This window comes from Thamnophis elegans, chromosome 13 (assembly GCF_009769535.1).
Source record: "Thamnophis elegans isolate rThaEle1 chromosome 13, rThaEle1.pri, whole genome shotgun sequence".
Taxonomy (NCBI): Eukaryota; Metazoa; Chordata; class Lepidosauria; order Squamata; family Colubridae; genus Thamnophis; species Thamnophis elegans.
The window spans coordinates 2,713,069-2,836,871 of NC_045553.1; the positions used below are offsets into that span (position 1 = coordinate 2,713,069).

Consider the following 123,803-nt stretch of genomic DNA (forward strand, 5'->3'; position numbering starts at 1 on the left):
CTCGGGGACAAGGAGGTGGACTACGACCCCAACTTCAAGCTCTACCTGAACACCAAGCTGGCTAACCCTAAATATTCACCATCCGTGTTTGGCAAAGCCATGGTCATCAACTACACAGGTGAGCCAGGCTGGCAGTCTCCCTGGCAGATTGACCACCTCTCCCTCCTCCTCTTCTTCCTCCGCTCCTTCCTTCTCTTCCTCCTCTTCCTCCTTTTCATCTCTTTCTCTTCCTCCTCCTCTCCTTCCTCCTCTCATTCCTTTCCTCTTCCTCCTCTTCATCTCCTCCTCCTTCTCTTCCTCCTCCTTTTCCTCTTTCTTTCTCCTCTTCTTCCTCTTCCTCTCCTTCTTCTCCTTCTCTTTCTCCTCCTCTTCTTCCTCTCCTTCCTTCTCTTTCTCCTCTTCCTCCTTTTCATCTTCTCTTTCTCTTCCTCCCCCTCTCCTTCCCCCTCTCATTCCTTTCCTCTTCCTCCTCTTCCTCCTCTTCGTCTCCTCCTCCTCCTCTTCCTCCTGTCTCCTCCTTCTCTTTCTCCTATTCTTTCTCCCGTTCCTTTCCTCTTTCTTTCTCCTCTTCCTCCTCTTCTTCTCTTTCTCTTCCTCCTCCTCTCCTTCCTCCTTTCATTCCTTTCCTCTTCCTCCTCTTCATCTCCTCCTCCTTCTCTTCCTCCTGTCTCCTACTTCTCTTTCTCCTCCTCTTCTTTTCCTCCTTCTCTTTCTCCTCTTCATCTCTTTCTTCTCCTTCTCTTTCCCCTCCTCTTCTTCCTCTTTTTCCTCTTCCTCCTTCTTTCTCTTCTTCCTGTCTCCTTCTCCTCTTTCTCCTCCTTCTCTTCCTCCTCTTTGTTGCCTCCTTCTCTTTCTCCTCCTCATCTCCTTCCTTTCCTCCTTCTCTTTCTCCTCTTCCTCCTCTTCATCTCCTTCTCCTCCTTCTCTTTCTCCTCCTCCTCTTCTTCCTCTCCTTCCTTTCCTCCTCCTTTCTCCTCTTCCTGTCTCCTCCTCCTCTTTCTCCTCCATCTCCTCTCTTTCTTCCTTTCTTGCTGCTGCTGCTCCTCCTCCTTCCCCTTTTTCTGCTCCTCCTCCTCCTCCTCCTCCTCCTGAGACGATCAACCACAGCATCAATGAAAGAATGCAACACCAATTACAGTAATGGACATGGCCAAATTTCAGACTGCAGGAAGCAGGTGGAAATGCAGAGCCGTCCCCTGTTTCCTCAGCTCCTCGACTCCTCTTTCCCCAGTGACCTTGAAGGGGTTGGAGGACCAGCTGCTTAGTGTGATTGTGGGCTTCGAAAGACGTGAACTGGAAGAGCAACGGGAACATCTCATCCAAGAAACCAGTGAGAACAAAAACTTGCTGAAGGACCTGGAAGACTCCCTTCTCCGTGAACTGGCTACCTCCACGGGGAACATGCTGGACAACGTGGAGCTGGTCCACACCCTGGAGGAGACAAAGGCCAAAGCTAATGAGGTAGACCACCGCCCTGGCTTATAGTGTTCTGACCGAGGCTTCCCGAGAGCCTGAAGCAAACTCCTGGTTGCAACAAAAAGCCCTTTTATTCATTGACTGTGAATTCTGCTCATTCACATCCAGCAAAGTCTTTCAAGGGAGGATTTACGGTCACAGACCTTATCTGGCTTGGAGAGCTGCCAGGCTGAGATCTGCAACACTTGGCAAGGAGTCTCGGACAGTGAGGAGGGTTGGGGAGGAACCTGGGCCAGTCCTGGAGTCTGGGGAAGGCTCTGATGAGGGCTCTGTGTCAGAGGCAGAGAGGAGGCCAGGGACGTCCGACAGTTATCAGCTGCCTTTGGAGTCAGACATAATTGAGGAAGAAGAACAGCTGGAGCCTGTTCCCAGTGTGCGCCTGCGCAGAGTGGCCAGACGAACAGCTAAAGAACAGGGGTCGACTTGGGAGTAAGGCAACAGGTGGACGGTGAATGGCCCCTCCCAGAGGGAATAAAAGAGGAGCGACAGGGGAGTGGAGTTTGCAGGAGACCATTAGTTCGCTTAATTGGCTCGTGACTCTCCGAGACTCCTGGCCAAGTTCTGCAGAGATTGGCCTGGCAGCTCTCCAAGACAGATGAGGTCTGTGACTGTAAATCCTCCCTTGAAAGACTTTGCTGGAGGCAAATGAGCAGAATTCACAGTCAACTAATAAAAGGGATTTTTTGTCGGGAGAAGGAGTTTCCTTCGTGCTCTTGGGAAGCCTCGGTCAGAACATCAAGTGCTCACCTCCTTTGGTACACTTAAGTATCCAACATGGCAACTCCTGCCTCTAAAAGGAAGACGTTTCCTTTTAGGTCTCTGACAAACTCAAGCTGGCCGAGAAAACAGCCATCGACATCGACAAACTGCGAGATGGCTACCGCCCTGCGGCCAAGAGAGGCGCCATTTTGTTTTTCGTGCTGTCCGAAATGGCCCTGGTCAACACCATGTACCAATACTCCTTGTCCGCCTTCCTGGATGTCTTCGGTCTCTCGCTCCGGAAATCTATGCCCGACACCATCCTTGCCAAGAGGTTGCGCAACATCATGGACACGTTGACTTTTAATATTTACAACTACGGCTGCACGGGTGAGTCGGGGTAAACCCCCCCGCCCATCGGTGGTCGAGGCCACGTGGAAGGTTTTGAGAGGGGGTACGTGCCACGTGGATGGCCGTGTCGAACCTGTTGCGTTTCATCTTAGAGCCACAAATAGCGAGCTGCTCTTCTGGTTTACAGCTCACATGCGAATGCCGGCCAGCTGGTCTTCGCGGGTGCCAGAAAACAGCCTGAAAACGGGCCCAAAACACAGGCCGTTTTCCAGGTTGGTTTTAGGACGTTTCCCGGGCCATTTTCAGGCAGCTTTTGGCCTGGAAAACGGTGCGAAAACGGCCTGAAAACAAGCAAGAAAACCAGGGATTCTCTCTGCTAACGGAGGCCGTGATGCTTTCATCCCCAGGCTTGTTTGAGAAGCACAAACTCCTTTTCTCCTTCAACATGACCATCAAGATTGAACAGGCCGATCACAGGGTTCCCCAGGAAGAGCTGGATTTCTTTCTGAAAGGTACCAGAGTATTTTTCCATCTTCCAGAGCAAACCTACTTCCAGCCCTGAGCCTGGTGCTGGTGGTGCCTTTGTTTACGCAGCGATTTGGGCTTCCAGGTTTTATTACCCTTCAAAGCAGGCCTGCCGGCTTTATTTATAGTTCCAATTTATATACTCCCCATTGTTCAATCCTGTAGACATGTATGTATGTATGTATGTATGTATGTATGTATGTATGTATGTATGTATGTATGTATATATATATATATATATATATATATATATATATATATATATATATATATATATATTCATATTTATTTAAAGCTGTTTATTATTTATTTAAAGCTATTTAAAGCTATTTAAAGCTGTAAGATGTATTGCATCTTACAGCACAGGTTCGAATCCCAGTAAGGGTATGTCTAGCTGATGAGAGCTCAATAGCTTGAAATAGATCTATACTAGTCTCCCTTTATTTATTTATCAGCACAAATACAACAAATGTAACAAAAAGGCAACAGGAAAAAATATTGGGTTTCTGTCTGGATGGTCTCTTGTGACGAGCCGAAGGACAGAGAATGGAAGTGTGATCTTCCTCCCATATTTTCTGAGCGCATGCGTGAGGAAGATGTCTGCCGAGTTCTTCGCTCTGGCTCCGTACAGAGGAAAAAACCCCGTAGAGAGAAGGAATTGAGCTTTGGAGGCGAGCCGAGGGAGCTGAGGCAGCGTGAACTTCTCCTGGTCCTGGGGGTGGCAGTGGACTGCTGAATTTCACTCTCCAAGGCTGCCACCTCCGAAAGACGCCGGCGTCGTGGATTCCGCCGACGCCGCCTAACACCGCGGCCCAGCTGGTCCGTGAAACCCGACCTCCCGCTGGCAAAACCCCCGCAGAGAGAAGGAATTGAGCTTTGGAGGCGAGCCGAGGGAATTGAAGTAGTGTGAACATCTCCCGGTCCTGGGGGAGGCAGTGGACTGCTGAGTTTTTACTCCCCAAGGCTGCCACCTCCGAAAGACGCCGTGGATTCCGCTGAGCCGCCCAACACCGCAGCCCAGCTGGTCTGTGAAATCCGACCTCCCCTTGCATTTACTATCTGACTGCCGCGGCTGCGATCGCCGCTGTGCCCCTTGCCTGCTGATGTTGGTTTGGGAGGAAGCCTGATTAACTCTCCGGTTGCTGAGGCCCCTTGAGAACGTCTGGGCCCAGCTGCTGAAGGGGGTATTTACCCCCCCTCTTTCCATCTGGGATGAGTTTTTCTTTTTGTTAAACTTTGGTTTTAATTACTAAGAGGGTTGCTGCTGTTTGTGCATACGCGGGACTCGGATGGCTGCCTGGCTTCTTGTCCCTTAGAAGCCAGTGCTAAAGACTAAAGATATCTAGAGCCTCCGGAGTCCATTCGGACTACCAACGGAGCCCCCTGGAAGGATTTGGTCCCGGGTTTTTCACAAGGCTCAGCATTCCATCGGTGAGGATTAACTTGCTGAAGACCATTGGGAGTTGTGGTTGGGGTGGTTGGGGTGATTGGCTGCGTTTACCATCTCGTAGCCCCCCCCCCTCGGACATCCCCCTCCCGTCCTATCCTGCTGACTCTGCTGCCAGCTGCCTGTCCACTCCTGGGGTCCCTGGGCCGCTTGCTTGTTGGCTAGGGGACTGAACGGAGGACGGAAGACGGAGCCCTGAATAGGACGTTTCGATCTGAGGAGGAAGAAGGTCTGGACGCCCCTCCCTCTCCCCCAGCCTTGGCCCATTTACCATCGCAGCTGCCTCAATCATTATTCCTTTGTTACTGTTTATTAGGAATATTGGGAACAACAGATGATGGCAGCAGTAGGGACAAGGTTTGGGTATCAAGAAAACCATCGCTTTCCTCCCCTCCATCCTGAGCAGCTGGGGCCAGCTTCAGATCTTGGCCCACCGGACTATGGACATTATATAACCCTAGGAAATAGATTTTCTCCTATGTGGTCCGCTGACTTTCTTCGGGACTTTAAAGGGAATAAGACTGAACAATCCTTGCTTATAAACATCAGGCATTTTTGCCTTCCCTTTATTACACACGATTGCCTTGTATACTATCGAACTTTGACCTTCCAGCTGTGGACTTTTCTTTGGGGCATAGAAGAAGGAGAAGAGTGGAGCCCCCCATTAGGGTGTGACCCCCCCCCTCAGGAGAGGGTGGATTATTACGTTGGACTACTACGAACTAATACTATCTTGGACCTGCGCAACCCTATTATTTTCTAATTTTAACTGGTATGTTGAGTGCATGGGATTGTCTGGTTGTATGAATGATCTCACTTTTAATTTATTTAGCTGTATTTGTGTTTTAATTCTATTAGTGAGGACTGCTTGTGTGAGAGTTTGAGTATGAATGATTCGGAGGACCTGGCGGGTCATATGGGGGCCATTGGGGTGGTTGGGGGGGCTATATCCACGGGAGAGGGTCGGAGCATTGCGGTCATAACAGGGAGAGGCAGATATGGCGGGGACTTTAGGGCAGGCCATCATCGGGGAAGGAGGGCTCGCTGTGTTATAGAGATCCCTCCTTCCGGCCCTGGGAGTCCCACTCCAAGGTCAGATGGCGCGAGTGATCAGGACCCTGGTCTCAGGCTGCTGTCGCTAAATGCCAGGTCTGTGGTTCATAAGGCCCCCCTCATCCGGGACTTGATAATTGATGAGGGCGCAGACCTGGCATGTATTACTGAAACATGGCTGGGCACGGAGGGAGGAGTCCCCCTCGTAGAGATGTGCCCAGATGGATTTCAGGTGCTGCATCAGCCGAGGGCCCAGGGAAGGGGTGGCGGTGTGGCTATAGTAGCCCGGGAGTCTTTAGTACCTCGTAGGATCCCTGCTCCGGAGCTTGTCGGGTGTGAGTCCCTACTGGTGAAGCTGGACCTCAAGGGTCAAGTGGGTTTGTTGCTTACGTACCTGCCTCCCAACTGCGTTGCAACAGCCCTCTCCTCTCTTCTCGAGTCAGTAGCCGAGCTGGCGGTTGAGTTCCCTAGACTTATGGTGCTGGGGGATTTCAACCTGCCTTCGCTCGGTGAACGCTCTGATGGAGCGCAGGAGTTCATGGCTTCCATGACAGCCATGGGCTTGACTCAGGTAATTCGAGGCCCAACCCACTCAGCGGGTCACACGCTCGACCTCGTATTCCTCTCGGAGCAGTGGAGTTATGACCTTGGTCTGAGGGGTAATGAGATCATACCCCTGTCGTGGTCAGACCACTGCCTACTGAGGCTAGACTTCCGGAGGCCAAACCCCCACCGTAGGGAGGAGGAACCGACCAGATGGTTCCGCCCCAAGCGACTGATGGACCCTGTTAGGTTCCAGACGGAGCTTGGGGTTATTCCAGATACTCTCGCCCACAGTTCGGTGGAGACCCTTGTCGCTGCCTGGCACTCGGCAGCTTCAGGGTCTCTAAACCGGATTGCGCCACTACGGCCCCTCCGGGTCAGCGGCCCCCGGAGGCTTCCTTGGTTCACCGAGGAGCTCCGGGAGATAAAGCGCCGGAGGAGACGCCTAGAGCACTTGTGGAGATCAGACAGGTCCGAATTGAACCGGGCACGTGTAACAGCATGCACCAAGGAGTATACTCGAGCTTTAAGATCGGCAAAAAGAACACACATTGCCTCCTTGGTAGCGTCCGCCGAGTCCCTCCCAGCCGCCCTGTTTAGGATAACCCGCTCCCTCCTAAATAGGAGGGAGACGGGGGACCCCTTACAGGGTAAGGCTGAGGAGTATGTTCAGTTCTTGGCGGACAAAGTTGCCCGGTTTCGAGCGGACCTGGACTCCACTCTTGCAGAGCCAGCTGAGACACAAGGAGAAAACTTGGCAAACCATCTCTGGGTTGAGTTTCAGGAAGTTGCCTCTGGGGATGTGGACAAGGCTATGCGAGCTGTGAGTGCCTCCACCTGCATACTGGACCCGTGTCCCTCCTGGCTGGTTGCCAACAGCAGTGAGGTGACATGAGGCTGGATCCAAGCGGTTGTTGTTGCATCTCTTCGGGAGGGGCACTTCCCCACCGAGCTTAAGGCAGCGGTGGTGAGACCCCTCCTGAAGAAACCGTCTTTGGATCCAGCTGTTCTTAATAACTACCGTCCAGTCTCCAACCTTCCCTTTGTGGGGAAGGTTGTTGAGAAAGTGGTTGCTCTCCAGCTTCAGCGTACCTTGGAGGAAGCAAACTATCTTGACCCCTTCCAGTCCGGCTTCAGACCAGGTTACAGCACAGAAACCGCTTTGGTCGCATTGACCGATGATCTCTGGAGAGCTAGGGATGGAGGCTTTGCGTCCATCCTAGTTCTCCTTGACCTCTCAGCGGCTTTCGATACCATCGACCATGGTATCCTTCTGCGACGACTGCGGGAGGTGGGAGTGGGTGGCACTGTCTTGCAGTGGTTCTCCTCCTACCTCTCGGACAGGTCGCAGTCGGTGTTGGTGGGTGGGCAAAGATCGTCCCCGAGGCCCCTAACAAATGGGGTGCCACAGGGGTCGGTCTTGTCCCCCCTCCTATTTAACATATACATGAAACCGCTGGGCGAGATCATTCGGAGGCACGGGATAAAGTATCACCAATATGCGGACGATACACAATTGTATCTGTCCGCCCCGTGCCAACTCAATGAAGCGGTGGACGTGATGAACCAGGGTCTGGAAGCTGTTAAAGACTGGATGAGAGCAAACAAACTGGTGCTCAACCCAGACAAGACCGAGTGGCTGTTGTGTTTTCCTCCCAATAATTTGACCACCGTACCATCAATCAGGCTGGGGGGACAAAACTTATACCCCTCAGATAGGGTCCGCAACTTGGGAGTCCTCCTGGATCCACAGCTGAGTTTTGATCACCATCTATCAGCTGTGACCAGGGGGGCATTTGCCCAGGTTCGCCTGGTGCGCCAGTTGCGGCCCTACCTGAATCGGGAGGCTCTCACGACAGTCACTCGAGCCCTTGTGATCTCTAAGCTGGAATACTGCAATGTGCTCTACATGGGGCTGCCCTTGAAGAGCACCCGGAGACTTCAGCTAGTACAGAACGCGGCCGCGCGAGTGATCGTGGGCGCACCTCGGTTCGCCCACATAACACCTATCCTCCGCGAGCTGCGCTGGCTGCCTGTGGATCTCCGGGTGCAATTCAAGGTCTTACTTACCACCCATAAAGCGCTCCATGGTAGTGGATCTGACTATCTGAGAGACCGCCTTCTGCCAATAACCTCCCTGCGTCCCATCAGATCGCATAGAGCGGGCCTCCTCCGTATTCCATCCGCCAGTCAGTGCCGACTGGCGACCACCCGGAGGAGAGCCTTCTCAGTTGCTGCTCCGACGCTATGGAACAATCTCCCCGTGGAGATTCGTACCCTGACCACAGTCCAGGCCTTCCGTACAGCACTCAAGATCTGGCTAGCCCGTCAGGCCTGGGGATAAATTTTATTGCCCCTCCCGAATGCTGAGTGAATGTTGTGTTTTAGTACTTTTTAGTTATCTCACATTTTTTTTTCTCTGTAATTTGTCTTTCACCCCCTTTCCCTTACTATTGTAAGCCGCCCTGAGTCCCCTCAGGGAAAAGGGCGGCCTATAAATGCTAAATAAATACGAAAAAAAAATAAATACGAAAAAATACGAAATATTTGGGCATACCGGGGGTTGTAAATCTAAATAAATAAGTAAATAAATAAATAAATAAATAAATAAATAAATAAATAAATAAATAAGTAAATAAGTAAATAAATAAATAAATAAATAAATGTTATATTTATGCTGATAAATAAATAAAGGAGAAATATAACAAATGTAACAAAAAGGCAACAGTAAAAAATATTGGGTTTCTGTCTGGATGGTCTCTTGTGACGAGCTGATGGACAGAGAATGGAAGTAATGATCTTCCTCCCATGTTTGGGCATACCAGGGGTTGTGACTTTATATATATATATATATATAAATAGATTCCCAGCAGGAGAAAAAAAATCACAACTTGGAAGGCCTGGCTGCATTATAAAAAATCTTAAATCCTTAAAATAGATCCTGTTTTTCTTATTATTATTATTATTTTAAAAAAAAGCAGATATCACTGAATAACAGGGACCTTGGAGGTCTTCTAGTCCAACCCCTTGCTCAAGCAGGAGCCCAGCTCAGCTCCTCCCGCTGGCCAGCTGATTTTGGGGTCTTTCCTTGTCCATGCGGGAGACGTGTGTGAATGCACACAAATGGTTTTCCAGTGTCTTCTTAAATACCTCCAGGGTTGGCACCAAATGGCAGTTCTGGCGAGTTCTCTCTGCGGTTTCCAATCATTAACCTACTTTTAGAATTAAATCTTCACCAGCTGAAGGAACTTCCAATAAATCACTGGCCAAGACCGTCTTGAGATTTCCTGAGCACTCAGATCAATTGTTCAGCTCTCTTTTAATTTAAGGAAGGTTCCATGCTACACGGATTCTCAGCCATCCACGTCAGGATTCTCCCAAAGGGGCTTTTTTTTCAAGAGGAAACTGGAGGGTTTTTTTTTTTTTGCGGGGGGGGGGGAGGTTTGAAGGCGTTTCACTTTTCGTCCAAGAAGCTTCTTCAGCTCTGACCGGATGGTGGAGAATGGAAGGATTTATACTCATTGCAGACAGCTGGTCATATGCATCCTTTGAGAGGGTCGTTGAGGCCACTTGGAGGTTTTATCTGTGTCCTCAGAAGGGTCACCTGAGTGGTGCAAATGGGTGTGGAACTGTTGAAAGGATTGTGTTGTAGACCGGGGACAGATGAGGTCCTCTCCCTCCCCCTCTGTTGAGAGAGGGATGTTCAATTTGGACATCTCTTTGACCCTGAAGACACAGGGAAACCTCCAAGTGGCCTCAACGATCCTCTAAAAATGATGCAAATGACCAGCTGCCTGCAAGGAGTATAAATTCTTCCATCCTCCACCATCCGGTCAGAGCTGAAGAAGCTCCTTGGATGAGAAGTGAAACATCTTCAAAAGAAAAAAACAGGAAGTCCCGCTGCTTCTTCATGAAGAGCTGAAGAAGCTCCTTGGAGGAGAAGCGAAACCAGTTCAAAGAAAAACCAGTTTCCTCCTGAGGAAAAAAATAGCACCTTTGGGACTTCCATACCACCCTTACAAATCAATGGTTTGGTGTGCAGTGTGTTCATTCTGCGTACGAACGATCTGGTCCAAATAACCTCCCGTTGCCTCTAGGCAATCTCTCCTTGGAGAAGAGTGCCCGGAAGAAGCCGTGTCTCTGGCTTGCCGATCAAGGCTGGGAGGACATCATCCGCGTGGCCGAACTCTTCCCGGAAAAATTCGGCTCTCTTCCAAACGACCTCGAAGAGAAACTCCCTGATTGGAAAGCGGTGAGCCGCCTTCCTCTTTGTATATATCTTTGAATGTTCTTCCTCGGAAGCCGGGGAAGTGGTCATCCCAAGAGGGTTGCGTTGAATCAAAGAGAGCAAATGTCAAATGGCCTTTGGAAAGTAATCCACTCTTTTCACCTGGTTTACACATTGCACTGAGAAGCGGTGAGTATACATTTGCGTGTTGACTAAGCCGCACTGAGCTGTTTGGTTTTGGCTTAATATAGGGTATGAAAGGGTAAGACGCTGAGCTTGTCGATCAGAATGGCCAGCAGTTCGAACCCCTAGCGCCGCCTAACGGAGTGAGCTCCCTGTTCCTTGTCCCAGCTTCTGCCAACCTAACAGTTCGAAAGCTCGTAAGAAATGCGAGTAGAAAAATAGGTGCCACCTTTAGTGGGAAGAGAACAGCGTTCCGTGCGCCTTTGGTGTTGAGTCATGCCGGCCACATGACCACAGAGACGTCTTCGGGCAGCGCTGGCTCTTCGCCTTTGGAACGGAGAGGAGCACTGCCCTCCAGAGTCGGGAACGACTAGCACCCAGGTGCGAGGAGAACCGATCAATATTTGTAGTTCAGGATTGAACTCTGGGGTCCCTTGGGGCTCTCTGAGCTTGGTGGTTTCCTTGCAGGCGTCTCGTGACCCAACTAGGTAACGTCATCAGTGTTAGAAGGGTTTGCTGTCTTTTTATTTAGCTTGCCCTATCAGTATTGGTAGGAATGTTCTTGGTGGTTCCTTGATTAGGTTACTATTTACTGTTTGATTGTTTGTCTGAATATGCAGCATCTTTATTGGGATATTGTTTATTGCTTGATTGTTGGTCTGTTTTAATAGGGCAAACCACTTATAAACAGAGAACAAACTCCACTCCCTTTTAGCAGTGATGATGTTACCTAGTTGGGTCATGAAATGTCTGCAAGAAAACAACCAAGTTCAGAGAGCACCAGTGACCCTCATAGTGTATGAACTTTGTCATTTGTCTCCCTGAAGGATGAAACATGGAATACCTTTTGAATGCTGCTTTTTCCTTCTTCCTTCCTTCCTTCCTTCCTTCCTTCCTTCCTTCCTTCCTTCCTTCTCAGTGGTATGATATCGACGCACTGGAACAAAGTCCGTTCCCCATGAACTACAACAGCGTCCTCACCAACTTCCAGAAGCTGCTCCTCTTACGATGCTTCCGAGTGGATCGGGTCTATCGTGCCGTGACCGACTATGTCACCCTCACGATGGGTGTGAAGTACGTGTGCCTCCCCTCCTAGGCTTCCAGTGTTCTGACCCAGCCTTAGCAGAACCAGGAAACAGACTCCTTGTCCCAAAAAACCCCCCTCTTTATTTAGTCACTGTGAATTCATGGCATTCACACACAGAAAAATCCGGGCAATAATCCTTCAAAGAGTTAACCGTAGTACAGACCTTATCAGGTCCTTGGGTAATTGCCAGATTGGCAGGTTCCAGCCTCAAAGCTGTAAATTAAACTCTTGTCAAGCGAAAGAAATACGAACTGTTGTCTCCTACAACTACTCCCCTTTCCTCCTATTTAATCCCCAGCTAGGGAGGGGCCATTCAGCATCCACGTGTGCCTTTCTTCCCAAGTTGTCTCTCGGTCCTCCTCTTCTGACAGCTCTGTGCATGCACACATCTGGGACAGGCCCCAGCTGTTCTTCCTCCCCACTTGTCTCCGCCTCCAAAGGCAGCTGGGGAATGTCGGATGGCCTTGGCTCTATCTCTGTTCCCCACGCACAGCCTCCGTCAGAGCCTTCCTCAGACTCCAGAACCAGCCCAAGTTCCTCCCCAACCTCCTCATCGCCCGAGTCTGCCATCGGCTCCGCTGGCAGCTGGCAGGCCACAGCATTCAGTAGGAGTTCTTGGCTTCCAGGTCCACCAGATGTCCTCCTCTCTCTCTCTCTCTCTCTCCTCTTCCCCTTCCCCTCCTCAGGTATGTCCAGCCTCCGGTGATCAGCTTCGAGGCCATCTACGAGCAGAGTACCCCTAATTCACCCATTGTCTTCATCCTGAGCCCTGGCTCTGACCCTGCCACTGACCTCATGAAACTGGCCGATCGGTCGGGCTTTGGAGGGAACCGGCTCAAATTCCTGGCAATGGGCCAGGGGCAGGAGAAGGTAAGTTGGGTTAGAAAAGTTCTGGTAGATGGCCTTACGCTCCTTGGCTGGCGAAGTTCTGCTTTCTCCCTCGGCAGCAGAGAATCCGTGGCTCCTCCAGATGTTGTGAATGACAGCACGTAGGATGGCGTTCGCTGGGAGTTTTTCTGGCTTCCCAAACATCTGCCTACTTATTATGGGGGGAGGAATGCTTCATATGCTTTTAGTATCTTTATACTTCTTTGCTTCTCGCTCAGTTATTACATTTTCACCTGCAATTCTAAGGTGGCAGGCTGAACCAAGGTAGGCCTCGAGCCTGAACCAAACTAGGGTTTCATGATATTAAGCTTTAACTGTTCATATAGAAATTGCAAGGTTTGCTTTTAGGACATAGTGCGGGTAGACACGGGTTAGAAGGAAGTCTGTACACGAAATATGCTGAGGCAAAACATCTATTTTAGCCCATCTGCTAGCTTGGCTGTTAATCTGTTTGGAAGACACATATTGTTAGTTCCTCAAAATACATGCTATGTTTGTCCGTTGGCTGATCTATGTATTATGACTTCCTGTAGACATAATATTGCTGTAACTCAAGGGCAAATCTTGAGGGGTGTTTAGCTGAAAGCGATAAACTATATAAGGAATTTCCTGACTTTCACTCATTGTTCAGACCATTCATTCTGAACCTGCGCAATAAACATTTCCTTCCCTGAAGAGCTGGCTTGCGTGTCCCGAATTTTCTACAACAATTCAGGTTTGAGTTATAAAAAAATTGGGCAGATGTGGCTGGAGAATTTCTTACCATGAGCCCAACCCCTTGCTTTAATAGCCTAGTCCAGGGGTTGGCAAACTTAAACATCCAAAGAGCCATTTGGACCCATTTCCCACAGGAAAGAAAACACCGGGAGCCACAAAAGTCCTAACCGGAAGCCCCCTGTTCAATCTTGGAGCTGACCAGAAGTTCAGTTCCCCCACCATAGAGTCTCCTCCTAGTGCGGCGTCCTTTTTCCTCTACCTGTCATAACCAAAAGCCCTATCAATTGTGGAGACAACTGGAAAGCCCTCCCCTTGCCATAGAGTCTTCTCCTGGCGCACTCTGCCTCTCTCTCCCCCCCCCCACCCCCCCGAAGCTCCTCTCAAAATTGTGGCGCCTACCCGTGATGGAGCTGCAGCAGAGGGAGGAAAGAGCCACATGCGGCTCCAGAGCCGCAGTTTGCTGACCCCTTCCCTAGTACCTTGATGGTGGACCTATGGCGCGCATGCCGGAAGTGGCACACACAGGCCCCTCTGCTGGCACGCGGGCGGTCGACCCAGGTTAGATCTCCGTGGCATTTCTTTCGTGAGCTTCTGCTGCCCTGCACACGACGAAACAGAAGCTCACGAAAGAAAAAAGATCTTATCTCTTGTTGGGATGCCCAGCTGGTCTTCGGGTCCCTGCTGCGCAAGGGCGCATATCCATTTATGTGCATGCCCGCACATGTGCATGTTTGCTCATGCGCACACCTTTCAGTTTGGGCATGCGTGCCAGGGGTGGCTCTTGTTAACGCCGGTTCGCTCAGGGACGCGGTTTGTGTGTGCTTGATGCACCCTATGTGCGCATGCGCAGAAGCAAAAAAACAAGATGGCGGCACCTATGGCACCACCGATAAAACCCGTTCAGGGGCGTGGCCAACCTACTCATCCAAACGGGTCCGAACCAGTAGGAACCCACCTCTGATGCACATGCGCGCAGTTTGAGCACTCAGTGTCTAAAAGGTTCACCATCAGTGGCCTAGTAGATCAACACATTTAAGCTTTGGAGACAACCGTAGTCATCCAGGTGCATTTTATGGTGCTCAGTTCCTCAAGAGGTCCATAAATTGGATCCAGTGTCTTCCCACTGCCCTCTTTTCAGCTGGATCTCTGCATGGATCCACATCCCTACCTGAACCCCTACCTGAACCGGGAGGCTCTCACAACAGTCACTCGTGCCCTTGTGACCTCTAGGCTGGAGTACTGCAATGTGCTCTACATGGGGCTGCCCTTGAAGAGTATTCGGCGACTTCAGCTAGTCCAGAATGCGGCCGCGCGAGCGATCGTGGGTGCACCTCGCTTCGCCCACATAACACCTATCCTCCGCGAGCTGCACTGGCTACCGGTCGATCTCCGGGTACGCTTCAAGGTGCTACTTGCCACCTACAAAGCCCTTCATGGTAGTGGATCTGGGTACTTGAGAGACCGCCTCCTGCCAATCACCTCCACGCGACCAATTAGATCCCATAGATTAGGCCTCCTCCAAGTCCCATCTGCCAGTCAATGTCGACTGGCAACTACGCGGAGGAGAGCCTTCTCGGTGGCAGCTCCGACCCTATGGAACGATCTCCCTGTGGAGATTCGTACCCTCACCACCCTCCAGACCTTCCGCACAGCCCTTAAAATCTGGCTATCCCGTCAGGCCTGGGGTTAAAGACTAACCCACCCGAATAGTATGAATGTTGTGCTTTTAATGATGTACTGTCCTATGTGTTAATTGTTTGTTTCCCCCCCTTTTCGAGTTGTAAGCCGCCCTGAGTCCCCCCAGGGAAAAGGGCGGCATATAAATAAATTACTCAATTACTCCTTTGGCTGAAGATCTCTTCTGGCTCCAACCCTGGAGACACCTCACGCTCCCATCTCGTTCTCCTCCCAGGTGGCGCTGCAGCTGCTGGAGAACGCCGTGGCCCGTGGACAGTGGCTCATGTTGCAGAATTGTCATCTCTTGGTGAAGTGGCTGATCGACCTGGAGAAGGCCCTCGAAAGGATTACCAAGCCTCACCCGGATTTCCGACTCTGGTTGACCACTGACCCCACCAAAGGTTTTCCCATTGGGATCCTTCAGAAATCTCTCAAGGTAAGTGACACACCCGGAAGGGATCGTCTCACGCCCTCAACTCCGATTTGCTCTTTTGGTAGAGGAGGCATCAGAGCATGGGAGCCAATCTTTGGTGGCCATCCCCCCCCCCTCCATTTGTCCATCCCTGGGGGGAAAAAATCCACCAGATCAAATCACTTCATTGAGGCAGATGATCTGCCGAGAGAAGAACATCCCAAACTTCCTGAGGGACAGGTGTTCATCAGTGTCACTGGGCTTAATTTGGGTGAGGAGTCGGGGACACGAAGGACACAGTGGGTGCTGTGGCCCACCAGCGGTGGCAGACTCAAGACAGTGAGGAGGGTTGGGGAGGAACCTGGGCCAGTCCTGGAGTCTGGGGAAGGCTCTGATGAGGGCTCTGTGTCGGGGGCAGAGAGGGGGCCAGGGCCGTCCAACAGTTATCAGCTGCCTTCGGAGTCAGACATCAGTGAGGCAGAAGAACAGCTGGGGCCTGTTCCCCAGGGGAGCTGCCAGGAGAAAGGAACAGCTAAGGAACAAAAGCCAACGCAGGAGTAAAGACAGAGGTGGACGGTGAATGGCCCCTCCCATAGGGTATAAAAGAGGAGCAAAAGGGGAGTGGAGTTTGCAGGGGGCAATTAGTTCAATTCATTAGGGTGAAGATCTGTTCCTGATTTCTTGCCAAGTAATTGCTGCTACAGCCTGGCGTTTGGAAGATATCGGCTGGCAGCTTTCCAAGCCCGATAAAGGTCTGTAGTTGTGAAATCTCTCGGAAGACTTTGCTGGAGAGGAATTCCCTTTAAACTAAACAAAAGGGGTTTTATCGGAACAAGGAGTCGGTTTTGTGCTTTTGGGAAGACTAGATCGGAACAGCGGGCATGGAGAAAGACCCAACGAAAGTTCACAAAGCACCGTTAGGGAGAAGAGCACCCGAAAGCATCTGTATCTAGTGATGCAACCCATCGCAACTGGGGTCGTTTTCTCTCTCCCCCCCCCCAAATCATCTCAGGTTGTCACAGAGCCCCCCAACGGCTTGAAGCTCAACATGAGAGCGACCTTCTTCAAAATCTCCCACGAGTCCCTCGACCAGTGTCCTCACACCGCCTTCAAGTCCTTGGTCTACGTCTTGGCGTTTTTCCACGCTGTGGTGCAGGAGAGGAGGAAGTTTGGGAAGATCGGTTGGAACGTCCCCTACGATTTCAACGAATCGGATTTCCAGGTTAATTGGCATTTTGGTTCCTCGGCAGGGAGTGGCCAGGATATCCATATCTATATATAGATATGGATATGGATATAGATATGGATATGGATATAGAGATAGAGATAGAGATAGAGATAGAGATAGAGATAGAGATAGAGATAGAGATAGAGATAGAGATAGAGATAGAGATGATAGAGATAGAGATAGAGATAGAGATAGAGATAGAGATTATATATATATATATCATATATATATGGTCTCCTGGATGGTCTCCTGGGGTGATCCGATAGACAGAGAAAGGAAGCAGTACGCTTCCTTTCTCTGTCTATCGGCTCGCCCCAGGAGACCATCCAGACAGAAAGCCATTATTTTTAATGTTCCCTTTGTTACATCTGTGTTAAAGTCTCCCTTTATTTATTTATCAGCACAAATGCAACACACACACACACACATGTATACACAGTATGTATGTATATGTGTGTGTGTGTGTATATATATATATGTGTGTATGTATGTGTGTGTGTATATATACATATGTATGTATGTGTGTGTATATATATATGTATGTATATATATATATATTTAAAGTATTTATCAGCACAAATATAACATTATATATATATATATATATATATATATATATATATATATATATATATATATATATATATACACACACACACACATACACACATACATACACACACACACACAGTATATTTTAAAGAGTTTTATTATTTTTTAGTTACAAAAATAAGCATTCCATCTTTCCTTAAGCCGTGTGTCATCTGGGCACAAACTTCTCTGTGCCACATCGTTCTTTTTTTTGCCAACTCTTTCACATTCATATTAACCTCATTTCCCTAAACTTAATATTATAATATATTAAACATTTACACATGATAAAACTCTCCATTACTCTTCTTAATATCTTCTAGCGATGACACCATATTAACCCCAAACATCACTATTCTCATCCTACACATACTAACAGCTTTCATCTTATTTATGTCGCTATCTTAATATATTTTCTGCTTATTTATTTAGCCTTCTTCATTTCCAAACTCCTTTTTTTCTCTTGGTAAAATACTTCCCAAATCATATAACATTCAGTTTGCTCTACCTCCTTAATTGCTAATGTTAATCTGTTCATTTCTGCACATTCTAATATTTTCCTTATCACCTTCTCATCAGTAGGGATCTCTGCACTTTTCCAATATTGTGCAAAAACAATTATAGCTGCAGTTAATACATGAATGAATAATATATTGAATACAGTGTGATTGCCCTGGCGTTTCACTTGCCATGAAAACTAATGTGAAGGACAAATAACATATATACTATTTACACAGTTACACAGTTATTTTTAACCATCATATTCATTCTAATACACCGATGCATATATAGTGTCTCTTTCCGAGTCCACCTAACCCAATTTTTCCGTATTCCAACTTCTGCCTCGTGCTTCTAACCATTGATAGAATCTGCAAGATTCGAGGTGGCGCAGTGGTTAGGGTGCGGTACTGCAGGCCACTTCAGCTGACTGTTATCTGCAGTTCGGCGGTTCAAATCTCACCGGCTCAAGGTTGACTCAGCCTTCCATCCTTCCGAGGTGGGTGAAATGAGGACCCAGACTGTGGGGGCGATATGCTGACTCTGTAAACCGCTTAGAGAGGGCTGAAAGCCCTATGAAGCGGTATATAAGTCTAACTGCTATTGCTATTGTTCCATGTGTCCTAATATTCTCTTTTGTCTTCTATTTTTAACATTAGTCTATCCATTTCTGCACAGACTAAAATTTCCTTATTATCTCCTCCTCTGAAGGGTTTTTTTTTCACTCTTCTACTGCGCATACACAATATTTTTAGTCCCACAAAACACAGATCCCTTGTGGAAAAGCAGGAGGACATTGGGTGGGGAAGGCACGACCCAATATGGGTAGTCCTCGACTTACGACCACAATCGAGCCCAACATTCCTGTTGTTAAGTGAGACATTGGTTCAGTGCATTTTGCCCCATTTCACGACCTTTCTCGCCTCGGCGGTTAAGCCAATCCCTGCAGTTGGGAAGTTACTCATCCGGTCGTTAAGTGAATCTGTCTTCCCCATTGACTTTCCTTGCCAGAAGGTCACAAAAGGGGAATCACGTAACCATGGGACGCGGCAACCCGTCCTAAATATGAACCAGTCGCCAAGCATCTGAATTTTGGTCCCACAATCACGGGAAAGGTCGTAAGTGTGAGAAACGGTCACAAGTCAGTCAGGTCGAGGACTCGCCTATATTTCTACATCCAACTGTTCAAGCATCCATTCTTATTTCCCCCCCCCCGAAAATTCATCATCGAATCCGTCTTCCTCTGCTACAACCAGCTGCTCACAGATGTGCTGTGGTGTTGTTGTTTTCGTTTTTCTTTGAGAAAAGGAGCATCACCAATGATTGTCAATTTTAAGAGCAGGAAGTTAGGGTGGCTAAGCTAAGCGAGACCCCGAGTGATTAATCCATGGATTTTTTTTTCCCACACCACCACCACTTCCTCACCCCACAATCCCACCAGGTCTGCATGGAGATACTCAACACTTACTTGTCCAAAGCTTTCCAGCAAAACGACGACAAAATTCCATGGGGGAGCCTGAAGTATCTCATCGGAGAGGTGAGTAGACAAGGTGTTAGGTAAGCTCCCCGTTGGGAGAGCGACTACGTTCAGAGAAGCGTTGTGAGAGTTGCGTTGGTGAACACACAAACCAGCATACAGAGACACTGCAGTTTAAATAGGCTTTTACTTTCGTGCAAATAGAGTTATCAGAGTCCATCGAACAGTCCAGGTTATACACGGATAAGACAGCCAGTCATCAATGTCTTTCAGTTAAGGGAATAATCCAAATAACATAGTCCAGTATCCATATAATCAGTTCGGTACGCAAATTTTACTAGCAGTTGCAAAACTTACAATAGCTCACGGCGCTTTCTAACAGCCAGCTTCCAAAACACTCAGATCAGATCAGCCCAGCATCTAACGAACAGAGAGAGAGAGCTAACAGTCGTTCTGGCTCCCTCTTATGGCAGGTTGAGGAAAACAGCAGCCAATCACGTTTTACAGTATGATTTAAAGCAGTGTTTTTCAACCTTTTTTGTGCAAAGGCACACTTTTTTCATGAAAAAAATCACGAGGCACACCACCATTAGAAAATGTTAAAAAAAATTAACTCTGTGCCTATATTGACTATATATAAAGTAATTTTCCCACGGCACACCTTACACTATGTCACGGCACACTAGTGTGCCGCGGCACAGTGGTTGAAAAACACTGATTTAAAGAAACAGGTACAACATTGTTACATGATTTATATATTGCCAACCCAACCGTTAGAATTATATTCCTAACACAAGGGGCAGTGTGATTGCTCGAAATGACGAGGGGGGCGGCCCCTCAAAAATGACCCCATGAGACTGATCAATATTCATCCAGAAGGCCCACTATTACATCTTCTCACTATTGAGGGCGGGGAAATACTCTCCCCCACCGGTGGGTCTGGGACTTGCGATTTCCTGCCGCCTTCCCCATTGACTTAGGCTAAGCCAGAGACCTCTGCTTTACGACTGCATTGCTTAGTGACAGAAATTCCAGTCCAAAAATGCCGTTGTAAGTCAATGATTATCTGTAAATTTGTTTAGGATTACTAGGGTGGTACCAGAGGAGCTGATAGGCAACCTGAAGACCCTCCCTCTGCCTTTTCATTAACCTTGAATGTTGAATTTTAACCACCTTTGTCTCATTTTAAATTTTACATGCCGTTTTTTACGTTTCAATATTTTATTCGCACGCCCTCCAGAGTCCTTCTGTGAAGCAGATGGGCAGTTTCTCTAAATCTGATAAATAAATCCAAAATTTAAATTTAAAAAAAAAAAATGCCACAGGAAAAATTCCATCTCAAATGGTGATTAAATCCTTTATGTTCTGCCGATTTCTAGGTGATGTACGGCGGGCGAGCCATCGACAGCTTCGACCGGCGCATCCTTACGATTTACATGGACGAATACCTGGGGGATTTTATCTTCGACACTTTCCAGCCTTTCCACTTTTTCTGCAATGACGATGTGGATTACCGAATCCCCGAAGGGACATCGAAGGACGATTATGTGGGTAAGGCACCAGTGTGGGAGTTGAAGTCCAGGAGCCTTAAAAGTTGTCAAGATTGGACCCCTGCCTGGTTTAAAGTTTTGACAGATCTGGGGGTAGAAATATAATAACATCCCTTAACGTAGCACTCTTCCAGATACAATAGCAGGTCCATATTTTACAGTAGACCCTGATTCGGTTGTCTTTCATTGCTGCCTCTTAATTACATAAAGAAGTACTCAAATGTTTATTTTAATATAATTCTATATTGAAGCACCATTTAGAATAGAATAAGAGTAGAATAAGGAAAGAAGGAAGGGGAATAGAATAGTAAAAGAGTAGAATAAGAGTAGAATAGAATAGAATAAGAGTAGAGTAGAATAAGAGTAGAATAGAATAAGAGTAGAGTAGAATAGAATAAGAGTAGAGTAGAATAAGAGTAGAATAGAATAAGAGTAGAGTAGAATAGAATAAGAGTAGAGTAGAATAGAATAAGAGTAGAATAGAATAAGAGTAGAGTAGAATAAGAGTAGAATAGAATAGAATAAGAGTAGAATAGAATAAGAGTAGAGTAGAATAGAATAAGAGTAGAATAGAATAAGAGTAGAATAGAATAAGAGTAGAATAGAATAGAATAAGAGTAGAGTAGAATAAGAGTAGAATAGAATAGAATAAGAGTAGAATAGAATAGAATAAGAGTAGAGCAGAGTAGAGCAGAGTAGAATAGAATAGAGTAGAATAAGGAAAGAAGGGGAATAGAATAGAATAAGAGTAGAATAGAATAGAATAAGAGTAGAATAGAATAAGAGTAGAGCAGAGTAGAGTAGAATAAGGAAAGAAGGAAGGAGAATAGAATAGAATAGAATAGAATAGAATAGAAGCTGGAAGGGACCTTGGAGGTCTTGTAGTCCAGCCCCCTGCTCAAGCAGGAGACCCTACACCACTTCAGACAAATGGCTGTCCAACAACTTCTTAAAGACTTCCAGTGTTGGAGCATTCACAACTTCTGGAGGCAAGTTGTTCCACTGGTTAATTGTCCTAACTGTCAGGAAATTTCTCCTGAGTTCTAAATTGCTTCTTCTCCTTGATTAGTTTCCACCCATTGCTTCTTGTCCTGCCTTCAGGTGCCTTGGAGAATAGCGTGACTCCCTCTTCTTTGGGGCAGCCCCTGAGATACTGGAAGACTCCTGTCATGTCTCCCCTTAATTCTTCTTTTCATCTTCAATCCCACTCTTTCTGCGTCTTCCTTCCACAGAAGAGATTGAGTCCCTACCACTCGCCAACACGCCAGAGGTGTTTGGTCTGCATCCGAACGCTGAAATTGGGTACTATACCCAGGCAGCCCGCGATATGTGGTCGCATCTCTTAGAGCTACAGCCCCAAACAGGTACGGCCCTCAAGAAGGTCAGCAGAAGTGGACAAAAATGGGCCTCTGTGGTCTGTTGAGGCTCTAAGGCCATCAAACTCTGCTGACCGCAACTTCCTAATTTTCATTGCCTGGAATAAAAATCTATAAATAAATAGTTGAAATTTTGCTGGAATACAGTAGGTTGTCCTCAACTCACGGCCCCAACTTAACCCAACATTTCTGTTGTTAAGCGAGATACTTGTTAAGTGTTTTTTTGTCCCATTTTACAACTTTTCACGCCCACAGTTGTTAAGTGAATCACTGAAATTGGTAAGGCGGTTGTTAAGTGAATCTGGCCTCCACTTGGCTTATTCGGTTCCACCACAAAACCGCGCCCGACTAAACCGCGCCCGACTAAACCGCGTCGCTGACGTCATCAACAGGGCGACAACAGCGCGGAGATAGAAGCACGCTGTAAACCCTAAACCTAAAATTAACCCCTAAACCTAAACCTAACCCCCCTAAACCTAATCCTAAACCTTAAACCTAACCCTTAACCTAACCCTAAACCTAACCCCAAACCTAACCCTTAACCTAACCCTAAACCTAATCCTAATCCTAACCCTTAACCTAACCCTAAACCTAACCCTTACCTTAAGTTGAATCGGCTTGCTTTCAAAGCACTATTTAAAGCGCCCTTCTTTCTCCGTGCTGGCTGTTGTCGCCCTGTTGATGACGTCAGCGATGCGGTTTAATCGGGCGCGGCTTAGTTGAGCGCGGTTTTGACGGGTCAAGGGCTTATTCGGAAGGTCGCCAGTTGTAAGCCGAGGACTACCTGTATTAACAAAAACAGGACCCCACCCCAAATCAGCAGAAATTTCCCACTCTGCAACGTTGGATTCGTCACCGCCACCAAATGGCCCTTGACGTGCCTCCTCCTTCCCCACCCGATCTTTTTGTCCCGATTTTAGGGGAATCCGGTGCTGGGATCAGCCGGGACGAGTACATTGCTCAGGTTGCCAAGGACATCGAGAACAAGATGCCCAAGATTTTCGACCTCGATCACATCAGGAAAGCTTTGGGCATCGACATCTCGCCGACAACGGTAGTGCTGCTGCAGGAACTGGAGAGGTTCAACAAACTCATCGTCCGGATGACCAAATCCTTGGCCGAGCTGCAGAGGGTAAGCACAGAACTATCTTATCCAGCACCGGTTGTGGCCCGCCGGCAGCCAGCGGAGCTGGTAGCAGAGTCGGACAGTGAGGAGGTTGGGGAGGAACATGGGCCAGTCCTGTGGGGTTGAGGAAAGCTCAGACGAGGGCTCTGCGTCAGAGGCAGAGAGGGAGCTAGACAGCAGCGAGGCAGAGGAACAGCTGGAGCCTGTTCCCAGTGTGCCCATGCGCAGAGCTGCCAGAAGACAAGAACAACTAAGAAAGCAGGGTCGACTTGGGAGTAAAGCCACACCTTGGAGGTGATTGGCCCCTCCCGCAGGAAACAACAGAGAAGCGAAGGGGGGGGGGCTTTTGCAGGAAACAATTCGTCCCTTCGGTCGTGTCAAGAGTGGAAAGTTCTGTTTGGGACTCTAAGAGACTGTGCCAAGTTTTCCCTTGCCCTGCTAGTTTGGAAACTCATTATCTGGCAGCTCTCCAAGCGAGATAAGGTTCGTGTGGATAAATATTCCTGTTTGCTAAAGCCTTGCGGACTGTGAATGAAAGGAAGTCACATTTCGTGTAAATAGAAGGGGTTTTGCTGGGACCAAGGCTCTGCTTCTTGCTTTCTAAGGAAGCCTGGGTTAGAACATCCACCCACCCATCTAAACACTCCCCCTTTATCTCCCCCCCCCCAATCTTGAGTGACAAGTGGACCAACCATCCTTTTGTGTCTTCCGCCCAGGCCTTGGCTGGGGAGGTTGGCATGAGCAACGAACTGGACGAAGTGGCCCGGGCTCTCTTCAACGGTCACATCCCAAACATCTGGAGGAAGTTGGCTCCCGACACACTGAAGACCCTGGGCAACTGGATGATTTATTTTAAGACCAGGTTTCTCCAGTACACGTCGTGGGTGAGTGGACAGGACGCCTTCGTTAAGTGTGTGTGTGTGGGGGGGAAGGTCTGTGCTTTGGGGCAGAAGCGTCTCACGCGCGCAGGGAACCCACCACTCCTTTGTACTCTGTGATTTTTTCCCCCCAACTTTGTTCCTTATTTATTTACATTGCTTGGACGGCCAACTCCAGTAGACGCTGGAGAACTTTTTAATCTCTCTTGCCCGCCTTGGTGCCACACACTAATGCCCTCCTGTGACCCACAGAGACGGGCGCAGAGAGCTGTGCCGGGTCCCCGGTACCCTTGTTCACTCTGGGGAAGAGCCGAACCGAGCTCTTTGCCGCCCTTAGGTTGAAGACAGCGAGCCCAGCGTCATGTGGCTGTCGGGGCTGCACATCCCCGAGTCCTACCTCACGGCGCTTGTCCAAGCCACCTGCAGAAAGAACGGCTGGCCGCTCGACCGCTCCACTTTATACACCCAAGTCACCAAATACCGGACCGCCGACGAGGTCACGGAACGGCCGGGCCAAGGTAAGGTGTTCCCCGGGGGGGGGGGGGGGGGGGGGGGGGGCTCGCGTTCATTCAGGAAGCCCACAAAGCGCCCGATGGACTTGCTCCAGGACATACCACAGGTACTCCTCGATTTAGGACCCCAATTGAGCCCAACGTTGTTCCTGTCGCTAAGCGAGACAGTTGTTGAGTGAACTCTGCCCTCCTTTTACGACTGTTGTTAAGTGACTCTCTACAGTGGGTTAAGTTAGTGACGTGGTTCTTAAGTGAATCACTGCAGTTAGTGACACAGTTGTTAAGTGAATCACTGCAGTTGTTATGTTAGTGACATGGTTGTTAAGTGAATCACTGCAGTTAGTGACACGGTTGTTAAGTGAATCACTGCAGTTGTCATGTTAGTGACATGGTTCTTAAGTCAATCACTGCAGTTAATGACATGGTTGTTAAATGAATCACTGCAGTTAATGACATGGTTGTTAAGTGAATCACTGCAGTTGTTATGTTAGTGACACGGTTCCTAAGTGAATCACTGCAGTTAGTGACACGGTTGTTAAGTGAATCACTGCAGTTGTTATGTTAGTGACATGGTTCCTAAGTAAATCACTGCAGACTTACACGGTTGTTAAGTGAATCACTGTAGTTGTTATATTAGTGACACGGTTCCTAAGTGAATCACTGCAGTTAGTGACACGGTTGTTAAGTGAATCACTGCAGTTGTTATGTTAGTGACGCAACATAAGCAATTTTATTTATACCAAGTTCGTTGCATTTAAGTACAATGACCATAAAGATGATACTTATTTTTCAGTTACGAAAATAAAGATTGCATCTTTTCCTAATGCAGTTTGTCGTCTGGGTGCAAACATGCCACATTGTTCTTCTTTTTGCCACGTCTCTCACATTCATACTAACCTCATTTCCCTGAACTTAATACTACAATGTATTAAAACATTTAAACACGATAAAACTCTCCCGTTTTTCTTCTGAAGATCTCCTAGCGATAATTCCATATCAGCATGAAACATCATTGTTCTCACCCTACAGATACTAACAGCTTTCATCTTATTTCTCTCTCTTACGTTTTCTACCTATTTTTTTTAGCCTTCTTCATTTCCAAACGCCTCCTTTAAATCCTCAAAAGTCCCGTCTTGGTTGAGGGGGTGCAGCCTTTCCGAAATGTGAAGTAGCTGAGCATCCTTGTTCCTCTCTCTCTCTCTCTCTCTCCAGGGTGTTTTGTGTCCGGCCTGTATTTGGAGGGGGCCGACTGGGACTTGGACAACGGCTGCCTGGTCAGGAGCAAACCCAAAGTGCTGGTTGTGGATTTGCCCATCCTGAAGGTCATCCCCATCGAGGCCCATCGGCTCAAGCTCCAGGTACGAGGAACAGCTGGGGTTGGAGTTTTCGATTTGTGGGGGCGGAGGGCAGGGGAGAGACGGAATATTCCTTCCCAGGCCGGGAACGGCCTTCTCGTTCCATATGGCCACCGATAAGCACTTTCTTTGGCGCATGAGTGGCTAAGACGCTGAGCTTTTCGATCAGAAAAGGTCGGAAGTTCGGCGGTTCGAATCCCCAGCGCCGCGTAACGGAGGGAGCTCCCATGACTCGTCCCGGCTTCTGCCAACCTAGCAGTTCGAAAGCACGTTAAAAAATGCAAGTAGAAAAATAGGAGCCACCTTTGGTGGGATGGAAACAGCGCTCCGTGCCCCTTTCGGCGTTGAGTCATGCCGGCCATATGACCACGGAGACGTCCTCGGACAGCGCTGGCTCTTTGGCTTTGAAACGGAGATGAGCACCACCCCCTAGAGTCGGGAACGACTAACATCTATGTGCGAGGGGAACCTTTACTTTTAATAGCAATTAAAATGGTGCTCTTTTGAGCTTGGTGGTTTCTTGAAGGCGTTTCGTGACCCTACTAGGTAACATCATCAGTGCTAGAAGGAGTGGGGTTTGCTTTCTATTTATGCACAAGAGACTTGTCTTGTCAGTGTTGATGAGAATGGTCTTACTGGTCCTTTGATTAGGCTGTTGTTTACAATTTGTGGCATTAATTCCTTGATTGGAGTGTTGTTTACTGCTTGGATATAAACAGGGAGCAAACCCCACCCTCCCTTCTAGCACTGATGACGTTACCTAGTTGGGTCATGAGACGCCTGCAAGAAAACCACCAAGCTCAGAGGGCACCAAGAACCCCTTCAGTCCAACCCTGAGCTGCAATTAATTCACTTCTGTAAGGTTTTGTCTGCTTTTTTTTAATAAACAAGAACCTCGTAATGGTTTTTTTCTTTTCTTTTCCAGAACACTTTCCGGACACCCGTCTACACGACCTCCATGCGGAGAAACGCCATGGGGGTGGGATTGGTATTTGAAGCTGATCTGTTTACCACAAGGCACATTTCTCATTGGGTCCTCCAAGGTGTTTGCCTCACCTTAAATGCCGATTGAGCATCGGTTTCAGCCATTGCCGTAGCTCCCCTGTTAACCAGCGTTTGGGAAGAGGTGAAGAAAGAAGGGGGGAAAAAAAAAAAACTGGCCACTGGAGGCTTCCTGGTTGCAAAGTTAAGTTTTTGAAGGTTTGTTTTAAAAAATTTTCAGTTGCCGTTTCTCGTTCCTTTTTAAAAAAAAAAAAAACCACAGCAAATATTTATACATTGCACTTTTTATATCAATAATTTTGCAGTTGTGTTTGATGTGAAAGATGTAGTTGGGGGCCAAGGCCGCAACCAGGAAGGTTTAATGTATTTTATTATTACCCCAGAAATAAATATGTGACTCGATACAACTCCACAAAGCGCCAGGCGATTTATGTTACAGCGGATTAACTCGTCGGCCCGTTTCGGAAATGGATTTATTTGGTCCTTTTTTGAGCCAATTTTTTCTTGGTGTGGAGGCAATTTTGAGTGAAATTGCACCAGGGAGGATCGTCTCCTTAATCTGAGAGAAAAGGTCAAGCATGTTTTTTTTTTAAATTCACAGTGCGTTCCTCCCAAATTCTTGTAGCGGAGGCTTGGCAGTAAAATTTGACCTAGAAACAAGCAAGAAGGTTCTAAATTGATGCTGGTTTAACGCCACACATTTTAAAATGGCATCCCGTCCAAATTTAAGTTCCTTTTGTTGTTCCTTAAACACCGACCTAAATCAGGGTTTCTCATGCTTGGCAATTTGAGGACCTTCGAACTTCAACTCCCAGAATTCAGATGCCGGCTGGGGAATTCTGGGAGTTGATGTCCATAAGTTTTCCAATTGGCATCGTTGAGAAACAGCAAACCTTTTTTCTTTAAAATCCACCAGAAAAGGAATATCCTAAGCTTTATCTTGAAGAGTAGAATAATCTTATTTCTTTGGAATTTTTGGCTGCTCCATCACTGAAGCTACTTCATTTATCATAGTCAGAAAGGTTGCTGGAATTGGGTATGGGTAGTTTAATGAAAAGAAGGACCAGGGGAGACATGATAGCAGTCTTCTGATATTTGAGGGGCTGCCGTCAAGAAGAGGGAGTCAAGCTATTCCCCAAAGCACCAGAAGGCAGGACAAGAAGCAGTGGGTGGAAACTAATCAAGGAGAGAATCAACCTGGAATTAAGGAGAAACTTCCTAACAATGAGGACAATCAACCAAGGGAACTGCCTGCCACCAGAAGTTGTGGGTGCTCCATCACTGGAGATTTTTAAGAAGAGACTGGACAGTCACCCGTCTGAAATTGTGTAGAGCCGTGATGGCAAACTTATGGAACATCTGCTGTGGGCACATATGCTCTCACCAGCTACTCTTCTGGTTTCCAGCTGGCCTTCACTGGCCGGAAAATGGCCAATGCCCATCCGTTTTCTGGGCCGTTTTTTCAGTCCATTTCTCAGGCCGTTGGGACTAGAAGACCTCCAAGGTCCCTTCCAACTTTGGTTATTCCTATGCTTTAGCTGAATTTTGAAATACCAGATTGCAGACCCTCCAACCAAACAGACAAGCTGGCCTTCCGAAGACCCTCGTAATCTCCCCACTACCACCACCATGGATCAGTGGTCGATTCTCCATCTCCGAAAGAGACCCTCCCCTCTTCCACTGGACAAATGGTCAACCAAGCTGAAATAATAACAATGAATTTGTGAAAATAATAATGACGAATCTGTCTAGTAACCTAGAGAGAATTATTTTGCGTCTCTTTAGGCTGGACTGAGTTAAAAAACTGGACCAGTCCAGTCAGAGGAGGCGTGGCCAGCAATTTGCATAACTCAGTCTCAAGGCTAATGGACAAAGTTAACCCCATGCTTGGATTCCCCAAGCAGCGCGCATAGAAGCACCGTTCAGGTAAGTCAACGGTTGTTCTCCATCTCCGAAAGAGATCCCCCTCTTCCACTGGACAACGGTGGGCGTCCGCTCTTCCCCTCCGCCCCTCCCCCCAACGGCGATCCTCCCCCACACCTCCAACAAAGAACACAGAGAAGCTTAGCCGGGATTAGCAAAATAAAAGTTTGTTGGGATCTTCAGTTGATAAAAACGTGAACAAAAGAAGATAAAGACCACTTGCTGGAAAGGCGGAGAGAGTGAAGGGGGGGTAGGTGGTCTCCTTCCTTTGGCTGCTCTTCCTTCCTACACCCCCACCCCCAGCACCCATGTGTGTGTGTGGGGGGGTGTCCAAGCTGCCCCACCCCAACCCCCGAAAACAAGAATTTACCACGACTGTTCAAAGTGACCAATTAGGAAAGGCTTTTACTGTTAAGAGCCGATACACAGCGCGGCGAGGCTGATGGTGGGCTGGCGGTGGTTTTCTCTTTAGGGCTCTGGAGGGCCGGGTGTGTGGGGCCCTCCCTTGGCGCGCGCCCCGAGTAAATGAAAGGCGCATCGGAAGCAAGCAATTCAGGCAGACACCCCTGTGTTTGGCTACAGCGTTTCATTAGGTAGATAACTCTGCAATAGGAACAGGTGAGGAAGGAGTGACTCTAGTTCTGGAAAGATTTTGGCATGCACGCGGGGGGAGGGGGGGCGCTCGGAAGAGGGAGGGAGGGGTAGATGCACCCCGGCCCTCTGTTGACCGCCGAGTAGTCCCCTCCAAGCGCCCGGGGTTCAAACAGTCCGATCCGTCCCCGAATGCTTGCGAACCATTTTGCTTCCGTTCACCTGGTCCACAGCCAGCGTCTCCACCTCGGGCGGCTGGGGCTGGGCGGGAGGGACGTGGTGGATACGGTGGGCCACCCCCACGTGGCTCTTGTGCTGCCTCTCCCGGGCCGGGCTGTGGGGCTCGGACGAAGTGCGCTCGGACGGGATGGGCGGGATGACCAAAGGCCTCTCTTTCAGAAGGTGCAGCTCGGTGGACTCCCTGGCCAGTAAGAAGGGCGTGGGGTCAGGCATGGCGTCCACCGGCTCCCGCAGCAGCAGCTTACGGCTATCCGAGCCCAATCGGTAGGCCTCCTCGAATTCGGGGTTGAGCGGCGTGGAAAGACTCTTCTTCATCCGCCGTCGCGGAGTTTCCGGGAGCTTCTCTTTGGGAGGAGCGGGTTTGTAGCCGGAGAGCACGGGGCTTCCCGACGGGGAGCTGTCCGATGTCCCGCTGGAGCTCATGAGTTTTTTCTTGGTGGCGTGGAGCTGGGAGGTCAGGTAGGCGATGGTGCTGGCCCGCTGCTCCAGTTCGCTGGAGAGCATGTTCAATTTATGGCTCTTCATCTTCAGCTCCTCCAAGTATTTCTTCTCCCGTTCCTTGATGGTGTTCTCCAGCACCGCGATCATGGCGTTTTTCTGCTCCAGCTCTTTCAATAATTCATTGTTTTCCATCTCCTTTGCTTTGAGCTGGGCCTCCAGTTCTTCGCACTTCCTTCTGAGCTCTTCGCTCCTCGAAATCCCATTTTCTGAAAGGAGAGAAGGGAGGGTTTTATTTCAATTCAAGACGGGGCCGACATTCCACAAAGCGAGCTAAGAACCAAAGCCAAGAAGTAGAACAGTTGTTCTGCGTTGGTCCCTGGGAAAAAAAAAAATCACTGCATCAACTCTCAAAGCATCCCTGGCCTGCTCTCGAGTTGCCATAGGCAGGAGGTGGGAAAACTGATGGAGCAGCACGGCAGCCGCAACCAGAAGCACATTCCACGCATACCTTTCTCAAGGCTGTCTCCCAGGTTACCTGAAACAGCCGGAGGGGAGTGACCTCTGCAGCCCACAAAAGTGCTCCGTTGGAGAATGTGATTTATGACACACCCTGGGAGGAGGGGGGGGGGGAAACAGGGTCATAGTTGGGCCGTAAATTACGTGGCGTCAGAATTGGTTTCACTTGGGTACCTGCCGATATGTTGCTCCTAATAAATAACTGGATTTCTTTTGAAGCTTGGCTCAAGGCTCATGATTTAATTAGGGCATCTGTCGGAACCCTGACAGACTGCAGGCGAATTCCTGCCTTCCCTAAAGAGCACCGCCCAAGGTTGCCAGCAAAGAAATGAAGAGGAAAATAATGGGATTTGATTCAGAAACCAACATCTAATTAAAAAAACAGCAGCAGTGACAATGCCCCACAAGGTTTAAGGAGTACCTTAAGTACGTAAGGAAGGTATACGCGAGTAGTTCAGATGCCTCACCTGTCAAGTCTGAACTTTTGAGAGTCAACTCGTAGGTCAGATCTGAAAAACAGACAAAAACTTGTAGATATTGTAGAAACTCTCTCTCCCTCTCGGCTGAATCTTCCTGGGAAAACTGGGCAACTCGTCAAGGTGTTGCGGCCCGCCAGTGGCCAGCAGAGTCGGACAGTGAGGAGGTTGGGGAGGAACATGGGTCAGTCCGGGAGTCTGGGGAAGGCTCGGATGAGGGCTCTGCGTCGGAGGCAGAGAGGGGACCAAGGCCGTCTGGCAGTGATGCCTACAGAGCTAGACAGCAGTGAGGCAGAGGAACAGCTGGAGCCTGGGCATGCACAGAGCTGCCAGAAGAAAAGAACAACTCAGGGTCGACTTGGGAGTAAAGCCACAGGTGGAAGGTGATTGGCCCCTCCCATAGGAAATAAAAGAGGGGCAAAAGGGGAGGGGGCTTTTGCAGGAAGCAATTCCTTCGTTCGGTCGTTAGATTCGTTTCAGGAGTGTGAAGATCTGTCCGTGAATCTCAGAGACTCTGTGCCCAGCCTTTCCTTGCACAGCATCTTGTTGGGAAAATATTGACATGGCAGCTTTCCAAGCTAGATAAGGTCTGTGGTCATAAATCCACCTTTGAAAGGCTGTTTGCCAGGCCTTGGCTGAATGTGAATGAGAGGAATTCACATTCGTTTAATAAAAGGGGTTCTGCCTCCTGCTTTTGGGGGAAACTTAGGTCAGAACAAAAGAAAGCCCAAAGAACATTAACGGTGCTTTCCGAAAAACAAACCCCACTTTATGACCAATGACTTGCAGAGTGACCAATTTTCAAAGTGGGAAAGCCACTTTATTTATAGGACACTTTCATCCACTTATCTGTAAATGCTATCAGCGGGCAACAGATACTCCCTCTGCCCCCAAATGTGGACCCATCAGCCAAGGCAACGGATTAAAAAATATGTGTTATCCGCCCAGTGTGTTATCTTGCAGGATGGGTGGACTTCGACTCCCAGAATTCCCCAGCAGACAGCAAAGAGAGGCAGCCCTCGACTTAACAACCGTTCATTTAGCGACCAAAGTTAACAACGGCACTGAAAAAGGTGACTGATGACCGTTTTTCACAGCTACGACCTTTGTCCCCTGCGATCGAAGTTCAAACGCTTGGCAAGCGACTCGTCCTTATGACGGTTGGGGTCACAAGCAAAGTCAAGGAGGAACGCCCAGATTCACTTAACAACTGGGTTTAACTAACTGCGGTGTCCGCCTTACCCACGGCGGCCAGAAAGATCGTAACACGGGGACGAAACAAACCCACTGAACCAATGTCTCATTTAGCCACGGACACAAGCTCGACTGCGGCTGTAAGTGGAGGACTACCTCTGCGTGGGAGGGACCCTGTCCCCAAGCCCGCTTCCCTTCTCCTCCCGTTACCTGTGCAGTGTTGCTGCAGGCGGCGGATCTCGGTGTGGAGCCCCTTGAGGGTATCCGCGTGCTGCCTCTGTAGGAAAAGCAAATTCTTCTGGGCACTGTGCAGCTGGTTCTCCAAGTTCGAAGCTGCCATCTTGGCATCCAGCAAATCTGGAGGGAGGGAAAGAAAGGAGAGAGGGAAGGAAGGAAGGAAGAGAAGGAGCGCACCTTTAGATGATGCAGACGGTACCGCCTGGCAAGGAGGAGGAAGAGATCGGGATGAAGCCAGCGGGAGGGGTGGGGGAAGAAGATCGGCGCCACCCTACGAAAAGGCTAGCGAAGGCCGCATCGGCCACCTGCCGGGAGAGCCCGAAAGTTGGAAATAGGGAAGGATCCTTCCCTTCTTTTACCATCACTGATATTTTCAGTTGGAGCAGCTCACCACCTGTAGAACTCTCCGCCTGCTTGGGATAGCTGTGTGGTCATAATGGCTGAGAGGGAGGGAGGGAGGGGAGTGTGGTGGGACTGGGGCAGCCCCGGAGATATTGGAAGACTGCTATCACGTCACCCCTAGCGAAGAGACACCTCCGGAGTCTCCGGAGAGACACCTCCTCCTCCTTGGTTTGGCCCAGACTCTCAAGCGGGGTCTCATCCCTCTGTAGACATTTTCTGTCTGGGAGAGGCTGAAAGCTTCACTGCCTCCGCTAATATTCCCTTCCAGCCCTCCAAAAGAAATAAAAATAAAAACCGGGTGGCAAAAGCACAGCGTGGTGCAGACTCTGTAGCTGGAGAGAAGGGGATCTTGCTTTATGCTAAGTTTAAGTTTAAGTTTTATTTTATTTATATGCTGCCCTATTCCCTAAGAGGGACTCAGGGCGGCGAACAACTTAAACGGGAGGGGGAAACATACAAGTACAAAATACACATATTAAAATGACCAACAACCACACCTGTCGAGAGGGGAAGGGAGCTCATCAACCCCAGGCCTGCCGACACAGCCAGGTTTTAACGGCTTTTCGGAAGGCCGGGAGAGAGGTGAGGGTCCGAATCTCCGCGGGGAGTTCGTTCCAAAGGGCCGGAGCTGCAACAGAGAAGGCCCTCCCCCGGGTGGTAGCCAGATGGCATTGGCTGGTGGATGGAACCCGGAGGAGGCCAACCCTGTGTGATCTAATGGGTCTTTGGGAGGTAACTGGCAGCAGGCGGTCTCTCAAGTACCCAGTTCCAATACCATGAAGGGCTTTATAAATAATAACTAGCACTTTGAAGCGCATCCGGAGACCGATGGGCAGCCAGTGCAGCTCGCGGAGGATAGGTGTAACGTGGGTGTATCGAGGTACACCCACAATCGCTCGCGCGGCCGCGTTCTGGACCAGTTGAAGTCTCCGAATGCTCTTCAAGGGCTGCCCCATGTAGAGCGCATTGCGGTAGCCCAGTCTTGAGGTCACGAGGGCGTGAGTGACTGTTGCGAGTGCCTCCCGGTTCAGGTATGCTTTATGCGAGTCGTATGATCTCAATTTCGAAGATTGATTCCCGGGCGAAGGATATAAAAAGGCTCCTTGGCAGAGCGGTGACTTCATCCATTATCTCGGCAACGTTTCCAGGACATGCTGCTCCCCTTCTCTCCACGCCCGCAAAGAGTTAACAAATGAACCTTGTGGGGATTTAATGTGGGTCGATGCTGACCTTTCTACTTCAGCTTTCCCTCTCTCCGTCCGAGGCCAATTTGGAAGGGTGCAGGAAAGTCATTGAGTTCTCTTTTCAAAAAGCCCAGAGTTTGCAGGGGGGAAAAAAGCCATAAACATTGATCGCTGCCCCACCCACACAAATGGTGCCCCCCCCCCCATCATCAGGAGACCTGGACGAACGCTACAGAACTGACCAAGTTTGGGTTTAAGAATTACCATCTTTTTCGCAGTATAAGCCGCACCAAGATTTTGAAGAAGTAATTAAAAAAAAAAAAAAGGTTTTGCACTCTGCAGACCTCCCAAAAACGGCCCGTTTTTTGCAAAAATCCCCCCCTTTCCCCCCCCAAAAAAGGGCATGAATAAGTCTTTAGGAGGCTTGCAGAGTGCTCCTAGGGGCTGGGGAGGGGGGGGCAAAATTGAGGGAAAAAAATGGCCCATTTTTCGTTCATTTCTGGCCTTCCCAGCCCCCAGGAATACTCCGGAAGCCTCCTAAAGGCTCTGCCCGGCCATTGTTGCAAAAGGGGGGGGGGGTTCAGGAGGCCAAAAAATGCTGCATTTAGTGCATAAGACACACCCAGATTTTCGGCTTCTTTTTTGAGGGGGAAAAAGGTGCGTGTTATACTCCGAAAAAATGCAGTCAGCCGCCGCCCGAAAAAGCAAACACGATCCTTGCTTGATTGCGTAAAAACAGAGGCCCAGAATCAAAGTGTTAGTATCGCTTTAGAAAGTCTTAACTCAGGCCACGCCTGGAATAACAGCATCCAGTTTTGGTCCCTGTGTTACAAAAAAAAAGAGGTTGAGACTTTGGAAAAAGTGCAGAGAGGAGCAGCGCCTGGACACAAAAAATGTAAGAAAGACGGTCGGAGGAACTGGGTACGGCTGCTTTAGAGCAAAGGAGGACTGGGATGGGGAACATGATAACGGTGTTCCAGTATCTCAGGGGCTGCCCCAAAGAAGAGGGAGTCAAGCCGTTCTCCAAAGAACCTGAAGGCAGGACGAGAAGCGATGGGTGGAAACTAATCAAGGAGAGAAGCAACTTAGAACTAAAGAGAAACTTCCTAACAGTGAGGACAATTGACCAGTGGAACAGAAGCTGCCTCCAGACGTTGTAGATGCTCCATCACTGGAGGTTTTAAAGAAAAGACTGGATAGTCATTTGTTTGAAGTGGTACAGGGTGTCTTGCTTGACCAGGGGGCTGGACTAGAAGACCTCCGAGGTCCCTTCCAGCTCTATTCTGATTGACTTGAGGGTCTCCTGCTTGAGCAGGGGGATGGACTAGAAGACCTCCGAGGTCCCTACCAGCTCTATTCTGATTGACTTGAGGGTCTCCTGCTTGAGCAGGGGGATGGACTAGAAGACCTCCGAGGTCCCTTCCAGCTCTATTCTGATTGACTTGAGGGTCTCCTGCTTGAGCAGGGGGATGGACTAGAAGACCTCCGAGGTCCCTTCCAGCTCTATTCTGATTGACTTGAGGGTCTCCTGCTTGAGCAGGGGGTTGGACTAGAAGACCTCCGAGGTCCCTACCAGCTCTATTTTGATTGACTTGAGGGTCTCCTGCTTGAGCAGGGGGATGGACTAGAAGACCTCTGAGGTCCCTTCCAGCTCTATTCTGATTGACTTGAGGGTCTCCTGCTTGAGCAGGGGGATGGACTAGAAGACCTCCAAGGTCCCTTCCAGCTCTATTCTGATTGACTTGAGGGTCTCCTGCTTGAGGAGGGGGCTGGACTAGAAGACCTCCGAGGTCTCTTCCAGCTCTATTCTGATTGACTTGAGGGCCTCCTGCTTGAGGAGGGGGCTGGACTAGAAGACCTCCCAGGTCCCTTCCAGCTCTATTCTGATTGACTTGAGGGCCTCCTGCTTGAGCAGGGGGCTGGACTAGAAGACCTCCAAGGTCCCTTCCAGCTCTATTCTGACCGGAATTCTACTCAAAATCTTCTGCATCGTTGGTGGCTTGAGATGCCTGAACCGGAATGGCCCCAAGTGCTGAGAAAGATGGATCAAGGGACTCTTCCCTCCAGTTGTTTTGCTTGGCATCTAATCACCGCCATTTTCCATCCCTCTATAATTAGCTCAATTGCCAAGGATGAACGAACAATCTCACTCGCAGGAGTCGTGCGCTAAAGATCTCAGAAACTTGCATGGGAGCACAGAGAAAACAAGGGTCGAAGTCCGCAATAGCTCATCCTTCCTTCAGGACGATTCAGGGTGACAAGATAGCCGTCTTCCAATACTTGAAGGGCTGCCCCAACGAAGAGGGGGGCGGGGCAGCTTATTCACCAAAGCAACTAAAGGCAGGACAAGAAGCAATGGGTGGAAACTAACCAAGGGGAGAAGCAGCCTAGAGCGAAGGAGGAATTTCCTGACGGTGAGAACAATTAACCAGCGGAACGGCTTGCCTCCAGAGATTGCGGGTGCTCCCATCACCGGAGGATTTTAAGGACTGATGGCAAGGAACAGCATAGGCCTCCTGCACAAGAGCAGTGGGGTCGGACTAGATGACCTCCGAGCTCCCTTCGAGCCCTTGCCACTGTCCCTGAATTGTGGCAGATCCAGAGAAATGGACAAACTCAAGTTAACCAAGTTAAAAGTCGTCGGGCAAATGGGGGTGGCCAGCCTCCAGATAGACAAGAGAGAAAGAGAGATCAGACAGTCACGAGGATGCTAAGAAGTCTCGAAGTTCCGGCTCTCTTCCCCCCCTTTTTCCTTTTCAAATGCGAAGGCTGGTCCCATCCCACCCTCGTCCCCTTCACCCGTCCTAATTTTCCAGACAGACTGCCCTGGTTCCCTCCCAGGCGACCTGCGGATGTCGTCTGGACCTTTAATGTCTCTGCAGAGTTATTTTTAGCCAGCCCCTCCCTCCCCGCCACCACCACGGTGAAAGGGAGAACAATTAGGAGGACATCGTGGTGGTTGCAGGCACGGACAAAAGGATGAGCTAACCTCCCCACACACACACGCAAACGCTTTCTGGAAATACGGACAATCCCTACTACCCGTCCCGGTGGGCTGCCACTCCCAAGCTCCCAGACACGGCGGCGGTGTGGCAATTTGCCACCGACTTACAGCATAGTGCAGGCAAGATTTTGGCAGAGGCCAACCGACTGGGCTATTCGGCAGAATCCTCCCTCGGTCCGTTCACTTGATTTCCCCCCTCCCCTGTCCTTGCAAAAACCCGCAACGGTGGGAACAGGGACTTTCTCTTTGGAAGTGTTTAAAAAAATCCCCTTCCCGATCCCCCCCACCCCCCAAAAAAGACAGGGAGTTTTTCCCCCATCAATTCCAGCTTTTGGAGAGACACAGCTGCAAATTCAATGGCCCAACGGAGAGAAAGACGCTCCTTTTTAAGGGTGTTTTCACGATCGCCATGTACAAACGAATCAACAAGTCGAGTTAAGCAAGAACAGGGAAGTGTGGCTGAGAGTCCAGATGTCCAAATGCTGCTTGTTAAGACTGCTGGACCCCACCCAGTTCTCCAGAACCGCCACTGACCCGAGACGGGCAGTTTTTAGAAACCAAAGAACAGCCAGCAAACGGGATGATGGAAATAGATTTGCGATGCACGATCGCTGAGCCTTGGAAAGCTGAGAGATACGATGCTTAGCAAAGACACCAGCTGCAAAATAATAATAATAATAATTCTTTTGACTGTGCATTGCAGTTAAGAGACCAAACCTCTCGAAGCAGAAGGAAGAGAGCAAAGTTTAGCCTCCAGCTCACACGGGAAGAGAAGTTCCCCTTTTACCGAGATCCTAAATTGAGAGCCACAAATTCGAATCCAAACCACAGGCCTAAAATATACCGGCTTGGCGCTTCGTATGGCCGGGCAGTGCCCCACCCCACCCACCAGCCTTGCGTGATGGGTGCCCCCTCGCTGTTTTTAATTACTCGCGGAAATATTACTTGCGCCACACAAACAAGCGGCGACACCACCCGGCTTAATCCAATTAAATACGATAAAACCGGCTTTAAAGGTGGCGCAAAGTTCACTGACATTACTGACACTCGGAGACCGGCTTCTGCCACTAACGTCCTCCTTTAATGCCGCCTTCTAACTTTCTGGAAGTTTGCTTCGTCCTCCCTCCTAATTGTAGAGAAAAAAGAGCTTCCTCTAGAGAGAAAATCCGAGTGTTTTATTCTTGCCGCGGTGCAATTTTATGTCCTTTACAACCTGACAAAAGATTCAGCCAATTGTGGGGACTCACAACTGCTACCATTCAGCATTTCGTAGCCCTAATATTCCCGTTTGGCTAAAAAAAGTAAAAAGCCTTGGAGAAGAGAGAGGTTCAAACAATGCATTCGAAAGGCAGCATGATGCTGGGAGAGGATTCATTTTAAAAAAAACCTTCCAGGCTGAATAGAGAGTTGATATATTTCATGTTTTTGTGGTACCCTAACTTTACACAAGGCACGGCAGCCTAATTTTTCCCCCCCAAGCAGAACCAACAGCCACCAAGACTCCCCAAAACTACCATCACAAGTTTTCCGAGTAAATTTGGATCCCAAGACCCCCCCCCCCCCCACTCCACTGATCTGATCGGCTCCGAAAGACGCAGACTTTCCGCTAAAATAAAATAAAAATAAGAATTAAAAGCACCCTAAAAAGCAGCCCATTGACAAACTCACCCCCTTTACACCGGCATTCTCACAAATCCCAGCTCCCGAAGATTTATTCTCCGCCCCAAAAAATGCCCCTGAGGATGGGAAGACGGCGTGGTCCATTCAGCACTGACGGCTGCTGTGAAAGCTTGCTGCGTAAGGAGGAAGCGAAAGGAAATCCTGGTTTTTCGTTTTTCACACATATCACACACACACACATTCCCCCACCCCCCCAAAAAAAGATGCGGTCTCCTTTTTTTTCCACCTGCAATGCAGGCAAGGAATTTAAGGATCCTCCCTTGCACTTTCCAAGCCCCCCTCCCTTTCCCCAACAAGCTGGCGCCTTTTCAATACATTCCCCCTTTTCCCAGCCCATTGCAACTCAGCCCACTCCCAGCACAGTTCACGCGTTTCCCATCCAGCAGGGAGACCCCTCCCATCCCACCGATGTCCCACCTTCAGTTGAAGAAGCATGTAGGGTATCAGACAGCCAGACCACCGCTAGCTAGCTTGTGAGCTGGAGTGGGGTGGGGTGGGGTGGGGAGAGAGACAAGAGGGAGGGGCGCCATTCTAGCGAGAAGCTGGCCTGGCCGCTATCATTTCCAGCTGGGCCTGCGCTGAGACTGGAGCGTCGCAACTGTGCCACAATCTCCCCATCACCTTGCGTCGGCCGGTCGGCGCACTGCAAAGGAAAATGTGTGTGTGTGTGTGTGTGTGTGAAGGGGAGGGGGGGTCCTCCTCGCCTCCCCCGCCCTCTGTCGCTGCCCTTCGCGACTCTCCCTTTCTCTAAAGTGAAAACCTGATGGATTCTTCCAATTAAAAGAAGATTAAAGAAGGAAGAAGAAACAGCCGAGAACAACATAATTATATTCCGCAGGGAAGGTTCCGAAGCTGGAAGGGGTGAAATTAAGATGAGCGCAGGGGTTTCTCGAACTTACGGCCGCAACGGAGCCCACAATTTACGTCGTTAAAGTGAGACATTTGTTCAGGGAGTTCTGCCCCGGGTTACGACCCGTCTCGCCACGGGGGTTTGAGTGAATCACTGCCGTTGCTGAGCGAATCACAGGGTTGTTAAATGAATCTGGCTCCCCTCCCCATGCTTGTCAGAAGGATGTAAAGGGGGACACACACACCCCCAGGATGCTGCAACCGTCATAAATATGAATCAGTTGCCAAGCTTCTGCATTTTGATCATGTGACCAGAGGGATGCTGCATGGCCATAAGTGCTTTCAGTGCTGTTGTTGCCTTGAAAGGGCACTAAATGAACTGTTGTAAGTCGAGGATTACCTGTACATAAATAAGATGTAGATAAAGAGAGAGAGAGAGAGAGAGAGGGAGGGAGAGACAGACATAGGGATGATAGATAGGTATAGATGGATAAGACAGAGCAGCAGTTCTTTAGGGATGATAGAAATGGATGGATGGATGATAGAGAGATAGATGATAAGATAGATACACTGACAGATAGATAAATAGATAGATGATAGACCGATAATGTAGATACATAGATAGATCATAAGAAAAAAAGATAGATAAATAGATAAGATAGATACAGACAGATGATGATAAGTGATTAGATAGATATAGACATGATCGATAGATATAGATGATTAGATATAGATAGATGATAGATGATTAGATAGATATAGATGATTAGACAGATATAGATAGATGATTAGATATATATAGACATGATCGATAAATATAGATTAGATAGATATAGACAGATGATGATAAATAGATGAGTAGTTAGATGATTAGATATAGATAGATGATAGATGATTAGATAGATAGATAGATAGATAGATAGATAGATAGATAGATAGATAGATATTGATGGATGGATGGACGGACGGACGGATGAGATGATTAGATAGATAGATAGATAGATAGATAGATAGATAGATAGATAGATGATAGATAGATAGATAGATAGATAGATAATGATGGATGGATGGACGGACGGATGAGATGATTAGATAGATAGATGATAGATAGGTTAGATAGATAGATAGATAGATAGATAGATAGATAGATAGATAGATAGGTTAGATAGATACAGACATGATCGATATATAGACAGATGATAAATAGATGAGTAGTTAGATGATTAGATACTGATAGATGATTAGATAGATAGATAGATAGATAGATAGATAGATAGATAGATAGATAATGATGGATGGATGGACGGATGGATGATAGATGGTTAGATAGATAGACAGACAGATGGATAGATTAGATAGATATAGACATGATCGATAGATATAGATAGATGATTAGATAGATAGATATAGATGATGATAAATAGATGAGTAGTTAGATGATTAGACACAGATAGATGATAGATGATTAGATAGATAGATAGATAGATAGATAGATAGATAGATAGATAGATAGATAGATAATGATGGATGGATGGACGGATGGATGATAGATGATTAGATAGATTAGATAGATATAGACATGATGATAGATAAATATAGATAGATGATTAGATATAGACAGATGATGATAAATAGAGATAGATAGATAGATAGATAGATAGATAGATAGATAGATAGATAGATAGATAGATAATGATTAGAGGATAGAAAGAAAGATAAGAGTACGTACTAAGTTCCTTAGAGGGGGGGACACTCTCCTTAAATGAGGGTCTCCCTAAAAGTCATTCCATGGAGGAAAACCACACTCCTTAAATTGGTGTGTGTGTGTGTTTCCTCACTTAGTACTAGGGGGGCTCCTCTCAGCCTTCCCAGAGGGAGACCACCCTCCTTAATTGGGGAGGGGTCTCCACGTGTCATTACTTGGGGAGGGGGAGACCACCCCCTTTATCATATGGGGGGTCCTCAACTAGTGGTGGCGGGGCTCCTCTCAGGCTTCCCAGAGGGAGGGAGGGAGGGAGGGAGGGCTCCCTCTTTAAGTGGGGAGGGGTCTCCTCCCCCCTGCAGAAAAACACGCCCCCTCCTCCAAAGCCCCCTCCCCTCTGAAGGTGGGGGGGGCTCCCCTTCCTCAGGCTGGGGTTGGGGGGTCCCTCTCCATCTCCCCCTCCCCCAGGGGTGAAACAGGGGGGGGGGTAATCTGCCAAAGCCCCTTCCCTCTACGCGGTGCATGACGGGAAGAACCTGTAAAAGGGGGGGGGGGAGATTCTGATACTCACCCGCCGCCGCCGCCGCCGCTCCCCCCGCCCCGCTCCGGTCCTGCCGGGGGGAGGGAGGCCGAGGGGAGGGGGCGCTGCTCCCCAATGGCAGCGACGAGGAGGAGGAGGAGGAGGGAGGGGGTGACAGGGTGACGTGGAGGGCAGGGGAACTGCGCAGGCGCGGAGGCTCAGGTGCAGCCGCGGCGGTACAGCTGCCGCGTTGCCACGGCAACCGGCTGGGCGCTTCCCCTGGCAGCCGTTGCCGGTTTTTTTTCTCCTTCTCTCTCTCTCTCTCTCCCCCGCCTCCTTTCCGTTGGCGGCTCCGCCCACTCGGGGGCGGGTCCTCGGGGGCGTTCCAGGAGGCGGGGCCTGGGGAAAAAGGAGGTGAGCGGAAGTTGCAGCTTCGTCTCTTTAGCAGCCAGGAAACAATAATAACAACAATAATAACAACAACAACAATAATAACAACAACAACAATCTATTGAGGTAATAGCTTATAGCAGTGTTTCTCAACCTTGGCGACTTTAAGTCCTGTGGACTTCAACTCCCAGAATCCCCCAGCCAGCTATGCTGGCTGGGGGATTCTGGGAGTTGAAGTCCACAGGACTTAAAGTCGCCAAGGTTGAGAAACACTGGCTTATAGTACATTCATTATCATATGAATATACAAACACACACACATTATATATAGTATATTTTAAATTTATAATATAATAATATAATATAGTATTGTATCGTAATTGTATATTATTATATTATATGATAATATAGCATATATTTGATAATTTATTGCAACAACAAATGTATACTATATTATCTGATAATTTATTGTAACAACACAATACATAATTTTAATGTGCAATTAATGCACTGTATGTACATTAGTATATTTTATATACTATATATATTTACATTATAAATTACACACACACACAATGATATTGTAGCAAAATTATTAGATACTGTTATTTTAATATGCTATTAAATAGCTTTACTAATATATTATCATATATAATATGATATTAACTGTAAGAGCCATATCTCACAACAAGGCATTTAAAGTCTCACCCTAATAGCTTTGACAGCCATTGTTTCTGACTGCCATCTGTCAGAAACGGTGTAGTGTCTGCTTGGGCTGGGGGTTGGACTAGATGACCTACAAGGTCCCTTCCAACTGTGTTAATCTGTTAATCTAATTTCACAGGAACCACAGCCATTGTGTACTATTGCCGGGCCATAATTCTGATGATTTCATCATAATCAAGAATTATTCTGGTAAAATGTTTGATTCATTTGCAGGAAGCCTTTGCTGTAACCTCCCCAGGCCCACCACCGACTGCCAAAATCAATTCACCAGCCCAAAATTTGCATCCAAACACCACTTCCTAATAACTCAAAACCCTGAATTAAAACTGGCATTTATTTATTTTTTCTCTGGAGGGAAAGAATCCATCGGGGATTCCAAATGTGACAAGTGGGACCCCGGCTCCCATCATGCACAGCAGTGGTGGGTTTCAAAAAAAATTTGGAACCTACTCTGTGGGTGTGGCCTCCTTTGTGGGAGTGGCTTGCCGGCCATGTGACTTGGTGGGAGTGGCTTGCCGGCCATGTGTTTTCTCTCTCTCTCTCTCTCTTTCCTTCCTTTTGTCTCTCTGTCCCTTTTTTCTTTTTTTCTTTCATCTCTCTCTCACTTTTTCTTTCTTTTTTCTTTTCTTTCCTTTTTTCTCTTTCTCTCTCTCTCTGTGTCTGTCTGTCTGTGTGTGTGTGTGTGTGTCAGTAGTGGGGTTTCAAAACCTCTTCTGTAGGTGTGGCCTGCTTTCCGGGTCCACTGGTGGAACCTCTTCTAACCATTCTGTAGATTTGACGAACCGGTTCTACCGAATAGGTGCGAACTGGTAGAAAACCCCACCTCTGATTGCACAGGCAGCACAGGCTGCAGCTGGCATTATTGGCTTTATATGACGAAGCAAAAGAAATGGACCAACTGGTAAAGCCTCTTTTATTGGCATTCTGCAAATAACATCCGGGAACAATCAGAAGTCCTCCGATCCTCGTTTTCACAATCAATAAATTGATAAAACAAATGGCCTTAAAATATACTATATATAATATGTGTGTGTGTGTGTGTGTTGATGGCAGCCCATCAAATTGAAAAGTCACTTTAAAATTATTCTGAAGAAGACCACCATTTCTCAACCTTGGCAACTTTAAGATGGGTGGACTTCAACTCCCAGAATTCCCCAGCCAGCATGAATTCTGGGAATTGAAGTCTACCCTTGCTAAGTGAGGACTTTGGGGAATTGAAGTCCTCCATCTTAACACACCAATCAGGATTAGGAGAAGCTGAAAGTGGCGAATTGTTGGCAATAAACCCCGATTTTTATGATGGGTTTGGGATACGAAAACTGGTTTGCAGACAGAAGAGGCTGGCATGGACTGCAAGAAACTCCCACCTGCAAAACTCAGGGTGCAAAAATTTGGGGGGCCCCATCTTCCTCTTCTGAGATTTTCAGCCTAGATTGGAACCCCTAATGATAGAACCGGCCACTGTCCATTTGTCCAAGGCTCAAGAAAACTCACCAATCTAATAATAGCATCAAAATAGAGCTAGAAGGGACCTTGGAGGTCTTCTAGTCCAGCCCACTGCCTGCTCAAGCAGGAGACCCTATATTATTTCAAAGGGGCTGTCCACTCTCCTCTTAAAATCCTCCAGTGATGAAGCCACCACAAATCTCAGGAAATGTTCTTTGAAGGACATAAGATGCCACGGCCCCCACTCTCTGCCTTTCAGCTCTGGCTTTTAAAAGCGACAATTGTAGATATCAATCCTGACGCAGCAGATGTGAAGGATGGATCCATTTAGGGGTCAGAGGAACAGGCAGAGGAGACAGTGCCAGCTCCGAAGATAATTTCATTTTCTGGCAACGATCGAGAGAGTGCATTAAGCCGGCTGTTACTGTAAAAATGGAAAGCCAGCAAAAGGAAAAAAAGAAAGGAGGCCATTATCATAGATTTGGGGAAGGGAGGGAGGGAGGGAGCAAGGGAGAACAAGGGAAGGAAGATGAAAGGAAGGGAAAAGAGGGAGAAAGGACAGAAAAATAAATGAAGGAAGGAATAAGGGAGAGAACGTAAGGGAGGAAGGAGGGAAGGAAGGAATGAAGAAGGGAGAGAGAGAGAAGGCAAGGAATGAATGAAGAAATAAGAAAAGGCAAGGAAAGAGGGAGGGATAGAAGAAAGGGAAAACATTTGAGGAAGGAAGGAAGAAGGGAGGTGGGGAAGGGTGGAAGGAAATTAAGATGATATAGAAGGAGGAAGGAAGGAAAGAAGGGAGAGAAGGCAAAGAAGGAATAAGGGAGCAAGAAGGCAAGGAGGGAGGGAGGGAAGGAGTAAGGGAGAGAAAAGACAAGGAAGGAAGAAATAAAGAAGAGAGAAGGAAAAGGAGGGAAGGAAGAAAGAATGAAAGAAAGAAAGGGGAAGGAAGGAAGGAAATTGAGAAGATACAGAAGGGAGGGAGGGGAGAGAAGGTAAGCAAGGAAGGAATAAGGGAGAGAAGGCAAGGAAAAAGGGAGGGAGGGAAGAAAGAAAGAAAAGGTGAGGAAGGAAGGAAGGAAGGAAGGAGGAAGGAAGGAAGGATGAAGCGAGTGTGAGGAAGGAAGGAAATTGAGATAATATAGAAGGGAGGAAGGGAAAGAGAGAAAGCAAGGAAGGAAGGATAATAGAGATGGAAGGTAAGGAGGGAGAGAAGAAGAAGGCGAGGAAGAAGGGAAGGTGCCAAGGAAGGGAGAAAGGATGGATAGAAGGAAGGTGGCCGTGAAAGATGAAAGGAGTTATTTCCTCCAATCGGAGAAGAGAGGGCGTGGCCTGGCCAGAGCATTAGCCAATGGACGGATGAAGCGGAGAGGCGGAGGAATACAGACAGCGGAGTGTGGGGAGACGGCTCTTTGGAGAAGACGAACGGAAAGCTGCTCTTCCATTGGTCGTCGCCTAGCACCCGAGAACGAGGCATAGAAAAGCGATTGGTTCAAGGCAAGGGGCGGGAGGGTGTGTGTGGTTGGGGAAAGCGCCCCCCTTTTAATACTTGTGGACTTTCGACTCCCAGAATTCCTCAGCGCGAACTCTCGGGAGGGCGCCCTGGATCTCGCGAGATGTCGCGCAGCGCGGGAAATGCGCCCGGGAGTCGCTGGGCTCGCCGGTCAGGATGGCGCAGAAGAGAGGCAGAGGAGGCGGCTGGAGGCGCCGCTGGGCTGCGGAGCCCCCGGCAGAAGACGGCGAGAGGGAGGCCCCTCGGTGAGGAGGACCCTCGAAGACCCCCCCTCCCCCTGAGCCTCTCGGTAGAGGCGGTCCTCGAACTTACGACCACGACTTAGGTTGCTAAACGAGGCACTGGTTGAGGTTAAGCCCTGTTTTTCGACCTTTGTCGCACAGTGAATCCCTGCAGTTCTTAACTCAGGGACACGGTTGTTAAGCGATCCAGGGTTCCCCCATTGGATTTGCTTGCCGGATGCTGCAACCGTCATAGTACGAGTCGGTCGCCAAGCCTCTGAATTCATGATCCAGTGACCCTGGGGAATGGAGCGATGGCCGTTAAGTGTGAAAAACGGATCCTAAGTCATTTCCCCCCCCAGTGCCGTCATAACTTGAACCGTCACTAAACAGATCGTTGTGAGTCGAGACTTTATTCCTGCATTCCTTTCAACTAGCATTGAACTTAAAATAGGTTGTTACTGTCATTTGTGATGGACCTGTGATTGTGCCGTTTTTCCAGGTATGAGTATAGGTAGCTCACTTAACAATTCATTTAGTGGCCATTCAAACTTACGGCGGCACTGAAAAAAAGTAAGTGATGACTGTTTTTTCACACTTACGACCGTTTGCCGCATCCTCATGGTCACGTGATTTACATTCGGATGTTTGACTCGTGTTTTATGACGGTGGCAGTGTCCCAGGAGGTCACGTGATCTCGTTTTGCGACCTCCTACCAAGCAATGGGGAAGCCAGATTCACTTAACAACCGTGTCCCTAATTAAGAACTGCAGCGATTCGCTTAACAAGGCTGGCCAGAAAGATCGTAAAATGGGGCAAAACTCACTTAAAGCAAATTCCTCCCTTAACGGCATTACATTTGGGCTCGATTGTGGTCATAAGTTGAGGAATACCTGTAGATATCCTGTCTTAGCTACCACCATTTGCCCAAAAAGGACCTTTTTCAGGGCTTTTCGGAGACTTAAAACAAATTTGGATCGAGATATTTTCCTTTTCTTGCCACAGGGGATGACAGCTCCTCCGTTTCGGCACTTCGGCGTTAGAGCGCAGCCAATGGACGGACAAAATCGATGCGCTGTTTGGGTTTGAGAGAATAAAGGAGCCGTCAGAAAGGACGGGATGGCTGATCAACATGCATCCGGTAGGGGCCTCCATCTTTTCCCTTCATTTATTTATAATGTTTGTAACTTCTGACCCCTTCAGCCATTTCCCAACAAAAGCCATCCGTTGGATTCACTTCAGTGGCGGGTTTCAAAAATTGTTCGAACCTACTCTGTGGTGTGGCCTCCTTTGTGGGAGTGGCTTGCTGCCCATGTGACCGGATGGGAGTGGCTTGCCGCCCATGTGACCGGATATGAAGATGCCGGCGACACTTGTCAGAACCACCCTAAATTACCTCCCACACAGCACTGGCATGCATAAGAATATGATGAAACTTGTTTTTGAAAAGGCATCTTTGGTTTGCGTTAAAACAACTTCAACACACGCAATGTTCTGATTGCACCACAAACGCAGTAGCCATCCTTACCTTTCACAGAGGCCTGAGTTTTATAATATGAGCATGATAGTGTAGAATAATCCGTGGCACGACAAAACCGCGCTCGACTAAGCCGCGCCCCGATTAAACAGCGTCGCTGACGTCATCAACAGGGCGACAACAGCCAGCGCGGAGAAAGAAGGGCGCTTTAAATAGCGCTTTGAAAGCAAGCCGATTCAACTTAAGGTAAGGGTTAGGTTTAGGGTTAGGTTTAGGATTAGGTTTAGGGGGGGTTAGGTTAGGTTTAGGGGTTAATTTTAGGTTTAGCGTTTACAGCGTGCTTCTGTCTCCGCGCTGTTGTCGCCCTGTTGATGACGTCAGCTACGCTGTTTCATCGAGCACCGTTTAGTTGAATGCGGTTTTGGACCAGTGGTGGGTTTCAAAAAATTTTGGAGCCTCTTCTGTAGGGTGTGGCCTGCTTTCCTGGTCCACTGGTGGAACCTCTTCTAACCGGTTCGGTAGATTTGACGAACCGGTTCTACCGAATAGGTGCAAACTGGTAGGAACCCACCACTGATTCACTTCATCGTGGCGATTCACTTAACAACTGCGGTAAAAATGGTTCTAAGCAGGGTGGGATTTGATTTAAATCAAGTTGATTAAATCATGATTTCAATGCAGCCTCATGTTACGTAACAAAGCTCCGTTTCAGACTGAGTAAACTAAATTATTAATGCATCTTAAGTAGAAAACCATCTACTCCAAAAGCATTTTATTAAAACAAATTTGATAAAAAATAAAAACCTAATTTTTTTTTAATAAAGGTTTTTATTAACAACATGTAAAATACACACACAAAAGTTAGACGTACACATTTATACAATACAGTATGAACAGGAACTTCATGTTTCTTATAATAATAATAATAATAGCAATCATCAATCGATACCGCTCACCTTATATTACTGTATATACTCAAGTATAAGCCTAGTTTTTCAGCCCACTTTTTGGGCTGAAAAAAGCCGACTCGGCTTATACTCGAGTCAGTGAAAAATTTGCCCGAAATGGAGGAGAAAAAGGGGCGGGGCCATGCGCTGGGTGACACTCGTGAATGGCCCAGTGCCCTGTGAGTTTCCCCTCCCTCTGTGTCAGTTTGCCGCGCAGCGCGCACCGCACCATCCCCCCTCCTCACGTTCTAATGTAATGCAGGGCTGTCTTATGATTCCCCTTCCTCCCCCTCCTGCCGCTCTGCAACGATGTCCCACCTCCTCCTTGTTATGGCAAGCAGCCACATAGCTATGTCCCATCTCCTCTGGTACAGTGATCCAATGATAGGAATCACTGTGCCGTGTGTCATAGGAGGCGGGACATCGTTCCCGCGGCTGCACGGGACATCATCATCACAGCGGGACATCAGCATCATGAGGTGAGTGAAGTATTTCATTGAATACACCGCTAGTTTACTGTTTTTCTTTGAAATAAATATTCAAAAACATTATTGGTATCTATTTTTATTTTTGAAATTTACCGGTAGCTGCTGCATTTCCCACCCTAGGCTTATACTCGAGTCAATAACTTTTCCAGTTTTTTGTGGTAAAATTAGGTGCCTCGGCTTATATTCAGGTCGGCCTATACTCGAGTATATACGGTATTTCCCCTTCTATTGTATTTCATTTGGATTTCACCATTCTTAGCAATAGCAATAGCAGTTAGACTTATATACCGCTTCATAGGGCTTTCAACCCTCTCTAAGCGGTTTACAGAGTCAGCATATCGCCCCCACAATTTGGGTCCTCATTTTACCCACCTCGGAAGGATGGAAGGCTGAGTCAACCCTGAGCCGGTGAGATTTGAACAGCCGAACTGCAGAACTCCAGTCAGCTGAAGTAGCCTGCAGTGCTGCATTTAACCATTGCGCCATTCTTAAACCTCTTATTTTACCCATAACTTAATTTTTAAAAAGTCATCAATTTTTATCCACCCGGGTTATAAAGCATGCCTTTTATGACTGCCTCAACTTACAACCAATTCCAATTGCGGTTGTAAGTAAAGGACTAGATGAATTACAATACCGTGACGAAATGCTTCGAAGTATCTTTTAAATATTTTTCAGTTCAGAGCTTCAAGGATTACCATCCTTACCTGGAGCCTCCACTTTCTCACATGTCCAATTTAGTTTTTTTTTTTGTGGGGGGGGAATGTTATTCAACACATAGAACCAATTGCTACTAATTGTAGAATAGTATGTTAGGAGAATGCAATTGTCTAATAAAATGGCTTTAGTAACCCTGTTTGTTTTAGACGGAGATTCTGGATGAAGATAAACGCTTGATCAGTGCTGTGGATTATTATTTCATTCAGGAGGATGGAAGTAGATTTAAGGTCAGTAGTGCCTTTAAACTGGGACCTTGAAAGGCGATATTTGTCCATGGGTACATTTTAAAAAGTACTTGAATTTTATCTGTTCTCCTGGTAATTTCTTGCACCCATTTCAAATTTTAAAATACAAACCCGAAATCTTTCTACTGGGAATAATCAAAGGGAAATATACAAAGAAATTAAGTACATATTAACACATCTACTAACTACAGCTAGAATAGCATTTGCCCAATGCTGGAAACAAAATAATACCCCCCTCGGACGAATTAGTGATAAAAGAAACTTTGGATTGTGCAGAGATGGACAAATTAACATTGAAATTAAAAGATAAAGAAGAGTCGGAATATTATGAAATTTGGAACAATTGGTACAAATGGCTGCAAAACAAGAATAAAATTAATTAAGCCAAAAAACAATATATATAAATATATATAGAACTGTGTATAAAGTGTGTAAATATAGAAGCGAAATATTATATACATGTACAGGTATGACATAACAATGTTGATGTAATGACTGTAAGGTGTTGTAGAAGGGAAAAAAATAATAAAAATATCTGTGAGACTCTTGTTTTTTACCTCTATTGGAAGTTTGGGGAAGGACAGAGGCCGAAATACCCTCCGAAGGGTTGAAAATAGCAGAATTTGCACGAGTTAATAAAAAAATAGCTGGAGTTATGTCTTTGGAAGGGGCTCCCCGAACATGTACAGGTATGATGACATAACAATGTTGATGTAATGACTGTAAGGTGTAGAAAGGAAAAAATAATAAAAAAATCTGCTAAAAATAAATAGAAGTACTGCTTGAATTTGGAGGAAGATTAGATATGCGATGAATGGGATTGTATCACATACAAGTTAATACGTGATACATAATACAGGTTGAAATAAGCGTCTTGCTCTATTGTCTGGAAATTATACCGTGTCTCAGCTAGAGCCATAGGCAGCTTATGACTCCAGTTAATCAATAAATACCTATAAAATCTGTGAATCGATCTTCCTGGCTTCTGTTGTTGCCTTATCATTCACTAAACACTTTCCTATCTTCAATGCAAAAATGTCTCCCATTTTATAGATGGAGTAGGCTAAGAACAATTGGTCTCTGGAGCGTAGCTTAGATTAAACTGATAAGAAATAAACACGATCTACTTGTAAAACCTTGGAAACTCAGCTTATTCACTTTTTTCTCTCTCCTAGGTGGCTTTACCCTATAGACCATATTTCTACATTGCAGCCCAAAAGGTTAGTCTTAATTTACAGTTACAACCACTGATGGTTTTCAAGCCTTAAGCTGTTTGCACCATTATAATGTCACTCTTTTTCTTGCAATCTGTTTTTTTTTAATTTTTAAACATAAAAATAAAAAAAAAACAATATTAAAAAAATACGATCTCCTCCATTACATACAGCATGTCGTTTGGTTAGAAATGTTTTTGCATCCATATTCTCAATTACATTACAATCGCAGGTTTTTCATCTAATATAACTAAATACATTGTACACGTATATTCATTACGATTAATATATTTTTTTCAATAAACCTAATTCCCTTACATTCTTGATTGTCTGTTTAATAACGGTATACCTTTATATAATCACAGATCCCAATATGAAAGAGGTTTACCAACCATTTATATTTGTAGATCACTGTTTTCAATTATGCATAATCCCACCAATCAACTATCGAGTATGCTTATGTTCATTATTGTCCTTGTACCTCATACATTCAAACAGAGATGTTATTCCTTCATTTTTCAACAAGGTGTTCTAAATAGTCACTTCATATATATACCAATTTTTTATAATATCACTCTTGAGTAAACATTGCAGTGTTCAATACTTCCTTTGTGACCGTACGTTAGAAGTAGTAAATTGTAAGCAATAGCAGTTAGACTTATATACCGCTTCATAGGGCTTTTAGCCCTCTCTAAGCGGTTTACAGAGTCAGCATATCACCCCCAACAATCCGGGTCCTCATTTCACCCACCTCGGAAGGATGGAAGGCTGAGTCAACCTTGAGCCAGTGAGATTTGAACAGCCGAACTGCAGAACTGCAGTCAGCTGAAGTAGCCTGCAGTGCTGTACTCTAACCACTGCACCACCTCAGCTCTTTTGTAAGTAACAAGTTGTTCCTTAATAACTGCGGTATATGATCATATGTGCTAGTGCCTTATGCACTGAGAGATTTGTGTGTGTTACACACATACATACAGTGTGTGTGTGTGTGTGTGTATTAAGACTCTTCAAGAACATATTAACAATGACAAACTGCCTTTTCTGAAAGTTGCTCGCCATCAACTGCAGCAGGATGATGGCTGTGCTTTAACAGTATCTTACTTCAAGAAAACAGTGGCTAGAGAAAATCAGCTCTTCATTCCTTCGTCCTTCACAGATGTACAGACAATTTCTTATCAGCTCTTTCACTTGGGCGGAATTTGAATGGTCGTAGAAATAAGTTCTCCTTAAGTCATTTAATGTAAAATGCCTTTTTTTAGGGTTGTGACCGAGAAGTATCGTCCTTCCTTTCCAAGAAATTCCAGGGGAAAATAGCAAAATTGGAAATTGTACCCAAAGAAGATCTGGACTTGGTGAGAAATGGATTCAATGAGATTATTTTAATGTTACGGCAGCTTTACTTCAATATGTAACGTGATAATCCCGATCCACTTTGGTTTTGTTATATTTTTGAGGGATGTGAAGAGGAGATGAGAATATTCCTGAGAAACTGTTGTTGTTGTTGTTGTCCCTATATCCCACTCTTGTGCTACTTTCCTCCACCACTCTGTCGAGTTGTGACCCATCAGCAGCCAGTGAAGCTGCTGGCAGACTCAGACGGTGAGGAGGTTGGGGAGGAACATGGGCCAGTCCCGGAGTCTATCAATAGCAATAGCAGTTAGACTTATATACCGCTTCATAGGGCTTTCAGCCCTCTCTAAGCGGTTTACAGAGTCAGCATATCGCCCCCAACAACAATCCGGGTCCTCATTTCACCCACCTCGGAAGGATGGAAGGCTGAGTCAACCTTGAGCCGGTGAGATTAGAACCGCTGAACTGCAGATAACAGTCAGCTGAAGTGGCCTGCAGTACTGCACCCTAACCACTGCGCCACCTCGGCTCTGGGGAAGGCTCGAACGAGCGTTCTGCGTCGGAGGCAGAAATGGGGCCAGAGCCGTCCGACGGTTACCAGCTACCTTCGGAGTCGGAGATCAGTGGGGCAGAAGAACAGCTGGAGCCTGTTCCCGATGTGCGCATGAGCAGAGCTGCCAGGAGAAGGGAACAGCTAAGGAACAAGGGCCGACTCGGGAGTAAAGCCACAGGTGGCGAAAGACTTTTGCCGCAGAGATAAGAGAATCGCTACGAGTTAACAAAATGAATGAGGATGGTGCTGTACCTGTATGTGTGTAACAAAATAGCAACATCTATGCCTTTGATCCAATTTATTTCATTATTACATTGTGTCTCTAACTCTGTTAATTTTACACCAGTGTTTCTCAACCTTGGCAACTTGAAGATGTCCGGACTTCAAGTCCCAGAATTCCCCAGCCAGCGAATGCTGGCTGGGGAATTCTAGGAGTTGAAGTCCAGACATCTTCAAGTTGCCAGGTTGAGAAACACAGTTTTACACCATAGTCCTGATGAAACTAAATTTAAATATCCAATGAAGCGAAAGGCAGAGATGTTTATGACTTATCGGTCATAGAAACAAGCAGGAAGTGGAATTCTTTACCAGGGCTGAAGAGTTTGGACAAATTCACGGAAAATCAACTAAGTAGCTGTGAGCCGAGATGGCTCTTTGCTTCTTCCAGAATTATCTTTCCAAAATGCTCCCATAATTAGAGATAAATCCAATAAACCTAAACATAAATAAATGATGGCAATGAATGAAGAACGGCTCCATTCTGGCTGCCAGGCGGGGCCGCAATGGTTTTTAAGAACTCAAAAGTTGCCCTAGCCTGATTTTGCTATAAAACTATTGTATTTTTAATAGCCGCCTTCTGTACTCCATTTGGTGATCTTAAATTGCTTTGATCCCATGATCCGTGCATCTCTCCTGACTCAATCACTCAAAGTTTGATGCTTTTCTTTTGTTTTATAGCCCAATCATCTGGTTGGCCTGAAGAGAAGTTATCTCAAGCTTCTTTCAACACCGTGGATGACCTGATAAAGTCCGCAGGGAGATTACCCCTGCGGTCAAGAAGAACAGAGAGCGGGACCAAGCGCTGGACACTTACACCACCCTGCTGACTAGGTAGGTAGTCCACGAATAGCCGAAGCGCCTAGCATGTATAAGAGCATCCGGAATAACGGGGAGTGAGCTTCCTATCATCTTCTCGGTTGTCCTCACCACTCTCTGTATGGGCTTTCTAACTGAGGCACTGCTGCCACCAAACAGGCTGATTGCTATAGGTGTCTCTTTCAGATCCCAGTTCATGTTTTCTTGGGGATGGTGTTTCCACACACCAGCTTTGTTTCATATCCTTTCCTTTAACAATAGAAAAAGAAAGGAAGGAAGAAGGAAGGAAAGGAGGGGAGGAAGGAAGTAGAGAATGGAGGGACGAAGGAAAGGAAAGGAGTGGAGGGTAGAAGAGAGAGGAAGAGAAGGAGAGAAAGTAGGAGAAGAAGAAGAAGTGTGGTGGAGAGGTAAGGGAAGAAGAAAGAGGTAAGGGAAGGTGGGTAGAGGGGAGAGAAAAAGAAGAGGGAGGAAGAGAAAGAAAGAAGGTAGGAAGGAGAAGAAAAAGGGTAGGAGTAGGGAAGAGATAAGGGAAAGAAGAAGGGGATGGAGACTAGGAAGGAAGGAAGTAGAGAAGGAAGGGAGGGAGAAAGGAAAAGAAAGAGAAAACAAGGTAGTGTCTTAGCAGGTGTGAAGGATGGTAAACGAAGCATTCCAAACTATACCTTATAACCTTCCAAATGGGATAATAATAATATAAGAATGGCAAAGAAAAAGAATAACTATGTGAATGTATATCTATAATCTGTATGTAAGAGAACAAATGACAGTAAAAATATATAGCTTAATATAGGTAAATAATATCTGGTCATAAGTAGCTAAGTTTAAATAAATAAAGAAATGTACATACAAACGGATAACGAATAACGAGATTATGAACGCAAGATAGAAATGTATAGTAGGGAAAACACCAACTGCAAAGAAACCGATTCAGAACTGCTGTATGATATACGATGGAACTTATTGTTCCTATGTTGTTTTTAAGTCATGTGTTTGTTTTTGTTGATGTGTTTATGTGTTTAAAATAAAAAAAAATTATCTGAAAAACAAACAAACAGGCTGATTGCTGTTGTGGTTGGTTTTTCCTAGCGCTCTCACTGGACACAGCCTGAACCATGAGGAGGAGCCCTCAAAGAAGACCGCAGACCAGATGGACAACATCATAGATATGCGAGAGTATGATGTGCCCTACCATATCCGTCTGTCCATTGATCTGAAGATTCACGTGGTGAGTGTGTGACCGGCCCTCCCCCGTGAATTATTAAACGGGACTAATTGTTTTAAGCATCTTAATTCTGTTGGGTCCTCTTACCCTTTGATAGGCTCACTGGTACAACATTCAACACCGAGGTAGCATTTTTCCCCCTGAGATAATTCGGCGGGACGACATGGTGGAACGGCCTGTGAGTAGCTCTTCAGCGGCTCCGTGGGAACCTTTCTAAAACTCCGAGGCCTTGAAACACGGCCTTGTGGAACGAGCGTTCTCTCCAATCCCTGACTTCTTTTTAATGATTATGATTCCTCCTAGGACCCTGTGGTTCTCGCCTTTGACATCGAGACTACAAAACTCCCTTTGAAATTTCCTGACGCAGAAACAGACCAGATTATGATGATCTCCTACATGATTGACGGCCAGGTGATTTGTTGTCCCTGTAATTTAGTCGTGAGGTTGCAAAAAAATATTGTCGTTTAGAACAAGGGTCTCCAACCTCGGCAACTTTTAAGAAGCTTCTTAAAGTTCTCCGTTCAGTTCTCCTTCAGAGCTGAAGAAGCTTCTTGGATGAGAAGCGAAACCTCTTCCAAGAAAAACCAGAAAGTCCAGTTGCCTCTTGAAAAAAAAAACACCACCTTTGGGGCAACCGTGACCTAGATGGCTGAGAATCTTTATAGACACCTGCTCTCCCTTACACGTTCCCCCATCCCCCCCACCCCGATCCACAAAGCAGGAAAGTTTGTAGAACTCTGGTTTAGATGATTGTTGTGGCCCAGCAGGAGCCGGTGGAGCTGCCACCAGACTCCGACAGCGAGGGGACCTCGGAGTCGGCTCTGGAGGTTGTGGAGGATCCTGGACAGGGTTCCGACTCCGAGCAGGGCGCAGAGAGGCTGGTTGGCCACTAGGAGGCACCTGAGCCTTGGACCAGTGGGGAGGAGACGAGAGAGTGAGCCGGAGGCCAGTAGTGAGTTGTTCCTGGATACACGCCATCAAAGAGCTAATAGGCGTCGGGAACAATTACGCAATTACAGGAGGTGATTGTACTCAGCTGGTGGTCATTAGGCTCCTCTCCAGACTATAAAAAGGCTACTTGTGCACACGCCCCTCTTTGCAGAAGTCAACACAGAATCAAATGTCGAAGAACTTTGTAGGAGTTTGGCAGGCTGGATTGCTGCCAAGCCTTATCTGTGTTTATTGCTGCCCAAGCTTGTCTGTGCCGGTTTGCTGCCAAGGACCTGTTTGTTAATTAAATGCCGTAATTTATCTCTGGCTCGGAGTGTGCGTTGGTGTGGAACGAGGGGGGTCAGGATGAGGAAAGGGCGAAGGGGTGCCAGCCCCGGGGTTTCGCTGTTCCAAATTAATATCTCGAGAGGACGACTGGCGGATCAGGCCTTCAGCGGCATCTCTTTCTCCTTTTGCGGTTCAGGGATACTTGATCACAAACCGGGAGATTGTCTCGGAAGACATCGAAGATTTTGAGTTTACTCCCAAGCCCGAGTATGAGGGTCCGTTCTGTGTATTCAACGAACCTGATGAGGTAAACTTCATCCCCCCCCCCTTTTATCCTTACATCTATAAATTCATTCAAATGGCTACTTAACTACACAGGTCAGTTTTTGATGAAATATCGTTCAGCTATTTGACTGTGTACATGCACTTGATAGATGAGATGGATGGATGGATGAATAGTGATAGATATAGAAATAAATGTAGATGAGTACATGGATATATAGAGATAGAGAGAGATAGACAGATTAGAGAGATAGCTAGATAGCAACTGTAGATAGATGGATGGACGGACGGACAGACAGACAGATGGGTGAGTGGATAGGTAGATAGATAGGTAGGTAGGTGGATGATAAAGATGGATAGATAGATAGGTAGGTAGGTCGGTAGATGATGGATGGATGGATTGGTAGGTAAGTAGGTAGATGATAGATAGACAAACAGACAGACAGAGCAATAGTTGGATAGATGCATGAATGGACGGATAGACAGACAGACCGACATGGATGGATGGATAGGTAGGTAGGTAGGCAGATGAGAGAGAGAGAGAGAGAGAGATAAGATAGACTGACATGGATGGATGGGTGGGTGGGTAGGTAGATAGGTAGATGATATAGATAGATAGATAGATAGATAGATAGATAGATAGATAGATAGATAGATAGATAGATAGATAGATAGATAGATAGATAGATAGATATGGTAGATAGATATGGTAGATAGATATGGTAGATAGTTACGGTAGATAGATATGGTAGATAGATAGATTAGATAGATAGACAGACAGGCAGGCAGACAGACATATAGATACGCTAGGTAGGCAGGCAGGCAGGCAGTTTACACCAGGGGTCTCCAACACTGACACCATCTCCACAGCATGCGAGAAACCTGGCAAGATTCTCCTGCCTATTTGATCTCCGGGATCTCAAGTATTGATGGTTTCTGACCCTGCTCACCCCCCCAGGCCCAGAAACAGCCAGGTATGGTTGTTTGCAGGACCCGTGAATCATAACGGTCTCCTTTTCTTCCCTTTTAAAAACAAAAAACAAACCCAGGCTCATCTTATCCAGCGGTGGTTTGAACACGTTCAAGAAACCAAGCCATCTATCATGGTGACATACAACGGAGACTTCTTTGACTGGTGAGAATCGGGGTTTACGAAGCCTGCTATCAGTACCTACAACGATCAGACGTGGAGATATCCTTATCCCGAGTAATCCTTGGGTCCAAAGAAAGAAACCGGCTCTTAAAACCAAGTGGAATCTATCTTGTGAGCTCACCCATCCTTATGGACGTAGAGGCCCATCATCCCTGCACCAGAGAAACTACATTTGCACGTGGAATGTTTTTTAAAAAATAATAATAATTTTGAGGATAGAAAGAACATCCAAAAAATGTCCACTTAACCTGGAATGCTACTTGAATGCTTATTGGTTTTCCAATAATGGAATATTGTGGAATTTGGGGAATTGAACATGAAGGCATAGAGCAGGGGTGTCAAACTCTGTTTCATTGAGGACCCCATCAAGGTTGTGTTTGACCTTGGAGGCTGTGGCCAGCTCAACATCACTTGTGTTGGGGGTGGGGGCACCTGTAGTGGCCAAGTGCTAAGACAGGACTTCCCTAAAATCCTCACTTACTCATTATAATCTCCCTTCCTTCCTTCCTTCCTTCCTTCCTTCCTTCCTTCCTTCCTTCCTTCCCTCTTCATTCTCCTTTCTTCTTCCTTCCCCTCTCCTTTTTCCTTCCCTCTTCATTCTCCTCTCTTCTTCCTTCCCCTCTCTTTTTTCCTTCCCTCTTCATTCTCTTTTCTTCTTCCTCCCCCTCTCCTTTTTCCTTCCCTCTTCATTCTCCTTTCTTCTTCCTCCCCCTCTCCTTTTTCCTTCCCTCTTCATTCTCCTTTCTTCTTCCTTCCCCTCTCCTTTTTCCTTCCCTCTTCATTCTCCTTTCTTCTTCCTCCCCCTCTCCTTTTTCCTTCCCTCTTCATTCTCCTTTCTTCTTCCTTCCCCTCTCCTTTTTCCTTCCCTCTTCATTCTCCTTTCTTCTTCCTTCCCCTCTCCTTTTTCCTACCCTCTTCATTCTCCTTTCTTCTTCCTTCCCCTCTCCTTTTTCCTTCCCTCTTCATTCTCCTTTCTTCTTCCTCCCCCTCTCCTTTTTCCTTCCCTCTTCATTCTCCTTTCTTCTTCTTTCCCCTCTCTTTTTTCCTTCCCTCTTCATTCTCTTTTCTTCTTCCTTCCCCTCTCCTTTTTCCTTCCCTCTTCATTCTCCTTTCTTCTTCCTTCCCCTCTCCTTTTTCCTTCCCTCTTCATTCTCCTTTCTTCTTCCTTCCCCTCTCCTTTTTCCTTCCCTCTTCATTCTCCTTTCTTCTTCCTTCCCCTCTCCTTTTTCCTTCCTTGCTCTCTTCCCATCTTTCTCTTCCCTCTTTCTCTTCCTCCTTTCCTGTCCCTTCCTGCACACTCAAATACACAAGGGGCAAACGTTTCTCCTCCTGTTTTATCTTTAGTTTGTTTTGATAGCCCTCTGCCAGGGAAAACAGAGCGCCCCCCCCCCGCCCCATTCTTGCTGGCAGAGGCACCGTAGGCCGGTTCTTTGCTGTTTCCAGGCTGGCCCCGTGGGCCGGATTTGGCCCACGGGCCTTGAATTCGACACCCCTGGCACAGAGGAACTGAGTGGCCTTTCCTTTTTTTGTGTGTGTGCTTGGGATGAAAATGTTTGTGATCACGTTGCTGCTTTCAGCGCCATAGACCAAGGGGTCTCCAACCTTGGCCACTTGAAGACGTGTGGACTTCAACTCCCAGAATTCAGCCAGCTGGCTGAGGAATTCTGGGAGTTGAAGTCCACACGTCTTCAAGTGGCCAAGGTTGGAGAGCCCCTGCCATAGACCTTGTCTGATTCTGCGGCTCAACTGTCCCCCTGTCTCCAGGCCTTTTGTGGAAGCCAGAGCAGCCGTCCATGGGATGAATATGCAGCAGGAGATTGGGTTCCAGAAAGACGGCCAGGGAGAATACAAATCTTCGCAGTGCATCCACATGGATTGTCTCCGGTAAGGGCTGGCAGCTCTCCAAGCCAGATGAGGTCTGTGACTGTAAATCCTCCCTCGAAAGACTTTGCTGGATGTGAATGAGCAGAATTCACAGCTAATTAATACAAGGGGTTTTTGTCGGGACAAGGAGTCTGTTTCATGCTCTCGGGAAGCCTCGGTCAGAACATTTATTGAGATAAATGTTATTGCTATGGGGTGCGGTGGGGGTGCAGAGAGACTGGCCCAATCTTATATTTAACTCTGATTGAAGCTTGGCTTGGTCCTTCTGGTTTCCCCTCCAGAACCCCCCCTTTCTCCCCCCCCCCCTCCCATGCCAGCTTTGTTGTCTCCCCTGATTTATTAACAACCCTCTTCTGCCCCCGGGCAATGAGGTTCTGCTCGGGCAGCCAGTTAACTCCACGTTTAGGAATCTCTTTCAGACCACGTTTATTATCAGGCATCCTTAATAGCAAAACTTACAGTTCAGTGTTAAGATTCTTCTGACTTTCCATGATTTGTCCCATCACGTAGTGTAAAAAGATGATGATTTTATCCCCATGCTGAGCGGAGATGTAGAATGCTACTATTCCGGTTCACAAAAGCAATTGAACTGCCCCGGCTATAAACTTTCCAGGTGGGCAAGATGCCCCAGTGGCCAATCATAAACAGAGATGTGATCACATGTCGTGGAACTACGTTTCCCATAAGGCAGTCTCTGCCTGCATTTCCCATGAGGTAGTTTCTTAAAGGAGACAGTTCTTAATTCCTACGCTAGCTATATACTGCTGGGGCAGCAGAAACCCGATTTCAGTGCCGTGATTCCTTCCTCTTGGCAGGTGGGTGAAGAGAGACAGTTACCTCCCAGTGGGCAGCCACAACTTAAAAGCAGCCGCCAAAGCGAAGTTGGGTTACGATCCGGTGGAGCTAGACCCTGAAGAGATGTGCCGAATGGCGATCGAAGAGCCTCAGGTATTTCTATCCTGGGGCAAATTTCCCCTGACTCTATCTATCTATCTATCTATCTATCTATCTATCTATCTATCTATCTATCTATCTATCTATCTATCTATCATCGTCAGCTTCTATATGTGTTCTGACCCCCCTCGTCCCACACCAACACACTCCGAATCAAAGATGTTACGGCATTTAATTAACAGACAGACAGGTCCTTGGCAGCAAACTGGCACAGACAAGCTTGGGCAGCAATCCAGCACAGATAAGGCTTGGCAGCAATCCAGCCTGCCAAGCTCACCATAATGTTCTCCGACATTAGTTCCTGCGTTGACTCCTGCAAAAGGGACGTGTGCACAAGCAGTCCTTTTATAGTCTGGAGAGGAGCCTAATTGCCACCAGCTGAGTGCAATTACCTCCTGTAACTGTGTAATTGTTTCTTATGCCTATTAGCTCTTCGGTGCCGGACATCCAGGAACAACTCACTGCTGGCTTCTGGATCACACTCCCTTGTCTCCTCCCCACTGGTCCAAGGCTCAAGCGCCTCCTGGTGGCCAACCAGCCTCTCTGCGCCCTGCTCGGAGTCAGAACCCTGTCCAGGGTCCTCCAGAGCCGACTCATCGGGCCCCTCGCTGTCGGAGTCTGGTGGCAGCTCCAACAGCTCCTGCTGGGCCACTATATATATATATATATATATATATAGATAGATAGATAGATAGATAGATAGATAGATAGATAGATAGATAGATAGATAGATATAGTCAGCTTCTATGTATTTAGAGTCGCAACCCCTGGTATGCTCAAATATGGGAGGAAGTTTATTGCTTCCATTCTCTGTCTATCGGCTCGTCACAAGAGACCATCCAGACAGAAACCCAATATTTTTACTGTTGCCTTTGTTACATTTGTGTTGTATTTGTGCTGATAAATAAATAAAGGGAGACTAGTATAGATCTATTTCAAGCTATTCAGCTCTCATCAGCTAGCCATACCCTTACTGGGGTTAGAACCTGTGCTGTATTGCATCTTAGGCAGATGTGTTAACCACTAAGCCACGAGGTTCTCCTCCTTTATCAGCTGAGCCAGGGAAATAGGTATGTATTTAGAGTCACAACCCCTGGTATGCCCAAATATGGGAGGAAGCCTACTGCTTCCAGTCAGCTTCTATATGCATATAGAAGCAGCTTCTAATCATCACAAATGCAAACCAACTCATCGCCTATAACAGGGATGGTTAACCTTTTGAGGGGCCAAGTGCCCATATCGCGCACCCCAATCCCCAAAATGCATCGCGAGCACATCCTGCTCGAGACCCGAGCGCTGTGCAATGGGATGAGCTCCCGCGCCTAGGGATTGCCTCAAAGCATTTTATCAAGTTTTATCTATCTTTTAAGTCTTCCCCAATCCATATGCCAATAAAGGGGTGGATTCCTGACCGCTCTCCCTGCGCCCTGAAAAAATGCAGTTCCGGGCGCTGGCTTCCGGAGTATTAAACCGGTCTCTTGATTCTTTCTAGACTTTGGCCACCTATTCAGTGTCCGATGCTGTTGCCACCTACTACATGTACATGAAGTATGTGCACCCTTTCATCTTCGCCTTGTGCACAATCATTCCGATGGAACCGGACGAGGTGAGCAAGAGGGCATTTCTGCTTGGGTTGGAAGGACCTCGTTTTCTCTTTGCCTAAGCGTTGCGTCTCAGGATTTGTGATGAACGTATTTTTTACCATGACTATGATCCTGATCTATCCCTTATTGCTCGTATGGACACCGAGAGCTTCTGCATTGGAGACAAAATTCCTTGTGTGTCCAGTCACACTTGGCCAATAAAGAATTCTATTCTGTTCTATTCTATTCTATTCTCCTTTCTTCTTTCATTATTCTATTCTACTCCATTCATTTCTGTTTCTTTTCTAGTCTATTCTATTCTATTCTCTATTCTATTCTATTCTACTTTCCATTCTATTTTCCATTCTATTTTCCATTCTATTCTATTTTTTTATTCTATTCTATTCTATATTCTATTCTATTTTCCATTCTATTTTCCATTCCATTCCATTCTATTCTATTCTTTATTCTATTCTTTATTCTATTTTCCATTCTATTTTCTATTCTATTCTATTTCATTTTATTTTATTCTATTCTTTATTCTATTTTCTATTTTATTTTATTTTATTCTATTCTATTCTTTATTCTATTTTCTATTCTCCATTCAATTCTATTTTATTTTATTCTATTCTATTCTACTTTCCATTCTATTTTCCATTCTATTTATTCTATTCTATTCTATTTTCTATTCTATTCTTTATTCTATTTTCTATTCTATTCTATTTTCCATTCTATTCTATTTTATTCTATTCTATTCTTTATTCTATTTTCCATTCTATTTTCTATTCTATTCTATTTTATTTTATTCTATTCTTTCTATTTTCTATTTTATTTTATTTTATTCTATTTTATTCTATTCTTTATTCTATTTTCTATTCTATTCTACTTTCCATTCTATTTTCCATTCCATTCTATTTTTTTATTCTATTCTATTCTATATTCTATTCTATTTTCCATTCTATTTTCCATTCCATTCTATTCTATTCTATTCTATTCTTTATTCTATTCTTTATTCTATTTTCCATTCTATTTTCTATTCTATTCTATTTCATTTTATTTTATTCTATTCTTTATTCTATTTTCTATTTTATTTTATTCTATTCTATTCTTTATTCTATTTTCTATTCTCCATTCAATTCTATTTTATTTTATTCTATTCTATTCTACTTTCCATTCTATTTTCCATTGTATTTTCCATTCTATTTTATTCTATTCTATTTTCTATTCTATTCTTTATTCTTTATTCTATTCTTTATTCTATTTTCCATTCTATTTTCTATTCTATTTTATTTTATTCTATTCTTTCTATTTTCTATTTTATTTTATTCTATTCTATTCTATTCTATTCTTTATTCTATTTTCTATTCTATTCTATTTTCCATTCTATTTTCCATTCTATTTTATTCTATTCTATTCTATTTTCTATTCTATTCTTTATTCTATTTTCTATTCTATTCTATTTTCCATTCTATTCTATTTTATTCTATTCTATTCTTTATTCTATTTTCCATTCTATTTTCTATTCTATTCTATTTTATTTTATTCTATTCTTTCTATTTTCTATTTTATTTTATTTTATTCTATTTTATTCTATTCTTTATTCTATTTTCTATTCTATTCTACTTTCCATTCTATTTTCCATTCTATTTTCCATTCTATTCTATTTTTTTATTCTATTCTATTCTATATTCTATTCTATTTTCCATTCTATTTTCCATTCCATTCTATTCTATTCTATTCTATTCTTTATTCTATTCTTTATTCTATTTTCCATTCTATTTTCTATTCTATTCTATTTCATTTTATTTTATTCTATTCTTTATTCTATTTTCTATTTTATTTTATTCTATTCTATTCTTTATTCTATTTTCTATTCTCCATTCAATTCTATTTTATTTTATTCTATTCTATTCTACTTTCCATTCTATTTTCCATTGTATTTTCCATTCTATTTTATTCTATTCTATTTTCTATTCTATTCTTTATTCTTTATTCTATTCTTTATTCTATTTTCCATTCTATTTTCTATTCTATTCTATTTTATTTTATTCTATTCTTTCTATTTTCTATTTTATTTTATTCTATTCTATTCTATTCTTTATTCTATTTTCTATTCTATTCTATTTTCCATTCTATTTTCCATTCTATTCTATTCTTTATTCTATTTTCTGTTCTATTCTATTTTCCATTCTATTCTATTTTATTCTATTCTTTATTCTATTTTCTATTCTCCATTCAATTCTATTTTATTTTATTCTATTCTATTCTACTTTCCATTCTATTTTCCATTGAATTTTCCATTCTACTTTATTCTATTCTATTCTATTTTCTATTCTATTCTTTATTCTATTTTCTATTCTATTTTCCATTCTATTTAATTCTTTTGCATTCTATTCCTTCTCGACACTTTCTTAGACAGTTTCTCACCTGTCTTAACGTAAAGCCCTTTGGATGCTGTGTAATGCTGAGCTTAGATGAGCTCCTGGCAGTTGTGATCAAGAGCTTGCTATGTGCTTTACTAAATACAAAATAATAATAATAATAATAATAATAATAATAATAATAATAACAATAAACTGTTTATTCCAAAACCGCATGTTGTAGAGGCTGTGTATCTTGGTGTCAAAACAACGGCTTCCCTCGCACTGAGAAAATTAAAAAAGAGTATTCAAGGGAACGATTGTCATCCTAGCCTGATCAGATTCTGTTGGTGTGGATTCACTGTCGGCTTTTTTCTTCTGGGCAGGTGCTGCGGAAAGGCTCCGGAACCTTGTGTGAGGCCCTGCTCATGGTCCAGGCCTATCACGCCAACATCATCTTCCCCAACAAGCAGGAGCAGGAATTCAACAAGCTTACGGAGGACGGGCATGTGCTCGACTCGGAGACCTACATAGGGGGACACGTGGAGGCCCTGGAGTCGGGGGTCTTCCGCAGCGACATCCCCTGCCGCTTTAAAATGGTACGAACCTTCCGTGGAAAACGTCTTTATCGAGTCTCTCAAGCTATCCAAGTCACGATTGCCCCAAAGGTGCTTTCTGGTTTTTTTTCTTTTTCTTTGAAGAGGTTTCGCTTCTCATCCAGGAGGCTTCTTCAGTTCTGAATAAGGCAGGTTAATTTCACAGAGCCGAAGAAGCTTCTTGGATGAGAAGCGAAACCTCTTCAAAGAAAAAAAAACAAAACAGAAAGTCCAGTTGCCTCTTGGGTTGGGGGGAAAAAAGCACCTTTTTTTTTTGAAAATTTTATTTATTTATTTATTTATTTTCAAAACATACAACTCCTCCTTCTTTACATATTGTAGAAAGTGTATCAGCTGGTTTTGCTTATGGATGTTTTTTATGTCTATTGATGGCTGTGTCAGGTTTCCGAAAGATGCCCTAATTAAGTCATGAGCCTCGAGCCAAGTTTCAAAAGAAACCCAGTCATTTATTAGGAACCCCATTGCAGTCAGGTCTAACCTCATTTAAACTATGGCTGAACTTTGCCCCCGTTTCTCCCCTCCGCTCAGTCTGTGTCATAAATCACATTCTCCAGCGAGGTGCACACCTCACAAGCCTGCTGTAGTAACCCGAGACCCGACTCTAGCCGAAGTTACACGTGGAATGCGCTCTCCCCCCCTTTCCTCACCATGGCAACTTGATAACAAGAGCCGAGGTGGCGCAGTGGTTAGGGTGCAGTACTGCAGGCCACTTCAGCTGACTGTTATCTGCAGTTCGGCGGTTCAAATCTCACGGGCTCAAGGTTGACTCAGCCTTCCATCCTTCCGAGGTGGGTGAAATGAGGACACCCAGACTGTGGGGGCGATATGCTGACTCTGTAAACCGCTTAGAGAGGGCTGAAAGCCCTATGAAGCGGTATATAAGTCTAACTGCTATTGCTATTGCTATAACAGAGACGCCAATGCTTTATGCTGATTTGTCAGAATGACACCAGCATTCTGTTACTAGCACTGATGATGTTGCCTAGTTGGGTTATGAAACGTCTGCAAAAAAACAAGCAAGCTCAGAGAGCACTTGAGGACCCCACAATCCTCCTCCTCCTCCCAAAACCTACTCCCTTCTGGCACTGATGATCTTGCCTAGCTGGGTCATGAAACATTTGCAAGAAAACGAGCAAGCTCAGAGAGCACCAGGAACTCCTCACGTCAACCCTGAGCTACAAATATTCTCCTTTACAATGTCTACATTACATTTGCCTTCTGTTGCATAGATATTTTTTTTCCCCACTCACTGTTTTGGGGCACTGTGGGCTTTAACCGAAGTGGGATGCTAAATTCCTCTCCTGGCTCTTCCCCAGAATCCGTCTGCCTTTGACTTCCTGCTGCAACGCGTGGAGAAGACGCTCCGCCACGCCATTGAGGAAGAGGAGGGGATTCCCTTAGAGCAGGTCACCAATTTCCAAGAGGTAAGCTTTCCACGCCTGGGGAAATCGCCGCAGACACGAGGCAACAGGCATTTCCCGTCCTTCGGCCGCAGCCACGGTGGCCATTGTCTCTTCTTATTGAAGCGGTTTCTGATTCTTGCGTCTGTCCTTTCATTTCCCAGGTGTTCTGCTTTTTTTTTTTTTTTGTCATCCTAAAGAACATAAGTCACACAGGGTTCAGTTGTCGGATTTGGGGTGTTTTTCAAGCTTGATTTTCCTTTTTCTTTTCACTGTCAAGCTAGGTAATGCTGCCAGGGCACGAAGGAGTAAAGTCTCCTTGCTTTTTACATATATACTAGTAGCTAATAACCCAACGTAGCTGGGGGATGTATTTATCCCAATCCTGTATTAGAGGGACCCCCCCCCTTGAGTACTGCGAAGCCATTACCATGGCAGTTCTGTACAGTAGAAGCCATTTTACGGCACAACAGGCTGTATCTTAACAGAACTTGAATCCAAAATGCACACTATCACTGTCAAAAGTACTGTGACTTGATACTATATATATAATACAGTTCTTTTCATTTCTGCGGCCCATGCATTCCCGAAACACACACACACGGACACCCTCCCAAGGAATGTTAGGATTGTCTTACCCCCATAGGATTTTTTTCCTCCCAAGTTTGGTTGAAATTGCTCGAGGCATTCCAGACTTATGCTGGAACACACACACACACACACACACACACACACACACACACACACACACAGAGCTATATATATATATATATGGTAGATTGTTCCACCTGTTTTTATTGCTATTGTCAGCGTTCCAAGTATCATGTAGAATTAAATCAGAGTCCAAGGCAAAACGATCCTTAAAGTTCCAATTTAATAAATCAGACATTCTTAGCACATCTGTGTTAATCCCAATTCTGGAAATGACATCAGAATCCCATCCAGTTAAAAATTCATGTTCTTGTCCCCACACCCACAATCCATCACTGGTCCAATCTTCTTCTTCCACGCTGACATCCACACCCAGCTGCTTCCGGTCAGGTGTAAAAGTGCGGAGACAAAAGATGACCTTGGTCTTCTAGAAAAGAATGACAACAATACATTCCACAATCCTACTCCTTTCTATTCCCCCCTCCCATCAACTATACTAAAGAAACAGCATAATGAAATAAGAGACAGTGTGGCAGGCCAGAATTCTAAAAGGAATATAATTGCAGGCCTGACAGCTATACTATTTCTTCCTCGATTGTTACTCCTGCTTATGTGGATTCTTGGTTGATAGGCCTGTGATGAGGGAGGGAGGCCCATTCCCTTGTTTCGCCAGCTTTGACAATGGCCTTCTCGGAGAGGGACACGGCCCACGGACAAACAACCTCGCTCCCAGCATACATACTTGAGAGACCGCCTGCTGCCAATTACCTCCCAAAGACCCATTAGATCGCACAGGGTTGGCCTCCTCCGGGTTCCGTCTACCAGCCAATGCCATCTGGCTACTACCCGGGGGAGGGCCTTCTCTGTGGCAGCTCCGGCCCTTTGGAATGAACTCCCCACGGAGATTCGGACCCTCACCCCTCTCCAGGCCTTCCAGAAAGCCGCCAAAACCTGGCTGTGCCGGCAGGACTGGGGTTGATGAGTTCCCCTCCCCTCTCGACTTGTATGGTTGTGTGATTCTTGGTTATTTTAATTACTTGTATTCTGTTCTATGTTCCCCGTTTCCCCTTCTGAGTTGTTCGCCGCCCTGAGTCCCTCCCGGAGAAGGGCGGCATACAAATAATAAAATTCAATTCAATTTTGCTTGCTGTGTACTTGAACGATGTGTAATTATTTTAAGCACATCTCCTTTCCTCTGGATTCCTTTCATTCTCTCTCCTTTGCAACAGGTTTGTGAAGAAATCAAAGTTAAACTGAATTCCCTGAAGGACGTCCCCAACAGAATCGAATGCCCTCTCATTTACCATCTGGATGTGGGGGCCATGTATCCAAACATCATCTTGACCAATAGGCTGCAGGTGAATGTGGTTTTCTTGGTTTTTTTTGGGGGGTGGTGGTGGACTAGCTTTAAATTCTCTTCTTTGGGGTGGGATGCTCATTTCGGTTCACGGCGGGGGCAGCCTGCCAAGGAAAACGGGAGTTCCAGCGATTCAACGTGATCTCGTAGTCCAAGGTCAGAATGGGACTTTAAAATTCCTTTCTTTTTTTTCTTTCTTTTTTTTTTTTTAGCATTGCAAAAGATGGTTTTTTATTTTTCATTTTTATTTTTAAAATGTGTTTTTATTTTTCCATTTCATTTTCGTACAGTCACATATATACTGTGCATAACCGGGGCCATATAGCATTAAACAATAAACACAGCCATTCCTCTTGTCAACAATACCCCCCAAAATAGAAACCCAATGTACCTCTTCAACCCTCCATACACCCTTTCTTTCGCCCCCCTCCAACTTCCCTTCTTCCCTCCATCATTCCCCTCTACCCTACTTCCCCTCCCCCTCTACCACTCCTCTCTCCCAGTATACTCCCTCCCTTCCTTCTCACCCTCCCTCCAGTCCTCTCTCCCACCCTCTCTACCCTTCTTTCTTCTATCCCTCTACTCCTCCCTTCGGTGTATTTCTGCAGTCTATTAATATATTCAGCTTGTCCTATTTTTACAGTGAAATTAAAGAGCAACAGTATACAAGTGCAGTCACGTTACTTTTTCATTTTTATAACATACAATCACATGTATACTATTACATAGCCAATATCGTGTTGTAATTATTAAATATTTACATCAATTCACCTCACCATCAGCTCCCAAAAACAATTATTGGCTCTCCTGCTCTCCATACACCATATTTGTACCTTATCCATCACTTTCTTCTCCCTCTCTCCTCCTCCTTCCCTCCCTCCTTTCTTCCCTCTATCCTTTCCTTCTCTACTTCCCCTTCCTCTCTCCGTCTCCTCTCTCCCCTTTCCACTCCTCCTTATTCTCCTCCTCTTCCTTTCTTCAAAGCAAGAGTTGCGTCTGTTTCGTGATTGATGAGGTGGGCAATCCGTTTCTTGAAGGGCTCTGGGAGAAATACACACTTACAATGGCCTCTTCTTGGTTTTTTTTCCCTTCTCTAAGGCTGCTGTCTCAGAGAAAGGACATAGAAGAAAAACACTATTCCCCTTGTGTAATGAAAAGAAACTCTTAGTTAACCACTCTGAAGTGGAGGAGGACAAGAAGCCATCAAGGAGCTGGAACCAATTGTGCTTCTTGCAAGAGTTCCGTTAAGAGTTGCAAAAGAGTTTCAAAAGAGAGGGCAAAATTGATTTTTGGATGGGATAGGAATAGGAATAGGAATTGGAAAGAATAGAATTAGAAATAGGAACAGAACAGACAAGTGTGATCAGACACACAAGGAATTTAGATATTTTCTCCATCCCCTTTCTGGCCTGAGGTGGCGCAGTGGTTAGGGTGCAGCACTGCAGGCCCCTTCAGCTGACTGCTATCTGCAGTTCAGCGGTTCTAATCTCACCGGCTCAAGGTTGACTCAGCCTTCCATCCTTCCGAGGTGGGTGAAATGAGGACCCCAGACTGTGGGGGCGATATGCTGACTCTGTAAACCGCTTAGAGAGGGCTGAAAGCCCTATGAAGCGGTATATAAGTCTAACTGCTATTGCTATTGGCCCATGGAATGCCTGGATCTTCAACGGAAGGCAGGCTAGTTGCAAATTGTTTTTTTTTCTGCAGTCCTAACTATCCGTTGAATTCCGTACCTTCCTAATGTAAACCATCCTACCACCTTAGTATCTGTAAATTGTGGCATTTTGTGCACTTACAACTAAGCGCAGAGAATAGAAAGAGCAAGGAGTAAGGAACGAGTAAGCGAAAGAGCTTATTCTCTCGGCATTCAAATTCAGCCACGAGAATATCTTTACTTAGGCTTTTCTTTTCAAAGCCGTTTGTGATTTGGGTTTCCCACTAGATGTCAGTGCATTAAAACGTCGCTCGAGAAAGCGCATCTCACGTTCATTCTTCTCTCCTCGTGCCTAGTTCAGTACTGGATTTTTTTCTAGCATGTTCCTTTAACCACAGAGAACCTAATATTAATGAACTAAAAAAAAGACTGCGAAGATAAGATCCAGCTTGCCCAGTGCGCAGACAGCCCAATCTGTTCTCCCTCTTCTTATAGAGACTTAGAATAACTTTATTGCCACTTTGAATGGACACTAAGAGCAACGGCACTTAAACAAGCTTGCACTCAATCCAGACAAGACCGAGTGGCTATTGATGCTGCCTCCCAAGATTAGTCCAGACATTCCACCTCTTAGCCTGGGGGGGTGAAATTATACACCGCTCAGAGAGGGCCTGCAATTTGGGTGTCCTCCTGGATCTACAGCTGACGTTAGAGCACCATCTGTCGGCTGTGACCAGGGGGGCTTTTGCCCAGGTTCGCCTGGTGCACCAGTTGCGGCCCTACCTGGACCGGGAGGCCCTTCGAATAGTCACTCACGCCGTTGTGACCTCAAGACTGGATTACTGTAACACGCTCTACTTGGGGCTGCCCCTGAAGAGTGCTCGAAGACTGCAGTTGGTCCAGAACGCAGCCGCACGAGCGATATGGGGTGTATCTAGATGCACCCATGTTACACCTATCCTCCGCGAGCTGCACTGGCTCCCCATTGGTCTCCGAACGCGCTTCAAGGTGCTAGTCATTACTTTTAAAGCCCTACATGGTTTAGGATCTGGCTACCTGAGAGATCGCCTCCTGCCATTTACCTCCCAGAGACCAACAAGATCGCACAGGTTGGGCCTCCTCCGGGTGCCGTCGACCGGACAATGCCGGCTGGCGGCTCCCCGGGGGAGGGCCTTCTCTGTTGCTGCGCCGGCCCTGTGGAACGAACTACCTGCAGAGATCCGGACCCTTACTACTCTTCCGGCCTTCCGTAAAGCCGTCAAGACCTGGCTGTTCCGGCAGGCCTGGGGCTGTTGATTGATATCCAGCCCCGCTTAGATGTAATGGATGATGTGGAATTTTAATATTGTATTTTAATTGTTTCTTTGTCTTGCTGTGAGCCGCCCAGAGTCCCGATGGGAGTGGGCAGCATACAAATTTTATTAAACTTGGACACTTATATACCTCTTTATAGTCTTTCCAGCCCTCTCAGCAGTTTACAGAGTTAACTGCGTTTCCCCAACAATCTAAGAAGGAAGGAGAAAAGGAATAGCAATAGCTCTTAGACTTATATACCGCTTTACAGTGCTTTTACAGCCCTCTCTAAGCAGTTTACAGAGTCAGCTTATTGCCCCCAATAATCTGGGTCCTCATTTGACCCACCTCGGAAGGACGGAAGGCTGAGTCAACCATGAGCCTGGTGAGATTTGAACTGCCAAATTGCAGGCAGTCGGCAGAAGTAGCCTGCAGTACCGCACTCTAACCACTGCGCCACCGTGGCTCATACCTTAAAATGACATTCCGTCGCATGCAGCTCTCAAAGGATCATCCCCGCCAATGTACGCTGCATAAACAAGGCAAAATAAATGAAAATTATGCGTGTGCCCACATGGCTTTCTCCATGAATGCTTTCTTTCCCCTCAGCCCTCGGCTATCGTGGACGAGGCAACCTGTGCCGCTTGTGACTTCAACAAGCCCGGGGCCAGCTGTCAACGGAGAATGACTTGGCAGTGGAGGGGAGAATTCAGTGAGTCTTTTAACGTCCGTCGGCTCGAGCGTCCTTCTTTTAGTTCGTATTCTCCATGTCTGACTCTTCAGAAGTGTTCTTAGCTCACTTTTCCCCCCTCCCTCCCTCCCTCCCATCGGCAGTGCCAGCGAGCCGGAGTGAGTTCCACCGCATCCAGCAGCAATTGGAATCGGAAAAGTTTCCTGCTCTTTTCCCAGATGGGCCTCCCCGGGCGTTTCACGAGCTGTCTCGAGAAGATCAAGCCAAATACGAAAAGAAGCGATTGGCGGGTGAGAACCAAACTTCCTTGGTCCCAGGAGAGAATTTCTGGAACTTTTTTTCCAAGTTCAAAGTTTATTATTTATTTATTTATTTATTTATTTTTTGAAAATGTGTTTTTATTTTTTCCATTTCATTTTCGTACAGTCACATATATACTGTGCATAACCGGGGCCATATAACATTAAACAATAAACACAGCCATTCCTCTTGTCGACAATACCCCCCAAAATAGAAACCCAATGTACCTCTTCGACCCTCCATACACCCTTTCTTTCGCCCCCCCTCCAACTTTCCGTCTTCCCACCATCATTCCCCTCTACCCTACTTCCCCTCCCCCTCTACCACTCCTATTTATTTATTTATGACATTTGTATGCCGCCCACTCCCTAGGGACGTTGGGCGGCTTACAGACAAAACAGGAGACATATAAAAATTAAAAATAAGAATACAGTTAATTAAAAAATTCACATCATGCATACACTTTAGCGTGGGGCTGGATACTCATCAACAGCCCCAGGCCTGCCGGAATAGCCAGGTCTTGGCTTTACGGAAGGCTGGGAGAGTAGTGAGGATCCGGATCTCTACGGGGAGATCGTTCCAAAGTGGAGCCTAATGCCATATTTTCCCCAAAATAAGGCCTAACCGGAAAATTAAACCCTAGCATGATTTTTAGAATGCTAGTATTATAAGCCCTACTCCCCAAAATAAGCCCCAATTAAGATCTTAGAGCTTGAGGTGGCGCAGTGGTTAGAGTGCAGTACTGCAGGCTGCTTCTGCTGACTGCCGGCTGCCTGCAATTTGGGCAGTTCGAATCTCACTGGCTCAAGGTTGACTCAGCCTTCCGTCCTTCCGAGATGGGCAAAATGAGGACCCAGATTGTTAGGGGCAAAAGGCTGACTCTATAAACTGCTTAGAGAGGGCATTTAGATTTATATACCGCACTATGAAGCGGTATATAAGTCTAGGTGCTACTGCTATTGTCCTTCCTTCCTTCCCCCCACACTCCTTCCCTTTTATCCTTCCTCCCTTTTATCTTTCCTTTCTTTCTTCCTTCTTCCCTTCCTTCCTTCCCAGTGGTAAAAATGCAGTATTGCAGGCTAATTCACTGCTCCATGCCAGGAGTTCGATCCTGACCAGCTCAAGGTCGACTCAGCCTTCCATCCTTCTGAGGTGGATCAAATGAGGACCCAGATTGTTGGGGGCAAAAGGCTGACTCTGTAAACTGCTTAGAGAGGGCTGTAAAAGCACAGTGAAGCGGTATATAAGTCTATTGATATTCCTCCCTCCCTCCTTCCTTCCTTCCTTCCTTCCTTCCTTAGAATGCAGTATTGTAGGCTAATTCTGCCAACTGCCAGCAGTTCGATTCTGACTGGCTCAAAGACTCAGCCTTCCATCCTTCCAAGCTTGGTGAAATGGGGACCCAGATTGTTGGGGCCAAGAGGCTGACTCTGTAAACCGCTTAGAGAGGGCTGTAAAAGCACCGTAAAGCGGTATATAAGTCTATCTTCAGCCAGACAGGTGCATTTAGTACAGCCGTTCTAACAATAACAACAACAAAAATAAGACCTCACCTGAAAATAAATCCTAAAGCGTCTTTTAGAGCAAAAATTAATATAAGACTCAGTCTTATTTTCGGGGAAATACTGTATTCATTCCAGTTCAGTAAGTGAAGAGGAGTCTTGTTATTATTATTATTATTATTAAAGGCCACTGGTCTCACCGATAAGCTGATCTTTTAATGCAAGCGATGCAGCCAATGTGAAGCGAAACACGAAATTGGTGAATGATAATACGGGCCGTCCTCAATCTACGGCCACGATTGAGCCCGAAATTGACGTTGCTAAATAAGAAATTTGTTTAAGCGAGTTCCGCCCCATTTTACGACTTTTCGTTTGTTAAGCGAACCACCCCAATTATTTCAGCGACTAACCCAGTTGTTAAGTGAATCTGGCTTCCCCATTCACACTGCTTGTCAGAAAGTCGCAAAAGGGGATTGTGTGACGCCGGGCACATTGCAGCCGTCATAAATGCGAGTCAGTTGACGACCACCCGAACAAATCAGGTTACCAAGGTCGCAAGTGTGAAACAGCCACTAAACAAGCTGGTGTAAGTCAAGGACTACCTATATGTGTATGGGGAATATCTGGAATGATTTCCTGAGAAAGTCCTATATTTGGAATTAAAATACCTCCATTTCTTTGGCGCAGATTATTGTCGCAAAGCTTACAAGAAGATCCACGTGACAAAAGTGGAGGAACGTGTCACTACTATTTGTCAGAGAGAAAACTCCTTCTACGTAGACACAGTCCGGGCTTTTCGGGATCGCCGCTATGAGTTTAAAGGATTACATAAGGTATGAGGGGGGTTTGTTAGGTAAGCTCCCCATTGGGAGAGCGAGTGCGTTCAGAGAAGCGTTATGAGAGTTGTGTTGGAGAACACACAAACCAGCATACAGAGACACTGCAGTTTAAATAGGCTTTTATTTTCGTGGAAATAGAGGTATCAGAGTCCATCAAACAGTCCACTCATACACGGATAAGACAGTCAGTCATCATCGTCTTTCAGTTAAGGGATAATCCAAATAACATAGTCCAGTATCATATAATCAGTTCAGTATTCAAAGTTTGCTAGCAGTTGCAAAACTTACAATAGCTCACGGCACTTTCTAACAGCCAGCTTCCAAAACACTCCGATCAGATCAGCCCGGCATCTAACGAACAGAGAGCTAACAGTCGTTCTGGCTCCCTCTTGTGGCCGATTGAGGAAAACAGCATCCAATCACATTTTACAGTATGGTTTAAAGAAACAGATACAGCTTTGTTACATGATTTATATACTGCCAACCCAACCGTTAGAATTATATTCCTAACAGGGTTATTTGGGTCAAAACCCAAACCTGTGTGCATTTCAGATAATTGGACTGACTTTTGCCCTCCAAGCTGCAGGGGAACAAGCAATATGAGGTTTAAATTTCTGTGACTGTTCTGACCGAGGCTTCCCAAGAGCCTGAAGGAAACTCCTTGTCCCGACAAAAAACCCCTTTTATTAATTGGCTGTGAATTCTGCTCATTCACCTCCAGCAAAGTCTTTCAAGGGAGGATTTACAGTCACAGACCTTCTCTGGCTTGGAGAGCTGCCAGGCCGATCTCTGCAGAACTTGGCAAGGAGTCTCGGAGTCACGAACCAATGAAGCAAACTAATGGTCTCCTGCAAACTCCACTCCCCTGTCGCTCCTCTTTTATTCCCTTTGGGAGGGGCCATTCACTGCCCACCTCTGGGCTTACTCCCAAGTTGACCCCTGTTCTTTAGCTGCTCCCTTTGTCTGGCAACTCTGCGCATGCGCACACTGGGAACAGGCTCCCGCTGTTCATTGAGTAACCCAGTAACTCCCTCTTCATTCTGCTTTTTCCTTCCTTCCCCTCTTTCCTTCTTTTTCCTTCCTTGCTCTCTTCCCATCTTTTTCTTTGTCTTTCCTCTTTCCCTTTTCTCCTTCCCTATCCCTTCTTGGATGCTCAAATGCAAAGGGGAAAACCTTTTGGCATTTGACAGTAAAAACTTCCTGCCTTCCTACGGAAGTGGAGTCCTTGGCTAAGGAAGATTCCTGCAGTTCAGACTGAGCTATAATGAATTACAAGAACCTAAATTCAGCCCTAAGTAGGCTGTTGCTTTATACCCCGGGAAATCCCTCTCTGAGCCTTCCAAGGTGGATTTATTTTTCCTTCCTGTAAGGACTGTCTGTCTGTCCTGTCTCCCCCATTCCAGGTGTGGAAGAAGAAGCTGGCAGCTGCCACTGAAATGGCCGATGCCTCCGAAGTGAAGCGTTGCAAAAACATGGAGATCTTGTACGACTCCCTGCAGCTGGCACACAAGTGCATCCTCAACTCCTTCTACGGCTACGTCATGCGCAAAGGGTGAGTGTGGAACGGAACGGAAGGGACGTGGCTATCGGTGGCCTCCCAAAGGCGCTTTTTCAGGAGCCCACTGGACTTCCTTTGCTTTCCTTCGAAGGCCTTTCGCTTCTCACCCAAGGAGCTTCTTCAAGCTCTGACTTGGATCGTGGGTGGATGGAAGGATTTATACTCCTTGTGGGCGGCTAGTCATTTGCATCCTTTTGAGAGGGTCATTGAGGCCACTTGGAGGATTTATATTCCTTGCAGACAGCTGGTCATTTGCATCCTTTTGAGAGAGTCATTGAGGCCACTTGCAGGATTTATACTCCTTGCAGACCGCTGGTTATTTGCATCCTTTGAGAGGGTCATTGAGGCCACTTGCAGGATTTATACTCCTTGCAGACCGCTGGTTATTTGCATCCTTTGAGAGGGTCATTGAGGCCACTTGCAGGATTTATACTCCTTGCAAACAGCTGGTCATTTGCATCCTTGGAGAGGGTCATTGAGGCCACTTGGAGGATTTATACTCCTTGCAGACCGCTGGTTATTTGCATCCTTTGAGAGGGTCATTGAGGCCACTTGGAGGATTTATACTCCTTGCAGACAGCTGGTCATTTGCATCCTTTTAGAGGGTCATTGAGGCCACTTGGAGGATTTATATTCCTTGCAGGCAGCTGGTCATTTGCATCCTTTTAAGAGAGTTGTTGAGGCCAATTGGAGAGATTTATCTCTGTCCACAGAGTCACCTGAGTAGTACAAATGGCTGTGGAGCCCTCTTGGAACTTTCTTTTCTTGTAAAGAAAATAAAATAGCTATTCTAATCCTAAAACCCATTGCTAAGCAACTGTCAACTTGTAAAGGGTTTCCATGCCTATTATCAAGTTGACATTGAAGGGAGGGAGAATTCCAGACATATCTTCGATCAGGATCGGATCTCAGATGTCTACAGCAGGCATGTGAGGCTCGAAAGTTCACAGCCTGCTGCAGCACCTCGTTGGTGGATGTGATTTGTGACACAGACTGAGGGGAGGGGAGACACAGGGCTAAAGTTCAGACGCCATTATCCGGAAATCAGATTTGGCTCCGCAGCAGAAGAAAATTGCAAAATGTTGCTCCTAATAAATGGCTTGGGTTTTTTTGAACTTTGTCTCGAGGCTCGTAAATTAATTAGGGCTTCTTCTGGAATCTTCACAGCAACATTTGCTTACTCTGAAATCATTTTGTACAAAACTGGAACCTTTTTCACCTCTCAACGGAAAGACCCGGGTGTTGTCATCGGACAGACTTCCCAAGGAAGCCTTCCACCCATGATGCCACCGCAGAAAAGGCCCTTTTAACACTTTTTTGAGTTTCCAACTTCCCAGGTGGTGATCTGAGCTGCCCGCCTCGCCTCAGGCTCCCAGGCATCTCCGGATCAAATGGATTTATTTGATTAAATTTACGTATGTCTGCTGCTCCTCTCCCCCAAGGCAACTCGAGGCATGGAGCACCGAAACCTTCCCAGGGTGTGGCGAGGCCAGGATTAGAACCTGGGAACCCGTTCCTACCCCGCGTTTTCTCTCTCTCCCTGACGCAGGGCCCGCTGGTATTCTATGGAAATGGCTGGCATCGTCTGCTTCACTGGTGCCAATATCATCACTCAGGCCAGGGAACTGATTGAGCAGATTGGGTGAGTCCTTGAGGGAGCTGCTGGGAATTCGCAGATAAAGAGGAAGATATTCTTTTCCTCCTCCTCCTCCTCCTCCTCCTCCTCCTCCTCCTCCTCCTCCTCCTCCTCCTCTCCACAAACCATACTCCCTTCTGGTACTGATGATGTTGCCTAGTTGGGTCATGAAATGTCTTAAAACAACCAAGCTCAGAGAGCACTAAGGACTCCACATTCTTCCTCCTCTCCACAAACTGTACCCCCTTCCAGTACTGATGGTGTTACCTAGTTGGTTTATGAAAGGTGTGCAGGAAAACCACCAAGCCCCGAGAGCACCAAAGACCCCACAGTCCTCCTCCTCCTTTTTCCTCCTCCTCCCTTCTCCTCTTTCTCCTCCTCCTCCTCCTCTCTGCAATCTCCACTCCCTTCTAGCACTGATGATGTTCCCTAGTTGGGTCATGAAATGTCTGCAAGAAATCAACGTTTAGAGAACGCCAAGGACTGCACAGTCGTCGTCCTCCTCCGTCTCCCTCCCTTTCTCTTATCTCTGCAATCTCCACTCCCTTCTACCACTGATGATGTTCCCTAGTTGGGTCATGAGATGCCTGCAAGAAAACCACCCAGCTCAGAGAACACCAAGGACCCCACAGTCGTCGTCGTCCTCCTCCTCCTCCTCCATCTCCCTCCCTTTCTCTTATCTCTGCAATCTCCACTCCCTTCTAGCACTGATGAGGTTCCCTAGTTGGGTCATGAGATGCCTGCAAGAAAACCACCCAGCTCAGAGAGCACCAAGGCCCCCACAGTCCTCTTCCTCCTCCTCCGCCTCTCCTCCTCCTCCGTCTCCCTCCCTTTCTCTTATCTCTGCAATCTCCACTCCCTTCTAGCACTGATGAGGTTCCCTAGTTGGGTCATGAGACGCCTGCAAGAAAACCACCCAGCTCAGAGAGCACCAAGGACCCCACAATCTTCCTCTTCCCTCTTCCTTCTCCTCCTCCTCCTCCTCCTCCTCCTCCTCCTCCTCCTCCTCCTCCTCTCTGCAAACCCCTCTCTCTTCTAGTACTGATGATGTTACCTAGTTGGGTCATGAAACGCCTGCAAGAAAACCACCCAGCTCAGAGAGCACCAAGGCCCCCACAGTCCCCACTCCTATTATTCAGTTTGTGCTCTGTTCAAATCAGAGACGTCTTTTCAGTTATTCGGGCAGAACATAGAAGAGTTTTCAGAACGTACCTTTGAACCACCATAGCACTGATGGCCTTTGGTCTTGGTATGGTGTTCCGTGACTTGTTTACAATCTCCTGTCTTCCGCCACGCAGGAGACCCTTAGAGCTCGACACCGATGGGATATGGTGCGTGCTTCCAAACAGCTTTCCGGAGAACTTTGTCATCAAGTCAACCCATCCCAAGAAACCCAAGGTGACCATCTCCTATCCAGGGGCGATGCTGAACATCATGGTGAAGGTGAGGAGTTTCACGCCACGTTCTTTTCCCCCAGAAGATCCGGTGGCACCGGATATAGAGTTCACTTCCCACAGTTGAGTCACTAGCATTTATGTATGAAACGCATTAAGAAGGTCTCTTCGGGCCAGCCCTTAATTGCCATTGAGATTCTTCTTTTTTAAATTTTTATTTATTTATTTTCAAAACAAACATACAACTCCTCCTTCTTTACATATTGTAGAAAGTGTATCAACTGGTTACAAAAGGCTTTTGTGCATCTCTTCCACCGTCATCAAATATAATTCATATTAATTCAAATATCTGAACTCAAATATTTACTATATTAACATCATCATACCTCCACTTTTATTTGACTACAGTTATTTAAACATCCTTCATCCTAAAATATACCAAGATTTAATACATAACCACATGCTGGCATTTCATTTACTTAGTTATAAAATCCTCCATTAACATAACAAATCCTCATATCCTGTTTTTAGCTAAACATCCATAATATTTAATACCAAAATTTTCTAATCCTCCAGGTATATAATTTATTATCATTATCCTTTCTTTATTTAACTATATCCTATATCATAACATTTTCCCCCATTAGTTAAAACTTAACTGTATCTAGTTTTGTTTTTTTATTATAATTATTATTGTTATTAATAATCTTTATATATAGTCCAAAATATTTCTAACTTTCCCTTCTCATATCCAATTATTACTTATCATAACAGCTCAACATTGTATACATTACTATCATTATCAATTTTTATTTAACTAAAGAGATTCTTTTTTTTTGGCATTTTTTTTTATTTTTATTAAACAAACAACACACACAGACACACACACACAGAATCATCATCACATACAGCATGTCATTTGGTTACAAGTGTTTTTGCATCCATAATCTCAAATAGCGTTTACAATCACAGATTTTTCATCTAGTATAACTAAATACCTCACTTTCATTGTACAATGTATATTCAATTACAATTAGTATTAGTATTATTTTTTCCAAAAAACCTAATTCCCTTACATTCTTGATTGTCTATTTAATAACAGTATACCTTTATATAATCCCAGATCCCAATATGATAGAGATTTACCAACCATTTATATTTGTAGATCACTGTTTTCAATTATGCATAATTCTAACAATCAACTATCGAGTATGCTTATGTTCATTATTGTCCTTGTACCTCATACATTCAAACAGAGATGTTATTCCTTCATTTTTCAACAAGGTGTTCTAAATAGTCACTACATATACATACATACATACATACATACATACATATATATATATATATATATATGTTGTATTTGTGCTGATAAATAAAGGGAGACTAGTATAGATCTATTTCAAGCTATTTAGCTCTCATCAGCTAGTCATACCCTTACTGGGATTCGAACCTGGGCTGTATTACATATTAGGCAGATGTGTTAACCACTAAGCCACCAGGTTCTCCTCCTTTATCAGCTGAGCCAGGGAAATGGATATGTATTTAGTGTCATATATATATATATATGTGTGTGTGTGTGTGTGTGTGTGTGTGTGTGTGTATATATATATGTATATGTATATATATATATTATATTTGTGCTGATAAATAAATAAAGGGAGACTAGTATAGATCTATTTCAAGCTATTTAGCTCTCATCAGCTAGTCATACCCTTACTGGGATTCGAACCTGGGCTGTATTACATATTAGGCAGATGTGTTAACCACTAAGCCACCAGGTTCTCCTCCTTTATCAGCTGAGCCAGGGAAATGGATATGTATTTAGTGTCATATATATATATGTATGTATGTATGTGTGTGTGTGTGTGTGTGTGTGTATATATATATGTATATGTATATATATTATATTTGTGCTGATAAATAAATAAAGGGAGACTAGTATAGATCTATTTCAAGCTATTTAGCTCTCATCAGCTAGCCATACCCTTGCTGGGAATCGAACCTGTGCTCTATTGCCTCTTAGGCAGATGTGTTAACCATTGAGCTACAGAGCTCGACTCCTTATCAGCCAGGGCAGGGTGAAAGGTATATATTTAAAGTCACAACCCCTGGTATGCCCATATATATATATGATTTTTATATACCAATTTTTAATTACTTCCTTATTAAAATTATTTATCAACAAGACACCTTTGTAATATATTCTTAGGGTTTTACATTATATCACCAATCCTCTATCAAATATACATAAAATCATTGTTATCCTTATCCATTTTAAAACAAAAAGTTCTAAAGTATTCAATCCATTGAGATTCTTGGGACATTTCCGGTATTCTACGTTGGATAAATTGGGGAAAGTTTTCATCTAGAAACTTAACTGCTGATCGGATAATCTCAAGCAAGCCAAAACCAGTAGAATACAAATTAAAATGCCCCGTTTCCCCTGGAAATAAGACCTCCCCAGATAATAAACCCAATCGGGGCTTTTGAGCGCATGCGCTAAAATAAGCCCTCCCTGAAAATATTGCAACATAGCAGCAGCCACGAGGTGACCACGCTCGCCTTCCCTCCTCCTGCACCTCAAAAGTAATAAGACCTCCCCCCCAAAATAAGGCCCGGCGCTTATTTCAGGTGTCAAAAGAAAATAAGTCCCTGTCTTAATTTCGGGGAAACACGGTATCCGTGTGGGATTGTGTTAACACCAGAGAGGAATCTGAGAGATTGGCTCCTTAGGGCACCGCAGGCCTGAACTGTGTCAAGGAAAGTTAGCAAAACGTAATTTTTTGTCCTTGCACAATACACATGCGTGAAAAAACAAGCTGTACGATTCGCAAACTGTGCAACAATTACCTGCAGCAAAGTGTCAAGAGTTTGTTGCAGCAATCCCATCCAGAAAGCACACACAGGTAACTGATTCAGCAGGATTCATTAACTTCTCTTCATATATAATATGACACACGAGACACATATATAATACCAAGATGGTAGAGAGAAGAGATCGGTTTTAGTTTAGATCAGACTTGCAGGCTAGTTTGGCTTTAACACAGACTCAGAGCTCCACAGCTAAGCCACGCCCAGGCTCCAAAGTGTTTCCAGTTCCCATTGGCTGGCCTTGTTACTAAGCCGTATTCTAGTTCATGAATATATCTACTCTGACACAAAGTTTGAACCCTGTGTTGTAATGCGCCTTCCCTTTCTTTAGCGGAAACGACAGAGACGGTACCAAAGGCTCTGTGTGTGTGTCCATTTTTTGTTTAGGAAGGTTTTACAAACAACCAGTACCAGGAGTTGGTGGACCCAGCATCCCTCAAGTATGTTTCCCGCTCCGAGAATAGCATCTTTTTTGAAGTAGACGGGCCCTACCTAGCTATGATTCTTCCGGCCTCCAAGGAGGAAGGCAAGAAGCTGAAGAAAAGGTGAGAATCCAGCTTTGGGAAGACAAAAGTTTCAGGAAGGAGTCTCCCTTAGAGATCCACGGTGGCGCAGTGGTTAGAGTGCAGTACTGCAGGCTGTTTCTGCTGACTGCTGGCTGCCGGCAGTTTGGCAGTTCGATTCTCACCAACTCAGCCTTCCGTCCTTATGAGGTTGATAAAATGAGGACCCAGGTTGTGGTTAGAGTGCAGTACTGCAGGCTGTTTCTGCTGCCTGCCGGCTGCCTGCAGTTTGGCAGTTCGATTCTCACCAACTCAGCCTTCCGTCCTTATGAGGTCGATAAAATGAAGACCCAGATTGTTGGGGGCAAGAGGCTGTATAAAACCGCTTAGAGAGGGCTGTAAAGGCACTGTGAAGTGGTATAGAAGTGCTAAGTGTGGAGAGAAGGAGGGAGGGCCATGGTGGCACAGTGGTTACAATGCAGCATTGCAGGCTAACTCTGCTCACTGCCAGGAGTTCGATCCTGACTGGCTCAAGGTTGCCTCAGCCTTCCGTCCTTCCAAGGTGGGTAAAACGAGGACCAAGGTTGTTGGGGGGGCAATATGCTGACTTTGTAAAAACTGCTTAGAGAGGGCTGTAAAAGCAGTGTGAAGCGGTATATAAGTCTAAGTGCTATTGCCCTTCCTTCTCTCCCAGTGGTGAGAAGGCAGCATTGCAGGCTAACTCTGCCGACTGCCAGGAGTTCGATGTCTAAGTGCCCGTTGCTCTTGCTAGATAGGGCAGGTGCGGTAAAGGGAGGCTCGAAGTGGTATCGAAACGTGGCAACCGAGCACGCCTGGCACGCCTGGATTTGGCAGGGCGGTCGGGCTCGGCGATTGCCACCCAAATCAATAGTCGTCGTGGGTGGAGGGCGTTTGCCTTGGTCCTGATGGTGCCGACGGCTGTGTCGCAGATACGCTGTCTTCAATGAAGATGGTTCCTTGGCTGAGCTGAAGGGCTTCGAGGTGAAGCGACGAGGAGAGCTGCAGCTGGTGAAGATCTTCCAATCGTCCGTCTTCGAGGCCTTCCTGAAAGGCACGAGCCTGGAGGAGGTCTACGCTTCGGTCGCCAAAGTAGCTGATTACTGGCTCGATGTCCTGTATAGCAAGGTGGGTGTTGGGAGGCGGATTTCTTCCTGCAGCAGACGGACAGGTTGATCCCACAGTGTTTTTGTAGCCACCTGCCCCACCCCCAGGAGGGAGAACTGGGGACGCAGGCATTTTCCAAAAGGCATTCCTATGACTCCGTATTGGCAACAGGAAAGGCATCTGGCCAGTAAAACACCCAGCTCCATTCAGTTGCCCTGACTCCACTCCCGCAAGGGATTACGGGGTCGTTAAATGAAGACGATGATCAGGAGTCATTATGAAATGACATCAGGAGTGGTGCTGGGGTGGCCTAGAGGTGGCGCTCTCACCTCACAATCGGGAGGTTGTGAGTTCGATCCTAGGTAGAGGCAAATATTTATCTCTCTGGGCACAATGAGAATGTATCTACCAAACAAAACTCCATACTGGCGACAGGGAAGGGCATCTGGCCATTCAAACACTCTGCTACTTCCATTCAGTTGCCCAGACTCCACCCCGCAAGGGATTATGGGGTCGTTAAAAGTTGGAGCTGTTTTGTATTTTTGAAGTCCCCCAGCTGCTTTTTGACTCAACTGTTGCCATTCTACTCTTTAAACGGGACTTCGCGGGAACCAAAACGAGAATAGGTTATCAATGATCTTGCTGCTGTCGGTACAGCGCATCTTCCTTTTACTTCCGCGGTTGAGCATGCTGGGTGTTGAAATGTACTGCGGAAAGGATGAAGCTGCACGAAGCTTGACGGAGAGCGCTGAATCCATACAGCTGCAGAAAATAAATGTGGTTTCCCCCCCACCCTCCATTCCAGGCAGCCAATATGCCCGATTCCGAGCTGTTTGAGTTGATCTCGGAGAATCGATCCATGTCTCGGAAGCTGGAGGATTACGGACAGCAAAAATCCACTTCCATCAGCACAGCCAAGCGCCTGGCTGAGTTTCTTGGGGACCAGATGGTGAAGGACGCCGGCCTGAGCTGCCGATTTATCATCTCCAAGAAACCAGAAGGCTCCCCAGTGACAGAGAGGTACGTCCACCGTGTTGGGTAGTAACGGCATTGTACAGGGTTGCATGTACTATGGGTTCAGATGTACATTCATTCAGGGTCCAATAAATAAGAGGTAAATTGATGTCACCAAGAAAGATAACATGGTGTTGGCAGGAGGCTGCTCACTGTCAACTTTCCGTGTTGTCATGGAGACAGAGTGAGTGGGAGTGCATTCCGCGAATCGGATCTCAGATTCCTGCTGCCGGGTTGGGAGGGGTGTATCTAGTGGGTAACGTGATTTATGACACAGACTGAGGGGAAACGGGGGTAAAGTTCAGAAGCAAATTGAACAAAGCAAAGATTTGGCTGTGAACAAAGCTTGCCTAATGAAGCTATTAATGCTGTTTTTTGTATTAAAACATTGGCTCGATTATTAGGAATCAATTACGGCATCGTTAGGAAACGTGACAGTCAAACCTCGCTTTAATTTTTTAATTTTTTATTAACAAATACACACACACACAAAACCTAGACGTACACCACATATACGCAATACAATATGAACAGGAGCGTTTCCAAGGTGGGGCGTGGGAGGAGTCACTGGATGGGTATTGTTACGGCCCAATTGCCTGGAGACTGAGGTAAATCTGAGGACACTCCCTCTGCTCCTCCTTCTGACTCCCCAGATTAACCTCAGTCTTCGGCCTAACAGGAGCTGTTCAGTGACTCTCCAGTGAATAGTATTTAGTTAGGATTTTTTTGTAGTATTTTTTTCCCCCTTTCTAGTTTCAATACGATCAGGGGCTTCCTGTTCTTTCCAATAGCAATTATCCATCGATACCGCTCACCTTATATTATTTCCCCTTCCACTGTATTTCGTTTGGATTTCACCATTCTTAACCCTAAACCTCGCTTTTTACTTATTTATTTATTTAAAGCTTTTATATGCCGTCCAATCCCAAAGGACTCCGGGCGGCTTACAAGAAAATATAAAAAACATAACAATACAATTTAAAACAACAGTCATCCCTCATAAATTCATTCTAGTCGGGGCCAGACCTCAACAGTGAGGTCAACAGCCCCAGGCCTGCTGGAACAGCCAAGTTTTTACGGCTTTCCTGAAGGCCATCAGAGTAGGTATGGTCCGGATTTTCGGGGGGGGGGGGGGGGGCTGGTTCCAAAGAGTCGGAGCAGCCACCAAGAAGGCTCTCTTCCGAGGGCCTGCCAGCCGACATTGGCTGACGTCACCTGAAGGAGGCCCAATCTATGGGATCTTACTGGCCGCTGGGAGGTATGTGTCAGCAGGCGGTCTCGAAGGTATCCTGGCCCTAAGCCATGTAGGGCTTTAAAGGTGATAATCAACACCTTGAATTGAGTCCGGAGACCAATAGGAAGCCAGTGCAGCTCACGGAGGATAGGTTTAACGTGGGTGTACCTCGGCAGCGGTGCCTGGAGGGAACTCGGAGGACCATGGCAAAAGGCCAGCTATCTAGAAAGTGGGGGGGGGCTATCATTCTCATTTTGGGAATGGAACGGAATACGGGAGAGACCCTAAAGGGGAAAAGCCAATCTGTTGTGGCCGGACATTGAGGACTGAGCAAGAGGTCGGTCACTCCATGTTTTGGTCTTCGGGATAGGCTCCCACGCGTTAGACTGGTTCATGGACCCAGATCAGTAAGGACAAGCAACCATAATTGTCCAAGAATACCACCATGCTGTTATGCCTGCCAACGGCCAGCGGAACAGATTCAGACAGTGAGGAGGGTTGGGGAGGAACCTGGGCCAGTCCTGGGGTCTGGGGAAGGCTCTGAGGAGGGCTCTGTGTCGGAGGCAGAGTGGGGGGCCAGAGCCGTATGCCAGTTATCAGCTGCCTTCGGAGTCAGAGATCAGTGAGGCAGAGGAACAGCTGGAGCTTGTTCCCAGTGTGCGCATACGCAGTGGCCAGACGAAGGGAGCAGCTAAGGAACAGGGGGTCGACTTGGGAGTGAGGCCACAGGTGGACGGTGAATGGCCCCTCCCAGAGTCACGGCAGGTCAGACACGACTTTGCAACTAACAACAACAATCCTGTCCTTCCTTCCGCCCAGAGCCATCCCCCTCGCCATTTTCCAGGCCGAGCTCTCGGTGCGCAAGCATTACCTCCGGAAGTGGCTCAAAAGCCCCTCGATGCAGGATTTTGATATCCGAACGGTAAGCAGATGAGGCTGGAAATGGAATGGGCTCGATCTGGTTACTGGCCCGGATTCTTATATGGCTTGTTGAAAAACCGTGCTTCCCCGGGGGGTATCCTGGAAACGACTTCCCGGTTGCCGCTGTGAATAACCGGAGCGCTAACTCAGGTGGCTCAGTTTTATCCCTTGTGGGCTTCATCGGGGGTTGCCTGTTTTATCCACAGATCCTGGACTGGGAGTATTACATTGAAAGGCTGGGTAGCACCATCCAAAAGATTATCACCATTCCGGCAGCACTGCAGCAGGTAATTTATATACTTGGGAGTGTATCCTTGGGGAGTGGGGCAAGCCCCCCCCTCCCACTGCAATAAATAGCAAAACAGAACAGAGTAACAGAGTTGGAAGGGACCTTGGAGGTCTTCTAGTCCAACCCCCCGATCCAGCAGGAGAGCAGGAGTCAGCCACAGCGGGTTGTCGAAGGAATTGGGTTGGTATTGGTATTTTATTATTTGTATGCCGCCCTTCTCCGGGAGGACTCAGGGCGGCGAACAATTCAAAGGGGAAAAAAGGGGGAACATAAAAGACAAAATACAAATAATAAAAGTAGGCAAGAATCACACAACCACACAAGTTGAGAGGGGAGGGGAACTCATCACCCCCAGGCCTGCCGGCAAAGCCAGGTTTTGACGGCTTTTCGGAAGGCCTGGAGAGAGGTGAGGGTCCGAATCCCTGCGGGTAGTTCGTTCCAGAGGGCCGGAGCTGCCACAGAGAAGGCCCTCCCCCGGGTAGTAGCCAGGTGGCCTTGGCTGGTAGATGGCACCTGGAGGAGGCCAACCTAATGATCTAATGGGTCTGTGGGAGGTAATTGGCAGCAGGCGGTCTCTCAAGTACCCAGATCCAATACCATGAAGGGCTTTATAAGTTACGACTAGCACCTTGAAGCGTATCCGGAGACTGATCCGGGTTTGTCTAGTCTAAAGAACAGAAGAATTTGGGGCGACGTGATAGCAGTATTCCGGTATTTGAGGGGCTTCCCCAAAGAAGAGGGGGCCGATTTATCTTCTAAAGCACCTGAAGGCAAGAAACAATGGATGGAAACTAATCAAGGAGCGAAGCGACCCAGAATGAAGGAGGAAATCAATCAGAATTAATCAGAATAGAGCTGGAAGGGACCTTGGAGGTCTTCTAGTCCAACCCCCTGCTGAAGCAGGAGATCCTAAACCAGTTCAGACGCAGTGGCTGCCTAGTCTCTTCTTAAAAAGCTCCAGTGATGGAGCACCCACAACTTCTGGTGGCAAGCGGTTCCACTGGTTAATTGTCCTCACTGTTAGGAAGTTTCTCCTTAATTCCACGTTGCTTCTCTCCTTGGTTAGTTTCCATCCTTCGCTTCTCGTCCTGCCTTCAGGTGCTTTGGAAAATAACGTAAGCCCCTCTTCTTTGTGGCAGCCCTTCAAATATCGGAATCCTGCTATCAGGTACCCCCCCTAGTGACGTGATATAATCATCGTAAACAATGTCCCATCCTCCCTGGAAAGGGGGAAAGAAATGAAAACCAAGGGAGAGGGCTAAATGTGAGGCTTCCTGACAGGTGAAGAATCCGGTGCCTCGTGTCCGTCACCCGGATTGGCTGCACAAAAAGCTGCTGGAGAAAAACGATGTGTACAAGCAGAAGAAAATCAGCGAGCTCTTTGTCAGCGAAGGCAAAAGACAGGTAAGATTGCACACCTAACAGTTCTCGGCCACAGCCTCTGGCCTGTGGGGTTTAGGTAAAGGTGAAGGTCCCCTCGCACATCTGTGCCAGTCGTTCCCGACTCTAGGGGGGCGGTGCTCATCTCTGTTTCAAAGCCGAAGAGCCAGTGCTGTCCGAAGACGTCTCCGTGGTCATGTGGCTGGCATGACTCAATGCCAAAGGCGCACGGAACGCCTTCCCACCAAAGGTGGTTCCTATTTTCCTACTTGCGTTTTTTACATGCTTTCAAACTGCTCCGTTGGCAGGAGCTGGGACAAGTCATGGGAGCTCACTCCGTTACGCGGCGCTGGAGATTCGAACCGCCGAACTGCCGACCTTTCAGTTGACAAGCTCAGTATCTGAGCCACTGCGTCCCACATGGGGCTTAAGGGCAGGACAAAGACATGTCCTATAGCAACAGGTGTCAGCGTTCCAAGTATCATGTAGGATTAAATCAGAGTCCCAGGCAAAACGATCCTTAAAAGTTCCAGTTGAATAAATCAGACATTCTTAGCACATCTGTGTTAATCCCAATTCTGGAAATGACATCAGAATCCCACCCAGTTGAAAGTTCACGATCTTGTCCCCACACCCATAAATCCATCACATGGTCCAATCTTCTTCTTCCACGCTGGCGTCTCCACCCAGCTGCTTCCGGTCAGGTGTAAAAGTGCGGAGACAAAAGATGACCTTGGCTTCTAGTAAAGAATGAAAACAATAACACATTCCATAATCCTACTCCTGTCTATTCCCCCCTCCCATCAACTATACTAAAGAAACAGAATAATGAAATAAGAGAAAGTGTGGCGGACCAAAATTCTAAAAGGAATTTAATTGCAGGCCTGACAACACCACTTACAGACCCATATACCGGACAATATTCTGGTCTGATGTTTGGAGAACTGCTTTGATTGTAGGTGTGTGTCTCAAAGATGTTTTGCCTTCGTTCCCAGGCCAGGCGTCCTCGAGGCAGTTAAATCTGGCCACTTGCCAACGTCTTCCTCCCCACCCCTTACAACCTTCATCTCTCCACCTGCCCACCTCCCCCAATTTTGTCCTACACCCCCCTCCTTTCCTCCAGTTATACCAGGATGCCAGTCAGCTGTAGCGAAGATGGCAGAGCTAACCTCTTTCATATAATCATCATTGGGCTTTCCCTGTAGGTCTCCACTAACGTACCCATGGAGGATACCCCGAATAGTCAGGTGGCCGATATGGAAGATTTTGGGGTCAGCAAACCTCTGCACCCAGTGCCCCCCATGTCAAGCAAGCGTAAACGAATCCCCACCGCGGAGGAGAGCCAGCAGCAGTCCCAAGCTCTGGAGCTCACCCAGTCCTGGAGGGAGATCCTGGGGCCCCCGCCGCCCGCTGGCACCACTAAGGTAAGTCGGCTTGCTCAGGGCTGCAACTGCATCAGAGAGCAGGCCAAAAGCTTCTCAGCCAATTAGCAGCGGGGTTGCTTTGAGGTTGGGGCTGCCCCGCTGGGAAAACCGTTGACCCTTTCGCCCCTGAGATAGTTTTCAGTAAAAAGGAAGTGATTGCAAGTCTATCGCCATTGCTCAGATGGGCTTGGTTATCTCTGCAGGGAGCAGTTCCAACTCAAAAGTGTATTGGACATAGGTGTGGCCTGTCAGCTGCCAGCCCCTCCAGCGGAGGAGGAGGAGGAGGTGGCATGGGAGTCAGGTCAGCATCAAGGCAACCTGAGGGGGAAGAGGGAATGGAGCTGTCAGAGAGAGAGAGAGAGAGATAGGCAGAGCCTGAGCCGTCCGTCAGCCCTCAGGCGGAGAGTCAACAGCCTCCAGGTCTGGAGGTGGCTGATGAGGAAGAGGGGGAACAGCTGGGTCCAGTGCCTGATTAGAGAATGTGTAGAAGGCAGAGGAGAGGAGAGCAGTGGAAATCTATGGGCCGGTCAGCATCAAGGCAACCTGAGAACCCGAGGGGGAAGAGGGAATGGAACTCTCAGAGAGAGAGAGAGAGGCAGAGCCTGGGCCGTCCGTCAGCCCTCAGGCGGAGAGTCAACAGCCTCCAGGTCTGGAGGTGGCTGATGAGGAAGTGGAGGAATAGCTGGCTCCAGTGCCTGATTTGCGAATGCACAGAAGGGAGAGGGGAGGAGAGCAGTGGAAATCTATGGGCCGGTCAGCATCAAGGCAACCTGAGAACTCCGACGGGGAAAAGGGAATGGAGCTGTCAGAGAGAGAGAGAGAGAGGGAGGGAGGGAGGGAGGAAGAGAGAGAGAGAGGCGGAGCCTGGGCTGTCCGTCAGCCCTCAGGCGGAGAGTCAACAGCTCCCAGGTGTGGAGGTGGCTGATGAGGAAGATGGGGAACAGCTGAGTCCAGTGCCTGATTAGTGAATGCGCAGAGGAGAGCAGTGGAAATCTACGAGACGGTCCTTGAGACAGAAGAGTTCTCCTCTCCACACACCCCCTCCAGCCGGACCGCCAAGCCCCAAAGTTTGGGGACCCCTGGTCTAGGTGAAATATTTCAGGTGCCTGAGCTCAAGCACCTGAGGCTGCTTTGCAGCTGCCTGTGACCCCCCCCCCCCCCACTCAACCGCTGCCTCCGTCCGCTTTGCTCTGCCGCAGGAGGAACGCCTTCTCTGGCTGCGCTACCATAAGAAAAAGTGGGAGCTGCAGGCCCGACAACGGCAGGAGCGCCGGAAGAAGCGGAGGCTGGCCAACGGAGAAGCAGCTCCCGGGGGCGGAGTAATCCGGGCCGGGCCCTCCAAGGGGCTGAGCAATTTCCTACGCAAGACTGCGCGGAGTATCCTTGACATGCCGTGGCAAGTAATCCAGGTACGAGCATTCTCACTGCCGAGGACGGCGGGCGCGTGAGCCCCGACGTTCAGCGCGGGCCGCGCTGCTTATACGCTGACCTGATAATCCTCTAGCTGTGTTGCACTTCGATTCCCGGAATCCTTTGCCGGACAGGACAGGATTCCTGTCTACCCCATCACGATGGGAGCTGTCCTGTGATCGAAGGGCCTGCAGGCCTACTTTCATTGTACAATGTATATTCAATTACAATTAGTATTATTTTTTTAATAAACCTAATTCCCTTACATTCTTGATTATCTATTTAATAACAATATACCTTTATATAATCCCAGATCCCAATATGATATTTACCAACCATTTATATTTGTATATCACTGTTTTCAATTATGCATAGTTCCACCAATCAACTATCGAGTATGCTTATATTCATTATTGTTCTTGTCCATCATACATTCAAACAGAAATCTTATTCCTTCATTTTTCAACAAGGTATTTTAAATAGTCACTGCATATATATGTGTATATGTGTATGTGTGTGTGTGTATATATATATATTTAGTGTCACAACCCCTGGTATGCCCCAATTATGGGAGGAAGCTAATTGCTTCCATTATCTGTCAATTGGCTCGTCACAAGAGTCCATCATGACAGAAACCCAATATTTTTACTGTTGCCTTTGTTACATTTTGTGTAGTATTTGTGCTGATAAATAAATAAAGGGAGACTAGTATAGATCTATTTCAAGCTATTTAGCTCTCATCAGCTAGCCATACCCTTACTGGGATTCGAACCTGTGCTATATCACATCTTAGGCAGACGTATTAGCCATTAAGCCACGGTTCTCCTTATCAGCTGAAGCCAGGGAAGAAGGTATATATTTACTAGTCTCCCTTTATTTATTTATCAGCACAAATACTACACACACACACACATACACACACACACACACACACACATATATATATATATATATATATATATATATATATACCAATTTTTAATTACTTCCTTATTAAAATTATTTATCAACAACAAGATATCTTTGTAATATACTCTTAGGGTTATACATTATATCATCAATCCTCTATCAAGAATTTCCTTGCTAGCTTTTGTAGCATCTTGAGAAAACAATCCAAGCGTCTTTGTCTTTTTGCCGAGGATTCCTCTTTGGGGTTGACAAAAATCACGATTTTCCTCTTGATTGAAGAGCTGGTCCTTATCCCCCCCCCCCCCCCCCGCCCTGCTAGATTGCCGAGACTGCCCAGCCAGGCCTCTTCAAGCTATGGGCTGTAATCGGAAGCGATCTCTACTGCCTCAAACTGAACATCCCGCGTATCTTCTATATCAACCAGCGCATCCCTAAACCCGAAGAGAGCACGGTCTACAAAAAGGTACATTAAACTCCAGGGGTGGAATGATTCCAGTGCATTGATTTCCCATCCCTTCTGGAATCGTCCTTGTCGGAAGGCTCCTCCCGACGAGCCAAGTGGAGGGAGAAGCCAGATTCACTTAGCAACCCAGTGGCTAATTTTAATGATGGCAGCGATTCACGTTAATGAATGTGGCAGGAGAATTTGTAAAAAAATGGGAGGAAGCTCACTTAAGGTTTAAGGTTTTAAGGTTTTAATAAATTTATAGGCTGCCCAATCCCGAAGGACTCCGGGCGGCTTACAGAATACATATTTAAAAAGAATAAAAAAATAGAAAAATAGAAAGAAAAAACAGATTAAAAGATCACTTCATGCACTCAATCTAGGCGGAGCTGGACCTCATTTCATGAGGTCAAGAGCCCCAGGCCTGCCGGAATAGCCAGGTTTTAGTAACTTAACAAATGCCTCGCATAGCAGCATCCGTTCTGGGCTCAGTTGTCGTAAGTTGAGGACTCCCTTAGCAATTAACTGATTTAAGCTGAAGAGACCCAGATTTTTTGAAAAATAAGAGCTTGACTCCTTCCCTAAGAAGCAAACACATGCAGATTCTGTGTGGTGGGTTCGTTCCACAGGCAGGTAGCTTTGAACAGGGAAAACCAATTTAGAATAGGAATAGAATAGAATAGAATAGAATAGAGAAAAAGAATAGAATAGAATTCTTTATTGGCCAAGTGTGATTGGACACACAAGGAATTTGACTTTGGTGCAGATTCTCTCAATGTACATAAGAATAAAAATACATTCATCAGGAATCCTAAGGTACTACAATACTTAATGAAAGTCATAGGATACAAATAAGCAATCAGGAAACAATATCAATATGAATAGAAAAGAATAGGAATAGAATAGAATATAGAAGAGACTATAGAATAGAGAAAAAGAATAAAACAGAATAGAATAGAATATAGAAAAAGAATAGAATAGAACAGAACAGAATTATTTATTGGCCAAGGAATTTGTTTTTGGTGCAAATACTCTCAGTGTACACAAAGAGAATGATGCATTCATAGAATAGAATAGAATAGAATAGAGAAAAAGAATAAAATAGAATAGAATAGAGAAAAAGAATAGAACAGAACAGAATTATTTATTGGCCAAGGAATTTGTCTTTGGTGCAAATACTCTCAGTGTACACAAAGAGAATGATGCATTCATAGAATAGAATAGAGGAAAAGAATAAAATAGAATAGAATATAGAAAAAGAATAGAATAGAACAGAACAGAATTATTTATTGGCCAAGGAATTTGTCTTTGGTGCAAATACTCTCAGTGCACACAAAGAGAATGATGCATTCATCAAGAATAAAAAGATACATAACTTAATGATAGTCGGGTACAAATAAGCAATCAGGAAACAATATCAATATGAATAGAAAAGATACAAGCAGCAAAGTTACAGTCCTGCAGTCATCAGTGGGAGGAGATGGGTGATAGGAACGATGAGGAGACTAATAGTAATAGTAATCCAGCCTTAGTGAATAGTTTGACAGTGGTGAGGGAATTATTTCTTTAGCAGAGTGATGGCATTCGGGGAAAAACTGTCCTTGTGTCTAGTTGTTCTGGTGTGCAATGCTCTACTAACGTCGTTTTGAGGGTAGGAGTTGAAACAATTTACCATCCTAAAGGGGCCAAATTGATTAAACTCTCCATCCTTTCAGGGCATAAACAGAAGGAATCTCCTCCTAAGCTTCCCCCATTTTCTCTTGGCAGGTGAATCGGATTCTTCCTCGTTCCAGCTTGGCCTTCCACCTGTATGAGTACTCCGTGCCCGAAGACATGTACCTGGAGCACGTCAACGAGATCTACGCCAGCCTCTCTGCTCCAGACATTGAGGGGGTTTACGAGACGCAGGTAATGCCTTGATCAAAATAGAGAAAGGGAGAGGAGAGCCAAGGTGAGCAAATCGATAGGCAACAAGTTGCTCCTTCCACTGCCACACCAGCAAAAAGAGCTTGCAATAATATTTGTGTGATTTCAGAAACCTTTTTTATTTTAGCCTAGAGGAAACTATATCTAATCTCCCACTAACCTACACACAGATACTAAGTTGTTCTGACCCCCCTCGTCCCACATCAACACACACTCCGAGCCAGAGATAAGTTACGGCATTTAATTAAGAGACAGACAGGTCCTTGGCAACAAACTGGCACAGAGAAACTTGGGCAGCAATCCAGCACAGATAAGCCCTGGCAGCAATCCAGCCTGCCAAGCTCACCATAATGTTCTCCGACATTAGTTCTTGCGTTGACTTCTGCAAGAGGGGCGTGTACACAAGCAGTCCTTTTTATAGTCTGGAGAGGAGCCTAATGACCACCAGCTGAGTGCAATCACCTGTAATCGCGTAATTGTTCCTGACGCCTAGTAGCTCTTCGATGGCGTGCATCCAGGAACAACTCACTACTGGCCTCCGGCTCACTCTCCCTTGTCTCCTCCCCACTGGTCCAAGGGTCAGGCACCTCCTTGTGGTCAACCAGCCTCTCTGCGCCCTGCTTGGAGTCGGAACCCTGTCCAGGGTCCTCCACATCCTCCAGAGCCAACTCATAGGGCTGGTGGCAGCTCCAACGGCTCCTGCTGGGCCACAACTTTAAGTGATTTTTTTTCTGTATGACTCTTATCAGCCTCTCGCAGCATCATGGAGGCATTTGGGTCTACTCTTCTTCCCTTAAACATTGCTTCAGTTAATGGAGGAGTGTGGACATAAATTCATTTATTCATGCACAGCTCTGTTGAGATCCAGTCCCAGCATTTCAATCATGGTAGAAATCTGGCCTTTGACTGGATCGCTGCGACGCCTGAATTGTTTTTCTCTTTCAACCATTGTGTTATAAATTTGTCGGGGCGCTCGGAACTTTTGCCCTGTGGCATGATCCACTCTCTTTCCCAGGTGCCGTTGCTCCTGCGGGCCCTGATTCAGCTAGGCTGTGTCTGCATGGTAAATAAGCATTTGGTGAGGCACCTGAGCGGCCGGGAAGCTGAGACCTTTGACCTGGATCACCTGGAGAGGCAGTCTCTGGCACAGTTCAGCTACCTGGAGCCAGGTAGGTGTCAACCCTGAAGCTGTCCTTACTGAAGCCGTTTCTGTCCACTTCAGCATTTCCACACTGGAGTTGAGAGTCAGGGAGGGAGGATGTGAGATAGAGGGATTTTTCTAGCCAAAACAAAATGCTTTCTCTTGGGAACCAAGGACATTTTCACATCTGGTCAGAAGGCAGCGGAGTGATGGCCCTACCCAGTTGTCAGACTGAACGTTGATTGGACCATGGGACGGATTGTTTTGAGAAAGCAGAAGAACTTTTAATGAGGTGAAAACCGCAGTGTCAGGGTTCCAGATAGCATCCAAAATTAAATCAGAGTTCAAGGCAAAGGATTCCTCAGTTCCAATTTATTAAGAGAGCCGAATCTGAAAGCTTCTCGGTTTTCCCAGTTGAAAGTTCAAGATCTTGCCCCCACACCCAACAAGCCCATCACATGGTCCATGCTGGTAGTTCCACCCATCCAGATCCGGTCAGGTGCAGAGGGTGCAAAGACAAAGGATGACCTTGGCTTTCTAGAAAGAATGTTGATATAGCTACATAGCATCTAACTCCGTAAATCCCCTCTCCCATTTTCCCACCATAGAAACTGCATAGTAGAATAATAGAAAGTGTGGCAGGCCAAAAACCCAAAAGAAAAGATGGCTGCAGGCTTGACGCGCAGTGGTTTTCAGAGTCTGTTTTCACCAGGCATGTGCCAATATGATATTGCCAATAAAAGCATCCTTTGAGAAACTCCCGAGTGCTTCGGACGCTCGTTTGCCATGGATTTATTGCTTGGAACCCTGACATTAAACTCTGAAAACTCCCGCGGTTTTCACCTCATTAAAAGCAAAAGTACAGGGAGGCACACGGGAGGCTGATCTGTACCGCAGCCGCGGGAGTACTGATTTCCATCTAATGCACCCTAATCCTTTCTGTTGTCTAGGGAGCATCCGACACATCTACCTCTATCACCACTCCCAGGGCAGCAAGGCATTACTTGGCCTCTTCATCCCGTCCCAGCGCAAAGCCTCCATCTTTGTGCTTGATACAGTAAGTTCAAGGGCGGGGGGAGGGAAGGGAGAAGATTGGGGTCCTCTGTTTTGAGGGTTTCTTTCTCCTAATCTCTCCGCCCCCCGCTTAGATATTTTACAATCAAAATGTGTCACGGCGTCCAAAGAAGATCGCTTTGTGTGTGTTTCGTTTTGTTTCCATTTGTGGGAACGTTCTTAAATCAATCTTCGCAGTTTTTACACAACTGCGAAAAATGCCCAGCGACGAGGGGCGGGGGGGTCAGCGGGCCAGAAGGTTGCCGTAACCGGTAGTCCTCGACTTAACAACCACAGCTGAGCCAAAAAACCGATGTTGCTAAGGGAGACATGTGTTCGGCGAGTTTTGCCCCATTTCACGACTTCCTTCGCCGGGTTCGTGAAGTGAATCACTGCAATTGTTAAATCCGCAAACTGTGTCTGTGTACACATAACATATACAGTGTGTATATCTACCGCGTTTCCCCGAAAATACGACTTACCCTGAAAGTAAATCCCAGCTTGATTTCGACATGTATGTCCAAAAAGCACCTCGTTGGAGAATGTGATTTATGACACAGACTGAGGGTAGGGGCAAAGTTCAGCCATAATTAAAATGAGGTCGGATCTGACGGCAATGGGGGGTGTTGCCGAAATGGTGTTCCTAATAAATGACACCCTAATTAAGACCCCGCCCACTCGAGAGCACTGGTAAAAATTATGCCAGGGTAGGGATGGGGAATGGGTGGAGCTGCCCTGCTACTTCGGGCAGTTGCAGCTAGGCCTGGCACCCCCCGACACCTGCCTTGCCGGCCCATTTCTTCTGCAGCTGGCAAGGCTTTCCCGAAGGTCTCTGTAGCTGATAACAGAGCTCCGGATCGATCCATATATATGTGTGTGTGTTCTGACCCCCCTCGTCCTACACCAAAGCAAGCCGAGACAAAGATACTGCAAGGATTTATTAACACACAGACAGGACCTTGGCAACAATCCAGCACAGACAAGACGTTGCCAGCAATCCAGCACAGACTAACCTTGGCAGCAATCCAGCCTGCCAAGCTAGCCACGAGAGTTCTCCAGCTCTAGTGAATACGTTGACTCCTGCAACGGGCGTGTGCACAATCATTCCTTTTATAGTCTTGAGAGGAGCCTAATTACCACCAGCTGAGTGCAATTCTCTCCTGTGACTGCGTAACTGTTCCTTACACCTATTAGCTCTCCGTTGCCGGGCATCCAGGACCAACTCCCTTGTCTCCTCCCCACTGCTCCAGTGCATGACGTCGGGATCACACTCCCTTGTCTCCTCCCCACTGGTCCAAGGCTCAGGTGCCTCCTAGTGGCCAACCAGCCTCTCTGCGCCCTGCTCGGAGTCGGAACCCTGTCCAGGATCCTCCACAGCCGACTCATCAGGCCCCTCGCTGTCGGAGTCTGGTGGCAGCTCCAACGGCTCCTGCTGGGCCACAACATATATGTATATGTTTATGCAAATATATACAAAGCAGAATTTAATCCAGAAATTAATCCTGGAAGTCTCAGTCTCCCCCGCCCCCCACATATCCCCAAAATCTGTGTTTTAAAAACGCAGATTGACGTCCGAGTGCCCCGCTCCCTTGAGTCCCTGCCTCGGGTCCTGCCTGCCTGCCTGCCTGCCTGCCTGCCTGCAGCTCAGCCTTCTCTCTTGGATCACCCCTCTGCCTTAGGTGCGCAGTAATCAGATGCCAAACCTCAACAGCCTGTATTCTGCTGAGCATGCTGCCATGGTGGAGAAGGTGGGCCGAGAGCTGCTGCCCCCGGACAAGCACGTCTTCGAAGTCCGCGCCGAGACGGACCTCAAGAGCATCGGCAGGGCGATCCAGCGCCTCCTGATGGGCTACAAGGTAAGGAAATGGACCCCCCCCCTCCCGAACCCCTTGCGGTCTTCCTCTTCCAACAAAGCGCCTGCAAATGCAAACTTTCCCCGGATCTTCTGGGGCAGGGATCAGCAATCGGCGCGTGGCTCTTTCATCCCTCTGCGGCGGCTCCCTGTTGCTCAAAATACGCGTCACGACCGCCAATGTGCGGCACCCGCCTGCCCGCAATTTATTGAGCTTTCCGGCCCTCACTAGGCCAAACTTCATTTTAGACGTCAAACCGAACAACCTAAGCCCTGGTGGTGCAGTGGTTAGAATGCAATGTTGCAGGCTGACTCTGCCCACTGCCAGTAGTTTGATTCTGACCAGCTGAAGGTTGGTTCCCTTCAGAAGAGAGGAAAGGAGGAGGAAAGAAGAAAGGGTAAAGGAGAGGGAGAGGGTAATAAGAGTAGGAGAGAGGAGAGGAAGAGGGGAGTAATGGGGGAAAGAGGGAAGAAGAAAAGAAAGGAGAGGAGGAAAGAAGATAGTAGAGAAGAAGGGAGGGCGATAGGGTTGTTGTGGAACAAAATGGATATATGGGATGGCAGAAAAGCAAGGTTGATTATACTATTGAATTTTTAGGGGAAGAATTGAATTGTTATCAATATTAAAAGATAATAAGAATGTATATTTCTGAATGTATGTATGAGAACAAAAAAAACACTTAAAAAAAAGAGTTTTGTGGCCCCCGGGGGTTTCCTTTTCTGTGGAAAACAGATCCAAATGGCTCTTTTGGGTGTTTTAAGATTGCCGAGCCCTGTTCTGGGGCTTTGCAGGGATCTCTACAAAAACCTTGTTGGGAAAACAAGTCCTATTAGACTACAAAGAGTTACGGTTAATCCTCAGCTTACAACCCCGACGGAGCCCCCAAATGTCTGTCGCTAAGCCGGACATTTGTTAATCGAGCCTCGCTCCCTTTTCACGATGCCCTGCGCCACACCAGTTAAGCGAGTCGCCGCTGCTGACGAGTTCGTAACCCGATCGTTCAGCGAATCCGGCTTCCCCATTGTCAGAGGGTCACCAAAGGGGGCCCCGTGGCCTTGCGACCCTAACGGTTGTCATAAGTACGAGTCAGTTTGCCAAGCTTGCGGTTTGTGGATCACGTGGCCAGGGGGATGCTACGAAGGTCGCGAGCGTGACGGTCCTCGAGTCGCTTTTATTTCTGACGCTGTTGTAACTTTCAACGGCCCCTCAAACAAACCCCTGTATTCATTCAGGTCGCTGGGAGCCGAGGGAACAAATACTTGTGGTTCAGGATCTCGCCACACTGATTGCATTTCTCCTCTTGCCTTGCCAAAATTCTCACGCCTCCCATCCTCTTAAGGGTATGTGTCTTGTCTGCCGCAGGATGAACGTCGGGGCCCGACCCTCGTCGCTGTGCAGTCTAACTGGGATTTGAAGCGGCTGGCCAGTAGCATGCCCGTTCTGCAGGAGTTCCCCCTGGTTCCTGTCCACGTGGCGGACGACATCAACTACAGCATATTGGACTGGCAGCGCCATGGTGCCCGCCACTTGATCCGCCACTACCTCAAGCTGGATATGTGTCTGTCTCAGGCCTTTGATATGAGCCGGTGAGCTTTGTGGGACTGTTCCAACCGAGGCTTCTCGAGAGCCTGAAACCCAACTCCTTGTCCCGGCAAAAACTCCTTTGGTTAATTGGCTGTGAATTTTGATCATTCACACCAGGGGTGGGTTTCTCGCCCCGTTCCAACCGGTTTGGTTGGAACGGGGCCGGCGGCGTCCTCGTGCACGCGCGTGGTGCACGCATGCGTACTAGCGTCTGCACGACGCTCCAGCTGCTCCTGGACGATCGCGCAGGCACTGTATGCGTCCTGCGCATGCGTGGAAGCGCAAAACTCGTCAAAACCGGGTAAGGACCGCGGGCGGGTGGGCATGCCCTTCGCCGTTCCCGGAAGTTACTTACTTCCGGGTTCGGCGACCAACCGGTTAGCAGGGACTGCCGCGAACCGGTTGAAACCCACCCCTGATTCACACCCAGCCAAGTCTTTCAAGGCAGGATTTATGGTCACAGACCTTATCTGGCTTGGAGAGCTGCCAGGCCGATCTCTGCAGCAAGGAGTCTCGGAGAGTCACGAACCAGTGAAGCGAACTAATGGTCTCCTGCAAACTCCACTCCCCTGTCGCTCCTCTTTTATTCTCTCTGGGAAGGACCATTCACCGTCCACCTGTGCCTTTACTCCCAAGTCAACCCCTGTTCCTTAGACAGAGGAATACCCGTACAAACTATTTTAGCAAACTCTTTTGCTCTCCTCCCTCCCTAGGTATTACCACCTACCTGTCGGAAACCTTCCGGATGACGTTTCCATCTTCGGCACGGATCTTTTCTTCTCTCGCCATCTCCATCGCCACAATCACCTCCTTTGGCTCTCGCCCACCTCCCGCCCGGACATGGGGGGCAAAGAGGCAGATGACAGCCGCCTGGTCATGGAGTTCGATGAAAGGGCCTCCGTGGAGATCAACCATCCGGGCTGCTATTCCACAGGTGAATAACGGACGGGCGGACTTAAATCCTGCTTTGTTTCTCCCCGTTGGCAGGAGCCCATCACATAGTCCAATCTTCTTCCACGCTGGCGTCTCCACCCAGCTGCTTCCGGTCAGGTGTAAAAGTGCGGAGACAAAAGATGACTTTGGTCTTCTAGTAAAGAATGAAAACAATAACACATTCCACAATCCTACTCCTTTCCATTCCCCCCTCCCATCAACTATACTAATGAAACAGCATAATGAAATAAGACCAAGGGTGGCAGGCCAAAATTCTAAAAGGAATATAATTGCAGGCCTGACACTTCCACTGCCACACTGGCATTTCCACCCATCTCGTTCCGGTCAGGTGCAGAGGGTGCAAAGACAAAGGATGACCTTGGCTTTCTAGAAAGAATGTTGTTATGGCTACATAACATCTAACTCCGTACAATCCCCCCTCCCGTTTTCCCACCATAGAAAAGGCATAGTAGAAGAATAGAAAGTGTGGCAGACCAATGACCCGAAAGAAAAGATGGCTGCAGGCCTGATGCGCAGGGGTTTTCAGAGTCGGTTTTCACCAGCCATGTGCCAATGTGATATTGCCAATAAAAGCATCCTTTGAGAAACTCCCGAGTGCTTCGGAACCTTGGGCTTCTAAAAAGGAATGTTTTTTATTAGCAATAGCAGTTAGACTTATATACCGCTTCATAGGGCTTTCAGCCCTCTCTAAGCGGTTTACAGAGTCAGCATATCGCCCCCAACAACAATCCGGGTCCTCATTTTACCCACCTCGGAAGGATGGAAGGCTGAGTCAACCTTGAGCCGGTGAGATTTGAACTGCAGAACTGCAGTCAGCTGAAGTAGCCTGCAGTGCTGCATTTAACCACTGCGCCACCTCGGCTCTCTTATTATTATTTTATTATTTTTTATAAATTTTTATTTTAAACACATAAAGACATCAACAAAAACAAACACATGACTTAAGACAACATAGGAACAAGAAGTTCCATCGTATATCATACCGCAGTTCCGAATCGGTTTCTTTGCAGTTAGTGTTTTTTCCCTTCTATACATTTCTATCTTGCGTTCATGGTCTCCTTATTCGTTATCCATTTTTATGTACTATTCTATATTTATTTAAACTTAGCTACTTATGACCAGATATTATTTACCTATATTAAGCTATATATTTTTACTGTCATTTATTCTCTTACATATAATTATGGGTGTAAATTCACATGGTTATTCTTTTTCTTTGCCATTCTTATACTTTTGTTATTCCATTTAAAAGGTTATAAGGTGCAGTTTGGATTGTTTTGTTTACCATCCGTAGCGCCTGTTGTGACACCACCTTATTTTCTCTTTCTTTTCTCTCTCCCTTCCTTCTCTACTTCCTTCCTTCCTCCTCTCCTTCCCCTTCTTTCTTCCCTTACCTCTCCCCTACTCTTACCTTCTCTTCCCCTTCCTACCCTCTTTTCTCTCTTCCTCCCTCCCCTCCTTCTCTTTCTCTCCCTCCCACCCACCTCTCACTACCTCTTTCTTCTTCCCCTACCTCTCCTCCACATCTCACCTTATTTTCTCTTTCTTTTCTCCCTCCCTTCCTTCTCTACTTCCTTCCTTCCTCCTCTCCTTCCCCTTCTTCCTTCCCTTACTTCTCCCCTACTTCTGCCCTCCTACCCTCTCTCCTTCTCTTTTTCTCTCTTCCTCCCTCCTCTCCTTCTCTTTCTCTCCCTTCCACCCACCTCTCCTTCTTTTTCTCTCCTTTCCACCCACCTCTCTTTACCTCTTTCTTCTTCCCTTACCTCTCCTCCACTCTTCCTTTCCTACTATCTCTCCTTCTCTTTCTCTCCCTTCCACCCTCCTCTCCTTTCCCTTCTTTCTTCCCTTACCTCTCCCCTACTCTTACCCTCTCTCTTCCCCTTCCTACCCTCTCTCCTTCTCTTTCTCTCCCTTCCTCCCTCCTCTCCTTCTTTTTCTCTCCTTTCCACCCACCTCTCCTTACCTCTTTCTTCTTCCCTTACCTCTCCTCCACTCTTCCTCTTCCTTTCCTACTATCCTTCTCTTTCTCTCCCTTCCACCCTCCTCTCCTTTCCCTTCTTTCTTCCCTTACCTCTCCCCTACTCTTACCTTCTCTTCCCCTTCCTACCCTCTCTCCTTCTCTTTCTCTCCCTTCCTCCCTCCTCTCCTTCTCTTAGAAAGGAATGTTTTATTTTGACAACAACACATTCTGCTCCTTACTATTCCCCACTAATGAAACAGCATCGGAAAATAATAGAGAGTGTGGCAGGCCAAAGATCTTAAAAGGAATATGACTGCAGGCCTGACCCGTAAACCATATCATGATTTGCCCTTTCAAAGTCCAACCAAATGGATCATTTCGTGAAGGTTTTCTCTTTGCCCTCCTAAAGTGTGTGTTGAGCTCGACATCCAAAACTTGGCCGTCAACACCATCCTGCAGTCCCATCGCATCAACGACATGGAAGGGGCCTCCAGCCTCTGCGTCAGCTTCGACGTGATCCAGCAGGCCTCGCTGGAGGACATGGTCACGGGCAACCAGGCGGCCAGCGTCCCCGCCAGCTACGACGAGGCCGCCCTCTGCTCCAACACTTTCAGGTGGGGGCTCGTCCCGCCGGCCCTCCGGGTGATAGAGGTAGCTCCCCTGGGGAAGTGTAGAACGAAGGATTTCTTCTTCTTTTTCTCCTTGTTCCTCTGCAGGATCTTGAAGAGCCTGGTGGTGGGCTGGGTGAAGGAGATCACACAGTACCACAATGTCTACGCCGACAACCAGGTGATTCACTTTTACCGCTGGCTGCGCTCCCCGACCTCCCTGCTCTACGATCCAGCCCTGCACCGAATGCTTCATGGCATGATGAAGAAGCTCTTCCTGCAGTGAGTCTTTCCTGGGCAAAGTAGATTGGCATCTCTTGGGACCTAAAGCTTCCAGACTGGCATCTCTTGGCTCTAAAGCTTCCAGACTGGCATCTCTTGGCTCTAAAGCTTCCAGACTGGCATCTCTTAGGCTCAAAGCCTTCCTTAGACTGGCATCTTAGGTTTAAAGCTTCCCTTAGACTGGCATTTATTCGCTCTTAAGTTTTCCTTAGACTGGCATTTGTTAGCTCTTAGGTTTCCCTTAGACTGGCATCTTAGGTTTAAAGCTTCCCTTAGACTGGCATTTATTATCTCTTACGTTTTCCTTAGATTGGCATTTATTAGCTCTTAAATTTCCCTTAGATTGGCATTTGTTAGGTCCTAAAGCTTCCCTTAGACTGGCATCTTAGGTTTAAAGCTTCCCTTAGACTGGCATTTATTCGCTCTTAAGTTTTCCTTAGACTGGCATTTGTTAGCTCTTAGGTTTCCCTTAGACTGGCATCTTAGGTTTAAAGCTTCCCTTAGACTGGCACTTATTATCTCTTACGTTTTCCTTAGATTGGCATTTATTAGCTCTTAAATTTCCCTTAGATTGGCATTTGTTAGGTCCTAAAGCTTCCCTTAGACTGGCATCTTAGGTTTAAAGCTTCCCTTAGACTGGCATTTATTAGCTCTTAAGTTTTCCTTAGACTGGCATTTGTTAGCTCTTAAGTTTGCCTTAGATTGGCATCTCTTAGCTCTAAAGCTTCCAGACTGGCATCTCTTAGGCTCAAAGCCTTCCTTAGACTGGCATCTTAGGTTTAAAGCTTCCCTTAGACTGGCATTTATTATCTCTTAAGTTTCCCTTAGATTGGCATTTGTTAGGTCCTAAAGCTTCCCTTAGACTGGCATCTTAGGTTTAAAGCTTCCTTCAGCCTGGCATCTCTTGGCTCTAAAGCTTCCAGACTGGCATCTCTTAGCCTTAAAGCCTTCCTTAGACTGGCATCTTAGGTCTAAAGCTTCCCTTAGACTGGATTGGATTGGATTTATTACATTTATATGCTGCCCTTTTCCCCGAAGGGGACTCAGGGCGGCTCACAATTCAGTCAGGGAAAGGGGTACAGACAGGGAATAAAAGACGAACATAACAGTACACAATTTAAAACACACAACAACCATACCATTCGAGGAGGGGGGCAAAAGCTCTTTAGCCCCAGGCCTGTCGGAACAGCCAGGTTTTAAGGGCTTTGCGGAAGGCCTGGAGGGTGGTGAGGGTTCGAATCTCCACGGGGGGTTCGTTCCAGAGGGTCGGAGCAGCCACAGAGAAGGCTCTCCTCCGGGTAGTCGCCAGTCGACACTGGCCGGCGGATGGAATTCGAAGGAGGCCTAATCTGTGGGATCTGATCGGTCTATTGGAGGTAATTGGCAGCAGGCGGTCTCTCAAGTACCCAGGTCCAATACCATGAAGGGCTTTATAAGTGACGACTAGCGCCTTGAAGCGTATCCGAAGGCCAATAGGCAGCCAGTGCAGCTCGCGGAGGATAGATGTAACATGGGTGTATCAATCGCTCGCGTGGCTGCATTCTGGACAAGCTGAAGTCTCCGAATGCTCTTCAAGGGCTGCCCCATGTAGAGCACATTGCAGTAGTCTGGCATTTATTAGCTCTTAAGTTTCCCTTAGACTGGCATTTGTTAGGTCTAAAGCTTCTCTCAGATTGGCATCTCCGATTTAAAGCTTGACTGGCATTTGTTAGGTTTAAAGCTTCCCTTAGACTGGCCTGTAGCAGAGAGGAAAAAAATAAAAGTACATTACATTTACCTCCCCCAGGTTGGTGGCAGAATTCAAGCGGCTGGGCTCCGTGGTCATTTACGCCAATTTCAACCGTATCATTCTGTGCACCAAGAAGCGCCATATCGAAGATGCCCTGGCCTACGTCGAGTACATCACCAACAGGTAACGTCTGTCATGGGACGCAGGTTGGCACAGCTCTCGCCCAGGTCCGTTGTTAGGAAGGGAGATTGTTAAGTGACAGTGGAAAAAACAGATAATGCTTTGTGCCCCATCGTGCCATTCAATAAAGAAGGCGATTCTGGAAAATTTGGGACAATCATCTGTTCTGACGCCCCTCGTTCCACACCAACACACACTCCGAGCCAAAAATAAGTTACGGCATTTAATTAACAGACATACAGGTCCTTGGCAGCAAACCGGCACAGACAAGCTTGGGCAGCAATAAACACAGATAAGGCTTGGCAGCAATCCAGCCTGCCAAGCTCATACAAAGTTCTCCGACATTCGATCCTGTGTTGACTTCTGCAATGAGGGGTGTGTGCACAAGTAGCCTTTTTATAGTCTGGAGAGGAGCCTAATGACCACCAACTGAGTGCAATCACCTCCTGTAACTGCGCAACTGTTCCTGACGCTTATTAGCTCTTCGATGGCGTGCATCCAGGAACAACTCACTGCTGGCGTCCGGCTCACTCTCCCTTGTCTCCTCCCCACTGGTCCAAAGCTCAGGCGCCATCTGGTGGCCAACCAGCCTCTCTGCGCCCTGCTCGGAGTCGGAACCCTGTCCAGGGTCCTCCACATCCTCCAGAGCCAACTCATAGGGCTGGTGGCAGCTCCAACAGCACCTGCTGGGCCACAACAATCGTCTATGGAGATTCTCCATCATCCAGGTTATGGTTGTCCCAAAGGTGCTTTTTTTTAAAGGGGTAACTGGACTTTCTGGTTTTCCTTTGAAGACATTTTCCTTCTCATCCAGGAAGCTTCTTCAGCTCTGAAGAAAAACTGAACTGAGAACTGAAGAAGAAGCTTCTTGGTTGAGAAGCGAAATGTCTTCAAACGAACGTCCTCTTCCCACCCTTAAACTCCATCCCCATTGCCCTGTTTTAGGATGGGGAGAATTTGGAGGTGCAAAAGATGAAGAAGCTTCTTGGGAAAGCAGGAAGTCCAGGGGCCTCTTGGGGGGAAAAAAACCACCTTTGGGATTCGAGACAATCCTGGAATTTCTTATTTGGATTCCAGAGTCTGCTTAGATTTAGATTTAATGAATTTATAGGCCGCCCAATCCCGAAGGACTCCGGGCGGCTTACAACAAATACATTTAAAAAATAGAAAAGTTAAAACAAAGAAACATAGATTAAAAAAGCCACATCATAGACCCAGTCTAATCGGGGCTGGACCTCAATCCTGAGGTCAACAGCCCGGGGCCTGCCGGAATAGCCAGGTTTTAATAGCCTTTCGGAAGGCCATGAGAGTGGGTAGGGTCCGGATCTCTGGGGGCAGTTTATTCCAGAGGGTCGGAGCAGCTACAGAGAAGGCCCTCCTCCGGGTGGTTGCCAGCCGACATTGTCTGGCTGACGGCACCCGGAGGAGGCCCACCCTGTGCGATCTTATCGGTCATTGGGAAGTATGCGGCAGAAGACGGTCTCGCAGATATCCGGGTCCTAGGCCATGTAGGGCTTTAAAAGTAATGACCAGCACCTTGAATTGTGCCCGGAGACCAATGGGAAGCCAGTGCACCTCGCGGAGGATAGGTGTAATGTGGGTGTACCTTGGTACACCCAATATCGCTCGCGCGGCTGCATTCTGGACTAGTTGTAGTCTCCGAACACTTCCCTATCTTGGCATTTTGGAGAACGGAAAAAGCTTTCCGTTGGAAAACTGTTGTGTTATTTCTAGAATGAACCAGCCGTTAAATTTATAATAATAATAATAATATATAATATAATATAATAATATAATAATAATTCCAGGGCATTCAAGTAGAACTTTGGTGGGTGCAGAAACTTCTGTCACATCCCCCATATAGGTCAGACAAGGCATTATGATTTAGTGCACCCATCAGAGGGAGAAACGTCTTCTAATTATGGACATCTATAAAGTCCCAAGACGGGGACACAGTGGCTAAGACGCCGAGCTTGTCGGCGGTTCGAATCCCTAGCGCCGCATAACTGAGTGAGCTCCCGTTCCTTGTCCCAGCTTCTGCCAACCTAGCAGTTCGAAAGCAGGTTAAAAAATGCAAGTAGACAAATAGGGACCACCTTTGGTGGGAAGGGAACAGCGTTCCGTGTGCCTTCGGCGTTGAATCATGCCGGCCACATGACCACGGAGACGTCTTTGGACAGCGCTGGCTCTTCGGCTTTGAAACAGAGATGAGCACTGCCCCTAGAGTCAGGAACGACTAGCACAGATGTGTGAGGGGAAGCTTTACCTTGACCTATAAAATCCCAAAGGTATGTCTGGACACATAAAAGATCCCTCCAGCTTTACTTATATTCATAAAAGGATATGTAGGCTTCCTGAGTCTTTTGTGCCTTTGGGGTTGAGGCTGTGGCTGCCAGCTTCCCCTCTTAACTGTCCCTCTTATCTCCCTGCTTGCAGCTACCGTATTATTTGGAGTATAAGACGCACCAAGGTTTTGAAGAGGCAAATTAAAAAAAAAAGTTTTTGCAGCCTCCAAACCTCCCCAAAATGGCCCGTTTTTCATGAAAATGGGCCCGTTTTTTTTTTTCAAAAAGAAGGGGCATGAATAGTATTTAGGAGGCTTGTAGAGTGCTCAAGGGGGGGGGGCAAAATGAGCAAAAAACAATCCATTTTTCACGATAACGGTCCTGTTTTTTGTCAAGAAAAGCGAATGGAGAGCCTTCGGGAGTCTTATAGAGTGCTCTGGGAGGGGGCAAAATAGAGCAAAAATGAGCCATTTCTGCCCTCCCCAGCCCCCAGGAGCACACTGAAAGCCTCCTAAAGGCTATGCACAGCCATTTTGGTGAAGGGGGCGGGGTTTCGGGAGGCAAAAAAAAATACTGCGTTCGGTGTATAAGACGCACCCAGATTTTCAGCCTCTTTTTTGCGGGGAAAAAGGTGCGTCTTATACTCCAAAAAAATACAGTAGTTTGGGAGCAGCTAAAGAACATCATTGTTCTACCATCTTTGCTCCTTCTGACACCTGTCCCTTCGTTATCCTCCAGCCCCTGTTTTTTTTCTACCCTTCTCATATCTCCTCAGCACTTTCCTGGAAGCATTAGCGAAATTGTGATTTAATGGACTCTCTTATCTGATATCTCCGGGGGATGTCTCGGCTCAAAGTTGTCTGTTGCATTGAAGTCCAATTATACCAAGATTTATGTTGTTATGGTGGGTCTACCCAGACAGCCAGGCATTCAGGCTGGATTTGGCATTTTTATCCCGTCTGTCAAAAGTGCCTCCCAAGAACCCGGGATAGACAGATGCTTACGTACGCACAAGCGTGAACTCACATCTTCCAGTTCTCAACTGCCCATCATACGCATCAAATTCTTCCCAAAAGCCTAGGGCAGGGGACAGCAACTGTGGCTCTGGAGCTGCATGTGGCTCTTTCATCCCTCTGCTGTGGCTCCCTGTCGCTCAAAATATGGGCCGCAATCACCAATGTGCGACACCCGCCGTGAGCTTTTCAACCCCCGGTAGATTTTGTGTTTTCTGTGGGAAACAGATGCAAATTTTTAAGGTTGCCGACTCACATGGCCTAGGATCGTCGTAGAACAGGCAGACCTGTGACCACAATTGAGCCCCAAATGTCTGTTGTTAAGTGAGACATTTGCTAAGTGAATCCCCCCCCCCACGCTTTGCAACCTTTCTTGCCACCGCTGTTAAGTGAATCGCTGTGGTTGATCAGTCAGTAAAGATCTCAGATTCTTAATAAATCATTGTTTAAAGACGGCTATAAAGTTATAATATTGTGTGGGCCTGGAGAGGATAGGTGAGATAAACAGTAAATAACCTTTAGTTAACTACAATAATAACAATGAAATGTTAATGGACAATATTTAATGATACATACAGATGTGTTACCGGGGGGGGGGGGAATGCTCAGATATCCTACTTAACCGAATTAATTTTAGAACATGTCATAAAGGTGTAATGGTATTGGAGATCTATTGAAATGGCAAATGAACGCAAATGGTTGTGTCTCCTAATATAAATGATTCTAGATAAAAACATGTTCAAACAACGGTAACCAAATGAGAATTATGGTACAGGGATAGTAAAATACATAACTTTTTCTTTCTTGACTTAAAATGTACAACCTGATTTGAATGAAGCCTATGTAAGGACTGTGGAAGAAACGCACGGAATATATTTTTAACCAATCGATACGCTTTCAACAAGATGTAACGAAAAATGGTGTTTTTTTTCTTATTTTTTCTTTTTTGTTTAAAACAAAAAACTATCTCAAAATAAAAAAAGATCTCAGATTCTCCTTCAAAGTCATGGACCAATAAAAATAATGATCTTCGGCATGGTGAGAAAGCTTAAGGAAGTGGGACAGCTCTTCCACGTTAGGAAGGGGGCAAAGAACTACCTTCCTCCTTTTGAAAGCAGAGACCACGCAGTAGTGTCTTTCTGGACCCGGGTGGTACAATGGCTAAAATGTAGTATTGCAGGGCTAATTCACTGCTCACTGCCAGGAGTTCGATGCTGACCGGCTCGGGGCTGGCTCAGCCTTCCATCCTTCCGAGGTCGGTAAAATGAGGACCCAGATTGTTGGGAGGCCGACTCTGTAAACCTCTTAGGGATGTAAAGCGATATATAAATGCTATTAAGAGCCGTGGTGGTTAGAATGCAGCATTGCAGGCTAACTCTGAACGCTGCCACCAGTTTGATCCTGATCGGCTGAAGTTTGACTCGACCTCCCATCCTTCTGAAGTCCGTAAAATGAGGACCCGGGTTGTTGGGGGCAATATGCTGAATCTATAAATCCATTTAGAGAGGGCTGTAAAGCATCATGAAGTGGTCTATAAGTGCTATTAAGAGCTGTGGTGGCACAGTGGTTAGAATGCGGCATTGCAAGCTAATTCTGCCGACTGGCCAGCAGTTCGATCCTGACCAGCGGCTCATGGTTGACACAGCCTCCCTTCCTTGCGAAGTCAGTAAAACGAGGGCCCAGATTATTGGGGCCAAGAGGCCGACCACTTAGAGAGGGCTGTAAAGCATTGTGAAGCGGTATATAAGTCTTATCGCTATAGCTATCTTTTTTTTTTCTCCCTTCCAGCATCCATTCGAAAGAGCTCTTCCACTCCCTGGCCATTTCCTTTTCCTGCTGCTGGGAGTTTTTGCTGTGGATGGACCCCACCAATTACGGCGGGATCAAGGGCCAAGGGCCGTCCCGGACCCACTCAGAAGAGGTAAAGGGCCCAGCAAGGAAAGAGTCTCTGGGGCAGAGGTGGGTTCCTACCGGTTCGCACCAGTTCGGTAGAACCGGTTTGTCAAATCTACCGAACCAGTTAGAAGAGGTTCCACCAGTGGACCCGGAAAGCAGGCCACACCTACAGAAGAGGCTCCAAAATTTTTTTGAAACCCATCACTGACACACACAAAGCTACAGAGAGAGAAAGAGAAAGAAAGGAAGAAAAAAAGAAAGAAAAAGAGAGAGAGATGAAAGAAAAAAAGGAAAAAGGGACAGAGAGACAAAAGGAAGGAGAGAGAGAGAGAGAGAGAAAGAAAACACATGGCCAGCAAGCCACTCCCACCAGATCACATGGCTGGCAAGCCACTCCCACAAAGGAGGCCACACCCACAGAGTAGGTTCGAAAAGTTTTTGAAACCCACCACTGACACACACAAACACACACAGACAGACAGACTCACACAGAGAGAGAAAGAGAAAGAAAGGAAGAAAGAAATAAAAAAAGAAAGAAAGAAAAAGTGAGAGATGAAAGAAAAAAAGGAAAAGGACAGAGAGACAAAAGGAAGGAAAGAGAGAGAAAGAAAGAAAGAAAGAAAGAAAGAAAGAAAGAAAGAAAGAAAGAAAACACATGGCCGGCAAGCCACTCCCACCAGGTCACATGGCCGGCAAGCCACTCCCACAAAGGAGGCCACACCCACAGAGTAGGTTCGAAAAGTTTTTGAAACCCACCACTGACACACACACACAAACACACACAGACAGACAGACTCACACAGAGAGAGAAAGAGAAAGAAAGGAAGAAAGAAAGAAAAAAGAAAGAAAAAGTGAGAGATGAAAGAAAAAAAGGAAAAAGGGACAGAGAGACAAAAGGAAGGAAAGAGAGAGAAAGAAAGAAAGAAAGAAAGAAAGAAAGAAAGAAAGAAAGAAAGAAAGAAAGAAAACACATGGTTGGCAAGCCACTCCCACCAGATCACATGGCCGGCAAGCCACTCCCACAAAGGAGGCCACACCCACGGGTAGGTTCGAAAAGTTTTTGAAACCCACCACTGCTCTGGGAATACTATGAAAAGTTTGGCTCTTCACGCAGGATTAGGGTCTGGAAACAAAATGATAGCCCCTTTGGATTGGATTGTTGTTGTCAGAAATGGGAGTAGAGTCTCCTGCTTGGGCGGGATGGGGGTTGGACTAGATGACCTACAAGTTCCCTTCCAACTCTGTTAAACTAATACCTAAGGGGCAAGAGCAAGGAAAAACACAGGAGGGGTGAAATTGGGGAAGCAGCCATTGTCCAAGGAGAACTCTTGATTGTCACTCATTGAAACCTAGGTGAGGAGTAAACGGACAGCAGATGCAGCCAACGATGAAGAGGAGGAGAAAGAGGAGGAAGAGGAAGAAGAAGGTGACTTGGGGGAAAACAGTATCGAGAACCGCCTGGAAAACAACTGGAACATCATGCAGTATTTGCCACAGGCGGCTTCCTGTCAGAGTTACTTCCTTATGATTGTGTCCGGTGAGTTCCTGCGGATGTGTGCGCGTTTTCAGAATCTCAGCACCTGGGCTCTGGCCGAAGGTCCACTTGTGGAAAGGTCAAGCAAGAATCCTAGCTTTAGTCCTGCCACATGTGCTCCCAGCGGTTCTTGGGATCCCATTCCTCCAGATGTGATTTCTAGAATGGCTTCTGGGTCCAGACAGAGCAACTTAGGACCAAGCGATTCAGACTTAACAATTCTTTGATTGCTTAACTGCTGCAAAAATAAAAAAAATCAGGTCCCACATTGTGGTGATGCCTCGACTTACGACGTCGGTCAGGCCTGGATGCCATCTTTTGCATTGGGGCTTCAGGCCTGCCACATTTTCTGCTGTGGGAAAATGGGAGGGGGGATTAAATGGAGTATGGACTGTGTGTGTGTGTGTGTGTGTGTGTATGCATATGTATTGTGCCACAACGCCTGGTATGCCCAAATATGGGAGGGAGCATACTGGTTCCCTTTTCTGTCTATCGGCTCACTCTGGGAGCCATCCAGGCAGAATGCCACTTTTTTTAATGTTGCCTTTGTTCCATTTGTGTTTTATTTGTGCTGATAAATAAATAAAGGGAGACTAGTATAGATCTATTTCAAGCTATTTAGCTCTAATCAGCTAGCATTACCCTTAACTGGGAATCAAACCTGGGCTGTATTACATTACATTAGCTTAGTGGCTAATATAACTGCCTAAGATGTAATACAGCACAGGTTCGAATCCCAGTAAGGGTATGGCTAGCTGATGAGAGCTAAATAGCTTGAAATAGATCTATACTAGTCTCCCTTTATTTATTTATCAGCACAATTGCAACACACACACACAGACACATACACACACATATATTCATTCATTCATTCATTCATTCATAATAACATTCCTTTCTCGGAGAGTCAAGGACATTTTGCCCTGCACCTGGAGCGGTGTGACTGGGAGGCATCTCCAGTTGGGACAATGCTCTAATTGGACCATGTGATGGTCATGTGGGTGCTGGCCAGAGGTTTGGACTTTCGTTTGGGTGGGGGTCAGGTTTTTGAAAGATGCCCTAATTAATTCATGAGCCTCGAGCCAAGTTTCAAAAGAAAACCAGTCAAGAAAACCTCAGGATGCTGTCCAGGATCCTGAGCCCCGAAGGTCGACCAGAATCCAGGTAGCGCGAAGACTCAGGGAGGATGGAGGTCTTAACGACTGCAATCCCACTCCCCAAATTGGGATTGAGGGCAATCTGCCCATATATTCCATCTCCCGGAAGAGGCAGAGGGTTTGAGGAAGGGGTTCAAATCGTGGCTTGGCGTTTCACCCTTCTGGATATTTCTTCCCCAGCGTACATCGTGGCTGTTCACCACAGCATCAAGGAGGAAATGAAGCGGAATATTTCCGGAAGCACACCGGTCAGGAGGAGAGCCGGCAGCCAAGCCTCCCAGCAGGCTGCAGGGGAGACGGGCACCATGCCAGGTGAGTGCCCCCGGGGCTCCTTGCTCCCACCCGCTTAGCCAAGTGACAGGCAGTTGGCCGAGTGCCAGAGAGTTGGTTCTTTAAGCATTTGAAGACAATGAACACAATTAGAGGGCTGGAGGCTAAAACATACGAAGAACGGTTGCAGGAACTGGGTATGTCTAGTTTAATGAAAAGAAGGACTAAGGGAGACATGATAGCAGTCTTCCAATATCTCAGGGGCTGCCCCAAAGAAGAGGGAGTCAAGCTATTCTCCAAAGCACCCGAGGGCAGAACAAGAAGCAATGGGTGGAAACTAATCAAGGAGAGAAGCAACCTAGAATTAAGGAGAGATTTCCTGACAGAACAATGAATCAGTGGAACAACTTGCTTCCAGAAGTTGTGAATGCCCCAACACGAGAGCCACGTTGGCACATCTGGGAAAACCTGAATCTGAAAGCTTCCTGGTTTTCTCTACCCAGTTGAAAGTTCAAGATCTTCCCCCCCCCACACACACACACAAGTCCATCCCATAGTCCAATCTCCCACCGTCACGCTGGCAGCTTCCCCCCATCCAGTTCTGGTCAGGTGCAGAGACAAAGGATGACCTTGGCTTTCTAGGAAGAATGTTGTTATGGCTACATAGCATCTAACTCCATACAATCCCATTTTCCCATAATAGAATAGTAGAATAATATTATATTGGCAGGCCAAAAACCCAAAAGAAAAGAGGGCTGCAGGCCTGAGCATTGATTGAACTTAAGACTCTCCCTCACCTGGACGGGAATGTCTTCTGCACCCCGAAGAAAGCATAAAGTGTGGGGCACATTTTTTTGGGGGGGGTCTTTCTCTCTACTGGCTGTCTACCTCCCCATCATTGATGGCCGTGTCTGCTTGCTTCCCCCCTTCTAGGCACCATCGCTTTCTCACAGGAGTACGTCGCCAACGAGCTGACGCAAAGCTTTTTCACGATCACTCAGAAGATCCAAAAGAAACTCACGGGTTCTCGCCACACCACAGAGCTCTCCGAAATGTTCCCCTCCCTGCCTGGCTCACACCTGGCGCTCCACAATCCTGCGCTGGAGTTCATCAAACATGTCTGCCAGGTAGGGTGAGAACCCCGGGAGGCCTAACCTTCATGCGGAAGGAGGAGGAGGAGGAGGAGGAGGGGCTGGGATGGACAGAGCAATAAGGAAGCGAATATAAAGATAAAACATTTTTGGAAAGGGTTAAACGGAAAAGAAATTGGAGCTTTTATATTCTATGGGTTGACGGCAATAAGATGACCTTTTGCACATAAATGGGATTTCGATCCCCACCGTCGAAGAATGGTTGCCAAAGCTGAGTTGGCGTTTGCAGAGGTGTGTGTATATGTGTGTGTGTGTGCGTGTGTGTGTATCTCCACGAGCTCCCCGTGGAGATCCGGACCCTTACTACTCTCCCGGCCTTCCGCAAAGCCACGAAGACTTGGCTGCTCCGGCAGGCTGGGGGGCTGTTGAAATAGCCAGCCCCATGGGAACTATGAATGTTGTGTATTTTAAATTGTTGTTTGTCTATTGTCTATTTATCCCCTTCCTTTTGTTAATTGTAAGCCGCCCGCAGTCCTTCGGGAGTGGGTGGCATACAACACCAATAAATTCAATTCAATTCAATATGTATGTATGTATATATATATATGTGTGTGTCTGTATGGATGTATATATATATATGTGTGTGTGTGTGTTTGTTTGTATATATATGTGTGTGTGTGTATGTATATATGTATGTATATATGTGTGTGTATGTACGTGTGTGTGTGTGTGTGTGTATATGTATGTATGTATGTATAAAATCATAAGATAAAGGTAAAGATTCCCCTTGCACATACATGCTGGTCGTTCCCGACTCTAGGGGGCGATGCTCATCTCCGTTTCAAAGCCGAAGAGCCAGCGCTGTCTGAAGACGTCTCTGTGGTCATGTGGCCGGCGTGACTCAATGCCGATGGTGCACAGAACGCCGTTCCCTTCCCACCAAAAGTGGTTCCTGTTTTTTGCATTTTTTACCGGCTTTCGAACTGCTAGATTGGCAGAAGCTGGGACAAGTAACGGGAGCTCACTTCGCCACGCGGCGCTAGGGATTTGAACTGCCAGCCTTTCTGATCGAGAAGCTCAGCATCTTTAGCCACTGAGCCACCGCGTCATACGCATGAATTATATTCTGCGCGGAAATGTTTATTTTCTTTCCCGCATTCGGAGCTCCATTAGATGGAAATTCCCCGGGGGGGGGGAGTTTCCTTTGATCTTTGAAGCCAGAAACTCTCCCCCCCTCCTCTTCCCCCTCCCCTTGTCTTTTGCTAGTCCTGCTTATATCCGGAGCTCAAGATAAAAATGCCCCCCCCCCCCCCCCCCCCGCAACCCGGCCACCTGAAGAACCCTCCTCTCTTTCCCAGGTGCTGTCTCTGGACGCCAACATCGCCAACCAAGTGCAGAAGCTGAAGCGCGACCTCCTGCGCCTCATCGATGTGGGGGAATTCTCCGAGGAGGCCAACTTCCAGGACCCCTGCCGCTCCTACGTCCTCCCGGAAGTCATCTGCAGAAACTGCAACTTTTGCCGGGACCTGGATCTCTGCAAGGATCCGGCTCTCTTTCAGGTACCCTCACGGACTCCCTTCATGCCGCCTGCTACTGCTTTCCCCTGCCCCTCTTCCCTCCTGTTCTGCATGCCAGCCCACCCCTCGCGCAAGTTAAGTTGCCCGCAGGCGCATTTGGCACTCGTGCGGCCCAATTCCTCCCTCCCGCCAGGTCTCCCAAGCCGCAAAGGTTAGGGCACGCTGCATCATTGGGCTCTCGTTCCCTGGGCCCTCCTTCCGTTGCAGCGAGACGTTCTCCTGCAGGACCCCTCCCTCCTTCTTTCTCCTTCGAAGCCCACCCACTCTGTGCCCCTTCCCCTCTTCCAGGAGGACTCCCCGCTGCCCAGCTGGTTGTGCTCCAATTGCCAATCGCAGTACGATTCCGACGCCATCGAGATGGCTCTGGTGGAAGCCTTGCAGAAGAAGCTGATGGCCTTCACCCTGCAAGATCTGGTGAGGAGGGGGTGGGGTCAGTGCTCCCCCTGGGTAGGAGCCCCGCGTGGATATCTCTGAAGCACCCGACTCGCCCCGCCTGCCGCCCCTTAACGGAATCCGTGTTTAGCAAGAAGTCCTACGAGGCGGACTAGCAGATATTCTGTAATCGGCAAATCACGCTCCTTCCCACCCTTAAACTCCCATCACCATCGTCCTGTTTTAGGATGGGAGTGGAGAGAATTAGAAGATGAAGAAGCTTCTTAGAAAACAAAGACATTTGCTTCTTGCAAAAGCACCTTTGGGGCAGCCATGACCTGGACGACAGAGAGACTCCATAGATATTTATATCCCTTGCAGACAGCTGGTCATATGCATCCTTTTTAGAGGGTCATTGAGGCCACTTGGAGGATTTATATTCCTTGCAGACAGCTGGTCATTTGCATCCTTTGAGAGGGTCATTGAGGCCACTTGGAGGATTTATATTCCTTGCAGGCAGCTGGTCATTTGCTTCTTTTTAGAGGGTCATTGAGGCCACTTGGAGGTTTTATACTCCTTGCAGGCAGCTGGTCATTTGCATCCTTTTAGAGGGTCGTTGAGGCCACTCAGAGGATTTATATTCCTTGCAGACAGCTGGTCATTTGCTTCCTTTTAGAGGGTCGTTGAGGCCATTCAGAGGATTTATATTCCTTGCAGACAGCTGGTCATTTGCTTCCTTTTAGAGGGTCGTTGAGGCCACTTGGAGGATTTATACTCCTTGCAGACAGCTGGTCATTTGCATCCTTTGAGAGGGTCATTGAGGCCACTTGGAGGTTCGTCGGTGCCCTCAGGGGTCACCTAAGTGGTGCAAATGGGTATGGAGCCTTCTTGGAACTGACTGTGCTATAGACTGGAGATAGATGAGGTCCTATCCCTCCTCCTCCATTGAGGGAGGGACGTTCAATTTCGACGTCTTGACCCATTTTTCAAACTAACTGGTGGACTTAATGACCCTCTCAAAGGATGCAAATGACCAGCTCTCTGCAAAGAGTATAAATCCATTCCCCGCCATCCGGTCAGAGCTGAAGAAGCTCCTTGGATGAGAAGCGAAACCTCTTCAAAGAAAAAGAAAAACTCCCGAAAGTCCAGTTGCCTCTGGAAAAAGCCCCTTCGGGACAACCAGGCTGAGAATCTCCGTAGACAACGAGTGAGGAAGTGCCAGGCCATAACAAGCCCACAATCATCGTCTTTGTAGCTGTTTGAGCTCAGAGCCCAGGGAGAGAGGGATTCGGTGTTTGGACCCAGGTTATATGGAGCGCAGCCTTCTGGTCCCTACTGAGGATGGGTGTTGAGCCTGGCTGCATCCTTTGCCAGGATGTTCTCTGAGGGATCGGAAGCAGAGCCTAATTCATTTGTGCCCCAAATGTTTCAGGTGTGCTTGAAATGCAAAGGTATCAAGGATACTCACATGCCCATCTACTGCAGCTGCGCTGGGGACTTCGACCTCCTGCTGCCCACCAAGGTAGAGTCAAGGCCCCTGCCTCGCTTTTCCCTCCAGTGGTGGGATTCAATCTTTTTTTTTTAACTGCCGGTTCTGTGGGTGGGGCTTGGTGGTGGGCATGGCAAGGGAAGGATACCGCTAAATCTCCCATCCCTCTCCCCCTGCTGGGTGAAGCCCCTTCCGGCTCTGTCTCTTGCTGGGAGGTTAACCCACTGTAAAATCTCCATTCCCACCCCATTCCAGGGGAAGGATGCTGCAAAATCTCCCTTCCCTCTTCCCCTGATGGGTAAAGCCCCTTCCCCCTTCCTTCTCTGTCTCTTAGGGGAAGGTTAACCCACTGTAAAATCTCCATTCCCACCCCGTTCCAGGGGAAGGATACTCTAAATCTCCCTTCCCTCTCCCCCTGATGGGTGAAGCCCCTTCCCCCTTCCTTCTCTGTCTCTTAGGGGAAGGTTAACCCACTGTAAAATCTCCATTCCCACCCCATTCCAGGGGAAGGATGCTGCTAAATCTCCCTTCCCTCTCCCCCTGATGGGTGAAGCCCCTTCCCCCTTCCTTCTCTGTCTCTTAGGGGAAGGTTAACCCACTGTAAAATCTCCATTCCCACCCCGTTCCAGGGGAAGGATACTCTAAATCTCCCTTCCCTCTCCCCCTGATGGGTGAAGCCCCTTCCCCCTTCCTTCTCTGTCTCTTAGGGGAAGGTTAACCCACTGTAAAATCTCCATTCCCACCCCGTTCCAGGGGAAGGATACTCTAAATCTCCCTTCCCTCTCCCCCTGATGGGTGAAGCCCCTTCCCCATTCCTTCTCTTGCTGGGAGGTTAACCCACTGTAAAATCTCCATTCCCACCCCATTCCAGGGGAAGGATACTGCGAAATCTCCCTTCCCTCTCCCCCTGATGGGTGAAGCCCCTTCCCCCTTCCTTCTCTGTCTCTTAGGGGAAGGTTAACCCACTGTAAAATCTCCATTCCCACCCCATTCCAGGGGAAGGATACTGCGAAATCTCCCTTCCCTCTCCCCCTGATGGGCGAAGCCCCTTCCTCCTTCCTTCTCTGTCTCTTGCTGGGAGGTTAACCCACTGTAATATCCCCATTCCCACCCCATTCCAGGGGAAGGATGCTGCGAAATCTCCCTTCCCTCTCCCCCTGATGGGTGAAGCCCGTTCCCCCTTCCTTCTCTGGGGGGGAAGGTTACCCACTGTAAAATCTCCATTCCCACCCCACTTTATTCTCTCTCTCTCTCTCTCTTTCCTCTCATACCCAGAGCTTCCTGGATCATTTGAAGGTTTTCCGGGGCATCGCTCGGCATTACGGAATGGCCCACTTGCTGGAGAACGTCCAGTGGCTGCTTCAAATGAACCCCCAGCTTCTCTCCTGAGATGAAACCCCCCCACCAACCCCTTCATCCTTTCCTGGCAGAAGCGACGCCCAAGAAGGCGGGCAGGTCGCCTTCTCTCGGCCGTGCGGTGAAGTCTTTTAAGGAGAGAAACGCTTGTGCGGGGCGGCTGGCGAGGGGGACCCTTCGCCCCGGGGGGGGGAAGCAAAAGTTGCAAGCCTTAAGGTTGTCCTGCCTTGCGCAGAAGCTTCAAGAGGAGAACTTGAGGTCTTGCAAAGAAGGAAGAAGAAGAGATAACGGTGTCTCCGTCCAAAAGAGGCGGATCCGTGTCATGAAACTCAGCACGAAAATGCAAGGAGCTTTTTTGGGGTGCCCCTTGTCCCCAATTTTGCACAGCCAGAAAAAAAAAAAACTTGGGATTATGCGGAGCATTTTTCCTGCCCAGATTTTATGCTCTTCTTGTTTTGACTTTGGTGTTTTTAGAAAAAAGGTTTTTTAAAAAAACGATATAAAGAATTCCTTTGCTTTCAAACCAGCTTTTGCCCCTATATTTAATAAATAAAATTGATGCCGCCTACATCCAAACGAACGAAGCAGAGAGTGTGCAATTAAAGAAACTAGGCTTCAACATAGAATTGACAGCTTTGGAAGGGACCTCGGAGGTCTTCTAGTCCAACCCCCTGCTCGAGCAAGAGACCCTTGTACCCATTTGGGGGCAAAGGGCGACCTCCATTGAGGGAGCACCCACAGCCTCCAGAGGTAAGCTGTTCCACTAATTAGTTTTTCACCCCGTCAGGAAATTTTTCCTTAATTCTAGGTTGAATGGCCAAGGTCTTGCCAGCTGCTAAGACGTGCTTGGTGGGATGGCCTGGGGCGTCCTTCAAACGCAGTATTGTAGGCTCTGCCCACAGTCAGGAAGTTCGATCCTGACCAGCTCAAGGTTGACTCAGCCTTCCGTCCTTATGAGGTCAGTAAAATGAGGACCCAGATTGTTGGGGGGCAAAAGGCCGATTCCGTAAACTGCTTAGAGAGGGCTGTAAAAGCACTACAAAGCAGTATATAAGTCCAAGGGCTGTCGCTTTCTTCCTCCCTTCCCTCCATCCTTTCCTTTCTCTCTCTCCCTTTTCTCTTCCTTCCCGCCATGATGGTGCAGTGGTTAGAATGCAGCATTGCAAGCTAACTCTGCTCACATTGCCAACAGTTCGATCCTGACCAGCTCAAGGTTGACTCATCCTTCTATCCTTCCGAGGTGGGTAAAATGAGGACCCAGATTGTTGGGGGCAAAAGGCTGACTGTGTAAACCGCTTAAAGAAGATTGTAAAGCACTATAAAGCGGTATATAAGTTTATTGGTATTTCTTTCTTCCTTCCTTCCTTCCTTCTTTCCTTCCTTCCATGGGGCACAGTGGTTAGAATGCAGTATTGAAAACTAACTCTGCTCAAAAGTTGACTCAGCCTTTCTTCCTTCCGAGGTGGGTCAAATGAGGACCCAGATTGTTTTGGGGGCGGGGGGCAAGAGGCTGACTCTGTAAACTGCTTAGAGAGGGCTGTGAAGCACTGTATAGTTGTATATTGTATATAAGTCTATTGATATTCCTTCCTCCCTCCCTCCCTCCTTCCTTCATTCCTTCCTTAGAATGCAGTATTTGCAGGCTAATTCTGCCAACTGCCAGCAGTTCGATTCTGACTGGCTCCAGGTTGTCTCAGCCTTCCGTCCTTCCGAGGTTGGTGAAATGAGGACCCAGATTGTTGGGGGCCAAGAGGCTGACTGTGTAAACCGCTTAAAGAAGATTGTAAAGCACTATAAAGCGGTATATAAGTTTATTGGTCTTCCTTCCTTCCTTCCTTCCTTCCTTTCCTTCCATGGTGCACAGTGGTTAGAATGCAGTATTGAAAACTAACTCTGATCAAAAGTTGACTCAGCCTTCCATCCTTCCGAGGTGGGTCAAATGAGGACCCAGATTGTTGGTGCCAAATAGGCTGACTCTAAAAGTGCTTAGAGAGGGCTGTAAAAGCACTATAAAGCAGTATATAAGTCTAAAGGCTATTGCGATTGCTTCCTTCCCTCCCTCCCTCCCTCCCTCCTTCCTTCAGTTTGACTCAGCCTTCTGTCCTTCCGAGGTTGCTGAAATGAGGACCCAGATTGTTGGGGGCAAGAGGCTGACTCTGTAAACCGCTTAGAGAGGGCTGTAAAAGCACTATAAAGCAGTATATAAGTCTAAAGGCTATTGCGATTGCTTCCTTCCCTCCCTCCCTCCCTCCCTCCCTCCCTCCCTCCTTCCTTCAGTTTGACTCAGCCTTCTGTCCTTCCGAGATTGCTGAAATGAGGACCCAGATTGTTGGGGGCAAGAGGCTGACTCTGTAAACCGCTTAGAGAGGGCTGGAAAAGCACCAAGAAGTGAGCTATAAGTCCAAGGGCTGTTGCTTCCTTCCTTCCCTCCATCCCTTCCTTTCTCTCTCTCCCTTTTCTCTTCCCTCCCTTTCCTTCCCTCCTGCCAGGGTGGTGCAGTGCTTAGAATGCAGCACCGCAAGTTAACTCTGCTCACATTGCCAGCAGTTCGATCCTGACTGCCCTCAAGGTCGACTCATCCTTCCATCCTTCCGAGGTGGGTCAAATGAGGACCCAGATTGTTGGGGTTTGCAAGAGGCCGGCTCTGTAAAACTGCTCAGAGAGGGCTGTGGAAACCCCGTAAAGCGGTATATAAGTCTTAAGTGCTATTGCGATAAAACGAATGGAAGCAATCGTGCAAGCCAATAAGCGTTGTTATTGTTTTGTCCCTGCTGCGCTCAGTTTCGGGGTGTTCTTTTCCTGCGTGTCGCTCACAGACGGAGCGAATCCCTTTGGTCTGCAAAACACACACAACTCTCGCGGTTGCGGTATCCGTTCCCTGCAAAGTGCCAACCGTTGGCGTCGGCTGGCGCTTCGCCATTGGGATGAGGGCCAACCCCAATCAGTCTGGCTCCGCAGTGCCTTCCTCCCCTCCTCTCCCCATATTTGGGGGGGGGGGGTGTCGACCCTTTTTGGAACAACAGATAAAGGCAACACTCAAGTCTTGGCACTTCCCCGAAGCTGTCTGTTCTCCCTGCAGCTAATTAGATTGCGTAAATGGCCTGATTCAATTAGGTTCTTGCTTGCTCGGCCCGCTGTGCTTTTCCACTCCGGAAAGGCGATCAGAAGAAGAGGGAGCTTTTGATTCCGAAGGAGAA

At 46.9% G+C, this 123,803-nt stretch overlaps 3 protein-coding genes across 6 annotated transcripts in view; 2 read left to right on the top strand and 1 right to left on the bottom strand.

The window, feature by feature from the left end:
* Positions 1 to 27,209, top strand: part of DNAH10 (dynein axonemal heavy chain 10) — a 112,170-nt gene extending 84,961 nt beyond the window's left edge. Inside the window, exons 63-79 of the mRNA XM_032229343.1 lie at positions 1 to 118; positions 1,232 to 1,461; positions 2,292 to 2,565; positions 2,934 to 3,038; positions 10,192 to 10,346; positions 11,425 to 11,579; positions 12,279 to 12,462; positions 15,110 to 15,310; positions 16,299 to 16,508; positions 19,045 to 19,140; positions 20,460 to 20,631; positions 21,863 to 21,994; positions 22,927 to 23,138; positions 23,849 to 24,016; positions 24,348 to 24,528; positions 25,735 to 25,880; positions 26,803 to 27,209. The exon at positions 1 to 118 is cut by the window's left edge and continues 162 nt beyond it. Coding sequence (XP_032085234.1) covers positions 1 to 118; positions 1,232 to 1,461; positions 2,292 to 2,565; positions 2,934 to 3,038; positions 10,192 to 10,346; positions 11,425 to 11,579; positions 12,279 to 12,462; positions 15,110 to 15,310; positions 16,299 to 16,508; positions 19,045 to 19,140; positions 20,460 to 20,631; positions 21,863 to 21,994; positions 22,927 to 23,138; positions 23,849 to 24,016; positions 24,348 to 24,528; positions 25,735 to 25,880; positions 26,803 to 26,949 — 2,886 coding nt within the window. The 3' untranslated portion in view covers positions 26,950 to 27,209. The remainder of the gene's footprint in view (positions 119 to 1,231; positions 1,462 to 2,291; positions 2,566 to 2,933; positions 3,039 to 10,191; positions 10,347 to 11,424; positions 11,580 to 12,278; positions 12,463 to 15,109; positions 15,311 to 16,298; positions 16,509 to 19,044; positions 19,141 to 20,459; positions 20,632 to 21,862; positions 21,995 to 22,926; positions 23,139 to 23,848; positions 24,017 to 24,347; positions 24,529 to 25,734; positions 25,881 to 26,802) is intronic.
* Positions 27,210 to 29,180: 1,971 nt separating this feature from the next.
* Positions 29,181 to 42,040, bottom strand: CCDC92 (coiled-coil domain containing 92). Of its 4 annotated transcripts, none has more exons than XM_032229994.1 (4): positions 41,890 to 42,040; positions 32,471 to 32,620; positions 31,058 to 31,099; positions 29,181 to 30,340 (listed from the first exon to the last, which is right to left on the bottom strand). In XM_032229994.1, exons 2-4 carry the CDS (start codon positions 32,598 to 32,600, stop codon positions 29,562 to 29,564), a joined length of 951 nt encoding a protein of 316 aa, XP_032085885.1. In that variant the 5' UTR covers positions 32,601 to 32,620; positions 41,890 to 42,040; the 3' UTR covers positions 29,181 to 29,561. The 4 variants fall into 4 exon arrangements, with proteins under 4 accessions (XP_032085885.1, XP_032085881.1, XP_032085884.1 ...); XM_032229990.1 differs by having other exon boundaries at positions 32,471 to 32,617; positions 41,890 to 41,961; XM_032229993.1 differs by lacking the exon at positions 41,890 to 42,040 and adding an exon at positions 39,185 to 39,777 and having other exon boundaries at positions 32,471 to 32,617.
* A 3,973-nt stretch (positions 42,041 to 46,013) lies between these two features.
* On the top strand, positions 46,014 to 121,553 carry POLE (DNA polymerase epsilon, catalytic subunit). The gene is given in 52 exon segments (XM_032229346.1): positions 46,014 to 46,155; positions 47,137 to 47,169; positions 47,172 to 47,272; positions 49,910 to 49,990; positions 51,184 to 51,228; positions 52,482 to 52,574; positions 54,083 to 54,119; positions 54,122 to 54,145; positions 54,148 to 54,235; positions 55,307 to 55,445; positions 55,540 to 55,620; positions 55,746 to 55,853; positions 56,857 to 56,967; positions 57,992 to 58,077; positions 59,860 to 59,979; positions 60,795 to 60,927; positions 62,426 to 62,539; positions 65,263 to 65,475; positions 66,810 to 66,917; positions 68,774 to 68,902; positions 72,458 to 72,560; positions 72,683 to 72,829; positions 75,029 to 75,174; positions 76,584 to 76,732; positions 78,288 to 78,380; positions 79,673 to 79,817; positions 83,030 to 83,187; positions 84,096 to 84,291; positions 85,076 to 85,290; positions 87,338 to 87,440; positions 87,646 to 87,726; positions 89,010 to 89,132; positions 90,314 to 90,532; positions 91,732 to 91,941; positions 93,171 to 93,314; positions 95,064 to 95,204; positions 96,238 to 96,391; positions 97,314 to 97,420; positions 99,096 to 99,272; positions 100,632 to 100,855; positions 101,567 to 101,787; positions 104,177 to 104,381; positions 104,484 to 104,657; positions 106,444 to 106,569; positions 111,653 to 111,785; positions 113,114 to 113,297; positions 114,632 to 114,763; positions 115,655 to 115,848; positions 117,171 to 117,371; positions 117,678 to 117,803; positions 119,194 to 119,283; positions 120,526 to 121,553. Coding segments are annotated over 52 exon segments (6,921 nt in total). The 3' UTR covers positions 120,640 to 121,553.
* The last annotated feature ends 2,250 nt before the right edge of the window (positions 121,554 to 123,803 follow it).

Bases quoted from the DNA above. Each gene is read 5' to 3' on its own strand.
- CCDC92 (XM_032229994.1), bottom strand. From the start codon at position 32,600: ATGGCAGCTTCGAACTTGGAGAACCAGCTGCACAGTGCCCAGAAGAAT. The intron at 31,100-32,470 runs GTAACGGGAGGA...TCTGTTTTTCAG, and splicing joins CCTGCAGCAACACTGCACAG to ATCTGACCTACGAGTTGACT. The intron at 30,341-31,057 runs GTGAGGCATCTG...CTCTCCTTTCAG, and splicing joins CAAAAGTTCAGACTTGACAG to AAAATGGGATTTCGAGGAGC.